This window comes from Apis laboriosa, unplaced genomic scaffold (genome assembly GCF_014066325.1).
Source record: "Apis laboriosa isolate Shangri-la unplaced genomic scaffold, ASM1406632v1 scaffold62_cov152, whole genome shotgun sequence".
NCBI lineage: Eukaryota > Metazoa > Arthropoda > Insecta > Hymenoptera > Apidae > Apis > Apis laboriosa.
The window spans coordinates 576904-716688 of record NW_025223954.1 but is presented as its reverse complement, the minus strand read 5'-3'; the positions used below and the strand labels follow the sequence as shown (position 1 = coordinate 716688).

Below are 139785 nucleotides of genomic sequence, written 5' to 3'. Positions count from 1 at the left end.
TTTCCAACCTATCTCCTCTTCCCTCCCCCTCCTGTGTTTTCCGCTCGCGGAATTGGCGGCCGAGCGGAAGAAAGGAGGATGCGCGGCGGAGAGAGGAGATGATGGAGCGATGGAAAAAGCCTCGTGGCCGGCGCGGATCCATAGCTACGCGGCCGCTTCTCTTCTCTTCTCTTCTCGCATTCCGACACTGCGTTCGTTCCCACACACGCATGTGTGCACCTCCACCTTTCGATTCGTGCATTCTCGCGACGTCGGACCGCGGAGGGAGACGGAAGCGGGCCGTGAACGGAGACGAACCAGCTGCGACGGGCGAACGACGGGGGTACGCGGGGGACGAGGCTCTCGACGGATGAATGAAAAAAGAGGAGAAAGGAGAAGAGAGTGAGAACGGTACGGTGAACGGGGGGACGGGGATAACGAGAGTGAGAGAGCGTGTCGCGATGTTGGACACCAGGGGGGCGAGGTAGGGAGGTGTGGAGGGGAAAGAGTGGTAGCGTAATAGGGGGAGGGAAAGAGAAGCAAAGAGAGAGAGGAGAGGGTGAGATCTGGGAAGGTTTTCGAAGAGTGGGAGAGCTTCGACAAAAGTTCCTTGCGCGATGACCACGAACAACGTGGTGGGGAACCCGACAGGCGTGGCCTTGATAAGGACCGCCCGCTATTTCCCCTTGAAAGCCACGTGCTCGTCTACTAGCGACGGAGAGGAGAAGACGTGTCTCCGACAGCGGAACCTGCCAAACATCTCTCGTTCCATCGTTGGGTTTCGCTCGCGATTCAACGCGTTTCCTTCGGGAAGAAACGTTGGTGCGAAAACCGAAGACTTCGGATTTCGTCCTTTGATCGCGAACCCCCTCGCGTTCGAGGCGATCTTTTTCGCGACGCGACGACGATGAACGTCGACGAACGTCGATCCAGCTCTCGTTTCGTCGAGAAAAATGTAAGGAAATAGGGAAAGGAAAAAAGCTTTGCGTATCGTGTCTCGAGAAGAAGAGGGAACTCGAGTCGAAGGAGGAGAAGGTCGGAAGATCGAGCGGAAGAAAGAAGAAGAAGGGCAGGGGCTTGACGAGAGAGGCGGGGCGAAGCTCGATCGGTGTTGGGGGGTCCGTCGGTCGAAGGGGAAACGTGTGCTGCCGCTACCAGCGTCCCGACGAACGACGGAGAAGAGGATAAAACGGAAGGGAAGAGAAGCGAAGAGCGGAGAAGAGAAGAAACGCGGAGAAAAGGGAAGCGAAAAGAAGCGAAGCGCGAAGAGAGGAAGAGATCTTAGAGGAAGGGGTTCGCTAGGAGGGAGAAAGAAGGAGACGTTGAGAGGAACCTTGGGGTGGAGAAGAGGGGAGAAGGTTCCGTTCTCTCTCTGAAGAGAGATCGGCTCTTCCGCGGAGGAGCGCGTGCAGTCGCTAGCCGAGGCCTATACTTGTCCGTCGAAGGGTATTGGTTCTCCAACTCGGTACCGTACCCCCCGAGACCGAGCGAAAGAGAAGGAAACGACGAGTCGTCTCTCCCCTTGGCGCGTTCTCTCGCGGGTCGACGCTCGTTCGCTCGCTGCTCGCTGTGCTCGCTTGCACGTATTGGCACGTTCGTTGGTTCGTTCGTTGGTCCTTTGGTTGGGTTCGATCGACGACCGATCGGCCGATCGATCGCGCGCACACACGCCGCGCATCTCGCCCTCTCGATACGCGATAAAGGAGAGACAACACCACCGTAGCTACCGTCGAAACTGGACAAGACGCGACAAGACGGGACGGGGAAGGGAACGGAACGGAACGGAACGGAACGAGAAAGAAGATCCGATCGACGTCTACTGCGCGACGGAGAGACTGATCTACCGATTTCGGGGCTGTCAGTCTGGTTTCGGCAGACTCCGTTATTAGCCGAGCCGATAGAAGCGACGGAAGACATTCGAGGAGGGTTGCCAGGTATCCTTCGGCCTCGCCGTGCGCCTCTCCCACCACCTCTGATTCGGCCAGAACTGGGCAAGGGTGACACCCACCCCTCGAAAAAAGCCCTTCGGGGGGTGAGTTTCCGGCACTCGAGGTTGCCCGATCCGCTCCACCAACTACAGTCACTCAACGACCTGACAGCGTCACGGTTCTTACGATCTACCAGCTACCATCTATCTATCCATCCATTCTTTGACAGCTGACTCCTCCGCTTCGATCAATCTCATCTCTTCCTTCCTTCCTTTCTTTCTTTCTTTCTTTCTTTCTTTTTCTCTTTCTTCTCTCTATCGTGGAATTCCCTGTGCAACGTCCGGACGTGCAAGTGTCCCTTAACGATGATTTAAACGTCTGTCGTCTATTTGATCGTTGGATACACGTGGATATATCGCATCTCCAGTGCTCCTCGACAGAGTACGCTTTGCTAAAACTTGCTATGTGCGCGACACCGTTCACGGAGAATACCGTGTGATGTTCGTAATCCGGTGAGTGGAACGTTGGTTGGTGCATGGTGTTTCGTCCAAGATCGCACACCCCCATGATTGCATTCGATCGTCGACAGAAGATGAGACTTTGGGTGATTATCTGTGCCCTGGTGGTGGCGATTCACGCGTCCATCGCCGAAATGCCAAGGAACAAGAATCGTGGTAGAGGATCGATGTGGTGGTAAGTGAAAAAAAATTATTTCTCCGTTCGATATCGTTTCTCGAATCCGGCGCGTATAAGATAAAGTTGGTGGTGGTAGTGGTGGTGATATGGTGGTGGGGTAACCGCGCATGACAAGATCGACGAGACGGATGTAAAAAAAAAAAAAAAAAAATCTACTAGTCGAGTCGTTTCGGGGAAGGACAAATTTTTCGTGTGTCGTTGTTCGGTAACGTTCGACGGTTAATTACGGACCGACAAGAGTCGCGTTAACACCTGTCTCGCGTCTTTTATCGAACGAACGGTGGCAGCGACACAGGCGGGGCGCGCCTTCTTATTAATTCATTAATCATAAGCCTGCGGCTCGTTCGTTTCAATCCGCCAATGATTTCTCATAGGTTGAAACGTGCCCACGTCCCGGCTACAAGAAAATGTTGGATGGATATTAGATAATGGCTAACTTCATTAACCGGGTAATAAATAATGTTGGCGGTGCACGATCGAGCGTGCGTGCATACGTGGTTGAGCGGCGAGCGCGCTTGTGCTCGCGCTCGCGACCGAAAGAGATAGCCGCGGAAATATCCGCGTAACGATAAAGTGGCGGCGATAAATCAGCCAGAGTCTCGATTGCTTTTCCAACCGCGTTGATTTAACACACTGTCACGTGCGTCCGCCGCTCGGGTAATTATTACCTACGAATTAATTAATCTAATACGACGGTAAATTCGCGTGGACGCGTACAAAACAACCTGCTTCGAATTTTCCAGTCGGGAGTAATTTATTATCGCCGGCCGTGTCTGCAATAGGTCGACTTTTCGATGTATTCGCGTTGGCTAAGCTTGTCGCCTGTTCTCGATAGATATCATTGGCAAATCGCTAATATATTCGCCGGTAACAGGGAGATAACTTATCGCGTATAAGGCGAATAATCCCGCTAGACGAATCTGGTGCGACAGCGTTTCTGGGTGGTCTTCGAACCATCGTCAACATCGATCGCGAGATCTCGAGATGGATATTTACACGCGACGATTGAAAAATTTGACGATTCGCGATAGTTGTCTAGCCGCGGGCGCGTTAGATCGGAATGGAGGTGCGCGAAACTGGACGAGAAGTCGGTCGGTCGATCGATCGAAAAAGACGTCGTCGCCGGTTCGGATCGGAGTCGTGACATCTCAACCTGATTCGCGACGTTGTCGTTCCACGTGCGATCGCGATTCAATATCGATTGTACGCGTTCGTCGAGGATTAATAATAACGATCGAATGACGTTATGAGGGCGATTTCGAGAGCTGGGTGATTGTGGTGATGGACGATCGATGAAATAATTCAACGATAATCGCGCGAATTTAATATAGCCTTTTGTCACTGGGGGGGACGCGTGGCACCGGATCGTTATTAGTCCTCGTCGGACGATAAATTATTTTCGTCGTGGTGGCGTGTCCGCTGGCAGAAAACACGTGGACAAGTTAGATGGAGAGGAGCGAGAGGGAGAAGAGGGGACAGAGAACCGGGTAGGATCGTCGTCTCGAGAGTCGTCCCTGAGCTTTCTACCCGACGTAAATTACAAGCAATAGATATATCCTAACCGGTCCGGAGCACGGCTTATTTATGGACATCGCGCTTATCGAATGCATCGTATAAACGATTCACCGGGCAAGCGCGCGCCCGTCCGCCCGCCCGCTCTCGCCTTCTCGAGTTCTCGAGTTCTCGAGCTCTCGAGACCCGCGGATTCGTCGAACGATCGTACGGCAAGAATTTCGCGCGTCGACGAAAAGAGACGATCTTTTGGAAGGGATGTTGCAAATAACGCGCTCCCCGATCTTTCGATTAACATCGCCGAAGAGATTCCTCGATTTCGTGTACTCGTCGAATCTTGAATACGCGACGAAACGAAAAATTCGCGCCGTTGCTACTCCAAGAAGAGTTCGATTTTCATCGCGTGATCGCCAAGTTGAAAGGAGGGGGTGTTCCGCGCTGATGTTGGTCGATTTTACGAGCGGTTTGTACGTATCGCGATTCGGTTTATTTATACGGGGCGCAAGAGTGTCAACGAGAAATCTCGGTCGCAGCTGGCTAGACTTTTCGCGGTCGGTTTCCTCCTCGACTGTCTCTGCTAGGCGTCAAGCGAGTCGTTGACAACGAACCGTCGACGGAGGTTCTAGGAGAACGGTGATTAGCTGTTTATTATGCGCGGCGACGAGAGATCCGATCCCTGCGGGCGCGAGCTATTTTTCGAATCGACGTAGCTCTAGGCCGCGTAGAACGTGCTCCCATTCTCAACTAGGAAAAATAACCAAACGGGAGGCGTCTCTCGTACGCGTAGCGAAGCGGCAAAGCAGTCGTAAACGATCAATCCTCGTCTTCGCGCGAGGATCGTCGACCGCCGATCTCGAAGCATTCCTGATCCCGCTCGAGAAACGTTTCTCTAAAAGTTTGCACGTTCTTCTCACGGATGGACAACGGCGCGGGCAGAGACCGTTCTTTCTCTCTCCCTTTCTCTCTCTCTCTCTCTTTCTTTCTCTCGAGCGTTTTTCTGCGCGACGCTCGATCGATCGAGACGCGAATTCTTTCGCAGCCAGAACTCGCGCGGCAGCTTGATTTATATATACGCCGCTACCGTTGACCGAAACTGTTGAACCAGTTTCGTCTTTCGAACTAATTCTCCTTGGCGCTCCTTGCCCCCTTCCTCCTCTCTGTCTTCTCTCCTCTCCTCTCCTCTCTTCTCTTCTCTTCTCTCTTTCTCTTCTCTTGAAGAGTCTCTCTTGTTGTCTCTTCTTCTCTCTTTTCCTTCGACTCTCCGAGCCAACTCTCGGAGTGTACCGTTTTTACGCGTAAACCAAATTAGTGTCGACCGAATGCACGACGAATGCCAATGTACGACGTACCGATTGTGAATCGCGGAACCAGAGATTTCGCACGATTTATTATACGGGAGGGATAAAGGTATCATCGTGGTGAAACGGGAATGCCAAGTCCCTCGGGGGGACCACCGGTATCGTTCGCTGTCAAAACTCTTCGTTAACGCGATCCTTGTTTGAAAGGGCGTCTTTCGCGCGGAGTCTGCCGCCTTCTTCTCGGACTCCTCCCTCCCTCCCAGACTCGATTCTCTTCGAGACGCGGAAGAAAGACGTAGGGAGGATGATTTAGCGCGATTATTTTTTTTTCTTTTTTTTTTTTTCTTTTCCTCTCTTTTTTTCTTTTCATCGAGCAACAAACACGCGAGGATAATCTGTGTTGCGATCGAGGAGAAATTAAACGGACCGACTTGGTCCACTTTTCTTCCCAGGGGAATCGCGAAGGCAGGAGAGCCGAACAATTTTTTGCCAATGTCTCCAGCCTCCCTTCACATGGATCCCACAGTGTACGCGACCTTGAGGAGAAAGCAACGCAGGTTGGCCAGGGAAAATCCAGGAGTGTTGATGGCGGTGGCCAGGGGCGCGAATCAAGCGATCGCAGAGTGCCAACATCAGTTTCGCAATCGTCGATGGAATTGTTCCACCAAGAATTTCCTCCGTGGGAAAAATCTGTTCGGCAAGATCGTGGACAGAGGTGAGCATCGGATTTCCTTTCTCTTTCTCCGCTGCTTTTTTACTCCCCGACCAATCATCTGGTTCGTTAATTGCCGCTCGAAAATTATCAGCGCGGCGCGAGCTTCGCTAATTGACGTCGAAAGATATATACGTATACCTTCGTTCCTAGCGATACTCGCGAAATTAGCGAACAACTTTGCGAAGGCCGAATTTTTTATTTTATTTTATTTTACTTTATTTCGTTTCATTTTATTTCCTTTGCCTCGAATCTCTCCGAGGCTGCCACTTCGCGACTAGAAGTCGAGAAGAATCGAGATTCGCGATAAAACTGCGCACATATATACATGTATAACGGACCATAAGGTGGACTCGTTCCACGTTCCCAAAAAACAGCCCATTGTCCGTGGTCGTCTCCGACAACCGGTATTCCCGATAGAGATTTACAGGAGACGAGGTTTCGAGGAAGGAGGTTGAGAGAAAGACGAGAAAGATGAGGAACTTCTTGAGCGGAATTTCTTGAATTTCGCGGACCCACGAATTCGTCGAGATCTCGAGCTTTATCCGTTATCGTCAATATCGTTTTGGAAGTTGCGCCATCGAAAGAAACGATTTTCTCTGGCCATATATATATATATATATATATCGATTTGGCGACATCGTTATCGATAAACAAAGCGAATTCACCGAGTTAACTTTATTATACAAAGTGATCTAATTTCAACGCGGTATTATCGTTAGTCGATGGACTCGCGAAGCACCGTAAAAAGCTAACTATTCGATCGTGTAATTAAGATATAGGCGTAATTAGATTACGGTTCCGTGATTAATTTTCCCATCGAGTTGTGGAATTGAGATCATTGAAACGAGTACTAGTATCGACGTTTCTTTTTTCTTTTTCTTTTTTATTTTTTTCAATGCGTTTTTCGAAAGTAAGACGAAAAATGTCAAGAGAATTTTCAAGAATCGAGAATTCGACGATTGTTCTATCTCGAACGTGCTCGCTTCGTATATTTCATCTCTGTTTCGCTTGATTTTCGATGAAAGACGAAAGATCTCGAGATCTCGAGATATCTAAGAATCGAATTCTTGGTGGCGAGAAAGAGGGACGCTCGAAGCGGAAGATTATTCGAAGAGGACAACAGGGTGTTGGCGCGGAGGGTTGTAGCGGAAATCAGGGAGATAGAATTGAGTGAAGGGGAGAGAAGAGGCAAGGATCAGGATCGTGGAGAGGAACGAGGGGATCGAAAGGGGCGTGCCCTTGGTCCGAAGGCCCCGGGCACGTGCCCTCACCGACCAGATGTATGTTTTGCAACCTGATAATGGACCTTCTCGTACCAGTTCTGGCTCCCCTGCGGCTCTTTTAGATCTCGTCGAGGCGATTGTAAGCCGAGCTTTTTCGCTCGGCCCGCTCCCGCCCTATTACGTTCGGTGTCCCCATATGGCCACTTATCGCGCTAGTAAAACTGAAAAAAAAAAAAAAGAAAGTATAGGAATACAAAATAACGAAGAGATCGCTGCCCATAACCCTTGCGCTTCGCCACGCATCGACGCGCTTCCAATATATCTCTCTTTCTATCTCTGTTATCTAGCTGTATCTCGATCGAGATCAAATTCTCGATCGTTTTTTTTTTGTAAATCTTTCACGATAGAAATGTAAATCGTGTCATTGATAGAATTCTGATATATGTAGACGCATATGGGAATGAAAGCAACCATGATCTTTCGCCCTTTTACGATTCGCTTCTCGATCTAAGATCCGAGGAAGATCAGTTTCTCCTTTTGATCACGATCTCGTTCCTCTCTCTTTCTCTCTCTTTCTCCCTCTCTTTTAATCAATTCGCATCTTTTGTCTTCGAGCGAGATCTTCGAGATTAGATCTACGCGGTGCTCGTGTAAGCGCGCGCGAGGGGAAACGCAGATCGCTATCGACGATTCGTAATGTTCGCGTGTACTCTTATTTAAAGATCGAGCAGGGGCCGAAAGGGGGGAAAGGGGAGAGGGGAGATCTGGTGCAGACTGGTCGTCGCGGCGACCTAAACGGTCGTTTCCGGATTATGCAAGGGGGGTCGTACGATTACATACGCTCGTCGCGTGCGTCCTTTTCTTCTCGTCTTTTTCACGATCCTCGCTCTCTTCTCTATCTCTTTTTTCTTCTTTTTTTAATTCCACCCGACCGTGAACGAAATCGGTTGAATTCGGTAACGTCCGTTCGACGATACTCGAGCGGCAGAAATATCCCGCGCGTGTCCAAACCGAAGGTACGCCGCGATACTTTTGGAGGCGTTTGTACTCGATATTATAGCTGGTAGTGAGTAGGTTCGCGGCCTGTAATCATTTCGCCGCCAAGAGCCACCTACCGCATCGGTGTCTACCCCTCGGTTTCGTTCGCTCTCCTTCTTCTTCTTCTCTTTCCTCTCCTTCTTCTGCTTCTTCTTCTTCTTCTTTTCTCCTTTCCCCTGCGGCTCATCGTTTCGAGGTGTTGGTCTCGCGTGGATTCTCGAGCCGAGAACTCCGTATCCGTCTAATTGCTCGGTAAACTGCGAATCTCGCGAGGCCTCCGTGCGATCCGTGCGTTGCGTTTTCTTTCCATTTCGGACCACGCGTTCGATTCTACCGTTTGGAGAAAAAAAGAAAGAAAGAAAGAGAGAAAGTGCAACGCGGAACGAAAGCGATCGGAACGCGAACGGTCGAATATATATATAGGGAGAGCGTTCCGTGCACGCGGACTTGGAGATCGGGATCGAGATCGGGGAGAGAGGAGGAAAAAGAGAAGGACAGGAAGAAAGGAAGGAAGGAAGAGAGAGATAGGATGGAGAGCATCGAGAGGCCATTTACAGGGGAAATTCGCGATCGATATCAAAACGGCGTGGCGCGCGAGCGTCGCGTCTTATACGGAGACCCGTCATCGGGTTTTTACGACGGCGTTACGCCGCCATAAATCGCGGCCTATGATGGGCTACATGTGTCGACGGCACGCCACGATTTCTTGCGAAAACGTGAGCCGCGAGCCAATGGGCCTGTTGCCCCCCATCGGTCCTCCGTGATTTTTACATCTTGTTTGCTTCCACGCTCCGGAGTACGAGTTCCCGCGCCAGTCCGCATAACCTATATGGCGATCGCATTTTCGCACCCCTCTTCCCCCTGCGTGTGACCCCTTCCCCCTCGACCCTACACCACTTTTGCATTCAAGCAACGCGAGCCGGTCGATGCAGTTTTTCGAGGATCGACGTCGCTCCTCGTCGACCAACCACGCGTTTCTCTCCTCCTCTCCTCTCTCTCTCTCCTTTCCTTTCTCGTTCTTCTCTCTCCCTCGCCCGGCTTCCTCCGGATCTTCGCGGCGGTAGCAATAATTTCCGGCGATTTTATCTTCCTGGAATTTCACCACGGTCGCGGACGACCGTCGTAAACCCGCGTCGCGATGTCACTCGGCTACGATCTACTCTCGTCCTCTCTCCACCGCGCCTTTTTATTTTTCTCCTTTCGGATCGGAGCCGCGACGACGCGCTCGCTTTTCGCCAAACAACCAACGTTTTTCTTCTCCGCTACGCGAACAGGTACGCGACGAACCACTTTCCAGCAATACGTGCGTACGTACGTACGACGACCGGCTATTTACCCTGTGGCAACGAGCCGTGTGTCTCCGCTATTTGCACGGACCGATAAAGCGAACGTGAAATCGTTTATCACGGCCCCGAACGAACAAACGTCGAAGTCGTCGTCGTCGTCGTCGTCGTCGTCGTCTTCGTCTTCGTATGTGCGTTCCAAGCCCGCGAGGAGGACAGACAAACATCGGAAATATGGAGAAGTTACGTTCCTTTCTCTCTGCTCTTTCGATAACGATTTTTCGCCTTGAATACCGTTCTCGTGACTCGACTTCGTCTCTCTTATCTCGACCATCCGACTGTTTGACGATCGTAAAAAATCGTGGAGGAAAGCGATCGTGGAACGCGGTCTTCTCACGCTCTCTCCGAAGACGATTGCGACGAGGGAGGGAGTACGCGCGAGATGATTTCATCGTCAACAACGACGGGGGAGAACCGGGCGTTTTCGCGAGAAAAACTCCCACCAGCCGTGTAATCCTTTCGGTCATGGCAGTCCGAGATGATGAGGAATAATATCCGGAACCGATGAAATTTCGAGGAGGACAGCTCGAGGATTCGGCGCGGTAACGCGGTGGAACGGCGTAAATCTTGCGTTCCCTCGCCGTCGGCCTCTTCCTCGTAAGGTTTACCTCCAGCCTGGAAAGGATCTATCGACCACCGTTTTCGCCTCCGGTCTTTGGATTCGGAGGATTAGGGAAAAATCGTTCCTTTCTCTCCCTCGCTCACTTCCCTTTCTCCTTCCATTCTTACCGCATTTCGGCGTGAAAGCGCTTTTTCTGGTTCGCGCGGGAAACGCGTGAACGCGAATGCTGCCGAGCGTCTCAATGCTCGCGCGCGGAAAACGACTCGTGACGAATTCTCGCCCCGAAATTTGACGCGGTCGATTACGTCCCCCGATACCGGTTCCTTCCCTTTTCCTCGCGCTCCACGACGGTTTGACGTCTTACTTGGACGGTCCCACAGTTGAAAGAAGGGAGCCATCTCTCTCGACCCATCCTTTCCGTTCGACGGCCACGGGAATCGTGACGCATCGAGCGATAACCTTCCGTTATCTCCGCGACCATACACGTAGGTGGCAATTGGCGAAACGACCCTTTCGCTCGGCGGCTACGCGCGAGATACCTTCGGTCGGTCGGTCGGTCGGTCGGTTGCAAAGGAACCGGCAGGCACCTGCGCCTTATGCAGATAAGGTCGAGCTGCCTCTCGAGGGTCAGCCCGCTCGGGGTTAAGGTCGCGCCTGCTCTCGCTCCAACCGCTCATCTCTGTCTTCCGCTCCAACCACATCGGACCACGTTTCTTTTCCTTCGCATACATCCTCTCGGCTTCCCTCCACACCTGCGCGGAGCGGATTTCGCGCGCGCGCGCAGGTAGTCCACGCGAACGACCAACGATTGAGACGTTCCTCCTCCTCCTCCTCCTCCTCCTCCGACATCTCTCGACTCGCTCGCCGCAATTTACGAATCATCCTCCATCCGATGTTTCTTTCCGCTCTTGGCCGGATCAACGGTACGATATACTTTTGCGACGAACGAGATGAAAAGAAGAATCGTAACCCGAGTTAACGGTAACGGTATTTTGTTACAGGTTGTCGAGAGACCGCCTTCATCTACGCCATCACTAGCGCTGCGGTGACTCACAGCATCGCGAGAGCGTGCAGCGAAGGCAGCATCCAGTCCTGTTCCTGCGACTATACTCACCAATCGCGACCACCATCCACGACGCGCGATTGGGAATGGGGTGGTTGTTCGGACAACATCGGTTACGGTTTCAAATTCTCCCGTGAATTCGTGGACACGGGCGAACGCGGTCGAAATCTGCGCGAAAAGATGAATCTTCACAATAACGAGGCAGGTAGAGCGGTAAGTTTCTTTCGCGGCGATAAAAGGAGAGGGGAGAAAAGGAAAGAGAAGAACGAGAGGATCGAGGTGGTTTGCTTCGTATGTCGCAGCACGTGTCCTCGGAGATGCGGCAGGAGTGCAAGTGTCACGGCATGTCCGGCTCCTGCACGGTGAAGACCTGCTGGATGAGGCTACCCAACTTTCGCGTGGTCGGGGACAACCTGAAGGATCGATTCGACGGCGCGTCCAGAGTTATGGTGAGCAACTCGGACCGGGTGCGTGGCAATGGGAACGCGATCGTGAGCAATTCGGCGAGCAATTCGGTGCACGGGCATCGAGAAGGTCTGGGTCGTCGACACCGGTACAACTTCCAGCTGAAGCCGTACAACCCGGAGCACAAGCCGCCCGGACCGAAGGACCTCGTCTACCTGGAACCCTCACCCCCGTTCTGCGAGAAGAACCCGAAACTCGGCATTCTCGGCACCCACGGTAGACAGTGCAACGACACGAGTATCGGTGTCGACGGCTGCGACCTGATGTGCTGCGGCAGAGGCTACAAAACGCAAGAGGTGACCGTCGTCGAGAGATGCGCCTGCACGTTTCACTGGTGTTGCGAGGTCAAGTGTCAGCTCTGCAAAATCAAGAAGACGATACACACGTGTCTCTAGGCCAACCCACCACCCCCTCTCCCTCTCGTTCCCCCTATCTCTCCCCTCTCTCTCTTCCCCATCCCCGATTTCCATTCTTTCGAAGAGACTACCTCCTTCCTGGCGAAGGAATGTATTTCCGTAGTCACTCGCCGTTCCCCGAATCAATTTCGTCGTCTTCGTCGTTGTCGACGAGAGAAGAAGATGATCCATGCGATTCTACGCACGAAGGATACGACGCTGCGTTCGGTTTCGCGTCTCCGGATCGAGCGAATCCCGCGACGGAGCCGTTACGGAGCCTCCTCCTCCTCCTGTATTGTCTCTCAGTATTACGCGAAACGATTGAAACCGTATATTTATTACGACGTTCACGGACGCGTACTAAAGACTGAGACGGTGAGAATGATTGTTAATCGGATCGCGATCGTTAATCTTAGAACGTTAGATGTAAAAATTTTGAAAAATGGTCTCACTGTACATACGACATTTCTCTCTCTTGTTCTCGGATTTTTTTTCTCCGAAACATCTCCGCATGGCGCTTCGAAACTTTCCACGCGTCATTTGTTTTCTCCCCCCTTCCCCCCCTTATTTTTAATAATAGCGAACGCGAGATTCGTTAAACTCGTTATTTATTCCGATCCTTCGGATCGCGTACTTGTATATAATATGCGTAGACTAGTTATATTACGAATGAATATAAATTTATATGTAAAATGTATATATTATATTTTTCGAAATATTTATCGCGCTCGTCGAAGCGTCGCGCGAAAAGTCTCCCCCCCCCCCCCCCCCCTTGTTTGTAAATATTCGACACTGGTGAGATGGAAACGAGGTACGAGTAAATTATTTTTATATACATATCTCTCTCCCTTAGCTCCTTACGCTGTTACTTTCGATCACGTGCGGCGATCATCCACCCACACGGATTTAAGGATTGGAAGTAACCGTATTTAACCATCCAGCGTTGGATGACGTCTCGACTTTTCTAACTTCGAGCGAGAAAACGATGATTTTTTAACGGTAATTGTACGCGAATCGTGGATTCTTTCTTTTTTTTTTTTTTTTACACGATTTTTTGTAATTTATAAAAGAATGGACGTATAAAAAAAAAAAAATGAAAATAAAGACGATTTACGAAGGAGTTGAAGGACTCGTCGACGCATCATCATTCTTGTTGTCTCTCCGGATCTCCGGATGCGTCGTCAAAGACGGTGGATCTCGTCCCCTCGTCCGGGTGGTGTTGCACGAATCACCGCGTACCACCGCGCGGACCTATCCTCGCGAAATATAGCCAACTGGTTCTCCGGCTGTGGACGACTTCATAACTCCTCACCGGGCGAATATCGTGGGAGGCCCGTGCCTCCGAGAGGACTGGTTCGACTTTCTCTCTCTCTCTCTCTCTCTCTCTCTCTCCCTCCCCCTCTCCCTCTCTCCCGCCTCCCCTCATCCCGCACGGCCGTTTCCCATCGCGTTCCTCTTCCTCCTTACGTCCCTCTGCCTTGTTTCGTTTCTGCTTTGGCCGTGCGCTGCACGCGATGATAACGAACGAAGGAATCCCGCAGGAATCTCTGTACGGGATAAAAGGATTCTGACCGCATACGAACAGGCATCCGCGCTAATGGTTCCGACACTCCCGCCGCCCCCTCCCTTTCTCCCCATCCTGCCACACGTATACAGGTATATCGAACCTCCACCAAAGACCACGGCTACTCCCGTCCTCGTTCTTCCCTAACGATCGGTATTTCCACTTGTAAGCGCATTCCGAGAGAGTCCGCGCGTCGTCGATCGAGAGCACGATCGAGAGGTCCAGCGTGGTTGCGAGCGTGGTTCGTTCGTCGATCGATTCGTGTAGCCGAAGTGGCCGAAGAAACGAGGAGAGGAGAGGAGAGGAGAGGAGAGGAGAGTGGCGCGCGCGCGCAACGGGCCGCGCGCGATGGAATTAGGTGGCACCAGGAAGGGTAGGTTCCTCCTTACCGCGATACTAAAACAAATTCTTTCCGCGCGAGGGGCTCCCAGCGACCCGGCAGACAAGAATCTCGAGCAGCCGGGCCACTTCTCACGGCGGCCCCTTTGATCTCGGCCGACCACCCCCTCGTCTCCATCACGGTCACTCGAGCACCGGCAGCAGCTCGACCGCCTCCCTCGGCAGCGAGCCTTTTTACCCGTTGCTGGAGCTGCTGCTCTCTCTGCCCCCTGCCCCTCGTTACGCTCCACCCGACCGGGACGGGGACGGCCGCGGCACGACTCTCCACGCGGTGTCCGAAAACCAGCGAGAGATATATCCACCACGCCGCCTGACTATGCTGCGGATTCATTCGGTTTTACTATTATTACGCATACCGTCACGCGCGTGCGGCTCGTTCCGCGCTCTGGAATCTCGCCGGGATCCTGCTAAATCCCGAACTCTCCATCTCTCGAGGATCTCCGCGCGACAACACTGGATCGCTCGCTCGCTTGCTCGCTCGACTTTTTCGACCACCGTGCCTCTCGATTTCGATCTCGCGAAACATTGTGAGCCTTGATATTCCGTTGGATGAAAAAGGAAAAAAATTATCGATCGATCTCGCACGGCCAAAGAAGCCATTTGGAAGGCTCGGCGGAGGGAGGTGGGGGGAAGAAAGAAGCTGTCAAGATCCGAGAGTAGTGGTACGGGTGTACTGTTAGCGCGGAGGTTAGCTGGAAACGGGGATCGTTTCCAAAAAAAGATGCCTGACGAGTAAATGTGACCGATGGATCGGACGTTCTCTCACGGTCTCGCGAGAAGATTCACGGTCTTCGTTCGAGAGCGGAGAGAGAGAGCTCATTATGCTCGGCGAATACGAAATTCAGTCCACGAGGTTGACAATCGAGGGCCCCCGAGAGACACGGGCTCGCGTCACACCGTGAACAGGGGCCCCATCAGGGATGCCACGCGCGTGTGATCGGCCACGACGCGCCGCGTGCCGTTTCGCCCGCCTTCCTTCCCCGATTTTATCGCTCCACTTGCGACTTCTCTCGCAATCCGTTTCCACCGTACTTCGCTACTTCTCTTTACTCTTTACACGCGCAAACGTATTATGCGTTCCTTACAAAGAGAAACACTCCTTTATCGAAAAAAAAAAAAAATTGCAACTCGACGAACGGCGGACGATCGATGAATAAAATAAAGTTTCGAAACGACGATCGAGAGGAAGGAACGAAAATGAGGAGGGACAGAAAGAGAGAAAGAGAGAGGGAATGGGAGAAGAGTAGCCAAAGAGAAGCAAAGAGATTAAAGTAAACGATTACGGTGATGAAGGTGGTGGTGGAAGGAAACGACGAGAGATTGTACGAATAAGAAAAAAAAAAAAAAAAAAGATCGAAGAAGGGATGGGGAACGAAGACGAAGAAGTACGGCGTGCTTCCTGTTGCCCTAATCTTCCACTCCGGCGAGATCTCGTCCTCGGGAGGAATTATTTCCGATAAAAAACGGGCGAGTAAATCAACTAATTTATCGTTTTTGCGATTGGGAGGAAGGTGGGTCGTGAACGCGTTTGCCGGAGCATAGGCTGGCTCGGAATGGCAGGAATCCCTTTTGGCGGGTCCTGGATCTGGTCGTCCTTTCCGAGGGCCATTCGTGGGAAAGAATATCGGCTGACGTTCGGGACCACACGGTCGAATTATCGGTGTTTTGGCGTGTTATAGGACTCTCTCTCTCTCTCTCTCTCTCTTTCTCTCTTTTTCCTCCTCCTTCTTCTCCTCCTCCTGCTCCTCCTCGTGCTGTTCCCGTTCGGCCGAATTGGCTCGCGCGAGCGCGCGTCCGCTCGCACACACCTCTGCCCCCCGCGCACTCCGATGCTCCCTTTGCCGTCTTTGGCCGTCTTCCGCGGAACGAGCAAAGGGAATCTCCTACGGAATCCACGTCCCCGCCGACTGTGGGAACGAAAGCACGAGATCGCGATTCCCCGTACACCGTGTTCAGAGGCGTTCATCGACAACCAGATTCCTATCCTATCTAGCTTTATCTCTCCCTCCCTTCTCCCCGCCTCCCCCAACCACCCTGTTGCTCGCTCCAGCATTCAGGTCCGCCGGTATCGAGCTGGAATTCGCGGGTTCCGTGACGTGTATCGAGCAAGAGTCCTCGCCTACCCTCCTCGTCCTTCCATCTACGATCCGCATTCCCGTTCGCAGAAGCGGACAATCGAGGATCGAGTTAATTCCACGCGAATCGTCGCGTCCACTCTCGCGTGTCCCTCTTTTTAAAACGACGATTAAAACAATTGTCGTTGTTGTTGTTGTTGTTGTTGTTGCTCTCGCTGGTGAGCGAGCCAGCGAATGGCCACTCCGATGAATCTTCGCGAGGTGATCCGATTCCTTGTTGGATTAATAATTGGTGGAGTCGTGATCATCGGCGAGAATGATCGAGAAGGAAAGCGAGATCGTTAATGAAGTGAAACGGAGGAAAGGAGGCCTTTTCTTGGAGGGAGAGGCGACTACTGGCCGGGATCGAGAGACGTTATTATTAATGTCGAGCAAAAACGCCGAAATACATCATCCGGTCAGCGACGGCCACCTAAGTAGTCGGCCGACACTGGAGGCAGATGAGGTGGACGAGGGGGAGGAAAAGGTTTCGGAGGCAGAGCGAGCGCCGATACACACCGACACTCCGGGTCCACTCCGGGTAATTAATGGTTTTACGATATTGGAAATATCTTGGGAGCAACGGAGCAGAATCCGCTCAGGCGTCAAAACGAAAGGTCGGTCTCCGCCCCCTTTGGTGGCGGTGCCCCCCCTCGATCCGATCCGATCCCGATTTCACGATACGCGCGTTTTTACGATCGATCCGCCACGACCGAGCGGGGGATATGTTGGCGACGACGAGGAGAGGAGAGGAGGGGGACAATGAGCCGGAGATCGGGTTTATTTAGCTAAAGCGATTCGACGTCAAGATCATCGGGAGCGAAGACGAAGCGAGGGAAAAAGTGGAGAGCACTCGGGTGTGTACGCGCAAACAGGGGACCACCTGGTCATCCGAGGACTCGACTCATTCTTCTGTCCAACGTTCGACGAACAAGAAGAAGCGTGAGAGGTAGCAGTAGCAACAGCAACAGAAGAAGAAGAAGAAGGAGACGAAGGAGGAGGAGAGGAGAAAGAAGAAGAAGAAGAAGAAGAAGAAGAAGAAAAGGGATTCCTGGTAAATTAGCATACACCGCTCGAATCGCGGATATCTGCTGTTCCTCTTTGTGTTCTCACTCCAGAAAATATATAAACGAATCTCTCCTGATTCGTTGGCGGATGTATGCATCGTATTCGCGATCCAATTGAAAAGAGGAAAGCGAAAATTCGATCGAAGAAAAGTCGAAGAAGGATCGAGGGTGACGAAGCGGAGAGAGAGGGAAAGAGAGAGAAAGGCAGAGAGGAGAAATTAAAGAGAGGGGAAGAGCGGGGGGAAGAAGGAGAAGAGGACCCAAAGGCCTGGAGGACCCACCGCCGTGTTCCGCGAGCCTGGTAATTACACCGCAAGGCTGCCGCGAAGGAGAGGCGTCAAAATCGTCCTCTCCTCTCCCCTTCTCGCGCCTCGACCGTTTCTCTTCCCCTCGATTTTGTTGCTCTCGCGCGATCCTCTCCGACCCACCACCGGCCATTATCGAAATTGATATTTTATCGATGACCCGCGCCACGTAATCCACCGGACCCTTATTGAGTTATTTCCCGGTAATTACGAATCGACGACGATAATTCGAGGTTAATCGACGGACATCGCCGTCGGCCTCCACGATCCTCCTCGATCTCTCCCCGCCTTACGATCTCGGTGCTCGATTAGTCCGTGTGTCGAGCGCGATAAAATTTTTTTACCCGACAAAGAACGATAAAAATTAGGCTAATCGTCGGCGGTCTAGATAATTTAAAGATAATAGCCGAAATTAAAACGGAGGAACGGATAGACTCGCGCGCCACTCGACGCAAACGGAAAAGGAAGAAGGAGATCGAAGGAGAGATTGGGCGGAAGGCGAATAGTTCGGCGAGAGTCGAGGGCGACGCGCGAGGACGGAACGGAACGGAGGCGAGGAAAAAATCCCCTGCGGTCGCAAAACAAAATGTCACGTAATTATCGCGGTAGGTGTTCCATCGGGAAGGAACGACGAGGCGAGAGAGAGAGAGAGAGAGAGAGAGAAAGAGAGCAGCCTCTCGGCCCGTCCTCCTCCTTCTCCTCGTGTTGGCGACCGGTAGGTAAGCTTTCAGCGAGCAACGGGCAAAAAGTGCAGCGAAAACCACCGTTGGGATCGTAAAACGGGGCCGTTTATGAGATGGGACCGACGCGTCGTTCAGAGGAGGAGGGACCGTTTCCACCGGTCCTTGTGTAATAAACGTTCTCTAGTCTTTCGAGCCTAGTAGGCCCACCGGGTAAGCGCACCTGCGCTCTGGGAAAGGGCCCTATCGCTGCCCTTCCCTTTCCTTCCCTTTCCTTTCCTTCTCTTCCCTTTCCTTCCCTTCCCTTCCCTTCCCTTTCTTTCCCTTTCCTCCCCTTCCCTTTCTTTCCCTTTCCTCCCCTTCCCTTTATCGGTTCTCATGTTTTTTCGATGGACCGGAAAATAACGTCTGAACGTCCGCCTCGCGAGAAATTCAGGGATCGTGCTCGAGATGATTCAACCGCGTCTCGGGGCTCGTCCCTTCGTCCCTAACTGCTCGCATCCATATCCTTGCGATCGTGGGTGGACGCGCGACATGAGCCAAAAGCCACGGGGACAAGCACGATACACGATGCCGCACCTTGGATTTTCATAACCACCGACCGACCACCGACTTCGGACCGAGAAAAATGATCGGCCGTGAAACGAAAACTCGGTGACACCAACGCGGCGGCGGCGGCATCCGTCTTTCTTTCGTAGCTCGGACGATCGGAAATTCGATCGATGCGCGTGGATGTCCGTGGCTCGAGTACGTGGAACGCGAAAGAGAAACGAGATCGAGATCGTAGGCGCGGCAGGGCATCGGGAATGGCGGAGACTCGGAGGAGGTCCAGCGGACGACGACGGGAGATCGTGAATTACGTTCGAGGTTGGATGGTGGATCGATGGCCGATCGTGCGGATATACGGAGTTGAAACGTCTGATCTGAGATCGACCGTGCGCGATAAAGGAACGATTCTCGCTCCCACCCACGAGACAACGGTAGATCCGTCCACGAAAACGGCTTCATTAGAGGATCCTCTCTTATCCCCCGTATCCCGCTGTCCGAAAACTCTGAGACGTCGCCTCTCGTTACCGCGTCGATCCGCGCCCCCTTGATCGTCGCCGAGTCGATCGACGCGTCTCGCGGAGTCGCGAGATAATCGATCTTTCTCCCAAACGGAAATCGATTCTTTCTCGTCCTCGATACTCCGTCCGTACACTCCGATTTCTGACCCGCGCTTCGTTTCTGATCCAACGGAATAGAAGATCTAGCCATCGATCGCGATTGCGATCATATTTTAGCCTCGGCAAACAAGACGCGATACGAGATCTCTTTCCTCGGTGTACCTGTTTTTTTTTTTCGAAAGGCAGCTCCGAGTAAATAATCTTTCATTTTCCTTTTCCTTTCCGTTATTTCCGTATTTACTTTCTTCTGGGATAAAAGCGATTATCGCGTAAGCGGTTAAGTAAATGAAAACGAAAAGAAAAGAAAAGAAAAGAAAAGAAAAAAAAAGAAATGGAAAAAAAAGAGAAAGGGAAATAGAAGAAGTTTGGAAGAATAATGGAAGACGAGAAGAAGGGTATGTATGCGTAGCGCAAGTCCGCGATGACTCTCTTTATCTCGTGCTCTCATCGTTCCATCGTCGCCCCTTCTTAATTCACAGCCAGCCACGGCCATAATTCGCGTTTTACCTCGCGGTGTTTATGTACTTTTAATAATGCCTGATATCTCGTCGAGGCGCTGCTCGATTCCTCCGGGGACCCCGACCACCCCATTCCGTCCCCTTTCCCCCCGAACCTCGACTCTCGCAGTCTCAAGCTCCCTGCTGTGCGCCCATGCGTGCTTCAACTCGCCCGAGAAACTTTCGACCGATCCTCGAGTTTTCTCGCTCGCTCGCAAGATCTTTGACTCTCTTCCTTCTGTGCCCCCAATTTTTCCAAATTTTCCATTCCGAAATTTCGAAATTATAGAGAAGAAGTGTCGCCGTTTCATCGACTCGATACTTTATTCCTCCTTTATTCCTCCTCGCTTGGCAAACTTTCGAGGGTATTTGCTTCTTCGAAGCGAAAGTAACATTTATATCGTCCAACGCCTCGAATGATATCGATTTTAAAGGGAATACGTTATCACGGATTAAACGTATGGAAAAGTAAAGGAGATCGTGGCAAAATTGTAGCCGGAGCGTGGAGGAAGCGCAATACTTGCCCGGTCGTGGGCCGCTCGTTCCTCCTTCGTCGGGCAGCCGGTCGTCCCAACCTCCCGCTCGTTCTCTCTCGATTTCTGCGGCGCGTTCGCCGTCACCGCCACCCTCCGGCACATGTTAACAGCACTTTAAAGTTTTATTAATAAGGATAAATCAGAGGCGCCCCGCGGATGAAGTTGTCGGTGCCACGGTCCAGCGCGTATAATCTGGCATCGGGAACACAGAGCGGCGCAGGGGCGGGGTGGAGAGGGCCGAGAGGGCCGAGAGGGCTCGGCAACACGTCGCTTTACGACCATTGCCCACAATGTCGTGTGCTCGCAACGCGACCTCACAGAGATATTTATCGTCCCGCTGCCGCTCTGCCTCTGCCCCCTCGTTCAGCTCTTTCTCCTCGGGTGGAGAGCCGCGATTTCCACCGGAATCTCGCTGAATCTCGAGCCGCGACTCCTTCGTGTGCCCTAGAAAACGACACGAGAAGGGGGAAGTGTTTTTCGATGATGATTTCGAGTTACGCGATCGATCGAGGATCGAGAAGATTTCGATTTTCGCTCGGATGATCGGGCAGAGTCGAGTAAATAAGTTTTCGTGAGAAGAAAGGAGGAGGAATAATTATTTTATCATCGTCAGAGTAAATATGCTCAAGCGATGGAGCGCGAACTCGTTCTTATTTTACCTCTTGAACTCGAACAAGCTTCAATTTATCGATTTTAAGCGATCGATTGTAAGCTGAGCAATTTACAGATTGATGACGCGTTTAACTCTTGGAGGCACAAAACTACCCATTATCCGTTAAAAAATTAAAAGCAACATTAAATCTCATATTCCCATCCCATAGTGGAGTTTCTAACTCGTTTGATCGAATTGATCTACGTTTCTCAAACTCGGTTTGAAAATACAAATACTTTTTCGTTCAATATCCTACGACTGTCGTTCAATTATTTAAATCCCATTGGTCCATCAAATAAATAAATAAATAAATAAATAAATAGATTTAAAAAAGTGCAGAAAAAGTAACAGAGTCGAGCGTTTCGGAATAACGAAACGGTAAACGAAGCTGAATTCGTTACGGAGTTCGAAACCCCTCGCTTAGCCTAGAGGCTTCGCTCTCCCAACGCTGAAAGAGCGTTACGCCGATAAAGCGAAATTCCTCCTGCTCTCGTAAAAATTCTTTCGAATAAATTCTCCGATATTATGCGACCGATAATTACGACCACGGCTCTCCCAACTCGAGAGCCGAGGGAAAATTACGAGTTCCCCGCGACGGTAATTCCTTTCCCTCCTCCGGTTCTACGCGGCTATCGCCGAAACGGCTCTTGGCTTAACCGATTTTCCGCGATCCGCTTAAATCCTTGCGCGCGGATCGAATTATAACCGCGCGTCGATCCCGCGCGATAAGGATCGAGGAACGGCGAACGCCTCGCGGCCTGTTGCGCCCCGAGAACCGCGATTTCCCGCTTTCGTTTTAACCACGGAACAGGAGGTGGGAGGAAGAACGCGGAAGAGCGTATCGCGAGGCGAACGCTAAACGCTTCTAAATGCTTCTCGAATCGACGCGAATTAGCGTTCGAGCGCGACCAACGAACGCGCTTCCGAGGTCTGGTGAAAATCGAACGATGCGAGATTAAATTACGGGCGTCGTACGGGAACGAAGAGCGACGAAGGAAGACTTGGAAAGCTTATCCGGGGCGCATTCCGAGCGAGGATCGCTCGTCTCTTCTGCTCGCGTTAGCCCTTTCAGAGAGAGAGAGAGAGAGAGAGAGGGAGAGAAGAAAGAAAAAAGGAACGCGTGGCTAATTACGCAAGACCAGTATACCAGATTGAGGAGGGAGAGAGGGATGCAGGGAAAGAACGGATGAGGAGGTCGAAGAAATTCCAAGAAGCTGGAAGAACCGTAAAGATTTCAACGACCTCCACCTACCTCCGTGGCCACGGTCCTTGGTCCTTGGAGCTGGTCGAAGGAAAGGGCGCGCAAGGTAGACGAGAAATATCTTTTCAAAGAATATCTCGAAGAGGAGGAGGAGGGAGGAAGAAGAGGAGTCGTCGCGGCCGGTGGCCCGCGTCCGGTAGAAACGGTAAACGGTGCACCGGCTTAAAGCCCGTGGAATTATCCTCCTGTAAACACCTACCTAATTAAGATTGGAACATTTTAACGTCCTGCTCGGGGACCCCAATAAACCGCCTAACGTACAGCCAGTTTGTTAGGCGCTTATGGGATCGTTTAATTAATATTGGCGTCGGACCAGCGCGGCCGGCTCGAACGACCGACCACCTCCGGCGCCTCCATGTCTTGCCCCTGTACACTTGCAACTTGCACCGTCTAACGTGTTCCAGCAGGGACCAGCTTCCAGCTTCTTTCCTCTCCCCCCTCATCTTCCTTTATCTTTCCTCCTTTTCCACGCTTCTTTATTTTTCACTCCAGCCTTCCTCCAGCCGAAGTGCAAGCGCGTTTCGCAACCCGCGATGGAAAAAAGTTGAACGTACGCGTGTCTCGAACGAGTTGTGCTCCAACCTTTCGACCGTCCATCCATTCACGATATCCTCGTATCGTCGTTACTTTCCTCCTCGCGGCCGTTGGAACGGAAACGAAGGAACGCGCGAACTGGACGAGAACGGGGCACGAGAAAGAGAAGAGAAGAGAACAAGCAACGGGCACGTTGCCGGCACACGGCACTCGGTTCTGCCTCTCTGGAAGGCGAGCAGGACGATTAATCACGGTCGCGTTTTGCGGTTTTGTCGCGCGTCACGACCCACGTGCGTTCCGCGGACCCCATTGTTCCGCGTCTAATCGTTCCAGGAACGGTGCCGAACGATCGTTCTTCGTGGGAGAGTTGGTTGACTCGCGTGTGCGCCGGTGTCCATTCACTCGCCGCGTCCATCGTGGACGACGCAACCTCTTGGCTCATTTTCTCTTCGTTCCTCTTTTACGCGATTCATTGTCGCGAGAAACTATATCGCGCGCGCTAAATCCAATATCGAACAATGTCGCCGGATCGCGTCATATCCGGATAATAAATAAAAGCGCGAACGCGGTATTCGGGGCAAAGGAACGTGGGTTAAATGGAGCATCGCGTCCGCTCGAGGTAGGCGTCTCTTATCCATCTCCTCGACGGCGATGTATTCATTAAGCCGTAATAACCGCCACGGATCGGCGGATGTCGAGCGAAATTGAATTACCACCGGAAGATCCCGCGAGGAACGGGAGGAGCAAAAATGTGGCGCGTCTCGGAGAAACGAAGAGAATTTAAAGTCCGGGGATACGAGGTTCGGTTGATACGCGGTCGGTAACTCCACGACCAATTTCGAAGGGGGCCATTTTTCCCTCAAAGGGGAACGTGGACGGCAGCTGAAAATTACCCCGGTTGGACCACCCAGTCGGCTCAAAGCAGACCAATCTCTCGGCTATGGGCTAATCGAGTCGAGACGGGCCGGCCGGTGCGGGATGGTGGGGCTAATTGCACCTCACCACCTTCCTACCCTCCAGAGGTCGACCTCTCTATTAAGAGACCTTTACGCGCTCTCCTCTCGCGCGCGCACGCACGCACGTATATATCCTCTCCGACGTGCTCTCCTCTCTGCCGCGTCACGTATTAAATTGAAGGGTGTAAGCGCGATCCTAAATTTTTTACTTAACCCCTGCCAACGAGTTTTCTCCTCGAGGACCCTCGAGGATCCTCTCTCCTCACCAGTATCTGCCTCCATCCACCCCTACGTTTATCCTTCGCCTCGTTTGCGATCATCCACGCTCTTCCTTCCACCCTTTCCTTTTCGAGAAATCGTAAAATCGTATCGTGTCAATTTTGTCAACTCGAAACCTTGAATCGAGTCGTCGATTGCTCGAAGAAGCTGAAGAACAACTCGGACGTTCGAATACGATACGAATAACGTGAACGTTTGTCCTTCGCCGATGGATCTTTTTATCCATCGATAGATACTTTTTTTTTTATTGCGGCCACTCTGTTCCCTCCCCATCTACTTCCCCTCTCCCTTCTTCGTTTCATGAACAGAATCGAGAAATTTGCGTGTACGCGTCAACGTTTTACAACTTGATAGCCTCCTAACCCAATCATCGTAGCTGAATCGGAGAACAGGGATTCGTCGAGCGACGAACGAGCCTAGAGTCGAATCGTATCGAATCCTACTCTCGTACAATAAGACGGACGCGTTAATTTTCACGTTCCACGAACGGACACGATCCATCGAAGGATGGGGCGAGAGTTGTTGTCAAAGTGGAAAAAAGATTTCTTCTCACGAGGTTTATGGCTTCCGCTATCGCCGAAACGTGGCGAGCGTGTCGCGATACGGCGCGAGCCTTCTTCCCCGGCTTTATGGTTATGCGAAATTCCTCTCTCTCCCGTGTGGTCGTAAAACTATTTTATAGGAGATGTAGACACCGGTTGTTTATTGCTTGCACGACCTCTCCCGTGTACAAGGTCGAATTACAGCTAAAAGCCTGTGTTCTACACGACGCGATAATATACGAGGCCTCCTAACGTCTCGCCGATTTCCTCTCCGTCTTTGCCGTCCACCGTTTCACATCCTCCGATCACGCGCTCCAACTTTTTTTATATCACGATTCCTTTTGTTTCTAGTTCTCTCGTACGGATTGCTGGAGACGCTCGACTTACCTTGAAGAAAAAAAGAAAAGAAAGAAAGAAAAGAAAGAAAGAAAGAAAGAAAAGAGAAAAAGCTTCGATCCCCTTTGATCCCTCGTTGCGCTTCTCCTCTTTAAGAAGCAACGATCCACGACGATTGAGACGATCGAACGATCGATTATTCGAAGATCGTGCGATTGTGGTGCACGGTTGTGGGAGAGTAACTAACGAGAATTCGGCCGGGGATACACGTTTTTTTTTTATTCGCATTTCACGCTGCACAATATAAACTTTCGTCCATTCAGTCTTATTTACAGAAAACGCGGAGAACGCAAGCGCAAGATGGGGAGGGGGAGGGAGTGGGTGGGTGGGGGAGAAATTGAGAGACGAGAGATAAGGGACGGAGAGATGATAAAGAGGCGGTGCGACGACAAAAGGTCGACGCAACAAGCGAGAAAAGCGACGATCGTTTCGCTTGCCGCGAGCGAGTAAAGCGCGAAACGCTCGAAACGAAGAAATTAAGAGATACTTGGAAAGCTTGGAACGAAACGAAACGAAACGAAACGAAACGAAACGAAACGTGTTTCAAACGATCGAACGCGTTTCACTAATCGAGCATCCAAACTACATTCGACAGCGCGACGCGTATATTACAAGTGTCTATGTAATTATTATTATGTAATAAGTAGAGAAAATTCGATTCGATTTAACGGCACGTGTTGATGGTTTTCTTGACCAGACAAGTGTTGCAAGTGACCTCGCAACACCACCGGAATCTACATTCGCAACTGATCTTCTCCTTGACGACCCTCGTGTCGTATCCCCTGCCGCAACAGAGGAGCTCGCATCCATCCACTCCCTGACTGGTGGAGTTGCATCGACGTCCCTGCGTACCCAGCGAGCCCGTTTTTCTGTTCGGCTTGCAGAAGTCGGGCGAGTCCTCGCTGTAAATCAGATCGAATCTGTCCGGCGGCTTGATGGTCGGCCCCTCGGTGATGAAGCTGTGCCCGTCGTTGCTCGGTATCACCTTGGCCGCGCCGTCGAACGACTCTTTCAGCCTGTTCCCCACGTCCCGGAACGGTGGCATTTTCCGCCAACAGGTTCGAACCGTGCACGATCCGGAGAGACCGTGACACTTGCATTCCGTGCTCATAAACTCCCTGATGGCCTGTCGGTGGTATATGGACAGACAAGAAGAAGAAGAAACGAAAGTAGTAATAGTAATAGTAGTAGTAGTAGTAGTAGTAGGCCAAGTTGGTCGAATCTCGAAGGGAGAGAAAGGGAGGAAAGTTGCGTACCAAACGACCGGCGTTATTGTTGTGCAGTTTGACCAGAGTCTTGATGTCGCTGCGTTTTCGATAAGGAGCGTCCATGAAGTCTCGCGACTTCTTGAAGCCGAATTTCACGTTGTCGCCGCAACCTCCCCACTCCCAGTCACCCTCGGTCGGCAAACTCTTCTCCATTTCGACGGTGCGGCTCAATTTGGCGAGCTTATTACCTGTGCAATTTGTGTCATTCGCGAGAAAATCCAAAAATTGTCATTGCTCGAAATGATGGGAAAATAAATAGAAGAAGAGAGGAGAGAACAAATAACGCGTTTGAAATGAATTGGCAATACTAGAGAAAAAGTTTAAGTTAGCTTGAGGCGACAATTATTGGCTAAGGAATAGATTTAGAGATCCGAGTAGATTGAGATCGATAACAGATTTCTCAAAAGAATATATCGAAAAGCGAATATTACCTTTGGACGTCATCTTGTCGCAAGAGCATTCGACGAGATGTCCCATAGTGCAGGCTCTGGTGACCGCGTATGTTACCCCGGCCGCGGTGATGGCGTTCACGAAACCCGTCTCCCTGGTATCTGCAAGTATCGGATCGATTTCGAAATCGATTAGACGTCTCTCGTCCTTTATCTCTCCGACCCTGAGAAAATATCTATTCTCTCGCCGGATTATCGTCCAAGTCGAGGAATGAAATCGGATTACGTTGAACAGGGTAATTGCAAAGGGAAGATAAGTCGATTAATCGAATATCCATCCGCTGAATAGGCGGAAACGGAATTTAATATAATTTAATATAAAGAAGAAGAAGAAGAAGAAAAAGAAAAAGAAGACTCCGTCTGGAAATCCTGGTCAGAGTTTGGAAAGAAAGAAGCGGAAGAATTTCACGGAGTTGCAGCGTGCAAAAGTTGTTCGCGACAGGGTCGACATTTCGAAGTGGTGGACGATCGTCGAAAGGCTCTGAAAAAGACTGTTGGGGGAGAATTTCGGTGGCGTGTGTATTCGGTTTCACCTGTCACGTCTCCACTCCATCATTAAGCGGACAATGCACGCCGGAGTTCCACCCCTTTTCAAAACGGCAGATCACCACCGCCTCCGTCCAACGGTTCCCTGTCACCCATTGTCTCTCACCTGTCCGAGCATCCGGGTTTTGCAAATCCCTCCTCTTCCCGACCACTTTTTTATTTCCGCGTATCCAGAACCCCACCCCTCCCTCCCTCCTTTCTCTCTCTCGCCGTTCTCTTCTCCTCTCTTAAGTTTCCACGATCCAGCTCCTTTCTCGCGCGAGAACCGATAGAATCTCGCGATTCCGCGTGGCCCGTTAACGGATTAACTTATAATCGGAAGGCGGAATGCGGGGCCAATTACCGATTCCTTTGGAGGCGCGGGCGCGGTATCGGCTCGCTCTCCGTCAAAGTATCGGGAGCGCGCGTATCTATGGGGAATCGGTGGAGTCGGGGCATTCGATCGAATCGAACGGTGCACTGGAAGCGTTTCCACGCCGCGAGGCAATTATCCTTTTCGAACGTTTAAGCGAAAACCAGTCGCGAATACTAATGCCGCGCGGCACGAAATCTCGGAGGACATCGCGAGGAAGAAAACGCGAGAGGAAACGCGGCGATGGAAAGGGTGGAACTGTGGGGAGAGGGGGAAAGCGAGGGAGAAAGAAAAGGGAAGGAACGGTGGCGGTGTGCGGTGGCTGTTGGGTCTGCGCGCGAGGCTGGGAAGAAGGGGGTTATACGCGTTAAGCTCGGTTCGCCGTGGTTCCCATGGATTCCAGCCGGGTATCTTCGCCGCGGATCGACACGCGGACGGATGAACGGACGGACGGACGGACGGAACGAGAGGCAACCTGCCACCGCCCGCGTATCTTCCGATGCATCGCCTCACCTTTCAGTGCGTATTTAAACGATACGATAGTTTTATACGAGCGATCTGATATCGAGGTTGGAGAGCGAAAGGCCCTCTGCCTCGCTTCTTGCCTCCGAGCTTGTATTCCCTCACCGTGTTCCGCGTCTCCGCTACCTGCCTTTTGCCTCCAGTCCGCTCGATCTCGATCCCTCTCTTTCTCTCTCTCTCTCTCCTCTCTCCTCTTTCCTTCGCTCTTCCGCCTCCTTCCTTTGCGATCCCTCGTTCGAGATCAGATTTTACGCAACGGGATCGTGCTCGAATCTTGTCTCCACTTCCGGATCCATTTTCTTCTCGTTTTCGGAAGAATCTCTACGTAATATTTTCGAGCCTGGATCGCGAACGAATCGGAAAGGATTCGATATTCGTGCAAAGATGGAGCGAGCGTTCGTGGCGGAGAGAAGGTAGAGGAGCATGGAGGGCTGGGAATGTTGGAGGCGAAGAGGAGCAAGCAGGTAATATAAATCACTTGGAATCAATTAGACACGAGGGATCGCGAGCCGATGATCTTGCAGTGCCGTGCTGCCAGGTGCACGGAGCGCCCATCGTCTCGGGTCGCCCCGACGGCTCAGCCAATTATCAGCATTCCGGGGCATTATCCTCGGAGCGAGACTTACGCCGTGTTTAATTGCGAGTGGTCGTCGTCGTTTTCTTCTTCTTCTCCTCCTCCTCCTCCTCCTCCTCTTCTCTTCCTCCTCTTTCTCCTTCTTCTTATATTCTCCTCCTCTCCGACTCCCCTTATTCTTGCGTCACTTCTGATTTTCGCGTTTACTCGCGAAGCATTTCGCCTCGTCAGAGAACACCGTTCGATCCAGCTTTTTCGAAGAAGAGCTTTAGAAAGAGGAACGAAGAAGAAGAGACAGACGTGGTCCGTGTGAATCTGGACGTTTGACGGTCTGTCGCCGTCGTTATCGTCGTCGTATCGTGATTCGTAGTCGCGTTCGGGTCAATGGTGATCCGTTTGCCGAGCGTCGATTATATAAGGGTGACGAGGACTCATCGGGTGATATGTATTTATACGACGAGGCTGCGGTGTCCTTTTTTGCGACACCGATCGTTTAACGGGACATTCGTAATTCTTATCCACGGATCACGATGAAACGCATTCAACCGACTCTCGTATCGACGCGTTCCCCATAAACGGATGACGTATCGAAGTTACGACGTACTCGGCGAAACGTCTCGAAACGCCGGCTATATAACCGATATAACCGACGACGGATACGCGAGCTAAAAAGTATCGGTGGAAGGAACGATTTGTTGGCGCTATCAAAACGGAGGAGGAGAGGGGTTGATCGATTGGACGGTGGTGGCGGGTTCCGAGCGAGAAGCTGAATCGTGGTTGAAACGCGACAAATCTCCGGCAATCTCGGTCGGTGATTAATCGATTCGATGGATTATGCAAGTGTGTAATTCGCGACGGTTCGCAGCCATTGTAGGAATTATGTCGCGGACGCGAGGGATCGACGCGGGAAGATAGGATCGATCGGTCTCGCCGAGTGATTTGTTTCGCCGGGTCGCGATTTATCGCGTTGGATGCGCCGATCCGCGCGCAATAGATCGGCCCCGTCTCTCGCGTCCAATCGCTTATGCGCATACGCGGATACGGCGTGTGTTTTGAATCGAATCGAGTCGCTGTCGAGACCGGATGCCGCGTTTACCCCCGCGTTTCAACGGGTTTCGCTCTAATTGCGGATGATGCTGCTGCGATTACGGGGAGGGGGGGGGGAGGGGGGAGCGTGCGCGACGAGATGGAGAAACTCTGGGGAGGGAGGGAGAGAAAAGGTAGACAAGGAGAGACAAGGGAGAAGATAAATCACCGGGATGCGTCCCGTAAATAAAGAGAGGAATATCGAATGAGAAAAGAGGCACGGCGTTTAGTTAACCCCCGTGTATACCAGATCGTACCAGAGAAACCTTTCCAATAAATACACGGGGAACGGACGCATGAATGCCGGCAAAAATCGCCCAATGACCAATTGCGGCAACGACCACTCGCCTTTTCCCGAGATTCCGTGGAATTTTTGAGCCGCGCATCGTATCACCGCTGGATTCTCTTCTCTCGCAGGAATTTCTCTCCTCTCCTGTCTCTCTCTCTCTCTCTCTCTCTCTCTCTCTCTCTCTCTCTCGCTCCTTTCCTCGCTCGACACCAGTCGTCGCCCCGCGCGCAGTCCAAGCAGCCTCTTCCCTCCGAGATACCGCGGTAATTACGGCGAATCTCTATCTATCCGTCTCTCTCTCTTTCTCCCTCCTCCCTTCCCTCCTCCTTCTCCGTCTCTTTCTCGATCGCGACCGAGGATATAGATCGTAGCGGCGTTTCTTGGATCGTCGAGGATCGAAGGAAAATTGGCGGAGGAAAAGCGAAAAGATGGACGTTTCGAGGGAAGAAATGGAGAAATGGGAGGGGGAGGGGGGAAGAACGAAGAGAGAAGGAAGCCAAGAGGGGGTATGGAAGTTCTCGTTTTCTTCTTCTTCCTTCGGTGTTCTCCCTTCGCCAACGTAAAATCGACCGAGCATTCAAATGTCACCGGCGAACGGGCAGAGTCTAACAGAATAACAGATCTGTCCCGGTGTTCCGATCTCCTTTTCCTTCCCTTCGCCTTCTCTCTCTCTTCCTCGCCTCCTTTCACCCTTTCTCCGGCTACCGATCCAAGTTAAAGCCCACGGTAGCCGAGATACAATAAACGTACGGGACATTAAACTGTTTGCTATTGTCAACCCTTTGTGGGAAATACCGGCCTCGCGTCTTCTCCTCTTCTCCTTCGAGAGGAGTACAGTCCCCTGGGAAAGTTGGATCGATCCGTTATTGGTCTCGCGAATCGATCGTGTCGCGTGTACCTTCTCTTGGAAAAGGGAAGAGAATTTGATTCGTTGGGCAATTGGACAAGAGCAACGAAGAGATATAAGAGATAATAGAACGAAAGCGAGTAATGAAAAAAAATAGGTGATGGAATAATCTTTTTTATTATCTCGAGTGGCGAAGAAGAAGGCGGATCGGTATGTGCCGCTGGTGAAACTGGTGAACGCGGACAATGGGGAAGCGTCAAGAATGAGAAAAGAGTGGACGATGACGGGGAGAAAGAGTGCTGTTCCGGCTGTCAGTAGACACCCAGAGGCGTTACTTTAGTTACGGGCAATTTGGTTCGTAGGAACGGGTACTTGGCCGCGCTTGGAAGCGAGAAAAATTAGGGTTTTCCCTATTCAACTCGAAGACACGCTTCTCTCGTAATCGACGCTCATGGCTCGTGTATTGTCGTTTCCTACGGCGAGGGTATGCGGCCACCACCTCTCTGTTGGAGAGTCATGGATAAATCGTAAAAATGTTCTTCCTCGGACCCACCGCAGACCCACCTCGTTTCCCTCTCCGCACCGTGTCGATCCCGGATCCCGTGCAATTGGTCGAACAATGAAAGAAATAACGACTAAATTCGAGGAGAAACGTCGTCTATCCAGGTCAACGGGAAAAGTGAATTTATTCGAGCGAGAATACGTAAGGAATATACGATGCAACGTACAATTATTCCTTCTTAATGTTTGTAAATGTTTGCTTTCATCTTAAATTCGCACAAAGACGAGATAAAGACAAAGCGAGCAAGGATATATTACAGATTGGTAGCAAATTCCGCTAATCGGTTCTGTGGTAACAAAGTATTGCATAGGTTTGAAAAGTGAATGTAACCTACAAAGTCTGACAGGAAATGGTTGTGTCTGGCGCGAGGATTGCGAGGATCGTTAAAGATTTTATGCAAAAAAAAAAAAAAAAAAAGTAAAAAAGAAATCGAAAATTATTCTTCCACGTAGTAATAAACTGGCTTACCTACTAAAAAGATAAAAAAAAATGAATAGTGGAAAATGATACGTTCCGGATACGGAATCCGAACAACGAATGTCTAGATTCAACGATCGGAGAGAAAATTTTGTTTCTCCGTATAGTAGCTCTCGCGAAATAAAAATGTCAACTTTCTCAAACTGCGCGAAGCGTTTCTAAACGAGCGAGGCGGAGGAATGGAGGAAAACCGATGTTAATAAACGAGCAACTCGAACGGTAAGCAACGACGTGTGTGGCAGTGTGTGTAGAGACGATGGTAAATTGACGAATATCGAAAATGGTAAAGGTGAGAGGCGCGATGCGGTGTGCGTCCTCTGCGAACCGCATTAGTTAGCACCGAGTTCGCGAGGCGACAAAACACTTAGCGCCATGGCGCTAAATCGCTTTTAGCTCGCTCATTATCGTCCCGTCCCGTTTCGTTTCGTTTCGTTTTGTTTCGTTTCGTTTCGTTTCATCTTGTCTCCGTGTCGTGTCACAAACCTTTCCTCGGGGTCTTTTCTCGAGCTAGAGAAAGGAGGTAGAGGCCGAAGAGAGCGTGTTGTTCGCGAAACGATTTGACTTGGTTACAGCTAGGCTAGGCTAGGCTAGGCTAGGCTAGGCTAGGCTAGGAGGGAGACGAATGACGCGAGAAAGGTAGATACGACGAGACTAACACACCTGGGGACCACCCGTCTTGGTCGACCGGCCGTCTTATTAAACGGGAACCATTTTCTTTATTTCCATCGGGAGAAGGTTGATACTTTGAATGTCCTCCTCCTCCTCGTTGGTTCGATCAAGAGGGGGGGAGGGAGAAATTCTCGCGATGGCTTATTCGCGAACAGGTTATTCGGATAATCGTTTACTTATCGCATCGATGAATCGACGAGTTTGAGTTCACCTTCGCAAACGATTCCGACAAGAATCTCTCCGTGTTATTCGGACGAATCGAAATAGAACACGGTAATTATCGTGGACGAAACATTGCGAAAACGAGGATCGAGAGGAATAATCGCGAAACGTGGCTCGAGTTTATTAACGCGCCAAGGTGAGCTTCCTCGTTAGAGCCGAGAAACATCGACGAAAAGAATGTTTCCGAGGCAATCGGAATATACAAACATTCCTGTGCGTGTACCGTACGTGTATCGGAGTCGCGGGGAGCACGAAAAGAGAAGAAAAGATTCGCGATTTCTGTGAAAATTTTCCGTTATAACCGTGCTATTAATTCAAACGGGTATTAATCCTAATTGATAAGAGAATTTCTCGAGAAATCGGTCGTTTACCCGTTTCGAAGCAACTCTTCGACGAGATCTCCGACGAGGATGGAATAAAATCGCCCCGTAACCGACTCCGCCTCCCCGATTCTTCGGGGAGAAAGAAATAGCAATTTGTTGATCCGAGGAGGCAGGTTTCCCTCGTAGGCTGGGTAATACCTGGTGAACGGAATCCTGGTGAACGAAGAAAACCACTCTCTTAATTTGGTCTCGGGACGGACCAAGGGGCGCATGGTATCGAGACGGAGGAATCGTAGGGCCGCGGATACCGAAACGAACGAATGCATCGCAATAAATTCCTTCCTCCTTTCCTTTCCCCTGGTAGCTCTTTCCACGGGTTTTTGACGCCCGTGTTCTTCTTATCGCGACACGCGGCACCCCTCAATTAAGAGGTGCTGCTCGTCCACCAATGTTCTACCAGTCTAACCTCGGATCTTTTCTCAACTTGGACCACACAGCGGGAGCTACCTGCGAGTCTAACCTATCGGCCAGATCGCGCCCATAAAAATTAAACGTCGCCAGATAAATAAACGTCAATCGAGAATTAAGATAGGCGCCGCCGGTAGCGTGCCTTCCACCTCGCCTTTCCTCTCTCTACGCTCGCCCGTTAGGAATTTTTCCTTGCTTCTCTGATCCACGGAAAGAGGGAGGAGGGATCGACGAATAACCGATACGTTCCCACCAATGTTTTTTCTTTCTTTCTTTCTTTTTTCTTTTCTTCCATTTTTTTCGTCCGTTATCGCCTTCGATTCACCCCTCGGTTTCCATCTTGACCTCCAATTACGATCCTTTCTCTCTCTCTCTCTCTCTCTCTCTCTCTCTCTCTCTCTCTCTCTCTCTCTCTCTCTTTGTTTCTCTTTCTCTCTTTGGATGCGATTCAATCGCGAGAGAAAAGTCGAGCAAACATCACCTTACTTACGCTCCTTAACTCGATGAAAAATTCTAGCGGATGAAATTTCGAAAAAAATCACTCTCGAATCTTTTACCTGCCATTGATTCCCGTTCCTTCGTTTGCCAATCTATTGCCGCTTCGCGATAACATTTGTACGAATGAAAATACGATCTTATCTCGCTATTCTGTAATAATACGAGGATCATCGTTATATATCCGTATAGGAAGATATACAGTCGAGAATAGATTGGAAAAAAAGTCGTATATATCTCTGACCACGGACTTCCCAGGGCGAGCTGTCCTCGCCCGGGGTCGCAGATAAATGACCACGTCGAGGATTGTCACCGAAACGACCGGTTAACACATCGCCGCCTCTGTCATCGATCCGCATCCTCCAATAATGCACCCAGGGGTTTGCCGCGTACCTGCAGTTTCGACCTTTCCCCCGTCCCGTTTCGCTCCCGTTTCTCTCCCGTACGTTCTCGGTCGATCCTCTCGAAAACGGTCGGAGAAAAACGGGAGCGGCTACCGGCCGGCTTGTAATCCGTGTCGACTGCGACCACCGGCCACCCGTAATTACAACGTTTCGTGAACGCGGCGCGATTACACGAATCTCGCGTAAAGAAATTTGGACCGCGGTGAAAGCACGGCCGATCGTTCGACCGGGTTAATTTTACGATTTCTCGGGAAAGCATAATGCAATCGGACTTTGTCGTCTTTACGACGCTGTATCGTCTTTTACGGGATACGGGGGAAGCTCGTAAGTGCCAGGTGAAACGCAAATTAGATGCTGTTCCCCTGCCTGCTCCGAGCCTCCCCTACCTAACGACCACGACGGTAGTTCCACCGATATTAACCTGCCTCGACGCGTCTCCGTGTGCGGCATCGAAACTCGATTCAGCGAATTCCATTTCGTGGCAAGAACATCGCGGCCAGCAAATATCGCCCCGTGAGAGTTAATTAACCCGTTGCCCGCTCACCCGTTCCGAGCGTCTCGAGCCCGAGCGAGAATCGTATCCCTGCATAAAATCCGATATATATATATATATCGGCAATCTTAGAGGGAGCGAACACCGATTGTCAGCCATCGCCGACAGTGTCGGATATAATTCGATCATCGATCGTTCGGCTATTCCATTCGTAGCTATGGGGCTTGCTCGACGAATCGCATCGAGAGGCAACCGCCAGGAATCACGATCGATACGATCGATCGTGTATAATCTTTCGATGGAGAGAGGAGAGATAGGGAGAGGACGAGAAAGAAAAAAGGACGAGGAAAGAAGACACGCGGTCCTCGAGGACGGTCCTCTCCCTAGAAATGAAGCCTTTAATTAAGGGAACATATTGCCACTAATATCCGACGAACAGTGTCAATCTGTCAGGCTACCAAAAGGTACCGATCTGATAGCGAGGGCTAGAGAGCAGTTCGGCCTATTGGACACGCTGTCTTCGATTTAGTTGTCGTGCTCGATCACCCGAAATTAATACATCGGACGGGTAACTAAGCGAGCCACGCGGACAGGTTCGCTCTCCTCCTCCTCCTCCTCCTCCTCCTCCTCCTCCTCCCGTCTCCTCTCGAATGCGCACGCTAACTCAACCGCGTGAGAATTTTTCTACGGACACGGGGGGGATCCTCGATCGACCCTGCCCGCCCCGTTCAATTTGTTCCATTTACCTCGGCAACCGTTCACGCGCTCTATCTTCATGGTTGTCTAAATGCCACGGAATCCTGATGATCGTCCTCCACAAATTCTTTCCCTCGCCGATCGCGTATCTCGATGATAACGGCTGAGAAGAAGTTCCACGAAACGAATTGTTCATTTATGAAATTCGAGTATGAAATCAAATGCGGCTTTTGAAAACTTGAATTGCTTTCTTATAAAATTCCAAAACTTTGCGTATTATTATATATTATCTTTTCTCCGTTCAAGATAAAATAATCGATCGTTCGATCGATTCATTGAGTTTAACGTATTTAACCGAAATTATTGTGTAAAATAGCTCGTAAATTAGCTCTAACCGAGATCGCGTTGTTTCACGCACAGTTTCGCGTTAACTCGAGTTTTTTTTAATTCGTGTAAAGCAGTAACTCTGTAATAAAGTATCATTATTAATATTATTAATATTATTATTATTATTATTAAATTGAAATCTGTTTACAAAACGGAAGTCGAAGAAGAAGAAGAAGAAGAAGAAGAAGAAGAAGAAATTACCGAGGAACGTTTATATCTTCACGGATTTTCGAGGAGCAACATAAACGTTTATCGTGACAATTTTGACGTGTGCGTAAATAATTTATTTGATTAATGGAACGAGGAGTTACGCAACCGTCTCGACAAAAACCGCTCGTCCAGACGGCTTTCCCTCGGTCGAGATAGCCTCATCGAGGTTAATTTGAAAGTAATGGCGCGTGTTCTCGACGGTAAACTCGAGTAATCGAGCATCGACAGTCTCGTCCTGGATAGAGCGATTGACGTTATATACCTCCCTTGGGTACCGATTTAATTTGAAAACATTTCATTAAATACCACGAAAGCGAACAAGTAACGTGCGAGTTACTTAAATTTAAATTCGAAACATTGCTTCTTAATTGAATTTAAGAAAGAGGCAAAGACTTTCGAAATTCGAATTCCGCCACTTACCGCGCAACAAGATCTTCCTGAGGGATCTCCTGATTGTGGTACAATTCCATCTGCGATTTCGAAATTGGTACTGACATTCTTTGGTCCCGACCTGTACCCCTCTCGCGATCTCCTTCAGCAGCGAAGGCTCTTTGCGACAGATGTCCGCCATCTTGCCCCTCAACCTCCTAGTCTTCTTGCAGATAAGCATCGGATCCATCACCACCTGATTTCCAACGGTCCTGCAAATCAAAGGGTCGAATCGATCAAGATCGATGAAGAAAAAGCGACAACAACAATGATAATTAATAATAATATAAAGCAAGATTCAAGATTTTATTTTCTCTTCGAAAAAAAATCGTCGTACCTGTGTCGAGAAGGACAAGTCGATCGTAAAGTACCAAAAGTACCAAAAGGGGGAAGGAGGGGGAGTACAAACGCGGAAAGTCAAACGCACCGAGGCCATTACGATAATTAAATCTCCATTGTGTACGCATCGTGGCAAGTTGTATACCAGAGACGGGACACGGTCTACGGGGACGAGTAAAGAACAAGCCAGAAACGGAGAGAGGACGAAGAGACAGAGAAAGAGAGAGAGAGAGAGAGAGAGAGAGAGGGGCAAAAAGAAAAGGTGAATCGAGGAGAATCACGGACAGTGGGAACCCGCGACTTCTCTCCTTCGGGAGCGGGAAGAAGAGTAGCGAGAGGGAGAAACGAAGATGGAGGCAAGATTGAGGGGAGGGAGGGGACTGGACGTAAAAAAATTGAGGAAAGAAGAGCGAAGAGGGGAAACGGGAATAGAAGAAGGAAGAATACGAAGGTAGAAAACGATCGCCTCGAGAGAGGATGCGAAGGGTGGAAAGGAGCGGAGAGTCCGAACGACCTTCGTTACGAAACGTTAATTAAGATCATTAGTTCTGCGTCGGTAGGATGCCGGGGCGCGTACACGACGGCCTCTCGGGAATGCAACGACCTTAATGGCAATAATTCCGTTAAGGACGGTTGCTCGCGCCCGTGTAAGTACGTCGGTGGTGCATCGATGCCTCCCCCCCGCTTTTCGTTCCGCGCGGATCGGGAGGAGAAAAGGGACGAGGTGGTGGTGAAGGAAACGGTCGGGCGAAGGAAACGGTCGTGCACCGGTGACATCGTCATTTGGGCTTTGGATTCCAGACCTCGGACGGCCGACTGTAACACCGGGGGGGACAAGAACGTTGGACGCGCGGGGAACAAGAATTCTCGAGAAACTCGCGAACAGCGGAGAGATCGAAATGCGCTCGCTCGGGGAAGAGAGGGATCGCCGGTAGGGAGCCGGTTGCGATCTCCCCCTCGATCTTCCCCTCGAGAAAAAAAGCTAAACGCTGCTCTCGTTCCCGAGCAAAATATGGCGCATGTTGCGTCTCGCGGGACGATCGGGCCCGTTGGCGGGGAACAAACCGAGCAAGAACTTCATTCGCCTCCTCGATATTCTTATTCCTGTCCGCTCGATACGCCATAACGGAACGCGCCACCACCTTCCCCTCCCCGACGTCACCCCGGAACCGGATACGTCACTCGGGGGAAGGAGGAGGGGGGGAGCGACCGCCGCGACGTGAAATGCGTCGTCGCAACGTTCTTAGCGTAATTGTGGTGGCCGCCTGATTTTTCGAACGAATTCTTCTTCTTTTTCTTCTTATCGGGGAGAGGAAGGCGGGATTGGACTACGTTTCCCGGAATTGGCGCCGTCGTCACGCGATTTCCCGCGTGATCCGCGGCGAATGCACACAAAAGAGGGCCGCGCGCGCACTCGGATAATGGACGCTCGGCAGATAGATATAAACGGCCGAGTTTTCCGGGAAGGCGAAAGTTATGACACAACTTTCCGTGACGACGAGCATTCGTCAAACGTCTTATCGTTGCGCTGACAAACGAGAAAAGGAACACCAACCTCTCTTACTCGCCTTTCTAAAAATAGCTCGACATCACTCGCGAGAAGAATATAACTTGTTCGCCTTCGAAACGAAAGGCGAAACGTTGGCATTTGTCGGAGAATCGCAAATGTTCCTAATCAGCCGGTAACGCGAGGAACGCGGTCGATCTTTCTCGTGACTTTCTCTTCGCACGATAGAAACATCGGTTATCGATTTGGCGAATCTTTTCTTCCTCGATGATTGATCGGGTCTCGATGATAGGATCGGGTGGTGGGAGAAGGAGAGAGATAGAGAGAGAGAGAGAGGGAGGGAGGGAAAGAGAGATAGAGAGATGGAATCCCCGCTGCGTGACACTGTTCTGACATTTACAGTTCAAAGGATCGCAGGCAAAGAATATTTGCGCTACTTCGTTAACGACCGCGCAGCTAACCTCCCAAAGTCAAATAAACTGGAAGATCGCGGTCTGTCGATACATCTTTTCCCTGTTGCGCGAATAACGTTACGACGTTATTAATGCAAACACATCGGGTCGTTTGACGAGGCGGGTATCGGTTCGTTTTCGCCGTGCTCCGGCTATTAATATCGCATATGCTCTTGCTTCTTGGTTGGTTTAGAGGAATTGGCGTGGTCAAGAACCAGAGTGGCGAGCGTTTCCGCGTAATTTATTTTCGCTATGATCGATGATCGGCTCGAGGATGATCGAGACTCGAGAGGTGGAAAGATAAGGAGGAATCGCGGCCCTCGATGGAGCAAGAGGAGCGAGGGGACAGGATAGGACAAGACAGGGGAGGGGAGGTGGAAAGGATCCGCGCGAGGATCGTAGAGCCAAGAGGAGGGAAGGGATCGTCCTCGTGTACGCGGAGGCAAGAAAAGAAACGGAGGATGGACACGTCGTCGTCGTCGTCGTCCTCGTCCTCGTCCTCGTCCTCGTCTTCGTCCTCGTCCTCGTCGTCGTCGCGAACGAAAAGCGTGGAGAGGCCGGTTAGGGCGGTCGACTTATTTATTGCCTCATTAGACGCACTCACTTTGCTCGAAGGCAGCTCCACGCTGTCTGCTCGGATAGACAGTGACGAGAGAGCAACGTTGCTCCGGCCTCGCTCTCGGCCACGTCCTCTCCGATGTTCGTTCGCGGTCGATTCGTGAGAGTCGGAAAGGGAGAGGACGATATACTCTCGATAGAGAGTATCAGAAAAAGAGAACGGGCCCGTCCTCCGGTTGCCGAAAGGAGTCCGAAGGAGAAGAAGGAACGGAACGAGGTACCCCACGAACGGAGGTAGGAGGAGAAGCAGCAGAAGAAGAACGATCGTTGGGTCCACCGGTGAATTCTTCGAATATCTCTCACCGTCCGAACGAGACCCTCGAGGATAGGAAGAAAACACGACGGAAGTTGGCAACTTCGCCTTCGAGGACATCGAGAGAGAGAGAGAGAGAGTAGGATAATCCGATCGTTTCCCCTCCCCTCAACTGTAAACCATCGATCACCCCCAAACCATCTGTCCTCGTGTCCTCGAGGGAGGAAATAAAGGGAAGCGAAAGATCTATCCGAGATACAGGGAGAGATAAATGAAATAAAAAGTATTTATAGCGAACGGAAGTGGAAAGTCACAACAGCTCTTGTCGGGTGGATATGCGCGCTTAATCTAAATCATTTTCTTATTGCTCGACGACACGAGCGAAGGCACGAGACACGGCCGCGGCGGTGGAATAGAAAGAGGGAGAGCAAGAGCGAGCGAAGACACCGCTCCTATCCCATCCTTGGTGGAGGAAACTGGTGGATCGAAACCAGCGCTCTAGCTTCTCGTTCCAATTTCGAGCCAATCGGATTCCATACGAATCACAGGTGGTGACTAAGAATAGAAGTGTCTGGAAACATGATCGGGATTAATGATAGCCGGAAAATAGCCGGGTATCGAAGGAAAAGGAGAAAATGGAGAGTCGCGAATCGCGCGCGTGTGAAGGAAAGGGAACGAATTCAACTCGAAGAAAGGGGGGTCGAAGAATGCCCGAACAAATTGATGGCAAGGGTTGAAACCGAGTCTAGGTCGCGTTTCGATCGTTTCTCTCAAGAACCTCGTGGAATTCGTGGCGCTCTTCTTTCTCGAACTCCTTTCGATCGAAGAGACGTCTCGATGCGTACGCGCAATCGCGCATGAATTCTTCAAAAGAAAAGCGTACGTAACGAATTATTCGTGGCACGCGATTTAATGAAACCCGATCGAATCTGTGCGAAGACTGTAATAAAATTAGAGTAAGATTGGATAACACGGGGGAGGGGGGAGGGTCTTAAAATTCCATACATAACGGCTACGTGGCGCGCACGCCATCGAGAAACAATTTCGAATTCTTCTGGCGGAGCGTCTAGCGTCGGGAAACGCGACTACGCCCCCGTCCTAAACATTCCACGAAAATCGATTCCGTGCTTTTGCTCGTACGGGACACGCGTTCCACTCGCGTTAACTACTCGGGGGAGAGAGAGGGGGAGGGGGAAGGGGACGGCTTGCCCCTATAACTTTTATCGTCTGCCACGTACACCCGTCCGTGAAGAGCAACCGCTTTAGACTAATCGCTCGTTACGTCGTCTGAACGCGCGTCCGCCATTAGCCAAGCAAAACGAAACGCTTCGCGACGCCACGAATCCGATAAATCTCCGACAATTCGAATGATCTCACGGATCCATGCGGCGCGGCCTTCGAAAAGAAAGAGGAGAGGCGCGTTGGAGCGCGATTGTGACACGTACGTGTTTAGCGTAATTAATTTGCAATGCAGAAAATGGAAAAGGACGAGAGAGAGGAATCGCCGCGCCGTTAACACTCAGGAGGCAGGAGAAAATTACGATTTTACGATTCGTCCTTTCTCCACGCGTTTACGCGAGAATTGTCATCGTAAACTGTCGGAATGTGGCGTAATTACAGAACGACCGAACCCAATCGTCTCTCTACGACTATGATCATTGTTAAACGATCATTTGTGTAGTGAATTCCTTTTTCTTTTCTTTCTTTCTTCTTTTTTTTTTTTTTTTTTTTCTGAACGCGATTATCCGCGCACGAAGAAAATTTATCGGACACGGTTAAGGATCAATCATCGATAAGTGGTCTTTTCTACCGACGGTTCTCTCTTTTTTTTTTTTTCCCTCCTACGATTGTATCCATCATTTGCTTATGGACACTTGTGCATTATAATTTTACACTCTCGCTTATTTAACGCGAGAGAAGAAAATACAGCGGTACGCGAAGGAATTGGAAGGAGTGAAAAACGTCGAATAGGAGTGAGAAAGAAAAATAACGCGTGCGTTCGATTGAAAGAATAATTTCAAGAATCGACGAGGAAAAGTGAAATGTCAGTTTGATGAAATTATGTCAGTTTCGAAACTTGTATTCTTACGTACACGAACGAGAATCGCTTGAAAGAGATGGTATTTCTTTGAAACATCGAAATTATTAAATCAATTTTTAAATAATAAATTATTCGCGGAACACGGGCTATTAAATGTGAGATTCCTAGGTGTCCGCGGACCAGCTTTAAGAATCGCTACTGCACACCCATCGCACTAGACAAAGAACGTATCATTTGTTTTCAGTACGCGTATGTTTCAGTGTCCTCCCCAGAATCTCGGTAATGTTGTTCGTTAGGCGATAAATCAGGGCCGGACAAAATTATTTCTGTCGTACAAGTTGGGGGATCGCGATGTCGCGCTCGAGGAAGTTGAGAACTAAATTTATCGTTTCGCTTTCCTACGAAACTGACCCTGGACAAACCACGACCGCGTATATCTATCGAATAATCCCCTCCTCTCGTTTCTTCGTCCTGTCGAAATGGCGGATCAAGGATCGGCTCGCGATTGTGTAAACGGATACGGGGGGGGGAGGGGGGGAGGAGGCGTGCGGGCCATTCGTTGGGAACGAATTTTCCGTGTTTACGATCATCCCCCTGCGCTTCCACCCCCTCTTCCCTCCCCTCTTCCCTTCTCCTTCTCCCCCTCCTTCCCCCGAGCGAAACGAAAAGATCGAGCTTTTACGGCCGCAAATAGACAAACCGGCGCAAGAGGGTACACTAATCCTCGGCGAAACTTGGAGAGAAGCGTCCGCGACGAAAATAAGCATTACGAGCGGAGGCTGACCGAAATACGGCCGGTATCGGGAGCAAACATCCACTTTGAACCGCGGTTTACGACTCCGGCCGCTTGTAGTTGCAGCGAGCCAAGAAGGAAAGCGTATACGCCGCCGCCGCCGTTAACGCGATTCGGCAGGTTGCGACGCGCTTGTGTTGCATCGTGGAACACGATGCAGGCATCCTTGTCGAGGTTTGGGGGCGGGGGAGAGGGAGGGAGGGAGACAGATGGTGGAGTATCGGTTGGCCAGGGCCCGATAAAAGCCGTGTATACGCGGACCTCGCGTCACACGCGTGCCTCTTATGATTATGAGATTGTAGCACCACGCGGGAAAGAAAGAGAGAGGCCAGGTAAGATAGAGTGCATCGGGTGGGAGTATCGGGTTGTCCAACCAGCGAGAAGGTAGCCGTGGACTGCCCACCGCGGCTCATTGGCCGACTTTGCGACCCGACCGAACGCTATCGTATTATCGGCAGCTGCTCGTTACGATACCGCGTCGTCGATCGCCGATCTTTGAACACCTTTTTCTACCTGCCCGTTCGTTCGCGAACGCTCGCTTCGATTGTTCGGACGGAAGAAAGTAAGGACGCGAGGATTCTGGTTGGCAATGATTAGCCAGCCGTATATACGTACACGCACGCATATAGGTACACATATACACACGCATAAAGAGGAAGGTCGTCGGTTTCGTTAACGGTCTAGGTCAGGCGACGATCAATTAGCGAGCGCGGCACGCTTCCCACCTAGGCTAGAGAGAGAATTAAACGAGCGAACCGTGTCATGTGAACGATACACGGCCCAATTAAATGGAACGGTGCTCGACGGTGACGGCGATACCGCGGCGCGAGCGCAAGTTTCGAGAGCGCAAGGACGCGGAATGAGCGGAATGGACGAGAGGAGAAACGTTTAAGAATGCTGGAGCCGAATCTCTACTATCTAAGAGGGGAACGGGTCCCTCGATTTTTCTGTTTCTGAGACGACGACGACGACGACGACGACGAGAACGACGACGACGGGTCGCGGTCTGGCCCCAGAGACGAAGAGGGATCGCGCGCGCAGAGAGAAGGAGGCGAGGGGCTGCTGCCGACTTACAAATTATACGCGCTCAACGAGATTTACGGGTGACGCTTCGAGCGAGACCATTGTCCATCCTCGCTCGTTTCTTTACCTCTTTACTCCTCGACTCGGTCGTCTTTGTCCACCTTTGGATCCCGCTGCTCCGCGTGTCTCTCCGCGCTACCGTGAAACGCGGCGTGGAACCGAGAGGGAGAGTGCTCTCGAGAAGCGAAGGCGAGAGTGAGCGAGGGAAACGGTGGAACGGTGAATAGTATTCCTCGCGACAAAATCGAGGAATCTCGATCGAGAATCCGGTTCCGATCGAGTAATCGGCCCTCGATTCGAACGAACCAACGAACCAACGAACGAAAGGGAGAGCGAAAACGCGTAGATGGACGAAACGCTTCCTTTTCGCCCGTGCAATGCCGCGAGATGCCAGCGGAGAGCGTCTCGACGAGAGGGAGAAAAGGAAGAAAAAGGAGGGGAGGGAGAAAAGTTGGAAACGCCCGTGACTCCGCGAACACATTCCTCGGAACCTACTTAAATACCTGTTAAATACCTGTCGTCGAAACAAACCACGAACCTTCTAATGTATTTATCAAACACTCCGTCGTGTGGACGTCGTGGACAGGTAAGAGAGCAAGGTGCGACGGTACAGTGTCGACTGCGCGCAGAAATCCCTTTTAAATCGTTGACAAATATTTGCTCGACCTTAGAAGAGACCACCACCATTCGCCACCTTCGCCACGGTAACTATACACCTTCGAATTTCAAAGCGAGCAAGCCTAATCTTTTCCGTATCTCTCTTATCGTGGTCCCCTTTTCAACAAAAAAAAAAAAAAAAGGGAGAAAATTTCCCAGACTTCTCTTGAAGAAACTCTTGACGTCGGTCATTTCGGGGAACGCGAAATTGGAAATGGAAATGGGAAGGGTCGAGCGAGCGTATACAACGGCGCGTAACGGAAGAAGATGCGAAGATTTCGCGAGATGACGCGTTTCTGGATTCTGTGTTGGTACCTCGGTTGGTAGGTTGGCAGGATAGCGATAACGGTCTATCGTCGTACAAACATTTACATAATAAACTGGAGTACACACGGTGCACTCGAGCTACCGAATAATTTATCGTCGTTCGTGATATCTCGCGAGTACGTAACGCGATTACGAGATACGCGTCACGCGCCAGTTACGAATTCGCGATGTAACGCGATGATGAGACTCCCTCCCCTCCCCTCGCTCGCTTGGTCTACGAGGGCGACGCGTTATACGTGCGTTATACATACGTTATATACGTGGATTTCGAGGCACGAGAGGGGCAAACCTCTCCTCTCGGCTGTCAATCTGCCCGGTTCGAGGCTCGAGGAGGAAGCCGAGATTTCCCGGTAACGGTAACGAGCAATTTAAGCGAATCGAAATGAAACCGTAAATCTCGGGACAGGTCTTACTTACCAGAGCGCGAGCAACTACCAAAGGTGGATTTATGGCGTCATTAATCATTCCGCGTGCGCGTAACGTGCCGCGTAATTGATAACCCAGATGACGTACTTCAGAACTGGAGCACTCGTTAGTTCGTCACGTTTGGAAAGTACTGACGTTAACCGCTCGCGGAGTGCAACTATTTTTCACATAATTACCTACATAAAAGTGTAACGCGTTTGATTACTCTCTTTCTCTCCCTCCCCTTGCTCTCTCATCGTGCCAGTATAAAACTGCGAAAAGAGAGCACAATTGCTCGAGACGCGTGATCAAAGAATTCGTTCTCCTCGAAACCTCGCAAAAAGTCACTCGCAATTAACGAAAAGTACCTTTCTCTCTCTCTCTCTCTCTCTCTCTCTCTCTCTCTCTCTCTCGGTCGAGATCGAGGATGATAAAAAAAAGCGTGCAATTTGGAACGGATAAACGATCGGATGGTACGTACCAGAAAGAGCCGGCGATGGGGGTAACGAGAAGGAGGCAGATCGCCACGAGAACGAGGCGCATCTCCATCCCCTCCGCCCCTCGGTGGTGTAACTTCGACAATTGCCGATCGCTTCCCTTCTCTGAAGGCCGTCTGTGTCCCCTTGATCGGATCGGAAGACGATCGTTCTCGACTCGTGAGAGCGAATATCAGTTGGAAAATGGTGGCGGTATGTCGGAATGTCGTCTTGCGTTTTCACAACCGTGCCGCTGAACGCCACTAAGATTCCTGACCTACGAAACCGGCGAAAAAATTGGATTGTGACTTGCGTTACGCGTGACGTATCGATATCTCGGTAACGCGCGATCTCGGCTCACACGTGCTCCTTGGAAAAAAATTATTCCGGACGATCCTTTTCCCCGATCTCGAAGGAGAAATTCTTTATCGAGCACCCGATCTCCTCGACCGTCCACTCTCGACTACTTTCTCGTATCTGGTCTTCGCTTCTGCCGACACTTCACCGAACCACGATCGTTTTCTTCTTCTTCTTCGGCCAAGTTGCAGCCCTCTTCTTCCTCTTCCTCCTCCGTCTGTTTCTCGGCTTCTTTCTTCTCCAGCTCTTCGAGAGTACACCGCGATCAAAGCGAAAGAGCCTCTTTGAGATACACGAACGGATACAAATATTGACCGCGCGAAATCCTCATGATCTCTTTCCGGGCCACTGGGAAACCATGAAAAAACAATCAAATTTTCTCGTTTGCTTTGACTGACGGCGAATGTAATCTTTTGGGCACGCAAATGGTCCTTATCACGATCGAGAAATTCCCGGAAGAGAAACCCTCCGCTTCCGGTCTCTTTAACTAGATATCCCCCACCACCCCTTCACTCCGCTTCTTCCCTCTTTCGTTTCGTTTCGTTTACTTCCACTCGATCCCGCTACTTCTCTTCCGCCTATCTTTTCCAATCCTCTTCTAGCCTCGCCTCGCCTCGCCTCTTCTTTTCTCTTCTTCTCTCGCTTCCTTTTCTAACCTATATTCCAGAATCCTTTCGTGATTCGAATCCGCCTTCTTTTTTTTCCCTCTCGTACTCTCGTACGTTCGCCTCGATGAAAAACACCAAAGATGAGACGCGATCAGAATCTAGGAAGCTGCTATTTCCTTCCGGCGGGGACAAAAACGCGTCGCGTTCCTGCCAGAACTACGTCACCACGAACTTTGAGTGTTGCCTTACCCCCACCAGAAATGTACTAAGGAGTAGAGAAGACAGCCCCACCATTCACCTTCATCTGCTTCTTTCTCTTCTTCTTCTTCTTCTTCTTCCTCCTCCTTCTCCTCCTCCTCCTCCTCCTCCTCCTTCTCCTCCTCTTCCTCTTCTTCTTCTTCTTCTTCTTCTTCTTCTTCGTTCTCTTCTTCTTTTAGTTTTCGCTTCGTCTACTGCTTCCTTTCCTCCTCCACCTCCACCTCCACCTCCCCTCCCTCTCCCCCTCCCTTCCCTCCTCCACCTTTTTAACCGATTCCTTTTTCGGCTTGCCTCGATACACCACCATTACCACCTTCACTGCACCACCACCGTCGACGAACGTCGACGTCGTCGTCGTCAATCGATGATATATCCTTGCCGATGATATTTCCCGTGGACCGTGCAACCACCGAAAAAAAACGTTTTTTCCTTTTTTCTACGGAAAAGAATCCGAAGCGAAATCGATCCAAAGCGAAAAGCAACGAATCTTTTCGAATTGCTTTCGAACAAAAAAAGAAAAAAAAGAAAAAAGAAAAAAGAACTATATATTGAAGAAATACAGCGCGGATAAACTCGTGGAGGCAAGATGGTGAGGAGAAAGATGGTGAGAAAAGCGGGGAGGGAGCGTGGGAGTGATGAGGGGTCCGGAGAAAAGGGTACCGGAGGGTAGGAAGAAGGTCGAAAAGCTCACGTGGTGCAGCGCGATCGTGCGGAGGTGGAAAGTGGCCGATGGTAGGGGAGAGGAGAAGAGATTCGTTCGTCCGTGATCGGAGACGAAGCTCCTGGTCGGAGCGAACCGTACGAGACTGTTGTGGACTAGGCAGGTGAGCGCCGCTCGGCGGCAACGAGACGCAACCGAGCCCCTCTTTTCCTCTTTTAACTCTCCTACGAGAGAACCACTCGACTCCTCTGTACTTCGCAACCTGCCGCTTCGGGATCCACGCGGAGGGAGGACCCAAAGCGTACCGCGCTACCTTTTGACCCTTTCGTTTCGAACGTTCCCGATACCGATTTCGCGATTATCGTCCAAACTCCGTTGAAAGTTGAAATTTCTTCATTTTTTTTTCTTTTTTCTTTCTCGTAGCATTCATCGATAAAACGCTTTTCTTTCGAGGAATGGATCGAAATGATCCAAATCAAGTTTGCAATCTGCAAACTTTTAGAGATTATTCGAGATAGAAGAAGAGGTATCCACGTATCATTTATAATTTATAATTTAATTCGATTTATATTCGATCTCTTTCTTTTGAATTTCCTTACGAAGTCGATTCGGTTTCTTTGTACGATCGATAATTTCAAGATCCGCGTGGAAATAAAGTCAGACTATGCTTCTGTTGATCGCTTTCGTTTCGAATCGAATATTTTTGATTTCATTTTAATTCCTATAACGTATAAATTAATTTAATTAATTTGCAATTTTTCGTTTCACGATCTATGCAAAGAAAAATATGCACGTTTCTGGTACAGACCATCGATAAACATAGTTTGCAACGTAGAAAATAAGAGATAACAATAAGACTCTCGGTCTTTTTTCAAAGAAAAAAAACGTGTTCTTCTCTTTTGCTCGTTGAAAACGACACGCACGGCCGAGCAAATCCTTCTTCCAACCTTCTATTCTTTCTCATGCCCAGAAAGTGTGTTGGAGGAATATTGGTGGATTAGCTGGCGCCACCTCAAAAGATAAATATCGATTACAATGACATGCTCTTTGCCCTCTTCTGGGAAGAGAGCACTGTGCAATCCGATCCAGAGCGAAATTTACTTCGACAGCTTATGAGATCATTGTAAACAGCTCGGTACCAGTTTCTTCTCGGTTGGTCTCTGCTCGATCGTGTATTTCTACTTCCTCTGTCACGTCCTTCTCTTTCGTCCGGATCTCTGCCACTGGCTACCTTCTTTCCTCTCTTTCATACCTCGTGTCTCGCTACACAGCGGAGGCGCATCGTACAGGACGGTATCAAGGGTTTAACCTGTCGGCGTGTGGCTACATTCTTTTCATCTCTGCCGCCGGGAAAGAGCCGTCGCATTTACAACAGAAACGTTCACCGATCTTGATCCTGTTCTTCCTCTTTTTTAAATTATTTACTTATTAACGGGACGAATCCCATTAGCGTACAAACATGAAAAAACAAGAGTTTAATATCGGTCCGAGCGAATGTGAATAACAATATAGCGATATAAGACAGAGATTTTCAATCGCGAATTGAACAATTAATGAATTTATGGTATGGAGAGAAAGAAGATTTAATTCAGGCATAACGAAATAACGAATCGCTCGAGAATAACAGTAACGAAAAAGATCAATTGACGATTGAACATTGTTGGCGTTAATGAGCACACGTACGGTTGAAATTATAATAATATTCACGGAATACAAAATATCTTTATTATATATGATATAAAAATAAAAAAAAAAATAAACCTCTTTTAAAAATTTCATCTTAACTATTTAAATGATTATCTTCTCGCATAAAAGAATTTTCGATGTATGTATATATAATCGAAAGTTGCATTTTCACAAATAACTGACAAGGAATATATTTAACTATGAAAGCTTAAGGCCAAATGGAGAATCTCACTCACGTAATGATTGAATCGAACTCGCGTATACTACTCTTTTTACTCGTAGAGTACTATTTTCGATTGCTTCCCTTGCTCTCTTTCCTTTCTCCATCCTCTGGTAGCGCGGAGAACGGCTGACCTAATTGATGGATCGTTTTCCGCGTATCTCCAGCGATGGGTCAACTGCTTCGTTGACCGAGCGAATGCGCGAGCGATCGGTCTCGATGTCACGACCATTCTCCGTTAGTTCGCAGAACCGACGAGAACCGTTTCGTAGCCGTCGAGTAGCCGTCTCTCGAACGAAAGGAACTGTAATCTTTCGCGCATCTTAGGTGGACTCGCTTGATTATCCTATCGGTGAACTTTGATCGCTTTCATCGAACGAAATCACGGTATCGAATAATTTATCGAGGAAAGAGGAGGAAGAGGAAGAAGAAGCGATAACGGAAGAAAGTTCGAAGGACTTGAATAACGACAAAAAGGAGAAGAGAAAGTTAAAAAAAAAGAACATTTTGGGGAACACCGTGTAACGGATAAAAGTCGTCTCGAGTAGTGGCTGTGATCGTGATCACCTCTGAATCCTACTCGAGTAGTTTTGAAGCCGAGCACACGGGGAGGAGAGGCATAAACGAAAGAACGAAAGCTTCGATAGAGGAGGAAAGGAAGAGATTGCGGCGAAAGAGTAGGAACTGGCGAGGTGGAGGAGAAGAGGGAGAGCGAAGGAGTGAGCGAGGGGTTCAGCGGGGGTCCGTATTACAGCTCATTTAGCAGCGGGGTCCTATGCCCCTTCGGCGAGGCCAGAGAGATCGGGCTCGCGTTGGACCTACGGCAAAGATGAGTTCGTTTCGTTCCCATAAACCTTCCGATATATCCTCCGCTAGATCCTTCTCTATCCACGATTAACCGATCTCGACGATCTGCAAGTCTGATTTCGAAGTTGCCGATCGTATCGAACGTCACGATCACGGTCACAAAGGTGGCGAGGCAAAGGAAATTTTGTCAAGCGTGGTGGATTAGCGGCCGTGGTGGATCGTCTCGGTTTCCAAGATTATGTTTTCGAGATACACCTACCGTGGTTAATAATATCGGTTTGAAGAAAAAAATGTAAAAGGGAGAGGAGTGAAGATGGGAGAAAAAGAGTGGAAATGGAAAGGAGTTGGAGAGGCGAAGGGAAGGGAAGGGAAGGGAAGAGAACGTTACCGAGTTGTGACCAACACAGACACGGAATAGCTAGTAATTTATGGGTGAGACTAATTACCGGGGAATGCCGCTCCTCCGACTCTTCTTTGCTCCTAAGACCGCATCTCTCTACCAGACCAGTTTTCAGAGACGAGTGGAGGAGAGCTTCTCTTAGCCCACCTTCGTCTTTCGTTCATCCTTTCGTTCCCTCCCTCCCTTTCCTTTTTCGCCTTTTTCGCATCCCTTTTTCCATCCTCTGACCCGCGCCTGCGTTTTAAACGTTAATTTGCGCGGACGTGTCGTCGCAAGAAGATTCGCTCGACTTTATCATAATCGATCTTGCCAGCGATTACCCTCGCAGTTGCGGGGATCTCTCGCGCGCGATTCATCCGTAAAAAAACCGTTCTCGTAAACTATCGCGTGGAAGCGCGACCAGTGAAAAAAAAAGAAGGAGAAGGAGAGGGAGGGGAGGGGAGGAAATCAAAGTAGAGGAAAAAAATTTGTTATTTTGAAGAGAGAGAAAGAGAGGGAGGGAAGAAAAGAAAAGAAAGGAAGAGAAAGAAGAAAATACGAGGCGAGGGTGCTCGAGAGGATAATGGAGGAGAAAAAACAGGCGTGTTCCCACGAGCCATCAGCACGGAGAAGGGTGTCGGAACAATACCGGGCCCGTCCTCGGACGTCGTTTCGACATTAGCCTGACCTAACAATTTGGAGCAAGCTCGGCGTGCCCCTGCTACCACGATTCCTCTTCGTTAAATGCCATTATACGTTTCACTTGGACACCCGGTCGTCGCATGAGTCGTGAATTCCTGAGAACCTGCTCGAACCGGGCTCTCTCGACGGGCAGCAGCGTGCCGGTGGCGGCCACCGGTGCCGCTCGAAACGATAGAGGCGGACCATACCGCGCAGCCACGAACAGATTCTTCTATTATGACGAGAACGAATCGGGAGAAAAAAGAATCGGCGTGGTAACCTACGCGCGTGACGAACGCGCCTCGATAGAGCCGTAGCCTAGCCGCTTCCTCTTGCCGCGCGATCCTTTTGCCTCGTCTATCCGTACAGGTGGAGAACGTCTTGATCGACGATCGATCGTTCGCGTTTTCCGATTACGTTCCGGAAAAATTCGAATGAAACGATTCGGGGAAAAATTAGCAATTTTTTGATTTCAATTTATACTATAAGATATATCGTATAACGTAAGTTAGGCGAGAATAATTACAATTCAAATATGGATGGAAACGTTTGAAAAGTTTATTATTAACGCATATTTTTTTTACGAAATTAATATAACTATGTAAAATCGACAAAGAGATAGAAAGCTAATTGATTCAACGAATTGCGTATACGTGTAACAAATAACGCCATCGAACGAAAACTTCTAAAACCTTCTGATATCAGAGATTCACATTTATGATCCGTTGCAATAATTACCGAAATTTAGCAGGAAATTTAAAGAATTTGTATGGAATCTCGTGTCTATTGAGAATTTGGAGCGGATGGGTCGAAATTTTGCGAATACGGTCCAGTTGAAATTCTAACGAAACGCGAAGAAGAAGAAGCAAAGTCGAAAGGGGGAGAAGGAAGGAAGAGCATGGAAGGACCCGCAAACAGTTTTTGTCGCGGACCTCGCAAGGCCGCGTCGCAGACGGTGAAGCGGGACCTCGTGACCGAGTAGTGGGCCCCGAAAGCCGCGGTTGGGACCGATGACACGGCATCGGTCCCACGACAAAGAAACACCGAGACGAGCTGGATCCGGCTGTTTTTCTGCCTCCTGACGTTTCGCCAATTTATTGCGCCTCTCCCTGTCATCCACGTTCCGACGTATCCTCGAAGAATTTCGCGTTGGACGATCGGCGCCGGGGCCGGGAGAGCGCCCCGTTCTCCTTTCGATGCCACGGAATGACGCATCGAGGCGAGGTAGCAGGTAAATTAGCGAGGAAATCCCCACACGGCCACGGTAATACAGAGTGGAGATTCCGCCGGTTTTACGGCGCGGAGCGAATCGGAGCGGCCGATTAGACGTCGGTAATTACGGCCAAGGTGTACGTGAGAAACGGTATCGGCCCACGATACTCGTAATTTTCGATATCGGCGCGTTATCGGGGCCTCGGGTCGGGGAGAGAGAGCTGTCCGCGCGCGCATTGCATCGAAGTAGGAGAGATATGGAGAACTAATAATTATTCGATTCGCGTTTCGTTCCTAATTACCGAAGGCCACCGTGTCCGGCCGCGGTTTCGAAAGAGCACGTCGCGGTGCGTCGTTAATACGAAACAGATATCGATCGGCAGCCCAGTCGGGTACGGATAATAAGCGCACCGTTTGGCCGAGATGGAAACCGATCTCGAACGATCTCGAATGGGCGTTTACAGCTCGCCGTTTTGCGATCGAAGTGGGTAAACAGATGCCCGAGCAAACGCGCCGTAGCAATTACACGGCACTTACAGAACCCACGTATAGAACTGGCCTCGAGTAGTTTCTCTCTTCCCTTCTCTTTCTCTCCTTCTCTTTTTTCGTCTCTCTAGTCCCCCACTTTTTTGTCGTCCCTCTCCTCGCGACTGCGTATACCTTCGCAGGTCCTCCTCCTCCTCCTCCTCCTCCTCCTCCTCTTCTTCCTCCTCTCCCTCTCCCTCCCTTCCTCCGTCTTCTCTCCTTAATTCTCCCTCCCCCCCTCTCTCTCTCTCTCGACTCTCTCCTCTCCGCCCTCTGCCGAGTTTCCACAATGGTAATTACGAGGCAGTCCGCTCATAAATTTCACGTAGGCTAAAAATGTACGCACGGCCAACCGCGAACACCGCGTGGCCACTTTCTATTTCCCATAGAATCGTCCGTGGCCGCTTGCTACGGCTAGCATAGAGGAATCGATACGTTCCGATCGAGAAACGGGAGAGGAGAGAGAGAGATTCGGATCGGATGGGGAAGGGGAAGAGGACTCGGATCGAGGTGACCCGCGCGGGTTAAACGAGTCCGCGCGTTCTCCACTTGTCCCGTACTCGCTCTCCTTTCGTTTCTCGAATCCTCTCGTCCTTTCTCCCCCGTCCGTCCCCTCGACGTCTCCTCGAGACACGCGGACGAGTACACGATCGAGCGCGATCACGACGTTCATCCGCCAAGTTTTTCGCACGACGACGGATCGTCGACGATCGGAAACGGAACGATGTAAAACTCGGCCGGTCGAAAGGATCTCGCGGGTTGTCCCGATCCGGGAGAACCGTGTCGCAACCGGGGGGAAGGGAAGGGGGCGGGTGTATTTCAACGGAATCGGACGCGGAGAAGCCCACGCGAAGGTCGACGCGGGACAGGTCGAGGAAAGAGGGAAGCGATCGTGCTTGTAAGTCGCGAGTTTATAGGGCACGGCCTGTAACAACCGTCGTTCCTTATGAAACGATCCGTGTTCCCCCCTTAAGATCCGTTGCGTTGTATCTCCGGAATAGCCGGATCGAGATTTATCGCGTTATCGATTCATCGCGTCGAGAATGGACGATTCTCCTCGTGAGCGGAGGAGAATAGACGCGGAAGCGCGCATCGAATGGAAGGGAAGAGGAGATGGAAGGGGATCGAGTCTCTCTCGGGATCCACTAAATGTTCGAAACGTGTCTCGAGCGCATCAAAAGCGGACCTGGCCGCAGGCCGGCGTTATAATTTCAGGCGGTTTCAGGGAGGTCCTGCGCCCGAGGGCCAGGACCGAGACCAGTTCAATGAAGTCATCAGCTAGTCGGGGCCGGGGTGCTCTGTTATTATACCGTGGTACCGCGCCACCATCCTTCGTTTCTTTCTTCCCGACCCGACCGATCCTGCTTGCGCTGGATCCTCAGCAGCCAACATCTTCGCCTTATCCGCGGATTCCTCTCGAACTCGTGATGAACTCGTGTTCCGAGTTGATGAACCGAATCTGTTGTTCGATCGTTGAATGATCGGGAAGGAAAGAGAAGGAAGCGAGAGAAAGAAGAGGGGAAGGCGGGAGGAGAGGGAGAAGGAGGAGAAGGAGAAGGGGGAAAAAAAGCCGATGAAAAATCGAACGGTTAGAATTTTCGAAGGTATGGCTCGCGATAACGAAAACGATAACGATAATATCCATGGTTGAGACCGAACGGCGAGCAAGTATGCGGAAGTGGTGATTAGAGAACCGTAAAACGATTGGAATCCAAGGGATACGTGAGTAAATAGAGGCAGGTTTCACGACAGGTTGGAAAGCAACGTTAAAAGAGAGATAAGTTCCGAAGGGTATATACGAACGAATCCTAATCTCGTAGCTCGGCAATAAGACCGGCGAGGGTTTCCTTTACAATCGGGCCGGAGGCCAATTAGATCCAAAGTTCTTAATCCGTTTATCAGCCGTGCCACGACGGTGCACGAGCCTCTTTCATCGGAACGGATAAAAGAGCTTTCGTGTTCGACCTACGAAATTTTCGATCCGATCCGTCGAAAGGAATGTCCTCGTATTAAGTATCTACACACACACACACTCACGCGCACACAAGTGAAATAGCGTTACACTTTAATAGACTCGTCTCGGAAATTTCGACGATTAAATTGTGACGCAATCGAGGGAAGGAGAGTTGTTGTTGCGAGGACGACGTTGCAAGAAAGATGAAATGATTAAACGCGAGAGGAATAAGACGACACAGCGTCCAACACCAGGGTTAATGAAAAAAAGAAGGTGAGAAGGAGGAAGAGAAGGAGGAGGAGGAGAAGAAGGAGGAAGAAGAAGAAGACAAGGGAGATCTCTTACTCGTGGGTAAAGATGGTCTGGCTGTTGATAGAGGGTATAAAGGGAAAGAGGAAGAGGAGGAGGAGGAGGAGGAGGAGGAGGAGGAGAGAAGCAGGGGGGCCTGTTGGGCCACGGGGGCCTCCGGCATGGCATTCGTGTGGATATTAGAGCGATTGTCGTGCCTGATTCGGTACGGTCTTGAAATAAGGCCCCCGCGGGCTGACAGCGGCGAGGGCTCCTCGTACAAAACCGGCTAACGGTGCCCACCCTCCGACTCTTCTGCACGAGGGGCCCCACCGTCGACTCCTCTCCAACGCCTTCCAGTACCCTAATCTTCCTCTCGAGCTTCTCCAACCACTCTCCCCTTCTCCTCCTCCTCCTCCTCTTCCTCCTCCTGCTCCTCCTCCTCCTTCTTCGACCTCTTTCCTGCCACCTATTTCTGGGTTCCGTCGCGGGACGGACGCACACGCGATCTTCTAATCGCGCGAGAATTCGTACTCTCTCGCGTTTCCTGGATTTCGTTCCAAGTCGTGTTTCGCTTCGGTCGGAGGGAAGACGTGAAACCGTGACGTTGGTCGGCGAGACGACGGGTCGAAGCCGAGGGGTCGGTTCATTCGGAGGAGAGGATGGAGAATAAGGATGGAAGAGGCAGCTCCTTCCGCGATTCAAAGTCCTCCCCCGGAGGTCTGGCGTTGTTTCGTCTCTCTCTCCCTCTCCCTCTCCCTCTCCCTCTCCCCCCTCTTTCTCTCTCTCTCCCTCTCTCCCTCTCTCCATCCAGACCGTGGTCCGTATCATCCTCGGGGCCGACGTACCGGTCGGCATCGTGTGAAGTCCGGCCGAGCCATTATATCCCCCTTGGCCGCCTTCGAGGTGTGTATACCGTCGAGGCATCTTCGGTCACTGCGAGAAGCGTGAGGAGGGGAAGGGTGAGGGAGGGAGGGAGAAGGGGTGTACGAGACTCTGGGTGCACGGAGGGGGAGGAGACGCGATTCGCCTTTCTCTTTCATCCATCGTTCGCCTTCCTCGCGTCTTCGTCTTCTTCCCCCTTTTCCTTGGACGTAGTTCTGAAACACAGAAAGAAACGATCGTAAGGGAGGAGAAGGAGGGAGAGAGGTGCGAACGATCGGGATGGAGAGGGATGGAAAGTGATGGACGGGGGCTGGAGGGGAAAGTGCGTGCTGGATCGCGGAGTCGAGAGGTGTCGGAACCCGCATTAAGGGGGCGGAACGCCTCGAAGGGGCCCCGAATTATGACGTCACGGACCGCACACGTCGCGATCAGGTGAACCGAATAATACAAAAATGAATTGTTCGGTACCGGGATAACCAAGTCGGGGTCTTCTCCCCTCCCCTCGGTACTACAACGTCCCCAACTCGGTCGGTACTTCGCCTCTTTTGCGGAATTTCTAGCGAGCGATGATCCGTTGCTGGATCGTTGCTTCTGGATCACGTGGACGTGCACATGCGACGAAGACGGAATCCCTTCTTCTCCCCCGTGTTCGAGGGGGAGGAGGGAAGAAGCGTTTGAGAGAAAGAAGTCGTCAAATCGGTCGGATCCATTCTCACGGGAAGACATTAACGAAGTGAAACGTGTGCTCAGCAGGTCGTGCCATTCTAGCGGACAGAAGAATCATTCGGTCGATTATAAGATAATACTGGTTCGATGGATGATGAGAGAGAGAGAGAGAGAGAGGAGTGACGAAGCAAGAGTGAAAAGAAGAGAGAGGAAAGGGAAAAGGAGAAAGCTTCGCTTTTGGAAAGAGGATCGTTGGATCCTCTTCCGAGGAAGCCGAAACGCGCGTGAAAAAAGAAAATAGACAAAATACAGGGGAGAAGGAGGATCCAACGGGAGTGAAACCGAGAGAAAAATAGAAAGGATCCGTTCCAATAGGGGGATCGGGTGGGGGGTGGGGCTTCATTCATATGAAATCCTTTATCTAGGTAGATTCTAGAGGAAAATTGGTTCCTAAGGGAACCAAGGGAGACAATGAGAAACATCTTTTACGACTGTATTACCTACCCCCGTAGGTGGCCGATTCATTGTGAGTTTTTTAAGGTTGCATTACACGGGATTACGATCTCGCGCGAGAACAGCTTCGTCATATAGGTGCCTGCTTTCCTGCCTTTTTTTTTCTTTTTCTTTTTCGTTTTTCCCCTCGAATCTATGATTCGGCTGTTTTGCGACCTCTTCTCGCGAGCCGAGAGGATTGAGTTATCGAAGTCCCCTGTGATTCTCTCGGAGAAGAAAGAGAGAATTCCCTCGAGAGACGTCCATTTTGCGCCTATTAGGACGGGTTCCCGCGAGTACGAGACCATTGCTCGCGATAAATAGAAACTTGGATGGAAATGGTACTCTTGCTCGCTCGTTCGTGGCGGTAGCGTGGGAAAAGGTCAAGCATCGTAACCGAGACGAATCGCAGATTGGACCGATCACCGAGTAATCGATTTGCGACAACGTACCGAATGCACCCAAGATGGAAAAGTTGCAACGCCATTCAATTATCGTGACGTCGTGCGCATCGAAACGAACGAGTAAAACGCTTTCTTCTATCCTTTGCCGCGTAGTCGTTGCTTCGCTTCGCTCCGCTCGTTTTCCTTTTCCCCTTCTTCAATCATTGGCGAACGCCATATTACATTTTAAAAAGTAATCCGTAAATACGTAATCGCGATTGATTCGTATATTGATGTATTGGTTCGTCGTTTGTGTTGACTTACGGTCGCGCATAAAAGTCCACTTACTTACTTGGAAGCGACGAAGAAAATCTCAAACACGAGATTCACATCGTCGAAAAATTATAATCAATTTAACACGTGATATATACGTTCACGAGCAATTTTTCATTAAAATCGCGATATTAAGTGAATTTTCTTGTAAGTTAATACCACGAAGACTTTTTTTTTTTGTAATTGAGTGTTTGTAACAAGGTACCGCGCATTAAATCCCGGTGTCTCGGCAACCGCGAGAGGCAAGAGACGATAAATATAGTTACGAGTTAAAAACGCTCATTAATTATGTACACAAATTTGTATATTCGAATCTGGTGGTATCCGTATAAGAGTAACGGAGTCGACTTGGGTGGTGGTGGAAAGCACGTCTGGTGGACAGCAAAACTGTGGAGTGAAGCGGAAAAAGAGGATTAAGAGAGACGGAGCGACGGATACCCGCACAAATGAGTATTTATGAGCCAGCCACGGCTCTATATTATGCCTCATTTTGCCGGAGGATCGATTAGCTCTAATCGAGATGTACAAACAAAACGTTAATAAACGTTCGCTCGTTTCTCTCGTCCTCTCTTTTCGCTTCTTTCGCGAAAACCCGTATCGGAGGACGGGTAGGCAAAGAGACGGAGAGGGTAAAGAGAAAGAGAAGGAAAGCTAGAAAGAAATTAACCGGCTCTCGGATCGAGCGTGTGCTCGCGCGTACGTATAGGTATTCCCCGTGTGTGCGCGCCGCTCGTCGCGAGCACGTGACACGTGTTCCTCGCACGTGCTGCACGCACGTGTACGTGTACGTGAGCTCGAACGCGCCTCGCGATTAAGTATCGATTAGTCCGCGCGCGAACGTTCGAACGACGTGACATCCCTCCGAGCCTTTCATTCAGAATCACGAAACGATACGATAACGATGTAACGATCGACGAAACATCGACGATCCCGATCCCGATCTTTGCAAATTTTCCAACGAGCAAAATCACCGATTCGAGATTAGAAAAAAGAAGAAGTACCGATAACAAAGAATCTATAACGCACACGCGCACGAGACGTGGAAAAAGGACGAGCACGATTGGAAAAGAAACTGCTACGAAATCGATTCGTTGTAAAACCTACTACTTCGTTTCGCTGTAATCGATCGAAGTGCAACGAATGGATCGCGATAAATCCCCGAGACGAGTCCCTTGGGACTCTACGGGTGGTTCGAACGTCGAATCGCGAATCTCGATCGGCAACGATCGAGAGACGTGGAAGAAACGCGTAAGTCTGGTTGTCTGCCTAGATCAGCGGGTGGTCTCGCGTTCGATTCGCTGAAAACGCGAAAACGGGAACGACTGTTCTCGCGCTCTTTGCCATCATTATCCTTAGAAAAGGAACGCGTGGCCACGGCGATAAGGAACGCCAGGCATTTACAACGTTGCGCGTCACACCGATCTTGGTCGTCGATACCTCGAACGACGAATTAATCGACGAGAAAAATCTGTCCGCGATGAAACGTCGATGCGGTCCAACGGATGGACCTACCGCGCGCCTACGGCTCTCCGAGTCCTCTCGATCTTTGGTGGATAGGCTCGCAGTGTGCCCACGAGATCCGATCGAGACTCTCACCGATCGCATCGTCCGGATAATAGAGCCGCATCATCCTATTTAATAATCGTACAATGGTCGACGCGATCCGATAAGATCGCGATCGTTTCGATAGGAGACGGGCGAAGAGACCCGATAAACGGCTCGTCCCATAATAACGCAATTAACACTTCTTTGTTCGATCAATTTCCAATCCAGGTATGTCTTCGCGGGATCGATAATAGCTCGTGCGGAAGATAGCTACGATATCTTTCCTTCGTACCAACTTTGTATCCTTTCTCCAATAACGCGGTGTAAAAAAATATCATGGCGATCGCGAAGATGGACACACGGTGATGGAGCGAGATACAATGTAACCCGTGCATCACGCTAACAAATATATGCATCTCTCGTTTTAATTCTCGAGCAGCGCAAAGTGCTCGATACACGTTGACTCGAACCTTGGCTCGAGTTGATTACGATCGTTTACGACCGGTAAATCACTCGCCGTCTCTCCTTCCTCGTTTTTCTTCTTTTTATTCGCGAAACGTCACGATAGCCCTAATCGTTGAAACCGGTAGTAAAACGATCGTTACTAGTCGCGACAAAGAAACCGCCACCTTCGAGAACAAACGAGCCAATAAACTCGTTTTATCGGCCCCCCTCCCTCTTCCTTCCGTTTTACCTCTCGACGTTCCTTCCAAACCTCGTGCACCACCCCCCTTGCTTGCGCGTATTTAACATACCGACTAAATACGAACAATGCCGAAGATACAACGGAGCAGAGACAACGGAGGATCGAAAGGGGGCGAGATGGATAAAAGGAGCAAAGAGAAAGAAACGACGGACGTTCTTCGTGGATCCCGACGTGGGTGTGGAGATCTTAATCGGATCCGGCTGCGAGTAGAACATCGACGATTAGGCTTCTTTCTGCTCGATCTCGTATCATCGATCCTTATCGTTCTTATAATCTAAATTATATACGTCTTTCTTCGTGACTTTGAACCGTGAATCATACGCGTAAACATAATATACGCGTGAAAGTGAGTAAGTTGATAGAGGGGGAAAAAAAAAAAAAAAAAAAATTGAAACGAAATTACATACAACGAAATATAAGGTAATAAGATTGGATCGACGAGTAGTGAGGTTGAAAGAGAGAGAGAGAGAGAGAGAGAGAGAGAGAAAAGGAAAGAAAAAGAAAAAGAAAAAAGATATCTCGGAAGATGGGAGAATCGAGGACTGGATGGAATAAATGGAGAGGGAAGGAAACGATTCGATTCATAGGATCGAGGTGGAGGCATATAGCTACATATGCATGGCAAGATAGGTCCGCGTCTACAGGGAGTGTGAGATCCGACAGCTTCGGAGGTGGCAATGAGCCTGGGTCCCGCCTGCCGCCACACCCACGCGCATATATCTTATTTTCCCTCTTTATTTATTCGAATTGCCGTTGGTCGAGGGGCCACTCTTCGAATCCCCATGGCTCCTTTGCCATAATAGGCGAGCATGGTGGCCCATCGCCTCTTTGGCCTTCCCTCGATCTCTCCAGCTACCATTCCTCATCCGTGGATGCTCCTTATTTTCAGCCACGCCATTCCCTCCTGATCCTCTCCTGCCGCCGCCTCCGCTCAAACGCTGATATCTCGTCGTTCCTTCCTCCTTTCCGTATCGTCCTCCTTTTTTTTTTCACGCTCTCGACTTCATCGAGGCGACTATACGAATATTCCGAATTCCAAACGCGTATCCATCCGAATTTGTTTCACGGGGCCGGATAGTAAATCCGTGGACGGTACGAATACTCGGAACAATAGAAGACTCGGAAGCGAAATCTCGTCAGAGATCCTCTTATCCTCTTAAGTCATTACGCTGGAATCGACGTGAATCGGCCTCCGGATGTATCCAGGCACAACGACGAGCCACTCTGCTTCGTATCGAAACGGAGAACCCATTGTCCGAGACACAATGTCTCGTGCGAGAGGAGGCAAGATGATCGTGTTCTGCGAAAGCTACGGAAAAGTGTACTTCGTGTGTATATATATATATAAATGTATATATATATATATACATTTCCCGTATTTTTCTACTTGTTGCCCGGGTAAAAGTTCTTTGAAGTGTCGGGACATTTTACAGATGCGTACGCACGAAAAGGCAGGGAACAAACGAGTTCCTTTGGAGATTTTTTTCACAGAGAGACGCGAGGGGCTCGTACTGGCAAATAATAAACAGTCGGAACGCCTATGATCCTCGAAAGCAGATTATCCGGGAGCTACTTTTAGCCGGCAAATCGATCATGCCCGACCGGGCTCCAACAAGTGGCTTTTAACGGAAACGATACCCGATCATCCGCGTTCGGTATCTCCCCGTCGATCGTGCGATCGAGCGTTACCATTTTGTAACGGATATCTCCTCGACCGATGATGGTAGTGGTGGTGGTGATGCTCATCATCCTCTCCTCGGAATAGGCTGGAAATCGAACCGGTGAAAAATACCGAAAGAAGAAGAAGAAGAAGAAGAAGGATCCTTTTTTCTCGGGCCTCGAGATCCTTCCTCCTCGTGTTCGGCACGCATCGTTTCCGAAGAAAGAACGATCCTCTCGATCGACAACCGTTTAACGACGCGTTTTCGCACTCGAACGAATCGACTTGCGCGCCTCTCGTTTCTCGAGATCGTGATCGCGAAACCCATTCGTATCGGTCTACGGATCTATGGATGTAGAATGGAAGGGAACGGGCGGGAATCTGGGTCAGATCGGAGGAGTCGCGATCGAACGAGAGAAATCTCGTCGTGTACCTCCGGCTTGTGTACCGAGGGGAACACCTCTTCGATTCTTTTCCGGTCCGTTCCCTTCGCATCACGGGGGAGGAGAAGGGGGGAGGGGTTCCTTTTCATCGAAAGGAAAGGCGCGTTCCCTCGGCTGTATGCCGGCGTACCGAAATAATCGCGAAGAACAAGGCATCGTGGCTCGCTAAAAGGATGGGGGCGTGACGACGACGTGCGCGCACCTTTCTCTCCCCTTTCTTCTGTGGAACGTGGGTGTTGCGCTCACTTGACGCATCGTTCCACGATATAATACTTAATGACGGGGCCGGTCGAGCATCCACTAAATTCCGTCCTCGGATGCGTTCGTCAAAGCGCACAATGTCCCTCCCCAGGTTGAGAAACGTAAAATAGGGGAAGTGGTGGGGGGACGTTCCGAATCGTTCGACTTTCTTTCTATCGTGTTGCGTTCCTTCTCTCTCTCTCTCCCCCCCCCCTCACCTCTTTTTCTTTTATTTCGTTCTCTCCTCTTTTTCTTTTTTTTTCTCTTTTTCTCTTTTTTAATATCGTTTCCATTAGTGTATCGCGTTACTATACCCGTTCCCCCGGCCCGGTATCATTGTCGTCGTTGTTCGAGAAACGGCGCATTCTTTGGATCGAGGAGAAAAAAATGGCTGGTCAATTATATCATAGTTATTGTTAAAGCGGGCCGCGAAGGGGGTGTGCACAATGCACAACCCCAGGAGGAAGTTTGGGCGTTCGGGGGCCGAGCAGGAATGCATATTATTAAAACATTCCGGACAGTTCTCAGTCTCGTCGTGGCTCCCACACACCGAGCTTCCACCGTTTCCATGGTGAGCGGATCGCTCGAATTGCTAAGCTCCTCTCGCGCTCCGGCGGTATATACTTTAATCGGGGATAAACTCCTCGTCCCGAAAATGAGATTTATACCCGAACAATGAAGCTGCAATTTACAGTTCGGATCGACGGAGAAACGATCTCAACGAGCTTTTTTTTTTTTTTTTTTCCACGATTCTCGTTAGGGATTTCTCGGTCGGTTAACCGGCCGACGTCTCAATTAATCGGTGAAGAAAGATCGAAACGAGGGGAGTGGGGGGGGGGGGAGGAGGGGCGGCCCTCGTCGTCTCGCGAGGACGAATCCGTGACACATCGTGCGAGGAATCGATCGATTATCACGCTTCGAGAAACGTGATCGTTTTTATGGAACGAAAACGAATCTGTGGCGGCGGCGGCGGCGGCGGCGGCGGCCTGCTTACGAATCGAATCGCGCGTTTGTAAAATCGACCAAAGGGGGAAGGGGGGATGGAACTAATTGCAAGAAGAGAGAGGAGGTCAACCAATCGAACCAGACACGCGAGACTGGAAAAAAAAAGCGAGATAAATACGTAATACCCTTTGCGGTCAAACATAATTCGTTTATCGGGATTTTCATACCTCCAAAGGGGTAACACGAGCGAGGGCGCGACACGTGGACAACGGCCAGTTTCGTTCGCGCAGACATTACGCTCGAATCGTAGAATCGTACGTTGAAATGGGGGGAAGGCTGTTGTAGGAGCTCCGTAAAAACGGGCGATTTTCGGCGAAAAAGAGAGAATAGAGTATTAAAGGGAATATAAAAAAAGAGGAGGAAGGGGGGAGAGAGAGGGAGAGAGAGGGAATAACGCGAAAGGAGAGAGAAAGAAAGTGAGAGGGTTAGTACCCCCCTTTTCGAACGCCGGCCAATTAGGCTTCCTGAGCAGGAGTGCATCGGGGCGCATTGCACGGCGATAGGATGATCGAGTGGTTCGATCGTATCGGTGCTCGCGTGCCAAGATCATGGTCAGGACACTCGATAGGCCGATAAGTAATGCACCCAGATAGGATGACAGAGGGTACACGTTGAAAAGGAGAGGGAGAACGACATTTGTGCAGAGAGAGAGAGAAAAAGAGAGAGAGAAAGAGAGAAAGGGGGAAGAGCAAAGAGACGGAAAAGGAGAGAACTCCCGTGGAAGCACGAACGATCTTATCGCGGTGAGGTACCTGGGTCGGCAATGAGCGTCTACTACCAAACGAATGGAACGTAGAGTCTGCGTCGGTTCTCGCGTGCACGAAGAGAAAAAAAAAAAAAAAAAAAAAAAAAAAAGAAAATCGGCCCGCGTACCAACACTTTTTCACGATATCATTTGCCCTCGAAATTCGTTCACCCGAAGAACCTCGTTCTCTCTCCGACAATTGAGCAACATTTCTCCGGATCGTCGAGAATTAATTCGAATCGATACCGCTTATATATATACTTGGGCTTGAGACGGAAAAATAACGCGAAAAAGAAGTCGGGTCGAGTACTACTGGAACTACTAAAACGGGGGGAGGGGGAGGGGGAGGAGAGAAAAGATAAAAGAATCGCCGACATCTCTCTTCCCCGTTCGATCGAGAAGCGACGCGGTTCCCATTTATCGCGAAAGAACGTGAATTCTAATTAGATAGAGGTAAACCCGCGGCATCGAGCATCGTCAAACGAGTTCCACGCGTTTCGATCCGCGTCTCTGGCGATCCTCGGGAGACCCCGACCGAGTGTATGCGCTTTGATTCAGGACGTCGTTTGATCTTGGACCACGTGGCGCGCGCGTTGGGGTAACTATATACCGGAGCAACGCGAACGGGGTCGTTGCGACTAATTGCCAGCTCACCGACCACGTCCATGAAATGTGCGCGGTCGGGTGACACGATCGAATCGAAGGAAGAGAACGTTAAAGGAAGAGGGACGAACAAATGGTCAAAGATGGGAGCGGATACGCGCGGATCGAAAGGGGAGTCGAGAGTTCCCTTATTTTACCCTTGTGATCGCGATACGGAGTCTCGGATCTTCTCGTTTGTCGACCGTTATATCGAAAGCTTTGCTAATTGGCTGCGGACGATTCGCTCGGAAGGAGAAAGGGAAGAAGCGGTACCCCGGCTGTCCGATCTCACCGTGCGTAACGTAGTTGGAATTTAGGACTCGATGCATCGTTAAATTTCGTTCGTATTCGAGCTGGATGTGAACGTGTTCACCGCCGCGAGAACATTTCTACTTCCGTCGAGGAAGTAACTAGAGACGAAGGAAGGAACGGCGCAACCCCTGCCCGGTCCAACGGAATTCTGCGCGCGTGTGCAGAATCGGAGACGAAAAAGAGAGAGAGAGAGAGAGAGAGAGAGAGAGAGAGAGAGAGAGAGAGACAGAGAGAGAGAAGAACGGGAGGGAAACGGTAGGGTTGAGTAGGCGGAAAGCAGAGTCGGGGAACGAGATAAACCTCAATTATACCGATTGAGCATCCTCCAAGGGATGTCAGGTAGGGGAAGTTCGCTCCTCCTACTTTTCCTGCCACGTGATCAAGGGCAACCTCCCTTTCTTCTTTCCTCACTTCCGTTCTTTCTTCCGCTCTTCTTCCTTCTTCTTCTTCTTCTCCTCCTCCTCCTTCTCCTTCTTCTTCTTCTTCTTCTTCTCCTTCTCCTTCTCCTTTTCCTTTTCCTTCTTCTTCTTCTTCGAGGAGGAAGCGAGGAGGAACGGGACGTACTACGTCATCGGTCGTTCGATCGAATGTTTGAAGATGAATCGTCGCGAACGAACACTCGTCGTGAGTCATCACGGTAAAGAAACGATTTTAACGACCGCGATCGATCCCTCGAACGAAAAAAAGAGAGGAAGTGGTAAAGTGCAACAAAACAATCGGATCGTCGACGCGAAATACCTGTTGGTCCACGAAGAGGCGTTTTCAGGCAATCGTTGGAGAAAGAGGGAGAGAAAGAGAGAGAGAGAGAGAGAGAGAGAGAGAGAGAGAGAGAGAGGATGGGGAGTGGGAGGAAGGGAAAGAGAAAGAGAGAATTGGTGGGAAAAAGATGGTCGGAAGTGGGAGGAAAGAGAGGGAGATGCAGAAGCTGGCTACGGGCTCTCTCTCTCTCTCCTCCGTTTGACCATCTCTCTCTCTCTCTCTCTCTCTCTGCCTCTCTCTATTTCTTTCTCGGTTTCTTCTCTCCGTCCATCTCTGGTTCACGCTCCACGCTCGATCTCGGTTCGTCTCTGTCGATCTCAGTCCCTCGGTCTCTCGCGTCTTTCCATCTCCGTTAGCGGTAGTTTCACTTGCAATCGTGCGTCCTCTTCTCTCGGTTTGAATCTCAGGGTGGTGGCCGACGGTAGTGGTGGTCGTGTCCAGATGGTGGTGGTTATGGTGGGGGGGTAGTTGGTTTCTTCGTGCCTACCCGCTCCCTATCTCTCCTTTCTCTCCCTATGGGAGGGCGAGGAGGGCCCCCGTAGCCGCGCACTGCGCACCGAGTTCATCATAGACAGACCGATCTCCCTGACAGCTCCTCGTCGGGCTTGAACGGAGGTGGAATCATCAGATTCTGTCCATCTCTTCTTCGGCTCGCAGTAGCGTGTCGGGATAACGAACATCGTAACGCAGGGACAACGGAAGTGCGTGGCCGCCCTGCGTGCCTCTCTTTCTCGCGAATCTTGTTCGGCCATCGCGCACTTTCGCCTTTTCGTCGGTCGGTCGGTCGGTCGGTCGGTCGGTCGGTCTCGGTTTATCACGGAGTAGCAACACCCATTCTCCTCCCTCTCTTCGATCTCTCCGATCTTTCACCCTTCGTTTCGCTCTTCTTTCCGGCGACGATCTCTCCTTCCCTTCTCTCGCTATCTCCTTCGCCGTCTTCGCGCGTTCTTCCTTCCCTTCGTCCACTTTTTTTCTCCTCTCTCTCTCTCTCTCTCTTTCTCTCCCTCTCTCCCTCCCTCCCTCTTTCTCCTTTTCATCGCGCATCGCGCCTTTCCACCCCTTCTCGCCTCTCTCTCTCTCTCTCTCTCTTCTCTCTTTCTCCTTCTCTCTTTCTCTCTCTCTCTCTTTTCTTCTCTCTGCTCTCTTCCCGCTATAATACTCTCTTTTTCGCGTTAGCTCTCTGGCCAGCTCCGACCCTTTTCGATTCGAAGGAGCGGCACCGTCATTCCTTCGGAAGGAACGTTGCTTCGACTCGGCACGACGCGACGGCGACGATCGTTTGGACGACACGCGCGCGGCGCACGGTATCATCGCGGTCGGTGTCGTCGGCGCGTAACGCGACCACGGGAAGTTTGCTATTCGACTGTTTGCACGGATGAAACGATAGCCTCGGTGGTACGCGTGCGAGAAAGAGAGAGACCGCAAGCCGGAGCAACGGTGGAAGAGGAACACGAGCCGAAGGAGGGGGATGTGTGCGTGGGAGGAGTAAGAGATCCCGGAGGGCGACTTTTCTTTTATTTGAGCTTGACACTTCGCCGTGAACGCGCACACACACCGGAAGTAACGAACCGTCGTCGGGGCCCCTCTTCTTTTTCTTCGACACGTTTAACGTGACTCTTTAACGTTCTCGAGACGACGCACGAGAACCGAGACATTCCAGCAGAATCTAGAGCGAAAACGCCGGAGACGTTAAAATCATCATCATCACCGACCTAGAAGGGTGGAGAGGAGCAGAAAATGCCACGATATCCGACAACGATCGCGGAGAGAAAGGGTGTCGCGACGCGGATTCTCGCGATCGGTCGTCGTGGATAAAGGATTCGACGTGTTCCTTGTCTCCGCTCATTCGGATCCGGAAGTGTGTCTCGTTTCGTGGAATGTCAAATATCCATCCGGCAAAGGGCAGATCGATCGCGGTAAAGGAAGTTGCAAAGCGAACATCTGTTCAATCTGAACGACTATGTAATGGTGCTACTACGCGACGATTCGCGACCACCGCAACGGCAGCAGTGTCAGTGTTAAATAAAATATAAATATTATAAATATTCGACGAGAGTATCGAACTCGCCAAAGTTGTGTCGATCGACACGTCGACAGTATTCTTACTCCAAAGACGAGAAGAAGCGAACCAAAGGTGTTGCCAACGCGAATCTCTCGGTGATTCGAAAGTAAACGATTGGCGACTTTTCGAGAACCGATCAGAAGAAGCTACTCCCGACAATATCTGGCAGATAGAATAGAAGAAATAATAAGAATAAGAAGAAAGGAGAGAAACATAGTAGGAAGAGGAAGAGGAAGAAAAGATTGGGAAAACGGGATCCGACTATCTACGGTGGTCGGTCGACGAACCGTTCGATCGTCATCGAGGATATTGTCCCGGGGTAGTTTTCGGAACGACCCCTTCGAAGCGGCGAAACTGGAAGCTCTCGAATCGTACGGAACGTCAAAGCAGAAGCGCCGGTGCCCGGGGCGAGGAGGAGTCCTCGACGCGTGCCAGGCTGCTGATCACAGGCACCGCGCCGGAGACGGGAGACGAAGAGAGTAGGAGAGAGGGATTGGGAAAAAACCGTACAGAAACGGAGAGAAAGAAAGGAGGAGAGACGGCATCGTCTCTCGAGCGAGGGGTCCTTCCGTTCGGGTGCTAGGGGTGTGCAGCCTTGGACGAGGGGTCGCACTCGACTCTCTTCTTTTTTTTTTNTTTTTTTTTTTTTTTTTTTTCTTTCTTTAAAGTGGGCAAACCGCGCAAAAGAATAAGAGACGCGTCCTCGGGGCGATGACAGGATGCCTCCTTCTCGATCAGGACGCGTCTACGAAGGACCACCGTCTAGGATCGCCGTTAGAATCGGACCCACCATCGCCCTGTTGCTGATTCTCTTCGAGAATCGTCGGTAAGTTAAACTGCGAGTAATCGGTACGGCCGAGTACGTACCGATCCCCCGTCCCCGAATCATCGCCGAATCATCACCGTCCCTCCTTTATCTTATCCCGCTCGATTTTTTATTACAGCAGCCGCATCGTGTTGTTCGACCCACGAATCGAATCGTTTACGTTCGATATCTCGTGTCGCGTCGTGTCTTGTTGAGTCTCGCTCTTCGATTCTGAATATTTATTTATTTTACAATAAGCTAGGGGACACTGTACACCGCTAAGACAAGATAAATTAAACTTTAAATATAGATACAAGCGTTTCGATCGGGTTCGAAGCGGCGGTGATCGTTCCCTTATGGTATATATACGTACGATCGAGTCGTCATCGTCGCAGAATTAAATTTACTCCGAAAGGAAAAGAGGGAAGAGGCGCGCGCGCGCGCGCGAACGGCGGAAAAATATAATATCGGTCGCAACGGACGAGGAAGGAAGGACGAAGAAAAGGAAACGAACGAAGGAGGAAAGGAGAAGAGAGGAAACGAGGGGAAGAATAAGAGGGCGAGTGGTAGTCGCTGGACGCGCGGGCAGTCGCGTATAATTTTTACTTTCCTCCGGGGGAGGAGGGGGGAAGAGGAGGAAGAAGAATTCACGAATTCGGTGGCAATGGGAATTTCTAATTCGCTAAACTCGTCCTCTCCTCGTTTCTCTTTTTCCACCTCTTAGGGAAAGAATCTGTGAATGGAGGAGAGAGAGAGAGAGAGAGAGAGAGACGGTTCGTCGAGACGCTGGTCGCATCGACGATTCCGAGCCGAGTACAATGACGGGAGTGCAAATAGGCCCCTTTCAACCGTGCTCCGTGCCACGAACAACGAACGATCCCGCTGCGATCTTCATTATACCTCTTCGATCTGGCTGGCACTCTGTGTCGAACGCCTTGCACGCTCTAATCGAATCTTTCTTCGGGCAAAGGGGCACTCGGGCCGGTGTCGGTCGGTTCGTTTCGCGTGAGCAACATTCTTTAACCGGGCAAGCGGAGGAAATCGGTCGTTTTCCGGAACGCAGAGTTAAACGCGGAGGATGGTTCCAGGAATCGCGATAAATTCCTTGGCCGGTTACTTCCAAGAATACGATTCGCGCGCTCGTCCTCGGTACACGAAACGACAAACATTCTCGACTATCTTGTGACAATGTTGTGTCTTTGAGATAGAAGTGTAGTCACAGGCGTAGTAAGTACATACGATGTGGCCCGACCAGAACGGAGCCGTCCGACGTACGCTTCTCCTTGATGCCCACGCGGCTCCTCGTAAATAATTACAAACAGCATCCGGGAACAAGGCCGTACGTGCACCGACACGCTGCTCGCATGCACGCGCGTAGATATAGGCACGCGTGAGCTTCACCGTATTTACGGAGCGGCATTGAATTACGGCATCGAATAATTCCCATGATGTAATGCTCGATAAACCAGTTTGCGGGACACGGCCGTTTACCACCCCCTGCCACCGTCGATCCTACTCCACGCGTATGTAGAATTCACGTTTCATCCTCCTCCTTCAACTCGTTTCCACCAACTTCCACGCCAATTTTTTTTCCTTTTCCATTAACTCCGAGACGAGAGTTTTCGACGATCGCCTATCTTCGGCGGTCGGCCTCGAAAATACCGACGAGACGAGACGACCGAGGGAGCAGAAGAGCGATCCCTTCGCTTCGTTTCGCGCGAAAATAAGAGAAGCAAAGCGATTTGATATCTACCGCAGGAATTCTCGCGAGTCACTCGTAACGAGTTCTCTCTCCGCGGGTATACCTCCATTAAACGCGAAATTCCGTTCCGTGCCCCTCTCGCTCTCTCCCTCTCTCTCCCTCTCATCTGTTTCCTTTGCGAAAAAGTTAAATAAAACACGTGCATCCCCGACGCCATCTTGGATTCTTCGGCGACCCCTTGGATCATTGCAAAAATGCAGCACGAGGACTTCCCGTCTTCGATTTGCTCGACGATTTCCTACGAGTTCGGAGAACACGATCCAAAGATATGAGCCGAGATCAACCTTTCTTTACCTTATTACGTATACGCGTATTTCCCCGATCCGGATACGTGTTGTGTCGGTTATATGGCGTGACGAGTGACGCGCCTCAACGGGTTGAAAGATAAGGCCAAAGTCTATTTGTTGTTCCCACGCGACAAAAGCGTGGAAGACAAAGAAGAGAAGGGTAAAAATGAGGTAAGAACGAAGGAAAGGTAATGGAGAGGAAAGGATGTAACGGAAGGAATCCCTGGACTCGGTCAGAACTCTCCGCCAAGCTCAGGTACGCGATGTCTTTGGTAATTTGTTTCGTCGAGTAAAGATCATTAATCTGCTTTCGGTAGATCATCAATAGCGCGAAAGATAAGAGCGATGCAACGGTGTATCGGTAATGGGAGCCCTCAATAACCTCTGCGACCCTAAAATCTCGCTCTTCCTCCACCTTTCCCACACTACCCAGAAAGAAGAGGCTTCGGGCAGAGGAGAGGACCTTCTTCTCGCAAACCGCCACCACCACCACCACCACCATCGCCATCCACCTTCCCCGGCCGGCATCCTCCGGATACGTTCCTCTTCTTTCTTTCTTTCTTTCTTTCTCTTTCTTTTTTCCTCTTTTGTCCTCGAGATACCTTTATACCCTCTCTTTTCTCTCGTTTCTCTCTTTTCCACGTTCACGCGGGTGCTATACACAGCTTTTACTTTAGGAGAAGCTCGTCGACTAATTTGTACCCGCAGATAACCACCGACCCACCGAGAATCTTGCACCCGCCCGTGACATCCTTACGGACTCGGAGAGACCCCGAGAACCCTTTGCAAAAAAAATTGACCGCTCGACTCGGTCGGTCGACGAGCAAATAAACCAGCTACGCGAACCAAACGCCGAACCCCCTCCCCCTCCTTCCGTTGTCGCGACGGAGGAGAGCATCGAGGGGATCGACATCCATATCGACGACAAACGATCGACGAAACGTCGCCTAAATTAATTAACACCGTGCATCGTGTGACGCATCGTAACACGGCTACTAATATTAAGTCTCGAGCCGTCTCTCGAGATAACGCTCTAAGAGCGTTTTCTCTTCCGAGATACGAAGTGGCGTTATCGCGACCACGCGAACGGAAAGGACGGAGGATGAAGAAAGGAAGGAAGGAAGGAAGGAAGGAAGGAAGGAAGGAAGGTTGGAAAGAGGATAGCGATCCTCGATAGCGAAGGTGGAACGCGAACGATGGAAAAGAACGAGAAGAAGATATTCTCTGGCTGGATTCTCTCGGAGAGTTATCGCATCTTTGACCCCCGCCTCGTAAAATTGTCTAAAGGAAAGCAGATGACGCGAGATGCAAGCGGCCGTATTGGCCCGTACAGGGTGCAGTGAACCGTTGGTTTGGAAATCGTTATCGGTCTATACTTAAACGGTTGTACAATAATTTTACGTTTGGCACTACTTTAAAGGGAGAGTTGGAGAGTTAATCAACGATGAATCCAAAAGCGGCCGCGTCCACGATCGAGAATTCGATAACGGAGGTGAACACGTGGTAGCAGTTGCTGCACACGGTGCGAAACGGGAGGGATCGAAAGGCGATTGCGGCGTGCCATAAGTACGAGGAATGTCCTCGGCTGAATTCCCTCGAAGCGGAATCACTCAAACCGATCGTGCGCGACCGCTTTCACGAAAAACCGACTCTCGATCTCCCTCGTGGACGGAGGGAAAGGAGTTTTAAGTTTAATTGGTAAATTTCCGTTTGATTTGCAGCGCGACCTGCTTAATGAGCAATTCCGTGGACGATTGGGTAAGCGGTAATGCCGTGGTCTGCAAAGGTATTCCAGGGATGACGAAGGAACAGCGCGAGCTATGCCACAGAAATCCGGACGTGACGGTGGCCGCGATCAAAGGTCTGCAAATGGCGATATCCGAGTGTCAGCATCAATTCATGTGGCACAGGTGGAATTGTTCATCCTTGACGCCTAGCAGCAGGACGCAGCAGAGCAGCGTCCTCCTTCAGAGAGGTAAGATAAGAGGTGGCAGGAGTATGGTGGGGAATAGAACGCGTGAATAGAACGAAATAGAAATAGAAGTTGTTGCGTTGAACGACCTGAAAAAAAAAAAAAGAAAAAGAAAAAAAAAGAAAAAAGAGAAAAGAGAAAAGAGAAAAGAAAAGAGAAAGAAAAGAGAGGAAAAAAAGAAAAAAAAAAAGAAGTTTAAACGACCGCGAACATAGGCGGCCTGTGTTTCGTACTCTCTTCGAAGCGGATCGGGGTAAGGAAACCGGGAGAAAAGGTGAAATCTTTTACGACGTCGTTGACGACGACGAACCGGGCGTAGGCGAGAGACGACGCGCTTCCTTAAATCAGAATACGGTGTATGCGTGCCTTTTAGCCGCGACCAGATCCGAGAACCTGTCCCAAATCCACGCATGCGGGAGCAGGAGAAGAAACCGGGCGAGACGAGAAGAAAAGAGATTGCCCCCTCGACTGTCCTATTCCAGTGTGACATATAAATTCGTCGTGGCGCGTACGTGCGTCGAAAGAGGAAACATATATCGTGTCGGACGAGTGCGCGAGAGCGCGACATCGAGCGCACCTGACCTGAAAGCTTAAGATCGTCGTCCGCAGCCACGATCTCGGTGCCCGCCACGTCTGTCTTCTTCGTTATCTGTCTCCGTGGATCGGTGGTACACCTTTTTTTTGCTCGCCAAGTGGCCAACCAAGAGGTGTCGATTCCACGACTTTTTCTCTCCTCCTCCCCCCCTCCCTCCATATAGTTATTCCAAACGTCGTACGTCGTGTGGAATTTGGGAAAAGGAGGTGGAGGGGGAAGGGGGGAGTGCAGGGAGGATGTAGCGCGTACTATTTATCTCATTGTCGGTCGGTCGGTCGGTCGGTCGGTCGGCCGACCGACAGATTGGTCGATTTTCGAGGAAAGAGCGATCCGGAGGAGGTCGATTCGCCGATTATCCGCTCGGAAGAATGGTCGATCGGGGGCGGGGGGAGGGATTCGAGTTCGACTTGGAAGTCAGAGGGCAGCAGCTTCCGAGAAACGGCCCGTACTTCACCATTACCAACGGTTCCAGCTTTTTAAGGACGACATCGGTGGCCAGGTGAGGGTCCCCGCGGTCGTTCGAGAAATCCACCGTGTCAAATTTGTGCTGGCTACGTATCTCGGAGAGAACGCGCGTCGTTAAATCTTTCGGACACGGTCCTCTCGTTGCTCCTTCTTCCATTCTCTTGGCTCCGGTTCGTCTCCACTTTATCGCCCTCTCGCTCTCACGCGCGCCCCGTCCTTCGCCACGTCTCACTTTTGCCACGTATTCGTTAAACCCCGGCAAAACGACTTAATGTATTATGAAATGTACACGAAACGGTCCTGTTCTTTCTCTTCTCTTCTCTTCTCTTCCCTTCCCTTCTTTTCTTCTTTTCCCTTCTCTTCTCTTCTCTTCTCTTCCCTTCTCTTCTCTTCTGGGGCCTGGCCCACACAAGGCGACCTACTATCAGTCCCTACGGTGTACTCGACGTTCGCTTTTGTATTCGTCGAAAACAATGAACGATTTTTCTTTTTTTGTTGAAACGATTTTTTGTCAAATCTGAGATATTCGAATCGAGATTAGAATATCGAATAAGTAAGTAAGATGATAGGTGGATAACAACGATACGATGTATAAATTTTCTCACGTCTGGGATGTTAATCGTTGCGAAGAAAGAGATAGATAGATAGAGAGAGAGAGAGAGACGATTATGAAAAATATAACGTCACAACAGTGGTTATGGAGTTATGGATAAAGTTGGTCACCGAAGGGTTAAGACAAGCGTTAAAGTAGCTCGGACTCGAGGTAAAAGAAGAAGGCGCACGCTCCCGAGTAAACATTACCGAGCGCGTATACCCGCTACGCTATCTATTGAGTTATCTAAACAGTGATTTGGGCTTGACATAGGGTAGCAGGGCAAGGCCTGCGCGCCATCCGTCACCGCGTCCCTGCGTCAAGAGCCGAAGAGTAAAGAGGCAGCGTTGGCCCTCCGTTGTGCACCTCAGCTTCGTTTCCTCTTCTTCCTTCCACCTCCTCTCCTCCCTTCTCTCCACTGTCCGACAGAAGAGACGTACAACTCCCCGTGGAGGATTTATTACGAGTCCCCTGTGCTCCTCTTACCACCGTGCACCAGAACCAGAAGCAACAGCAACGCCAGTTACAGTAGCTCCAGCCCTCCAACGGTTATCTGCATTATAAAACAGTTGCTGCCAATAGCCGTATAAAGCGCAAGCTTTCAACCCACCCCTCCCACCGTGATCCCATATAAAGAGCTGTTTTCGTTCTCTTTCGACTCGTGAGCCGGTCCTTGCCCGTTGGACGAAGGAGGTTATCATCCTTCGAAACAGCACGCGATATCCGCCGCCTCTTCCAAATAGAATTCGACGGGGGGGCCCCTCCTCTCTCTCTCTCTCTTCCCCTCTCCTTTTCTCGATCGTTCCTCGTTGTAGACGTTTCTATCGGAACGACGATCTCGGTAAAAAAAGAAAGAAAAGAAAAAAAAGAGAGAAAATCTGTCCTCGAGTACTTGGAGCCGAGTGTCGACCGTTTAACGTCGGCGTGGTTTCGGTACAGCCGACGAAAGGCGACGTAATCGAGCACCGGCTGTCCGATCTCGTTCACCGAAACGGATCCGTCCTGTCGGTCGATCGGTCCGTCTATCGTCCGTCCACCGTGGATCCACCGTGGATCGTCGCTCGAGGAACGATTTCTCGTCGGAACGTGGTAAAAGGAGACATTCGGAGAACCTCGAAACGAAATCGCGATGCGAGTTTCACGGACGTCGACTCGTCGTTTCCGAGGACCGATCGAACGATCGATCCACGATTCACGAGAAGAGCGGCGAAACGAGACGGGACGGGACGGTTTCGAGGCGAAATTAGAGAGAACGGTCGATAATGGCGCGGATAGACAAACGCAGTTTGTGCGTTGAGCCGGTCCTTGACGCGCGTCGCGTTCGGAACGTGGTCTCGAAACGGAAGGAACAAAAGAGCTGGTTGTCGAAGGGGGACGACGTAACGACAGGGCAGTGGCTCATCGGGTGTCGAGAACGAATACCACAAATCCTTTCGAATGTGCCTTTAGCGCGTCTCCCCGGTATCTCGCTCTCTCATGAATACTGCAAATACCGCCCGGTATTCGTGGATTGGAGTAGCTCTTTCTTGGCCCCGGTGGGAGGGGTAGAGTAATGTGTGGGCATTGTCGAACAGTGGAGAGGAGAAAGGGACAGTTTCGACCGCGTATTCCGATGCTCGCCGGCAGTCGTGTGTCGTATCGTTTGTAAGTTGACAGCCACCATTGCGGTTTGACGATCGACCATCCGTCAATCCGACTCCAGCGACGCTTCGAGGAGACGAGAGGCCTTGGAGGTAGAGAAGAAAAAGTACGTTTGACGTCGCATCACTTATCCAACTCGCTCCACCAACCCTTAAAACCCTTCTTTTGCTCGTCCACGCACGAATTTCCAAATTCTATCTCTGCGTGTATCCGGAGTACCAGACATGTGCCACGCGTTCGATATCCGCGTTTCCCCACCCCATTCGACCAGTTTAAATTCTTCGTTCGATCGATCCCCACGACGATAGCCACGTATACGCCAACGTGTACGCGAGATACAAACGAGGTGGCAAACGGGTGGAGGACGACGATTCGAGAGTCGTTTGACGTCGATCGCGAGAGAGAGAGAGAGAGAGAGAGGGAAAAGATGAGCGTAAAATTGGCGTAAAACGCGAGGATGGTGGTCAGAGTTTGGCATCGCGTCTTCGGGAACCCCAGCGTGAGATCGTTTATACATGCAGTCAATGAATGCCCGCCGGCCGCCGCTGCTGATGGCCACGCTTTGTTTTGACGGACGGCTGAATAATCTACCTCTGAACTTCGTCTGATGGCTGTCTGTCGACCGATCCGTCGTCCAACGATCCGTCCGACTCGCTACCGAAGCTTCCTTCTACGGAAGCTCGGCTCCGCGGTGTCCCGCTGTTTTCGCCTTCTCCTCGCTCGATCGCTGCTCGAAGCGACGAACCGCGATCAAACGCGCTGTCGCGTTCCGTTCATATTACCTCTCGTCGTCCGTGGGTCGTCTGCGTCACCAGGAACGAGCACCAATTTGCTAACCGATCGTGTACGATCTCGTGTACCATCCGTTCTACATATATATACGAAAAACTCGTGGATCGAAGAAAACGTACGAGAGATAATCAGGCGCCATCGAGCCAAGCGCCGCTGAACGAATTTCGAATTTTCTCTCGATCGCCTCGATTCGCCTTGGATTATTCGCGTGAGTTGTAAGTTGTAATTCTAAATTAGGGAAGGAGGGATGAAAGAGGTTGTAAAAAGAAAATTGTACGTTTGTTGCAGGCTACAGGGAGACTGCGTTCGCGTTCGCGATTTCCGCAGCCGGGGTGGCGCACAGCGTGGCCCGGGCGTGCAGCATGGGACGGTTGCTCTCCTGCGGATGCGACCCGTCGAGTTACAAGGGTAAGCCGCCTGCCAAGGCCAGGGGCACGCAATGGAAGTGGGGCGGGTGCTCGCACAATCTCGACTACGGCATGGAGTTCTCGAGACAGTTCCTAGATACGCGCGAGAGGGCCGGGGATATACAGTCGACGGTCAATCTTCACAACAATCAAGCTGGCCGCTTGGTAAGCCGTTTGATTAATCTTCCCTTTCATCCTCCCCCCTCCCTCCCTCTTCTCCACTCTCTCTGTCGCGCGCCATCCTCCCTTCCTCCCTCCTTGCACGAGTCTTGCGATAAATATTTCATTCCGTGACAATATACTTCTTCCCTCGGTATTTTTCTTCGTTCCATCGAGGTTCCGCTGATTCTCCGCGTTTTAACGGTGACTCTTGCTCGGCAACGCGTGCTAGAGCAACGCGAGAGAAGAAAGAAAAGCAAGCAAGGGAGCGAGAGAGCGGAGTAGAGAGAAAAGAGTGAATGAGAGACGGAAAAGAAAACGGTGAATAGGGGTAGAGAGGAGGAGTAAGAATACAACCGAGTCCTTTCCTCTCCACCATGCACCTCTCCACGCTCGGTCTCGCCTCGACGTTATTAAGACGAAGCCCGGGGCTGGACCACCCAGTCGTAGACTCATTAACTGTTTTGTACGCGACACCTCTTTGTTTAAAAGAAATTGCCCCCTTTTCTCTTCAGCCGCTGTTCATGCGACTCTCTTGACCACTCCGCGCACTCGCTGCACCGAAGACGGTCTTCGTAACCGTTCGTCGCATGTATACCTTCTTTTTTCTTCTCCTTTTCTTCTCCTTTCTCTCTCTCTCTCTCTCTCTCTTCTTTTTCCCATCGATTCAATTTCTCGTCGTAGTCATCCTCGTCGTCGTTTAATTCTTCACTTACTTACTTACTTATTTGGTTACTTATCTTATCCTCTCCTTGTTGTTCTCCGAATTATTCGATCGAGACAACGATTGGTGAAATTTTAGGCGGTGGCGAGCAATATGCAAGTGCGATGCAAGTGCCACGGTATGTCGGGTTCCTGCGAGCTCAAGACTTGCTGGAAAGTGGCGCCGGATTTCCGAATAGTCGGGAAAACGCTAAAGGATCGGTTTCGTAACGCTGTGCTGGTGGCGCAAAGCAATCTGGGCAGCGTGACCCCGTTGACCAGAGTGAGAGGATCTCGGAGGAGGAGGCCGGATCGGCAGAGGCAGAGGAAACATCGCGGTGGATCGGGCGGGAACGGGCGTAAGAGGAGGCCTCGGGATCTCGCCAAGCAACTATTCTATTACCAAAAATCGCCAAATTTTTGCGAGAGAGATCCGAGCGCGGACATCCCTGGAACGGCGGGGCGTAGATGCAACAAGACAAGCTCGGGTGGGGACGGGTGCGGCAACCTGTGTTGCGGAAGAGGTTACAACGTGGTGAGACAACGACGGGTCGAGAGGTGCAAATGCAAGTTTCATTGGTGTTGCATCGTGCAATGTCAGAACTGCACTGTGGAAGAGTGGATCACTGTTTGCAAGTGAAAGGGAATGCCGGAAGGATATTGGGGGAAGGGAAGGGAAGGATCTTTTATTTTCGCGTGTATCGATGAATCGAAACGATAAATGACGAATTGATCCCAGCGAACATGAGCAGAATCGCGTGTAAATAACAATTGATACACGGATTAAATCGGATCAAGGTACGAACGGTATTTCCGAGTTCAATCTGATTACCACTTCGAGTCGTCGTTATCGAAGTCTCATCGTCAAGAATCGTTACATTAGTAATCAATAGTAAAAGAATGGATGGTTGGATGGATGGATGGATGGATGGATGGATGGATGATTGGATGGATGGATGGATATAACGAGTATCGAAGGGAACGAATCGAAATCGAAACGGATTGACGCTTAACGCGAATGAGTCAGAGATCTGTTAAGACGGAAACGTAGCGAGTCGAACGTATTGGAAGCGTGAGTCAAACTCGCGAAAACGGCCTCGATACGAAGATTAGCCGTGAGAGATCGAGTCGACACCGATTCGGTCATCGTATTTCTATTCACGCTTAGCACGCATTATCGGGACACGTAACGCTCGTGTAACACTAGCGATCGCGCGCACGAGCACGTAACACGGCTGAGAAAGACAATGTAATTGTTCTTAAATCGCGCGACTAATTGTAACTAATTTAATTGGTAGATTAAGCGGGCCAATAATTTATTTATAACGTTGCCTCTATTTAATTAGTAGATATATAATTTGAATATTCACAGCAAGTGTAACACCTCCGTCACAGTATTATTAGAGGAAGCAATGTGCGTGTGTATAGAGATATTTCGGGATGGATGCGATTGTATATGCAATTTAATAATGCGCGTACAATAAAGAGTTCCTTTGATCGATAATCGCAAACCCATTTGTATGTCTGTGTTTCTCTCTTCTCTGCAGCTCGATCGCGCGAAGATCGCTCGAAATCCGTAACTCTTTCGGACTTTACGGATTCACGGATCGCCATTCCGAATATAATTTGTATTCTTTGTACTCGTGGATAGTTTGGTTCGGCCTTCTTTTTTCCATCGATCGAACGATAAATTGTCTCGCGTTAAAACCTTGGAAAAATCTGTGTCAATTCCACTTACATGCCACATACAAGCGAAAAAAAGAAAAAAAAGAAAGAAAAAAAAACACCATTTCAACGAAACATCAAAGAGTACGTTTTCGTAATACTATCTATCGTCTAAGCTCTTAACTTCTCTCGATTCTCGAGTGGTGGGGTAGTCGCTCCACATCTACGAATCACGAATCACGAAAAATTGGAAGGGATGGATAACAGGCGACAATTATCTTTCTCGATCATCAGGTATCGAGCATCGCGAGCATCGACTCGTTCGAATCAATTGATTCCAAACCCTTGGAATTCACCGATCGCAAATTAGGTTTTCGAGTCTGTACTAGGATTCCGATTAGATTAGCATCGAAATCGGACGAGGACTTTCGTAATCGTATTTTACATGGTTCGATGCAACGTCGATAGCCGATAATCCAAAGCGTCATCGTTACGATTATTTTAAACAATGATCCCTTGATCGATCGGTCGAGATCAATTCCACCGAGGGACGGTGATGGATACGATTCGGCTATCGTGGAAAGAAAGGAAAAAAAATCTCGTGTGCGATCGAGATTAACGTTCTCTCGCCATTGGCGAAACGATAAAGCACACTGGGCCCAACAAGAAGCCTGTCTTCGCGTCGTGTCGTATCGTGTCGTGTCGCGTCGCGTCGCGTCGCGTTGCGTCGCGTATTCGCATTAACGGCGGCTCTCTTTGACAACTGGAATCAGGACGACCCTGAAGAAGCCGCGATAAAGCGCATTAATTTATCGCGCGACCCTCGGGAGATCTTTTTCAAGGCGCATCGATCCAACCAACTAGATTAGAAACGGGAAAACGGCGCGTACGCTTTTTACCCCGTGGATACCTGTATCTCTCGACGACAATTATTCTCATGCGTCTGCCTCTTTCGTAATTCGCGACACGTTTAAGATCTAAGACCGGCCACGAGACAATTACGATTACGCGAATCGTAATGAACGTCGATCCTCGACCGATTCTTTTTTTTCTTCTTTCCCCCTCCCCCTTCTCTTTTTCACTCTCTCCCCTTCTTTGTACATGATCGAAACACGGACGAGAGAATGAACGATGCTCGCCGACACTCGCGAAATGGAGAACGAGATTTTCGAAGGTTCTCGTCGTCGACGCGCACGAACAACGAGATGAAAGTTAGTCGAAAAATTCTTACTCTTCTCGGGAAAGACAAGAGAGAAAAATTACAAATATTCGAAAGGAATGAGAGGCGGAAAGAGAGAGAGAGAGAGAGAGAGAGAGAGAGAGAGAGAGAGAGAGAGAGTCGAGATTGGACGACGATCTCGGGAACGAAATCAATGAGCTAACAGGCTTGCGAGTTAGCAGTTAGTTAATTAAGTCGGCGTTATTGGATCATGGAAGCCAAGCACCCCTCCCCAGCAATACCCCTTCGACGCAATCGTGACTGCCGCCCTGTACGAGCGTCGTAGAGCTCGGCTCTTACTCCGGCACACGAGCATTGCGAGGGTGGACGCCGCAGGGCCTGCACAACCTGCCAGACGTTTTAATTAGAGGTGAGTTTTCATCGCGAGCCACGATAAGAGCACCCCTCTGTTACTTGTCCCTTACGAGTAAGTGTTTTGCACCTTGCGTGAAAACCCTTCGTTTCGTCCGCCGCTAGACCATATACAGGCTAAGTCCCTCTCTAGCCCGTCGTCGACTCTTGGAAAACCAATGACGGAAGAATCACCGACGAGTCGTCGCGAGAGGATCATTCGCGCGTATAACTTGTGAACAGGATGGACACGATGGATCGATTACTAGTCGTTCGACGATATAACACGATTTTCGACCGGTTCGAATAATCAATCGTCGAGATATATAATTGTTTTTAATCGCGTCTCGCGTCTCTTTCGTATACGATTTTTCTTCTTTCCTTTTTTTCCAAAGATTCCGCGTGTAAGGGATAGTTCTTGTCACCTCCTGAAAGTGATCAACTTCTCCTTAATTCTTGGGAGCTTGGAAAATTCTTCGAGAATATTCGATGGAATGATTTTAATCGGCCTATGATTCTTTTTTTTTTTCTTTTCTTTTTCTTTCTTTCTTTTTTTTCCAATCGAGGAGTCGACTTAATCCCAATTTGGAAAACGATCGACGAACGAACAAGTGAGATTCCACGATATTTATCCCGAGAGGAGGCGCATTAGCGCGAACGATCCCCCCGGGATGCCACAAGATCGCGAGGCTCGCTCCCGAGACACCATTATCGTTTTCGGATCGCGAATAATGCCGCAATTAACAAGTTTCGCTCGACGCTCGGAATAAAGAGGGAGACAACGAGGAGTCGGACAACGAAAGATGAGAAGAATCGAAGAAGGAGGAAAGAATCGAAGGTGTGCGAGATGCAAGAGGAGGAGGAGGAAAAGAGAAACAGAGAGAAAGAGAGAAAAAAGAGGTGGAAAAAGGGTAGAGGCGTATACTGCGAGGCGCTTTACGTTCCATGGTGCGTCTCTCAAGGTGGCGGAACATGTGTTTCTGAATGTTTTGCCAGGGAAAAAGAGAGAAATCCGTAAGAAATGCAGAGGGAACGGAGAGTCGGAGGACAGAAGGAGGAAGCGCGCGCAATCGTGAACTCTCGGAGAAGAGCGTTTCTCGTCTCGCAGCGGTGCGACGACACTTGCCGCGAAGGTAAATCCAGCCAGGTGTCGTCTCGGACCAACTTGTTGGGTCGAGCAAGAATGACAAAGACGGACACGCGATAGTTGAACACCGGTGTATCGGTAATTCCAACGAGGAAGAGGAGATGAGAAGTAGATGAGAGGGGGAGAGACAAGAGATACACGGTGGTAAGACAAGACGGAGAGGAGGAAAGAGAGGAGGCGCGATCGCAAGAGCCGCGAGAGAGGAATATGTTGCGGAAAGTTAAATGTTGCATGAGGTTCGAGGAAGAAGAACGGAGACGAGATTCCCGGTATCGATTAACCCCCTGACGGAAATAACGATCTTTGGAGGATCGGTCGATCGCGAGAACAGCGACACCTCCGCCTCGGAATCTCAAAGAGGCAGACGCGTTATCTGCCGAAAGGATCGATCTTGGAGAGTGTCTGTAAAAGGTAGAGCGGAAGGAGAGAAAGAGACGTGGAGGGCAAGAACGGGGGCCTCGTGCCCGTCGAGGAAAACACGGCGCGTCTCGTCCGCCACCGAGACGAGATCCGTCTACTCTGAACGATCGATCGATCCCTCTCTCGATATCGCGACGCGGACCGATACACCAGTTTTTCCACGAGGAACGAGGCGGCGTGAGACGGCGAACGATAGCGAGGATCGATCGCCGAATCGAGAAGGATTGACGATTTGACTAGTTTTTCCAAGATTAGGAAAAGGCGGGGACGCGTCGCGTTTAAAGGTATCGAGAGTGCGGAGATGGGCCGGAGGAACAGAAAAGCGAGAGAACGAGCCACTTGTCACCGGTTTACCGTACTTTCCGGCGAAAGGAGTGTCGAACCCTTTTCAACCGGTCCGAACCGGTCGGCTGCCGATCGTTTTCGGCTTCTGCGCGTTCTCTTTTTCTTCCTCCTCCTCCTCCTCCTCCTCTTCTTCGTCCACTACCGGCGTTGCTCCCTTCTTCCCAGGGATTCGCGGTGCTAACATTCCGCCGCTATAGCAGGGGACCTTCCTCCAAACGACCGAACGAATATCAACTTTCCCACACAGGAGAACTCTGTTTTCGTGGGGGAGTAACGGGGGAAAGCTCGAACCGAACGTTTCTTCTTCGTTTTCGTTTCATCGCTACTCTTATCACTCCGGTCCGGGATCGAAGGGGTATGGACGTGGACGCGCGCGCGCGCGCGACTCGACGACGAAAATACGTGGAGAAGCGGAGGGCGAGGCGGAGAGGGGTTGGGCGATGATCGAAAAAGGCCGATTTTCGATTTGACCGAACGGTCACGTCCGTGGTTGAAACTTTCCCACAACGAGCGTTTCGTCGTCCCCACCCTCGTTCCCTTTTAAAGAGCTCGGGAGGCCTGCACAGGTTCGCGATCGGCCACGGCCTCGGTCGAAGAAAGGAGAGAGGACGTGAGCCGCGCGTATCGCGGGGACGAGGATGGAGATATACGAAGAAACGATGGGCCGAGTGGCACGGAAAGCTTTTTCTGAAATCACGGGACCCGTCCTTACCTCGCCACCTTTCTTCTCGTTCGTCTTCTCGCGACGCGCAGTCGGGCATCAATAATTTAACGCCCTGTCGTACCGATAAACCTGCACCGCTGCTCGCCGTCCAGCAACGGGGAAAAGGAACGAGCACGAGGGGAGAAGGAGAGGGAGAAAGAGAGAGAGAGATAGAGAGAACGAGGTTGAGAAAACTGGCGAGGAAGCCGAGGAATAGCGTACGTATCGTATCGCGTACGAGGAGAAGGATCGGAACGATCTCGTGTGGACATCGTGGATCAACCCGAGTTTCTTACGTCTGTTCGTTCACATATAGTCAGTGACGCGTCGTCTTCTCGCTCCACTCTCGCCTCCTCCTCCTCCTCCTCCTCCCTCTCCTCCCTTTTTCTCTTCCTCTTTCTCTTCTCCCTTGCCCTTTCCCTTTCCCTCTTCCTCTTCGATTACAAGCGGCAAGAAGCGGCAAGAAGCAGCATTACACGAGACACGCCGCGCCGACAAATCGACGGATTATGCCGGACGAGCGCCGACCCACCGGGAATAAATGAATTGGTTAACGACGCGAATCCTCTCGTTACTCGCCCTCCCGTCCCACACCTCTCTCTCTCTCTCTCTCTGTTTCCTCTCCTATCCAATCCCCATCACCCTCCTCTTTTCCTTTTTTTCCCTCCGTCTTTCCATTTCCATCAAGCACGGGAACAACGCGGGAGATTTTTACCGGTTCGCGATGGATGGATCCTCCGCCGAATCTCTCTTGCGCCTCTCTTTGGCAAAGAGAAAGCTCTACCGGTGTTCGCCTCGAATCGCGAACGAGATGCTCGAGTTGAACTCGTTCACCGTTTCGAGAGGCAAAATGTCGCTAAACGGCGACTTATTTACCTTGGCAACACCGCTAATGATTTCGACGAGGGGATTACGATTAATGATCCAATAACGTAGATACTCCCGACGGCAGTATTTCGTGTCAACGAAGCTTATCAACTGTCCCGCAAGATAATGGGCGCACGGAGGTAAAGAGAAAATAGAGGAATGGAGTAAAAAGGAAAAAGAAGAAAAGAGGAAAAGAAAAAAAAAAAAAGTGAAACCGCATCGATCGATCGAGTCTTTGGCAAAGCAACTAAGCGAGCCAACCACGGACTCGCGTAGCCCATTAAATACTCTTACGCAATCCGTAAAATCCGATAAATGGGATGTGTATTATCCATTGCCGTTCCCGCAGCCCTACAAGTACCGGACAAGGATGCGAATGGTGAAACAGTTAGACCGTTCGCGTTTCCACGAATTAATTCACGTCGTTTCTCAACCGTCTTTTTGGATCTTTGTCCAAGATTTTTCCACCTCGTCGCTCTCATCGTCGTGGCTCGCAATCGTGTAACGAAGAAAATTCATTTTTCCTACGGACGACGAACGAAAATCACGGAAAACCCGCAAGTTCTACCAACCTACACACATCTGCTTACGTTGTACGTTGTTGTGTAGTATCGCGATTAACGAATCGGTACAACTGTAGCGACAACTGTTGTACTCGTGTCGTATTCGTGTCGTATTCGTGTTGTAAGATATTCCGAGCTCGAGAGAGAGAGAGAAAGAAAGAAAGAAAGAAAAAAGAAGAAGAAAAGTTACGCGAGATAATTTCCGACTCCGAATCGAACCGAATGATATGTTTTCGAATTCCTGACGCAACTTTAGTTTTTCCTCCCTTTAGTGGAACGTTTCAGGAAGCGAGCTACTAATTAGCGATTACCACTCGTTCACGCGGCACTCGAGAAAGAATATAATTAGCACTCACCTTTGTGCCGATGCGCCGTGAAACCCTCGACCGGCCGAACCTGGCCTCTCGTAAAAAATCTGTAGAGCGTTCTCTTCGAAGAGTCATTCTCTCGTCGTTCGAACAGATGGAAAGGGGCACCACCAACGGGTCCCGCTTTCCCGTGAGTGTGAAGAGGTACGCGACGACGAACCACTTCCTCCACCGCTGCATCGACGAGCACTCCCCAACTACTGAAAACGAGAACAAAATTAATGAACTTTTTGTCGTGCATGTTTCCATGCATCGGGGAATGCATCGGGGGCAGAGGTTTTCGCTTCGCGCGAATCTCGATCGGGAATCGTTTAAATTTTATTTTTTTNAAATTTTTTTTTTTTTCTCTCTCCCCCCTTTCTTTTCTCTCTTTTCTCTTCTTTCCTTGCTTTCTTCCTTTTTTTTCGTTTCTTTTTTTTTTTCAACTCTCTGCAATAAAAAACCTTTCCATTCTTCTCGATACGTTTCGATCGCGCAATCGTTCGTTCCGCTGTTGCTGCTGCTACTGCAAAAAAAAAAAAAAAAAAAAAAAAGAAAGAGAGAAAAAAAAGACAGAACTCTTTTTTCCCCCTCCCCCCTCTCTCGTTTTCATCTTGTTTAATCGAGTATTTGGAGAACGAGCGATTCTCTTTTTCGCCCGATGTTTCAGTTGTAGTGGAGAAACGAGGCGAAAATGAGCGATTACGGATACACCGATTACGGCAACAGGGGTATGAGAGAACAACGGAGACGAAGGGAGAACTGGGAAGAGGATTTTAACGATGGAGGAAGATCCGCCGTGCAACGATTGGACAGCATACAGGATCCTGGAAAACGTTACCTTCTCAGAGATTGCATAGGATCCGGTGTATGCGGCGACGTTTACGAGGCGATCGATCGACAAGCCGGTAGTATAGTTGTTGCAATCTGTTCCATCTATTTTCTCTTCTAAATTTGTAATTTGTGTCTAAGAAGGAGACGTATCTTTTTTTTTTTTATTTCTTCTTCCTTTCGTGCATCCGTCGTCGTTCACGCCGTGCCTCGTTTTCTTACAGAAAACAAAAGAGTGGCGGTGAAGGTGCAAAAGCTCACTCCCGAATCGGAATCCATGATCCTCGAGGAGTACAGAATTCTTCGAGATTACACGTCTCATCCGAATCTGCCGGATTTCTATGGTATATATCGCAGAAGATCCGGAAAGAAGACCGAATACGATCAAATATGGTTCGTGATGGAGGTAAGAAACGAGAAATCGAACGAACTTATCTTAACCCGAACCCGTATCTCTCCGTTATCGCGTTCGACGTAGACGTTATTCGGCTCTAAACCGTTTTATATCGCGTTCGAGCATCGATCTCGAGATACCATTATACCTGTAAAGCGCCACTCCTTTAACATCGTAATTCTTCGGAGAAAAAGAAAGAGAGGGGAGGGGTGGGAGGGGAAAGAAGGAAAAAAGAAAAGAAAAGAAAGAGAGAATAGAGCGGAGACCGCGAACAGACACGGCACGAGGGTGGGTGTGGGGAGATGGAGGGGAATAAAAAGAGAAAAAAACGGAAGACAACGGCGATGGAAGAGTTGGTGTACGTACTACCCATGCCAGGACCCGGAGGCAATTTCAAGCATTTGAGACGGTCGAATACACGGATAATTTACGACACGCGCGGCCATTAAACAATCATTAAACTCGTTCGTGTACGCAGGTGAGCCCTGGCACGTCGCGGCCCTAATTTACGGGTGGACCTCCTCGGTGCGCCCGAAATATTATTACTTATCTCGAGCAAACCGTCGATATTCGATTTAACGCATACTACGCGCGTTCACGTACGATCTTTCATGCCCCCTAAATACCAACCGCGACGTCCCATTTCTTTTCTTTTTCGTTCGAACCGTGATGCCGAATATCCGATTATTGTTAACCGTTATATTTATACCGAATATTTCTCGAGACGAAATTCGACGATAGAATAGAATACAGTGTACGCTCGATAGTCTCGAGGAAATAAACGGAAACGTGCGTGTACGATGAGTAATTGTAGGAGAGATACGAGACAACGAGAGAGAAAATAACGACGAACGAATTTGCGAGTCGATCTCTCTATTCCGGTGAAATGCTTCCGGAAAAAGGTAAATTCGACAGGGCGAGTTCAGAATTGATAGAAGACGACGAGGCGAGGAACTCTTTTTTGGAAAAGAGAAACGACGATGTAGTTAAGATTTATCATCGAGCACAGTTTTACAATTATACATATATATATATATACATTAATCGTCTTATACGCAGACGAAATTTTCGTTACGAGGTTTCGATGCTTTCAATCGAAAGAACGGCATCGCGTGTTTGCCTCGCTTCGTTTGAAGCTCGTATCGTATTACGACTAAATACTCATCTCCATCTGGATTCGTCGAGAGCACGAAACCGCAGGCGAATATACCGAAATAAAATTTATTATTAGATTAAGATGTAAACGCGTGTTTAGAAGCGTTTATAAGCATTTTCTGCTTCGATCCGCGCCAGGGTTGCATTAGAGGTAGAGAGAAGTTGAAACCGTTAATATCGAGTATCGAGATCGCGAGCAATTACGTAAAATCGCTCGGAAAATTAAACTTCTCGTCTCGAATAGTCGATTTAAATTGCTTCCGCAATTTCGCGGGTGAAGTAAGCTATCAACGCGAAAGCGACGCAAGTACGATGCGGCGACGCAAATCGAAGATTGCTTTCTTAAACCGCGATTACGAGATATATTTATAAGAGTAAACACAATATAAAATGATTTTGCTATATCACGTTTCGACTTTTACAATACGTGCTTGTACAATATACGTCGAACCGTGTGTTCGAATAGTTTCGATTAAATTGATTTCATGTATTTGTTTCTTTATTATCTTGCAATGTTCGTTTTCTAAAATTTTATCTATAATAATACGTCTTCGTTTTATTTACAATTGGTAGCTTTGCGACGGTGGAACCGTGATGGATCTCGTGCAAGGCCTTCTAACCATGAACAAGAAAATGCGCGAAGAACACATAAGCTTCATCCTCAAAGAAGTGATACAGGTAAATAAAGCTAATTGAGCGCATTTAAAATGGAGCTCTAAAAAAGGTTCGTAATGATGCAATTTCTTGATATTATAACCCCGATTTCGCCGTATTTCCTAAACGGCCGTTGCCGTTCATCGTTTAAGTTTGCAATAAACGTTATTTATGCGTGGCTATAAAAGCGATGACATTAGGTAGCTGATAATGGTCGAAGACAATTACAAATCAAATTATATCCAATCCTATCGTTACACATACGAGGCATAAGCGTCGCAAACGAACGAAATATCAAGTTCTTCCAAAAATTCCTTCCGCTCTTCTTACTTACTATAAACTTTCGATCAAAAAATCGTTATTCCATTATTCGATGATTTTATGATGATTCGATTTATAATCGTGAAAAATTAATCCAATCAACTTGTATATATAATTTTTTTCTAAACATCATACTAACGATAATAATAAATTCTGTCTAAAAAAGAATCTAGAAAGAAACTTAGCTTAACTCTTACTTTTCTTAAAAAGAAAAAAAAAAAAAAAACACACGTGTTACATGAAAGAGCAGCGGAGAAGAGTTGACGTAGCAAATAAGAGAGAAGAATTATTGAAACGACCTAGTATTCGTTAAAATCGTCGTGACCCGTGTGTAAGAAAAATGAAAGTGGAAGAAAGAGAAGGTAGGAGTAAAAACGACGTCGGGAGGCGGACAAAGGGAAACGAGCTGGTTCGTTTCATGACACGATTCGAACGTGGCGTCGACGAAAGGAGCTGGTCTCGCGCGACGGGGTAACTCCGCGGTTCACCGGCGTTCACCGAGTATTCGCGTTTACGTGCGAGCAACGAAATCCAGAGAAGAGAGAGAGAGAGAGATAGAGAGAGAGAGAGAGCAGGACGACGCAAAGGATCGCGAAAGACGCGCGTCAATGGGCCGCATTCTACGGCGTATAAATTACAAATAAGACAGGCGAGATAGCTCGCTAATTAACCTGCTCGCAAATGAAAGGCTGTGCCCGCTCTTTCTCTCCCTCTCTCCCCCCTCTCTCTCTCTTTCTCTCTCCCTTCCACGATGCATCCAGCGGAGATCAAGAGCGCCAAGACTTCCGTCCCATTCTTCTCCTCTCGGCCCGTGTGCACTAGCTATTCGCGTTTCTCCGTGTTCCTCGCGTTACAGTCAAGGACAGATCTCCGCTGGTATGTAGAAAAACGTATTATATGGGACTGTTGGCGTGCGCTCGCGGCCAGTGGATGTAAAGAACGAGAGGAATAATCGCGAGAGTCGCGACACACGGGCGAGTTGCGAACCGAGTTTCCCGGCTGGAGGAGGTCTGTAATTTTAGCGGGGAAAAGGGATTCGCTCGGTCACAATGGGATAATGTTCCCCGCAATTCCGCCCCCCTCCGGAATATAATTTAGCTTAATATCGTAGGAGACGTGGTTTCGTAGCGGCTACCATTCGTACTCGTGTCCTTTTGCTAGCGTGGCGGCCGGGTCCGCGGAACGAGCGCGGAAACGAAATAAACGCGAGGAAACGATTAGAAAAAAATACTGGACACCGGAGAGCGAACGGGTGTCATTTACGCGTCAAACGCTGCAACCTGATCGGCGCCGAGGGTAAAACGCGCGTTTCCGTTTCGAATCGGCGCGCCGTGCGCTCGTTTCCTCTCCGCTCGGTTATACCCGATACGCGGTCGCGGTTCGCGGCTCGGTTTCTCTGCAAAAACATCGGGACCGCGTAAAATCGATGGGTTCTGCCAATTATCTCCGCCGTGAGAACTTCGTGAACCTGATACCTCGAACCTCGACGAATTCACTTCGCTGGATAACCACTTCCTATCTTGGATCAATATCATTTTCCGTGCCAACGTTCAACCTATCCATCGTGTCCGAAACGAACTCGTATTCTTACATTCTCAATCGAAAGGAACAAATAGATAGATAGACATCGTCCATCGAAACCGTCCGGTGTAAATAAAACTATACGGATTACAACGATATCAGGCGCGTAATCCTAGCTCGTTTTCATCTTGTCACGAGAGAGAAAGAGAGAAAGAGAGAGAAATCGTTTTATTTATCCACACTTTTGCATTATTTCGATTTCCGATTTCGAACGATTCGATCTAATTGTAGCGGACTAGTTGTAGTCGCATTTTCATGTGGTACAACAACGATGCTTGGAGAATAATTTTTTTCTTGTATGCCATCCACACACGCGAGATTTCCTGCGTTCCTCGTTCTTCTCCTCCTTTCTTTGTCTCTCTTTGCTCGTCTTACCATCCTTTCTCGTAAAGTGCACGCAACCCCCTTCTTCTTCTCCTCGGACGTCGCCTTCTTGTTCGCGTTGGTACGTGTTCCATGGACCCAGTAGCGATTCGTCCACGGTCGCTCGTGCGGTAAATCAGGCCACGTTGACGTTTAATGCCGGCAAATTACACGCGAAATAAATGCTCGCGAAGAACGAGGTACCGGTGTCTACCCTCTCGACGAAATCGCGTTTCACAAGAACGAAAGGAGAAATCGAACGAAAAGATATTCGATCGAGAGGCGAGGATTCGATCTTTTTCGTCTAATCTTTTGCGTTCTTACGATTGGGTTCCCTTCCCGACCCGTCTCACAGAATTTTATTATCCTTCTCAGGCGATGATTTATCTGAACGAGAACAACGTGATGCACCGTGACATACGTGGCAGTAATATATTACTGACCAAAGAGGGAGAGATAAAGTTGGTCGATTTTGGCCTGTCGAGAACGTGCCAATCTGAAATAGGAAAGAGATACACTTGCGTAGGATCGCCGAGTTGGATGGCGCCGGAAGTCGCCATGAGTAAAGGGAATAACACCGAGGGATATGGAAACAGGGCCGATGTCTGGGCAATAGGAATCACGGCGATCGAGTTGGCCGATGGAAAACCACCGTTTCAAGATATGCATCCTACCAGAGCGCTCTTCCAAATAATACGAAATCCTCCTCCGACTTTGAACAGACCGTCCAATTGGTCCCAAAATTTCAACGATTTCATTGCCGAGTACGTTTCTCGATACAATTTTCGTTATACGAGTGAATTCGATCGAATTTATATTTCACGCGAATATACATATATTCCATACGTATTATCGATCTTGTCTTTCAGATGTCTCGAGAAGAATCCTGAAAATAGACCGTTCATGGGGGAAATAATCGAACATCCTTTCTTAACAGATTTATCCGATAACGATTTTCTGGTAATTTAAGTAAAAAAAAGATTTTTACGACGATTAAACGGAGAAAAAGAGTGAGATAAAAATAACTGTAATAACAATAATATTTCCAGTTAACGAAAGAGATCAAGATATTAATGATGGACGCGTGTGAGAAAGGTAAACAGGAAAGAAAATTGGAAATATTAGTTCGAAAGGGTTTCCTGAAGGTAAAACGTGTTTTAAGTAAACGTAATAACGTTGTTCTTGCTTTCACCTTATCTTTATTTTCTCTCGCCGATTCAGACTCATCAAACCGATCCTTTGGAGCCTATGTTCATGGAAGATCTGGCCGCGCTCGAAACTCTCACGGAAGACGCGATCCTGGACGAATTGCACGAAAGATTGCGGCAAGGCTATTACCACAGTTTCATTGGAGATATACTTTTAATTTTAAATCCGAACGAGCAACAAGACATTTATGGATCCGATGTAAAAATTATTTATCGAATAAATCTTTATTAATCATCAGGGTTAAATGGACCATACTAACTAATACTAATATAACTAATAACTAATACGATTAATATTAATGACGAATAACTTTGAATATCTTTGATCCCGTTTATTTTGCATGAAATTAATATTAAATTCAATTCTCTTTCGTGATTGATTGCAGTTTCACACAAAATATCAATTCAAATCGCGGTCGGATAACGCGCCTCATATATATTCCGTGGCAGATAGCGCTTATCAAGACGTGATGCACAACAATGAGGCTCAACACATTCTATTCGCAGGCGAGAGTAATTCGGGAAAGACGACTAATATGATGCATCTGATTCAACATCTGATGTATTTAGGGAAAGTAAGTTGATCGATCGTCGATCGATTCGCATTCTTAAAGGAATATTAATATTAACGAGTATTATTCTAAAAGTTTTCGTTATTTTCAAGCAATTCGGTTTTTTAATTTAAGGGAGAAAAAATCGATTTTTTTAAATCATTATCTTAGAAATCATTTCGAATATTTTGCAAATAAAAAAAAATCGCATCGAAAAGAAAAAAGATAGAATAACGATAGAATTTTGATATTAGAACGTTATGGGCATAAAATTTGATCAGTGATAAAATATATCATCGAAACACGATCGCTATTTTGAAAAAAATAATCATCAGTATCAATTTTTGCTCGTTTGATTTCAGAGTTTGCAAGATATTGGAGGGAGATTTATACGTGCGATTAAAATAATTCAAGCTTTCAGCAATGCCGCCACACCTTTAAATCCTAATTCGACCAGATGCGTGCTTCAAGTGCAAACCACGTACGGATCGTCCGGGAAAGCCTCGGGCGGCATATTTTGGTTGTATCAGTTGGAAAAATGGCGCATTTCTATACGCGACAGGTTAAGATCGGCCTCTGTTATTTGACCAGAACTAATAATTTACTCGTATATCAGATTTCGAGATTGCGTTCCGACCTTAACGATAGATCTAATCGTACGATTTATCGATTGGACACGCGGTGATCATGATCGTATATCTTCTCGGCAGGAATCAATCGAATTTTCACGTGTTGTATTACTTTTACGACGGTATGGACGCCATAAATAAGTTGAAACAATATCATCTACCGCCGGGAAGAAGGATGAGATATCTGAGAATAAGCGAGAAGGGGACTGAAAGAAAGCGATCGTTCAAAGTTCGAAATGATCCGCGAGGAAATGTGGTCAAGTTCGAGGAGTTTAAAGAGAGTTTAAAGATCTTGGAGATGGAGGAGCATTGCGAAATGATCTGGAAAGTATTGGCAGCCATTTTGATCCTAGGAGAAATTCGTTTCATCGAAGATAATAATGGAGAGGCTGATATGGACAATAATGACGCGGCTAACAAAGGTAAAGAATTTTTGATATTTTGATATTTCGATATTCTATATTATTCCATATTCTAAACCTATGTTTAATATTAACGATTATTTTTCTTATTCCAGTCGCTGAGCTGCTTAATTTAGACGAGAAGAAATTTAGTTGGGCGTTGCTTAATTATTGCATGATCGTGAATGGAAACGCAGTACGTAGGAAGCACACTTACGAAGAAGCGAAAGAAGCAAGGGATGTATTAGCTAATACGATATATCAACGATTGGTCGATTGGATCGTGAACACTATCAACGTCAAATTTACGTTGACACGTTCCTTATTGTAAGTAATCGCGTGCAAATTAATTAACGAGATGGAATTACCTAAAACAATTGTGTCTTTTAGCGGTGATAAATACGCGATTAACATGATGGATCTCTTCGGATTCGAATGTTTTGCGACAAATCGACTCGAACAATTGGTGGTGAACACCATGAACGAACAGATGCAGTGTTATTACAACCAAAGGGTGTTCGCTTGGGAAATGGTAAGATGATCTTTTTTCTTTTTTTCTTTGATAAAATAAATTTTATCGTGGATAAGATTTTTTTTTTTTTTTCCTTTTATTAAAACGTTGATCCACAGCAAGAACAAGAAGAAGAGGCTATACCTATGCAGCGTTTACAGTTTTACGATAACAAGAATGCGATAGACAATCTGATGGGGAAAGATAGAGGTTTATTCAGCATAATCGATGAAGCGTCGAAAAACATGCTCGATTATACACACGTGATAAGCAAAATTCAAAATCGGGCAGGCAATGTTTACGTAAAAGTGGTGAGTTCCCATGAATTTACCGTCGCTCATTACACAGGGAAATTGATCTACGACGCTAGCGATATTGCCGAGAAGAATCGTGACTTTCTCCCTCCGGAGATGATCGAAACTTTGAGGCAATCGGCCATCGGAACCGTGAAAGAAATGTTCACGAACAAACTGACCAAGTCTGGCAATTTGACCATAATCAATGAACATTCGAATCTTGAGGAAAAGAAGACGAACAAAAGCAAATGGAGCACGGTTATGCAGGAAACATCGAAACTAAGGGTAAGATCGCTTGATAGTAATAATTTCAATTTTTGCCATTTCATAAAAAAAAAAAATAAATAAATAAATAAAGTAAAAAGTAGAACGAAAACGAGATTAGAGGAATAAAAAAAAAATGAAAGCGATAAATACGACGATCTTCTGAGGAAAATGGAAAAAAAAAAATTGAAGTTTAGAAAAATGTGATTCGACGATTGTTATTTTATAAACAGAGATTTAACACCACGTCCCGAGGCCAATTCTCCCAGATACGGAAAATGAGAACTTGCGCGGCTACCTTTAAATCCACCAGCCTTGAAATCCTTAAGAACCTTTCGATAGGAGGCGGAAGCGGTGGTATTCATTTCATCAGATGCATAAGATCAGATCTCGAAGGGACGCCTCGTGGATTTTATCGAGAGGTCGTTAGACAACAGATCAGAGCGTTGGCGGTTCTTGACACTGCCAAAGCCAGACAACATGGTTATCCCCATAGAATAACTTTTCCAGAATTTCTTCGAAGGTGAACTAAACTTTTATATCCATCCACGAATATAAAAATATATTTTCGATCGATTCTTTCTTTCTATTCCGATTTTTTTTCTTTTCTTTTTTTTTCTTTTTTTTTTGACTAAACTAAATTAACTAAACTAAATTGAACTAAACTGAAAAAACCTTTCACGATTAGATATCAATTCTTGGCGTTCGATTTCGATGAAACCGTAGAAATAACTAAGGACAATTGTCGATTGCTATTGATCAGATTAAAATTGGAAGGTTGGATAATTGGAAAGACTAAAGTATTTTTGAAATATTACAACGAGGAATATCTTTCGCGCTTGTACGAGACACAAGTGAAAAAAATAATAAAGGTTCAATGCATGATGAGAGCCTTCTTAGCGCGCAAAAACATGGCGTCGAAGATCACGTCCAATGTAAAAAAAGAAATTGGTAGGTAAATTGATAAGCAAGAGAAGCGCAATATTAGATGCGAGCCGATTCATCGTTTTTCCATATCTTTTGTTTTTGTTTCTTTCTTTTTTTTTTTTTCTTCTTTTTTTGAAAGGCTCGTACTTTTTTTTTTTTTTTTTACGACAAGAAATTTAACGGGTATTGTTTCAGTGAAGAAAGCGTCTATAAAGGAAAAGAAGACGATGGAGCTAACGGAAGAAGAGGCAGCTGTAGTTGTTCAGAAAGGTAGGACAAATATAAATAAGATGTTTGATTGAATGAGGGAAAAAAAATTTTTTGACGAGCCTAATAGTCGTTTTCATCTCATATTTTTAATTCACGTTCCATTATCCATTCTTATAATGATTAATTATAATGTTATATGAAAAATAGTGTACAGGGGACATTTAGTAAGAGCGGAGATGAAGCCTCTTTTGACGAAGGAGAAGATGAGTATGCAAATGATAGATATGATGAAGTTTTACAGCAGCAAATGGAGATCGAAGAGCATATTTCAAGTTCTTCTACGGTACCGTGCAGCCCGATATCAAGACCTCGTGCAATTTTCGCAACAAGTAAACAAGATCTTTCTTATTTTTTTTCTTCTCAAGTTATATAATAAATAATAGATTTTTAGATTAAAATTTCATTTAAAATTATTTTAAACAGGTGCATCTGTTCAATCAAGCGATAATAGTATCTCTTGTGACGACGAATAAAGAAATATCCATAGATAAAGTAAATACTAATATTTCGCCATCCACGTACTTGGGCCAAATGAGATTACCCGAAGTACACAAGTTACCTTTCAACTTTAATTCCGAGTTACCTTTTACTTATTCAAATAAAGGAATGAAAAATGTTGGGTGAGTCGATTTTATGTTATTCTCCTCCTCCAATTTTTCCCTTTCCACTTTTTAGAAAATTGTTCAGATAAAATTAGTGTCAATTCCTTTCATTAGAATTTCATTTATCATTAATCGTGTTCGTGTGTAGTTTTTATATAGATTTCTGTGTTTTCATCGGGTGATTCAAATTCAAAATCAAACAATACGAATAATATAAAAGTTTTGTTTCACAACACAAAATGCCTTTCGCGTTGTCCTTTTTTTTTTTTTTGTAAATGTGCTGTTTTGTCATTATTTTTCGTCTTTCATTGTATGCCGTCTCTATCGCAACATAAGAGCCGCTTAAAAACTCTTTGAAGTTTTGTGGACTGAAAATCACGTTCTCGCAGATACGCGTCGTCATTGGCATCTGACGAAGAGCACGAAGCTTGGGACGCGCCATTACAAAGACATACAGTGCCTTGGGCCACCAGGAACAGTCGTACCAAAGGTGCCTATCACTATTTTGTTTCGCCCAATCGAACTGATAACATCGATAACTCGTCATCTTTATCCACTCGAGAACGGAATTTTTTCTCACATCTTTTTCGTACATTTCAATTATCATTCTACTTCTTTTTTTTTTCTTTTTTTTTTAACCTTGTGTTAAGTTCATCGCACACTGCGCACACAGAGTGCATATCGTTCTTGATTCATAATTCCCTCTGTCGTTAAAATGCAGATAATACTTTCGTATCATTCTGTGTATGCAGTTTGTCTAACTCTTTTCATCAATTTCTCTTTCAGTCAATTAATATTAATTTTATCGATGTGTTCGACAATCGATGTAATCGACAAGAAATTTTAAATCCTTCGTTGATCGGGATCAATTGTCGCGTTTTATGATAATAATGATAATAAATAATACGATACAAAAATAAATAAAAGAATATAAAAAAAACCGCGATTGCCTGAGCTCTTTTTCGGAGAGAATTTACTCTCCATCCAAAATTGCTCTGCATTTTTCAGACGTTGAAGTTCAAACGACGAACTCGCCACATCGTGTACATTCGAACATCGAGGGACAAGATCTGATCGACACTCCGTTTTCCAGAGATCCGAATGTTTCGATCCGATGTCCACCCGATGCGTTGTCCCAAAACAGAATGGATGACTCAGGATATCATTACGCTTCAAGAAGCATTACTCCCGTGCCACCCGCTAACGCTCATAATCCTCGCTCAGTAAATTTCAGTAACCATAAATTAAATTTACTTTTTTTTTTCTTTTAATTTTATTCTCTTTTATTATTTATACTCGTAATAATATTTACATTCGTTCATTCTCCATTCTGACCATCTCTCTTTTTTTCAGAATTACGATAGTATCGGATCGATACGCTCTAGAAAACACGCACCGCCTCCACCTGTACCGTTCAATCAACCACAGCCACCCCTCATACGTAGCACTGACAATTATAGCTCGAATATTCGAAGTAAAAGCAACGTAGATACCGCTACCTATAATTGGGAATACGAAAATAAAACTAGCAAGAGTAACAACGGCAATCCTAATCGGTTCGATCACGCTATTAGTAAAACTAATAACCTTTGATATTTAAGACAATCTCTGATATAAAATTAATACCTATACTTCTTTCTCTTCATTTTTGTTCTTTCCATCTTTCTATTTCAGTATCAATCCGATTCAAGAATTGCAAATGATAGGTCGTAGAGATAACTATAACTATAACGAGGACACCGATGAACCGCCGTTCAACTTTCAGGTAAGATTATTATAAAAATTACAAAAGTGATTGCTTGGCAGAGCATATATTGAAAAAAAGAAAAAAAAAAAAAAAAAGGAAAAAAACTATAACCTGCTCGATGTTGATTCGAACAGGCAATGTTGAGAAAAACGTCTTATCGAGCATCGTTGAAGCGTCCCTCCGTCTTCGAGAGTCATTCTCATTCACCGTCACCACTGCCAAGTACGGGATATCGTGGAAATCGGGAGAGCGAATCGAACATCGTATATAAAAGCGGAGGTAGTCGTAGAGATTCTCTCGAGTGGAGTCCCAACGAAATGGTCCAAATGTCTGAGAAATACGCGAAAGAGGCTGTCTGGGGTGAGGATCGATCGGGCATCGGAGGTGGTAACGCGCCCTCGGAAAGTGTGACCGCGGAGATCGCACCGGGAATCGTTATCGAGGGTTACGTGGCCGAGTTGTAAAAATTCGAGTCGACGAAACGACGAAAACCTTCCTATGTATCGAAACCGCCACCACAAAAAACTGGACCAATTGGAATTGCTAATATCGCGAGAAAAAGAAAAAAAAAAAAAAAAAAAAAAAAAAAAAATTTGAGAAGCCCGCAAGATACTTGTAGCTGTGTCCGATGGAAACAAATGTACGAGTACGTATGATTTGAAAAGATTGATACCCAATTCACCAATGTTGCTGACTCAGAGGGAAATTTTTTTATCCACAAATATGTACATACGTATATTTTTTTAATGCTTTTCTTTGTTTCTCTTTTACGTAGAGACAAGATGTATCGTTTGTAATAACGTTTCGTCGTGTAAGCTTCTTTTATAAATTTTCATTCTCGCCTCGGGCGAGACGATGACGTCGGAATTTTTGTCCAATGTACAATGATTTTCATCGAGCGATTCGTTCCTCAGCGTGCCCGTTTGTCTTCTTCAACAGTTAGCGATATTCCTTGTTCATTGTACAATTGTTGACAGTTATTTTTATATTGGCCATATACAGCATACAGATATTCTTGTTAAATTATACACAGATATTTGCATTGTTACACCACAAAAAATAATAATAATAACAATAACAATAATAATTATAATAATGGTAATGATAATGATAATGATGATGATAATAATAATGATGATAATATTAACAAGAAACTGCTTAAAATATTAAGTCAATGCACTTAAGAAGGATTAATTCACAGAAGAATTAAATATTTAAAAACACTTATTTCGAATCCTCGTTAAAAAGATAGCGCAAACGTGCTATCTTTAATTTCTCAATGACTGATGTAATATTTTCCGTTTGTGATGAATAATATCAAAACATTAAAAATTTAAAATATGCGGTTTATTGGGAATAAATCATGATATATTAGATTTTGAAAATATCAAAGAAAAACTGTTCGCTACCGAAATGATAGCACACTTTGTTAATATGTTTAGAAATTGCTTAGTATTCCATCATAAATCCATCAATAAATAAAGATTGCAGTATGTATAATATTATTTAAAATTTATAACATATATAGAACGTGTAAAAAATTAAACGACTCTGAAAAAAAAAACAGATTTTAAAATTAAAATAGTTATCAGTATCAAAAATATCAATAATAATAAAAACAAGTCAATAAAATATATATTTTCTTAAAAAATGTTTTAAATTATGGCAAAAAGAAAAATATGATCGATCAGCCATTATCTTTATCCAATCATGATAAGCGAACAATTTTTTCGTATAGCTTTCAATTCGTTGTTGACAAGCACGAAGCAAATAATGGAAAAATGCGGTATTAAAATTTGTTTTAAATATTCGTCGAAATATTCTATAATCATGCAAAAATATTAAGAGACTAAAAGTAAAAAAGAAATCTACGTTAACGACGAAGCACAAAACAGAACGTATAACGTCTTATTATATTTTGTAAAAAAAAAAGTGCATTTGAAGAAAAAATGGAAAAGAATAGAATTCTAAGATTTTAAAAAAAATTTAATAGTTCTGGATTTCGATGTTATTTTCATATCGTAAAGAAAATGAAAAGAGATTGCATTATTTACAATGTGACGACAAATAGAAGGAAGCAATGTAATGATATCGGTTATTTCGATGAGACAAATATCAAATTTAATTAATGGAAGAATGAATGAGTGTCCAATACAAATCAGAACCCATTTCTTCAAACCTAATTATATTTTTTAACGAGATAATGTGGTTATACGTACATCAAGATTGATCCAATTTTAATGAAAATAATATATCCGTTTTACGATAGCTTGTACGTTTTTCTGATCTTAATTATTATTGAAAATTGCTGATTATTTGTTCGTAGTTTATACAAGAATAGTAAACAGTATACGAATTAAAAAACATTATTGTTTATGAATATGGGATATTTTTAAATTTACATTTGTAATTTATATACAAAATCTTTATCAATCAAATCGTATGATAAAAATGACAGAATAGAGGACAAGAAGGAATAGATACATTATTAAATAAGTTTATATTGTTGTGCTATCATTTTGTACTTAAAATAAAACGATCTCTTTTGTTATACGCTAAGCTATATGATATTTCCAACCAATTGTATATTTCGAACTCTTAATATTTTGATATTATTCGTGAAAATATTACACGCGTCATTGAGAGATTAAAAATAATACATGTGGCCTATCTTTTTGGTGAGGAAATGTATTTAAAAGTTTATATTTAAATTTCTTTTATTGTATTTCATGATGTTCATTTATTAAAAGAATCGAATTATTATAAAAAAAAATGCACTTTGCACAATAACGATTCTATTTGCATAGCACGAAACTCCCATCACTTTTACAAAGTATATAATATTTATAAAAATATCGACTGATGCACTATCATATAAGTACATTTTAAGCAATAAAAAATTTGAAAAAGAGATCTTTTTAATTTTTGATGTAACACAAATTTTCAACGGAAAAAGGAGAATGCTTCATATGTCATATATTAAATATTTATTTATTTCTTTTTACAAGAATCCAAATGGATACAGCAATAAAAATACATTACGCTACGAAGCGTGATACTGGCCATCAAATAACTGACTATAAAAGCGATATGTACAATCAGAATATACATATATATAAAAAATAATATTATAAAAGAAAAACAATTATCGCCGATCAAGACGATTATTATATATATATATAAATATTTTATTCGTTCATCTATTCTCTGAAAATGAGAATATTCTAATTAAGAAAAAATATATAAATTTTTTCTAACTTTCCTTGTAAAAATCTCCATCGACAACAAAATTTCAATCACGAATTCGCTATATCACAATCAACGACGATTCAATTTTTCTCCGATTGTGAATTCGTATCTTGATTGTTGTTCTGCTGAGAATTCTGTTTAATTATATTAACTAAAGTGTCCAACCTGGTAGGGCGTGCAATTTGTAAAACCATGTGCGCCTCCTCCAAAATCAGGAGACCATTATGCGCGTCGCTTGCGGACAGATTGTGCGCTAATATTACGTGACTTCTCCAAGCCGCATGCGTAGGAAGAACCTGGAAGAAACGTTCCTTTTATATCCTTATCGAATATCGCAATCGTCACGTGCATACCTGTAAGCACCATTTACAGTTTAAAGATGGTGAAATCGTGTGGACGGCTTTGATGTGCCTTCGTCGAAAACCCCAACTTGTGTACGCCCTGTCGCAAAACGGACACGGAAATGGTGGATACGCCGTGGCACCCTTCACTGTCTCCTCCGAGAATTCCGAATTGTTAGCTGCCCCCGGACAAGTGGGAAAGACAGAACGCAGAACTCTCGCATTCCGTTCCACGAGTATGTTCATGGATTCTTGATGATCGGGCATCGATTCCGAATTCGAATAATTCGGCGAGTAAAGCTCGTCGTTGTGTCGATACGTATTCCAAGGTGGTGTTCGATCAAGGCCAATTGGAAATCTCGCATGTGTTTCCGGCTCGGGCGAAGGGGTCGAGGCCTCTCGTGCATCGGCGATTACGGTTACATTCGGCTTCGATGATCCTGCAAGTAATTCCAGTCCGCGACTTCAAATTTTTCTTCCTTTTTTTTTTTTATTCATTTTATTCGAGTGTCTTCGGTAAAACCAGTTAAGGAAAGGAATTCGAGTAAGGAGATTGTCGGTTCATCGTCAGGTTCATCTTTCTTTTTCTTTTCTTTTCTTTGGGAAATGGGAAATAAAACTTCGAATGGAATCAAAATGGAAACGGTGAAACGGTTTGCAGAACGTGGAACGTTCGTTCTTCTTATGATTATGCGATTCCTTTTCTTCCAAATTTTATTAAAAATAATAAATATGTTCGAATACACGTGTTGATAAAATATGAAATTGAAAATTAAATAATCCATGCATGCGGTGTGCATGGACAAAGGATAACGGAATGTCAGGAAATGATGAGACAATTAAAAATGTAAAATAGGTTTATTTGCAACCAGTCATTTGTGTATGTGTGTATTTTGTCTACAATCGCACAGATTTAAATAGTAACAGTCAACTCGAAGCGTTTCGTACCGTTTTTTTTTCTTTTTTTTTTTTTTTTTTTTTTTTTTGCGAGATCAAACGAAAGAAAACAGAATTGTGGCAAAACGCGAAAATCAGACTCGTTTATACCGTTCGACATAAAAGGTAGAAAAAGATGGTGTGCCATCGATAGCTGCGAATCGTTCGCGTGAGGTCTCGTCACGGTATATTGAACGCCCTTAAACGTTAAGAAGCATATATTTATATTACTACTCTCATCGTTACATCATAACACGTATTTCTCTTTTTTTAAAATCGTCAATAATGCGAGACGTGATTATTCTCGCACACGTATATAACAGTACGTATATCGGTAAACGCACACTTATAGATCCATCTATACGCGTACAGTAATCTTGTCTTCACGTATAAGAAACTCCGTGGATTCTTATGATACGGTACGTTTAATAGATGTTATATAGATCGTCTACGGCGAGAGTGCGAATCTGCGTGAACATCGTAAATTAATAAATGGATGGAATGTTACATTGCACAAGGATGAAAAAAAAAAAAAAAATCAAAGGAATCGAATAAAAAAAATCGATCGATTTTCCTCAACTATAAAATAAATCTTCGTTAACAAAACGAGACATACAATAGTATTAAAAAAAAAAAAAAATTTCTTAACAAAATATATTCGAATTAATTAGTCGATCATTTGCCTGATGAAAGCAAACGTGAAGCGTAATAAATAGTTGGACCATGCCTAAGAATATTTTCCGTTTCTCTAATCTCTTTTTGAACACGTTCTACTATATTCTCTGAATTTTCTCGCTCCACCTATTGATATCCCTTTTTCAAAAAAGAAAGAACACGGAAACTTCCAAGGCGATCTAAAACGATCCTAAGTGATCTTTAAGAGAATCGAAACGACGAATCAGCGAGAAAAATCACACTTTATTCCAGCCAGTGAAAACGTTTCCGTTTTACGCCTGACCTGAAACGCCCTAGTCATTGAGTGTAAACCGACCGCCTTTGGAATAGATACCTTTTCAAGCCCCTATTGCTAGTATCGATTTTAGTTACGCAATTTTTCCACGTTTCCTCCCATTCGACGCTATTGGGTGCAATACCACTAAAGTGCAACAGAACTTCTCTTATCAAATGTATTTTGTTACTATCGAATTGTTGCTTCCCCATCTTGCCATTTACGTTACAAAGAATCCTCTCCTCCGGAGTAAAAAGGATCTTCATAAGGTCACAGGCCAAATGATCCATCGGTCGAGAGGATGCCCACGTTGAAATTATCTCCGGACTCGGCAGAAGATCGGCGTAAGGTAGTTGTTGATACGCGTATAGCAGTGGCTTCACGTCCGAGAATCCAGTTAGGCCGGATAACCCAGATAAACCGGAAATATCTTCAGCAGGACTGTTCCCAGACCCTGCCACACACATCAGAGCACAGCCTGCTTTAGACACGGAGGATCCCCCTAACGCGTGAATTGCAGCGTACCGAACAATTAAGCAAATTCGACTAGATTCGTTTAATGCCGTGTTAAACGATCGGATCGCGTATCATTCCCTTTCTCTTCTTCGCCACGCATGCACAGATATTTTTTTTTTTTTTTTTTTTTTTTTACGCATAAATATAAAACAAAATCTAGATCACATTTCCGAGTACTAGAAGCCAGGACTTTTTTTCAAATTTAATAAAATATTAAACGAAACCTTGTTCAAAATTTAATCATCTATCGAACTAGATAACTAAATATTATCTATGCCTTGACCTCTAGTTTCTCCGATCCATATTTCTTTAATTTATTCGCATATTTACTTACTATCTACACACGTTTCCATTTCCTTTATGAGTTTGCTTGTAACATCGAACGAAATAAAAAGGAATGAAAGAAATATGTGTTATACCAATGTAAATAAAGCAGATGTGGCAATCAAAACTAACTCAAGAATCTGAGAAAGCGTCGAAAATTAATACGCACCTAATATGCAATTTAATTTAAATGAAATTTCAGACAAATGTAATAGGTAATTTTTATCGATCAAATAATAAATAAATCTTAATATAACTTTTTATCGATATTAATCATAATAAAACAATATATATATATATATATATATAATCAATTATTTTTTTCTCTCTAAATTATCGTATCAAGATATAATGCAACAAAAGATATGTATATAAAAATGAAATATCAAAATATGCATAAATTGCTATAAGATAAATGTAACATATTCTCTAATAATAACATGCATATGATTATATTTTCTATTATTTTTTTAAATATAAAGCAATATCATATAATTTTCTAAATATTACTAACCTTGATTTCCTTCAAGTTGTCCAGTATCTAATCTTTCTGCTGGATCTTTGTCCGTTGAAGATTGTTTTTGAGAATCTTCTAATACAGTTTCTAATGGTTCTATCTGAAAATATAATAAATTATATTTATTTCATGTTTCATTAACTAATATCATATAAAAAATTTTAAATTAATATAATAATTAACCTTCATTTCTAAACGTTGATAGATTGGATTTTGCATATTTTTTTGCAATAAATAATCTCCTTCTTTACCACCTTGTTCACTGGTTGTAGACTCATCTGTGCTTTCTACTTGAGATACTTTAGGTGTTAGTGCTGTTTCTAATATAGAATTTTGATGTTTGTTCAATTTTTGTTTTTTCTTTGGATTTTCTTCTTTACTACCTGTTCCTTCTTCTACTGCCTGTTCCAATTCTACTAATCTTTTATAAGATTCTTTAGCAAATATATCTCCTCCCGAAAGACCACGGATTTGTAATGTTTCTGCAGCTTTTAAAAGTGCTGGCAAATTTTTTTGTTCAATATTTACTTCTCCTTTATATATAAATATAAGTAAAGCTTCTAGTTCACTGAAGTGTACATCTTGGAGTATTATAACTGGATGTTGACAGGGATTTGTCTATAAATATTGAAAAAATTTTTTAGGCAATATTTTTCATTAAACTATATATATATATATATATATATATATATATATAAAATACAAATGTGATCAAAATCACGTGGCAATGAAGCACGACAAATTTAAAATATGACACGTATTGTTCAAAGTAGGCTAACCTCAAATTTGTACGATTATACGTTTAAAGAATTTCTTTCTTAAATATTATTGATTAAAGAGGCTAATAACGAACTTTTTTCAATAATGGAATAACTGTCAAAACTTCAATCAAATCATGAAGTATAGAAAACTATAGAAAACCAACCTGAAAAACTTTTTTGAAAAAAGGACTACTTGCTGAGAGAATCACTTTATGAGCTGTAAGACACTGTCCATCACTTGCCAATGTCACATCTACTAAACCTTCTTCCTCCCAAAGACTTTCGAAACTCGTGGCGATATTGTTTAAAAAACTGTTCCATTTTAGACATATTTGATTTGACATTTCGCAAATAGAAATTTTCAATTTTGTTAGAATATTGTTTCTGTGTTGTGAATCGTTTGATAGATATCTTTGCACGTCAACGAAATTATTCAATGATAGGAATAACGTTGACGACGATAATAGAAATAACAACGAAAACGACGACGTTGACGACGACAACGACCGCGATATAACAGCAGTGGTGCCAGGCACGCACAAACATCCTTGGTACTGGGTTGGGAATACATAGTCAATATGGCTGCCATACTTTATTGAATTGCGCGCGATCTTAAAAACTTTTATTGCAATGCAATATAATATATTTTTTTTTTACTATTTTATTGAATTTAAAATAATCGATAAAAAAATAAAAAGAAATTTATTCAAAAATTCTTCTTTTCTTTTATATTCTTTGTATAAAAATATAAATTTCAAAAAATGATCTTTTAGATAATTAATTTAATTATTGAAAAAAATATTTATTAAAATATAATTTAAAAAAATATAACAAATATAAAAAATAATTCAGAAAATTATATATAATTTTAGATATTTCAATAATTATACAATTAAGATATATTAAAATAGCAATAAATGGTGCATGCTTATATTGCGTGCATATACTTATGTGAACAAGTATCACACGCATCAATAATTCCAATATAAATGTATACATGCAAGTATATATATATATATATATACTTGCATGTATACATTTATATATATATATATATATACGTGCATAAATTTTCGCGTGAATTTAATAAATAACAATGCTTTATAATTGTTAAATTTTTATATATCTCTAACATAAATATATTAATAAAGTTTGTATATAGTAATCAATTAATTTATATAATAATAAAAAATAATTTTATAAAATTCCAAAATTTATAAAATTATTGAGAAGTAAATTTGTAATAAAATATTGTAAAATGTAAATGAGAAGCACTGATGCTTTATGAAATCATCCTTTGTATAATATTTTTCTTATATTTACAAAAGACAATTTTTGGTAAATGGTAAACATAACTAATAAAAGAATAACTGTAATTCTCCAAGACAAGCTTGCCACATTTAGTCCTTAAGTCTAAACTTTCTAAAATTTCAAAGGAACAGGTATAAATTGTTTCCTTTCTATTGTACGCGCATTCTCCGATTTTATTTAACAAATGGTTGATTCATAATCAACAAATATTATACATCATAAATTATACTATATTAACTTATACTATAATATAAATATAATATAAATAATATAAATTACATTATAAAATAATGTAATAATGTAATAAAATATTAATATACAATTTATAAATATATTATATATATATTAATATATTAATTATTAAAATTTAAAAATTGTTAAATCATAATTAAAAATTTAAATAATCTTTTTATTAATTATTATGGAATTATTTTAAATTCGGAACTCGATTTAATTAACATATTTAATAATAAACAACATTGAGAAGGCAAATTGACCTGAAAGTAAAAGAATATCAAACGGTTCTTAGCCAGACTTCGGAAGGGATAATCACCCCCGAATTTCTTTTGAACTTTCCATACGAATTTTCTCTTCCTGATCGTCCAATCAGGAAACAAGGTACTTTTCCTTATATATCAGGCTAATTTTCTACTTTACTTGTGACTTGTCTCTTGTACTGTGCGTTACGAGTGTTTGCTACAAACTAGACAGGAATTTGAATTTATTTTTTTTTTTTTTTTGAATTTTAATAGTGATCGACAATCAACAATCATGTCAAACAAAAATATAAGCAAAAAAAATGGACAATATTACTTCAATGATAAAGTAAGTACTTTCGTTTAAAAAAAAAAAAAAGGGAATAACAGTTATGTAAAGTTAGAAATCATTAATTTAACAATGAAGGTAATTTTTTTTCTATATTTGCTATTTTATAATATTTTCTTGTTGAATCAAATAAAAATAATTAATTAAAATACTTATCATTCGAAACAATATAGCGTTTGGTATGTATTTATAATGGTATTACCTTATAAATAAATTAATATCAATTATGTTTTAATTAAATTATCTAACTTTTAATAATATTTATATAATAATAAATTTTTTTGGTGTTTGAAAAAGTATTCATTTTTACAAAAAATTACCTCGCGCAAAATTCGAATGAAATTCATTAATTGTATTTCATCACACAAATTTTTAATATCTGTATATTTATTTGTTTAATGATCAACATTTTTTAGTTTTATATATAAATATATCGCTTCAAAACTTAACAAGTTTTTTTTATATATATTTATATATTTATATATTACATATATTTTTTTATATTGTTTGTAAATATATCATAATATATAATAATTTATATATTTAATTAGTAAGTTAAAAGTTTAAATACATTGTAAGAATTGCATTTATATTTTACATTATATTTTTTTCAAGGTAATTCAACAAAAAATATTACCTCGTCAAGAATTATCAAAATTTGTGTTCAGAAGCAAACGAAAATTATTTCGAAAAATATCGAAACAAAATTCAAAAATATTAAAGATATTCATGTCATTGATAAAAATTTTGAAAAGTAATATTAAATATATCATATTCCAAGCGTATTTTTTATATATTTGTATATGTGGTATAATTTCTTCAAAATTCGTTAATTCCAAAAAATATATAGAGAAAACATATAAGGATTCCATTGATAAAAAATATGAGGTAAACGATGAAGAAAAGAAAATAAAGACAGAACAAAAAACAGAAAATCCAAAAAATGAAGATAAATATGCGTCGTCTCGTAATAAGAATGAAAAGAAAAATAATGACGATACTGATAAAATAATAACTACTAAAGAAAATTTTGACTCTTCTGAATTATGGAACGTCGCGAATGATATAATAATAATGAACATGAAAATAGAGAATGAAGATATTAATAGATCTATAGAATCATGTAAAATCGCGGAAGAACCTGTAGAGATATCAATTGAACACATTGTTAATAATATGAACTCTGAAATAATTACATCTCAAGAAAATGAAGTGTCTACAAATGCAACGAACAATGATTTTCAAACACAATTTTCGAAATCGTTCATTGATGAACAAGATAGCATTTCCTCTGTAAATGAAGAAGTTGCACAGATATTTCAAAAACAATATAATTCTTCGGAAGACGAATTTAATTCTTCTTCGTTCCATACATGTTGTGCTTCTTGTAAATGCGAAAGATCAAAACAAAATAATTTTTATTGTCGTAAAATAATCAATAATTATTCTCACAATTCCCCGTTTATATCTGAATCAAAAAACGAGGAACGAATGAAGAAAACTGAATGTACCAATGGTAAAAGAAAAAAAGTTATATCTCACGAAAACGAAAAGTATACAAAATATAGAAGTGACAAAAATACAAAGGAAAAAAAAGACGAGTCTCAAAAAAATATTTCGCCTAAAGATAAATCACGTTTTTCAAGAATGCCAATAAAAATTAATAAACTAAAATATAAAAATATTAAATATAAAGAAATGGCTACGCAAACGGATAACAGCTTTTTGATAGATAACGATGTTGAAGTGATATCAACTGATACGAATGGTTCCTCTAAACAACAATTTTACTGCAAATCTCAATTCAATCATTTTCAAGTACATCATTTACAATTTTTATTTTATTCTATTCATATTCTATATTATTCAATAATTCTAACATATTATTTATTTTTTTCTAGGGTAAAGTGATAGTACAAGAATTAAATTACATAGCGGACAATGAAGAATCAAGTATTGGATTTTTAAGAATCGCACATAAACAAATTACGTCATGCAGTACATCATCTTCATCAACAGATCTTGGTTTCGTTGAAAATACATCTATAACTCCTGATATGAATAGTGCAGTAAGGCACATAAACATATCTAATAATGCAAATACTTCTCCAAGATGTACTCGTCCTCCTCCTGGTTTTCCTGAAATACCACAAAATAGACCTTTATTGTCTCAAATATATGATCCTATAAATATTATATTAACATCTTCGATGTATGAAAATTCTGTCTATAATTCTCGTATCAACACGGTAACAATTGTACCACCAATGCCACATCTTTATTACAATTATCCCGAATTTATGGATTTTTCTACTTATAACAATTATTCAGAAACGTTAAATAATTTATAGAAAAAAATTATTATGAATAATATTTTTATTTCAAACAAATTTATTTATAAACAAATAAAGTTTTTTTGTACAAAAAATAATTATATGTATATATATATATATAAAATAAAGAAAAATTCATTATGAAAAAATCGATAACTTAATGTTAAAATATTTATTAAAAATATATACAAAATATATAAAGCAAAATTTAAAGAATTAAGATATTTTCTTCAGTATTTTATGGCGTAGGCATAAATGATAAATTCATTGGTGATAATTGACTTCCTGATGTAACATCTGGTCTTTCTCCTTGTTCAATAACTGGATCTGTTTCATTCATATCTTCTATCTATAATTAATATAATGTTTAAATTTTATTAATATTATTTAATTCTAAAATATAATATTTTATTTTATTATTATTAATAAATATTTTATAATTACCACCATTGAATGTTCAAATTTTCCTCTTTTTTGGGCAATCGTTCTTAACAATGCTTTAGCTTCTTCTTTTGTTTCATCAAATTGCAAACATTTTTGAGCATAATGATTAGCATAATCTAATTGCTCTCGCTTTAAATGATATTGTGTTAAATACTTATATGCATGACTCAAATCAGTTCTATCTGCATTTCTAAATTCATCCATCACAAAATCTGTATAAGCTGCTGCTGCATGATCATGTTCACCTAATTTTTCGTATAACCTACAGTATATTAGAACAAATTTAAATATATACATCATATATGTCATAAAGGAAATATCTTTAATACATACGTAGCTAATTTTAATAATGCCATTCCTTCAATGTCACCAACATTACATGCTTTATAATAACATTTCAATGCATCTTGTATTTTATTTTGTTTTTCATATGCTTCTCCTAAAGCTAATACCATTCTACTATCGTGTGGTCTTAGAAGCTGAGCTTGTTTGTAATAATATAATGCATAAAATGGCATTTTTAAAATTTCATATGTTTGACCCAAACCATACCATGCTCTATAATCCCGTTTATTAACCTCTATATAAAGAAATTGATTAATACATATAGAAATAGATATTTAATATTGTATATGAATATGAAAGTCCATGTACCAATAGCTTGTCTATAACTATGAATAGCACCATTGGTATTTTTCATTTCCATGAATTCATGGCCAAGTAATGTCCAAGCAGAAAGATATTGTGGATTTAATTTCAATGCTCTATGAAAATACATTACTGCTTTTTGATGATCTCCTCTTAAACTATAATAATTTCCTGAAAAAACATATTTTAATTAATCAAACAATAAAATAATAAATTTTCACATATTTTGCTATGGAATGTAGTAAACTTACCTACTATACAACATGTTTCTAATCTATATTTATCTATTTCTGTTGCTCTATGTGCTAAATATGCTAGTTCAACTTTCATTTCTTTTACATAAAGCAAATTAGAATATGTATCCATATTGTCTAAACAATAAGGATCTTCTTTTATTATTGTTTTAAATGTTTCTATAGCATTATCAACATCTAAAATTAAAATATTATAATTTAACATATTGTAATAATATACTATAAAAATTAATAATTTGTTTAAACATATGACATTACCTCTTCTATAATGTACAGCAATAGCAGTTTGAGCAAGTACATAACCATTCTTTTCAAATCCCATTGATTGTAATTCACAATATAACGCTAAACCTTCATCTATTAATTGCAACTCTAAATACATATGAGCCATAAAAAAATGCTTCATCCAATGATTAGATAAGCATAAACTTTCAAGCTTTTCTCTATCAGTAATTAAAGAAGCTAATTCTAACCAAGATCCCCAATGCATAGGCTGCTTATGAGTTGCTTCAACCAATACATCTGTAGCTTCTTTGGTAAGTTGTAATTTTTTTAATGTTACACCGAAAAGATAAAGACCAAATCCATCAAGTTTATCTGCCAGGTGATCTTTTCTCAAATCAGCACACAATAATCTTAAACTCTCATTTTTTAAAGGATCTGGAGGAACTACTGTCATATCATCTATTTTTTTCTTTTCTCCAGATAAATAGCGAGAATATAAATGTAAAAATCGAACTTTTGGAGTTTTGCATTGCTCAGTAAAGTAAGCTGCTCTATCATATTCTTTTAAATCAAAATACGTTTTTGCTAAAATATATGTATCTTCCTCATCGCTTGTATCCGATAAATATAAATCGGCGGTAATATCATGAATGTTTAATTTAACATCTTTTAGAGAATAACTTAATTCTGCTAGCCTGTAGGAAAAATACATTTTTCATTTCCCATAATAATATTCGTTTGATTATATATCAATTGATTATACCATTTTGTAGTATGTAATAATCCACGTTGGGAACATTCGTTTATCGCGCGTAAAAGATCAGTTTTAACCTCTTTGATGTCAAACTTTATTAATTCTTCCATGTTATATATGTTATGATATACATCAATATTGTATTTGACGTTATAATAAAATCAATTAAATAATAATTCTGTACATATCAAGAAAAAAATTCATGTTTGAATAGATTTAATTTATCAAACAAAATATAAAATTATTTATATGCATCATAATATATACGAACTGTATCTCTTTTAACATTTAACTAATAGCACCATCTTCCTCAAAAAAGCTGAAACTTATTATACATAACATAAAATCATGTATATGTATATCATTTTACACAGTTTTAAAGACAAGATAATTTATAATATATATGCACAATACTAGGTATAGATGTATAATATGTAAATACTTAAAACATATAAAAATTAGATTAAACAGATTCCGTTAATATATTTTAATCAAATTAAACAAATAGAACAATAAAGTTAATTAGATATCAAGGCTAGTTTTGAACAATAAATAAATTTTAGAACAAAGAACAGAAAAATAGTGAAAGAAGAAATATTATAATCAGCACTATCTTCAAAATTCCAATGAAATACATAAAAAAGAAAAGAATAGAAATAGAATAAAAATATCATCTCTTATAAATATCAAAGATATCTCTTCAAAGGTAGATCAGCATAGGAATTGAAAATCAGCGCCATTTCTTATTTTTTTTTTTCTAAATACTTTTAAAGAAATACCTTTGTTATTTAAGAAATGGTGATAATAATCAATTCTTATCTTATTTTTAATCTTTTTCTATTCGTTGTTTTTTTATTTCATTTGCAGCACTCTAAAGATGATTTTAATATTTTTATTCTATTTTTTATTCTATTTTTATTTGTATTTCTGTATATTTCCTATTGCATTATCTTTCTTTTATTTTTTCTTCTATCTTTCTATTTCATTTTCTTTACTTTTCTTTTTATTAGCACATAATCATAAATAAGATACGAAATATCAATCAAATACATTTTCATTATTTTTTTTTCAAATTTTCAATAAAATATAGATATTATATTCTTAGTTTTAAAATTTATCGTTAAGATGACGATTTCATAAAACATAATATATTTTTAATTAATATAATATATTCAAACATAATATATTCTTAACTATATTTCAATAATTGTTGTCAAATTAACATGTAATTATTTCATATATAAATAATTTTTACATATTTGAAAAGATCATATATAATATAAATATTATTTAGAAGATATTAAATCCAAAAATTTAAAAAAAATATAAATTTATTTTTGAAAATATAATAATAAAATAAATAAAATAAAGTAATGTAAATATCTTAATTTTCATTAAATAAATAAATTTACTTTGTTATCGATAACAATATATAATAAGTTTGTGCATTTTCAAAAGAGATGGCGTTATAAGTTAAATTTCATCTATGATATAAGCAATATTAAAAAATTGTGTTGTTCATGAAAATCGAAAAATTATAATAATCTAACATTGAAAACGTGGAATTAATCATCAGATAGGAAATGAAAAAAGAGAAATCGTATCAAAATTAAAAAATCCTCAGTTTTTATATGTTGTAAAATTAATAATATTGTTTTATATAAGTTATATTTAGGTTAGATGTGGGATAAAAAAGTATATTAGATGATAGATCTATTCTATGTTTCGTTTGTGATGATATTTATACATGTGATTTAGTGTACATTGTGTATTTAAGTTTGTATCTAAGTTTTATATGTAGATAAGTTTAAAAATATTTTTGATATATTTTTATATATTAAAATTTAAATAACTCGAAATTAATGAATATTCAATAACAAATATTTTAGAATATTACAAATATTATTATAATGTCTTATTCTTTAATTTCATGGGTAATGTAGTAAATAATTTTTATCACGTATAATTACAATTATTTTATTCAAATTTAAATTTTGATAATTGTGATTTATATTTTTGAAAATACAAAATATTATTTTATATGATTATTAATATCGATATAAACAAATATTTCTAAAAATAGTGTGCGTAAAAGTGCATCATTAGAAAATATTTGATAAAAAAGATCGATAAAAAAGATTTAAACGGATATCGTACTAAAGAGCGGGAATATTTTAAAATAGTAATTTTAAATAAAAATTGTTTATTTCATAGGGTGCTAATTCTCACGGCCAACTTGGTCAAGGATTTCGGTCGGAAGAATGTGTTTTACCATGTGAAGTTGATTTATCAAAATGCTCATTAGAACCACAAAAAATAAAAAAAATAATTGGTGGTGCTAGTCATACCTTAATTTTAGATGATTACGGTTGCATTTATTCTTGCGGTTGGAATAATAAAGGGCAAGTGGGTTTTTCTACAAAAGAAGATATTCTTTTATTTCAAAAATTAAATGGAAAGCTAAAAGATAAAGTTATTGTGGATATAGCATGTGGTTGGGATTGCTCTGCTGCATTAACAATAGAAGGCACATTATTTGTATGGGGCTCGAATTCTTTCGGGCAATTGGGAAAGCATCCAAATGATTTACAGTGGACGCATGAACCCTTCGAGGTTGTAATTGATCGAAAAATCAAAAGAATTTCTATAGGTTTAAGACATACCGTTCTAATAACGGAAGATTATAAAATTTTTGTAGCGGGGACAGGTAGTAAAGGACAATTAGGTTTAAGTTCCACGAAAAATGAAAAATCTTTAAATGCCGTATATATTTTTACAGAAGGTAAGTAAATTTAAAACAATTTCTAGCAATATGAATAAAGATTAGACTATGATAATTTTATACAGTTTTGACATTATCGAACATTGAGGATATCGGTTGCGGTCAACACCATACGATCGTGGTAGCAAAAGATGGAAATTTTTATGCATTTGGTGATAACAAATATGGGCAATTAGGAATAAATACAGATATATTTCCGAAAACATTAATTCCTACAAAACTGTCAGATCTTCAATTTAAATTACCATTTAATTTATACAGTGGTTGGTCGCATGTGATTGTATTAAAGAGTAATGTATACATATTTTTTATAATTAATATTCATATAAAATAATATTTTAAATTTTATTATTTTATCAATAGATAATTATATTTTTGGTTGGGGCCGAAATACATATGGACAATTGGGTATTGCACAATTAGAAAAATCATCGACTTGGAAAGCTATACAACTTGAAAATATACCTAAAATATATCAAGTTTCTGTAGGTTCAGAACATAATGTTGCACTAACTGGTATATAACATAATATAATTTATATAAAAAAAAAAAAAAATATTAAAAAATGTTTAAAAAAATATTTCATTTTAGAAGATGGAAAAATTTTATGTTGGGGATGGAACGAACATGGAAATTGCGGAAATGGCCATACCAAAGATGTTAAATTTCCGGAACAACTTTTACTCTCTTATGATTATGTGGGTATTCTTGTCGGAAGTGGTGCAGCTCATTCATTTGCAGTAATAAAAATATCTCCTAAAAAATAATAATAAAAAAAAAAAAATAATAAAAGAAAACTAAAAAGAAAGCTTGACTAATTTATGTTATGAAATCCCTATATGTATCTGATCTTATCAAATGAATATATGTACATAATGTATATAATGGATAATGAATATTGAAACATAACAAAAGAAATTTTCTTTTTCAATATTATATGAAAAAATTGTAGCTTTATTTAAATAAATATTAATAAACAATGAACAAAAAGTAGTATAGTATAGATATAGTTGAAAATCGACCTCACCTGTAGGCACAATGCACCACCTGTCAACAATCAGTATTCACGCGAACGTAACTATAGAAGTGTGTTGGTTTCATACGAAGATCGATCGGTTTAAATAAAAGAAATTGCGATATTACATTCGATAAAATGTTACGTTCAAGATCTCAAAGCAGCATTTGGTATGTATTTTCAATTATTTATCATATAAGTTTAAATTTGCATTTATAATTATTATTTTATTAATATTATTCATCAGGGAACAAGAAGCAAAGTTTGTACAAGATAGAATATCCAACGTAGAAAAACATTTTGCGGAATTATGTACAACATTCGCAGCATATACAAGAAAAGCAGCAAGGTTTATAATTAACTACTATTATATTTTTATAATATCGATCTTTTATTTTTTCTATTATTCTATTTTATTTTATTTTTTGATAATATTTTTTATATATATTTATATAATATATTTTGAGATTACGTGATAAAGGAGATGAAATAGCAAAAATTATACAAACTTATGCTGAATCGGAAACTATAAATCGATCTTTATCTAACGGATTGACAAACTTTTCTACGACTTTATCTGTAATAGGCGATTATAGGTATGTATATATTTATAAAATTGAATAAGTATAAATAAATATTTGCAATAAATTTCTTTATTTCATATATTTCAAATTATTGCAATTTTTATCCAATGTTTCAGAGATGCTCAAGTGCAAAGATTTGATGCTAAAATAATTTCTTCACTTTCTCAGTATGCGACAATTTGCAAAAACGCTCGTGATGATGTAAAAAATACATTTACAGCACGCGATAAAGAATTGACAAGAAAAAGACATTTAGACAGACTTAAAGAACGAAATCCAAGAAATAGACAAATGATCGTATCCTTGTATTAAATTTAATTTAATTCATTGATTTATGTACAAAAATTAAAAAATATACTAGTTTAAATTCTTAAAAAAAGAAAAATAGTCTCAAGCTGAATCCGAGCTAATGAAAGCTTCTGTTGAAGTTTCAAGAGTTGTTAAGGGTTTAGAAGAACAAATCGATACATTTGAAAAACGAAAATTACATGATTTGAAAACTATACTTTTAGATTTTATTATTATTGAATTAAGTTTTCATGCAAAAACTCTTGAATTATTGACGAAGGGTTATCATGATATTGCAGGAATTGACGAAGTCAAAGATTTAGAGGTAAATTTTTTTATTTAAAAAATATTCTACTTTTAATATAGAATAATATATTGGATATTGAATAATATTGGATATTTCTTTTATTTTTTTATTTTATTATAAATAATATATTATAATATTGTATAATGTTTCGAAAATACTGTAAATTAGTATTATTTTGATATCTTCTCACAGGACTTTCAAATAATAAGAGGAAACATGAATGGGGTAATTTTTTATTCAAATAGTCATATTTATATTAACTTAGTTTATATTAACTTATAATTTAAATTATGAAAATTAGTTGTAAATTTTTATAATATATTTTAATAATTTAAAATAATGATTAATTTCAGGAATTTCGTGAAGCGATGCATGTACCAGATTCAATTGCGAGATTGACCACTGTTGGACGAAATTCATTTCGACAATCTTATTCCCTTACTAATTTGGCTAGTCGTTTTATGTCTTCGCCCGGAGTTTCTCAAAAATCAATAAATCATATAAACGAATCTACAGTAAGTTAATTTTTATTATATATTAACAGTTGAATATATATAATCGATATATGTATAATCATAATAAATTTTATATAGGATTCTACAAAATCAAGCTTAAAAACGAATTCATCGGAATCTGTACAAATTGAGGAATTTAGAAATAGTTCAGAAGAAACAGAATCTGAATCTACTAAAGAAAAACCTGTGAGAACCAGGCATAAATCTATGTAATTTTTAATAATCTATTACTTTCAAAATATTTTACACAATTCTAGATTGAATTACAAATTGATTCTGGAAGAAATCAGAAGAAACAAAAACAATTTATACTTAAAGCAATACCATCAATTCCAAGATATCAAAAATTTTTAACAATGCCTATGATAATCAAATACGATTGAACTTATACTACTTATACTACTACTTATATTAGTGAAGTATATCTTATATTTTTATTTAAAAACAAAATGGAAATAAAATATGCATTATATCAGTACAAAAGAAATCAGTTTATTACATTAATAACCAAATGTGCATATCAATAATATATAAATATTTCTTATAGAATATTATTTGTTGATATTGAAAAAGATCTCTTTGACTCTATATAAAAATTGATGTTACAATAAATATAATTATTTATCACCTCCTTCTACTCCAGCTTGTGTCATTAAATCTGTAATATTCTTTTCTAAATCATCTATTCTATTTCCCATTTCATCTAGTATTTTACATTAAGGATATCTATTATTTATATTTATAAAAAAATTACAGTAAATACATATAATATAACTTCCTTAAATAAACTTACTTTTTTTCATATATATATGAGTTATATTTTCTTATCAAAAGGTTATGTAAATGTACACTTTACTTTGCATTTTATTTTATTAAGGTTATTTAAGGAAATGCATTTTAAATACTCGATAAGAAAAGGATATTTTTTCCAAGAATTTGATCCGACATTGTTTGAAATTTTCCTTGCATATTTTGTAATAATGTTTGCACCTAAAAAAAAAGATATATAAATAATTAAACTCATGATCGAAATATGAATACAAAATGTTACAATACTGAATTAGTCGTACTCACATATTCCGTTAATTCTTGCATATTTTTCGGTTCTGCATTATTACCTATTCCATAATTATCAGTATCCTCACCTTTATGATCCTGTTTGATATCTGCCATTCCTAAATAATGTAGTTATCCAATCTCACTTTACAATGACTTTATTCTTTCGAATAGTTCACGCGAGCGCATGCGAAGATTTCCAGTAAACAGATACTTTTATTATATACAATGCAAAGCATTAAAACATTGATTTAACAAATAGAATATCATTTCTTTCGATCAAACATTATCGTAATTCAGAGACAGTAAGTTTCTTACTTACTTTTTTTGAAAGTATATTTTACATAATTCGAATAAATGATTCTATTGGTGGAAATTGAAATAGGATTCTATTTGTTGCTATCTTGAATAAAATATAGTTTACATCTAACAAACATAAAGGCGCGTATAGATTAAGCAAAAATAATGTTTTCAAAAAAATATTGTGGATTTTTTAGTATTAAGAAGTTGGAAGTAAAGAGAATACGCAATTGATGAATATAAAATTGTTACTAATTTTATTAATATATATACAAGATTATTATTATCTGTTTTAAAATTTGATTAATTTAAGAATATTAAATTAAAAAATTATTTTTATTGAGGTTTAAACATAATATCTACATTTTCTGGTGCTGGAACATTCAGAAGATTTATTGTTCCAATCATTTGATAATTTGAATTAATTGATGAAATGGAATATATTTGGTTATTTTTGTTTTCTTTATTTGCTAAAAATTTGCAACAAACAATATACCAAAAACTTTGTACAATATTCTTCACTAGTCCTAAAAAATTTACTGTGAAATAAAAATTATCTTCAGCAAGATATAAATTATTAAAATAAAATAAAACTCACCACTTGTAACAAAAATACCTCCAACAGTGGCACATAATTTCACTAAAAATTGACACACTGTATCACGTTGTTGAGTAACTTTTATTTTAAGCGCACTCATATCATATTTAAAAAAAATTCCTGGACTTCCATGAGATCCTTTTTGATGATTAATAGGTCTTTGATGATCTTTCACACTATATTGATAAGTTTTGGAAGTACTTAATAAAGTTTGTATATCTGTGGGAACTACTTCCACAAAATACTGATATAAAAGCATATCTAAAAAATATATTTTTTTAAATTATATGTATTATATTACAATATTAATTTTTACTTTTAATTATAATATTGTACATATTATTGTTATATGTATAAACTTACTATTATCAGCAATTTTTTCATCCCCTTCTAGTGGATGAACAATACCTGGACTAGGCCCACCAAATGAAAATTTATTTATTCTATGAGTAAAATTATAATCTTTTTCAGTCATAAAGGCTGAAATATGTATATGCCCTTTAGGAATAGATAATGATTTTCCAGCAGTTATATGAAAATTTCCAGCAACTTTGTTAACATTTAAACTGCCATGAATACGACATGCATTTGGTGCATAAATAGGTTGATGAGTCCTGAAAAATGTATTATAATATATGTATATATTATATACATGTGTGTGTGTGTGTGTGTGTGTGTGTGTGTGTGTGTGTGTGTGTGTATTTATATTTATATTTATATATGATATATAACAATCACAGATGTAATAATATATATAATATTGCATATATACACCGTTTTGGCATTTCACTATATAAAGTAACTTGATTTGATTTCCATAATAATTCATGGATTGCATGATATTCTTCTCTTAAATAAGAATTTGTGTGTTTCAAAGCTTCAAAGTGAGATCTTTGCTCTTGAGTTAATTCCCACCATGTATCTTCTTGTTCTAATGATTCATGTCCAACTATATTTTGATTTGTGGAATCTAAAACATCAGCACCAATACGACCACATGGCATAGCAACAGTTATATCAATATTTATTTTTAATTTTGCATCAATATCTGTATCAGTTTCAAATTTGAATTGCAATCTGCTATCAAGATAATAACTTGTTTCAGCTATTATTAAATATGCAATAGTGCAGATTGTAAATATAGAAACTGTAAATAAAAATGAAAATAAATATGTATAGTTAAATCAAAATATTAAATGATATTGATAGAAAGCTCACATGTTCCTCCAACTGCAGTTTTGTCTACATATGGTTCAGGAACTTTAGGAAATGCATCCAATTCTTTGACAGTTTTAATATTAACATTTCGTCTTCGTAACATTTTAACAATTGTTAAAATTCAAATATGATGAATATATAACATTTATTCTCTAACTAAATTCTACTAACCTAATATGTAAAAATAAATTTAAATATACTTTTATCTGAATATAAATAGGTAATATATATTTATCAATATTACTTTAATTTAATAAATTTTACATTGACCTCGAACGTGTATATTGTATATTTACATATTTACAAATATAAGTACATATTTAAAGTCTACACAATATTTCAAATATATAGTAAGTTCCACGTGGCAAACATTCATACGTTATAATTGTAAACTTCAATGCAAATGTCAAATATTTTTTTATTGAATTGCTTATTTCGAATTATATATTCAGAAACAAATGAAAATGACTATTTGTACAGTGACTAAAGATGCCATTGTACCTATAGAAAACCTTATATATAAGCAAATTAATTGAAAATACTAATCAAATGTTTCAATATAATATAAACATTAATTGATATTATTATAATTTCAAATAATGGGCGATAATTCAAATAGATAAGTTATATTATAAATATTTTTTTATGTAAGTACATAATTTCATTTATTTAACTACAGAATATTTGACGAAAATAAATCTAATACGTATGTATATACATTTATAAAATTTTCAATGTATTAGTTAATTTCATGATGGATAAGTATGTACATGTTATCACTTTAATGATTTAAAGCATTTCTTATCTTAGATGATTTTTACATTTAACGTTCACATCGGAAATAAATGATTTTGTAGTAAGAACGACTATGCATTACATATGTTATTTATATTGAAAGTTTAAATATAAATAAATCAGTAATTTTCCAGTTAATAGTGAATTATGTGCACGTGTTTTATTAAAGAGTGTTAATTTTTAAATATATATATATATATATATACTTTTTGTTTTTTTATATTTTTATTTTATTTTTTTTTTATGTTATAATAATTTTCATATAAAATCACTGTATTATGTATTTTACATATTAAAAATATTATACATTTATATTATAAATATTTAATATATTTATTGACTTAAGTCAAAGTAATAAAATATTATTAGATATTAGTTAATACTGTTATATTATGTTTATAAATTTATTATACAACAATAAATAAAAATTAATTTTAGTTTATTTGTATATAATATTAAAAATATTTATATAAAAGTATAAATAGAATAATTTAAAATATTTCAGAGAAATGTTTCATCTTATGAAATGCTTTATTTTGTGAGTGAAAATTGATTTATATTTATATTGATTATATTTTTTAAAATATTACTAGAAATAATTGCAATAATTATTTATTTTAAATAAATCATCATTAAATCTTATCTATCTAATATAAATTTATATATAAAAGATAAAATACATATATCAATAATATTGAATAATTTTTTCATTAATGTGTAAAATTGAAAGATTAAGAATACAAGATGCCAAGTACTTTAACCTATCCAATATATACTGGTGTTGAATCACCTTCTCAAAGAACTCGTGCTTATACTTGGAATACTCAACATCATTCTGCATCTCGGGTATTGCAAGTTAATACAAGACCAGGACGCTTCTCATTGACAGAATCTTCAGTATGTAAATAATTATATTTTTATGTATATCAATATTTATATAATTCATTATATGCATTATCTTAAAGTAATTTAAAATTATTCATCTTTATCATTATCTTATGATATCAAATTAAAGAATTAAAAAAAATAATTTATCATATATTTTATTTTAATTCTTTTATTTCTTATCATTGTCAACACAAAGATCTTTTTAATCTTAAAACCTTAATCAAGAAATCAAAAAAAGATTTCTTTCTGAAATATTTTTACATCAGACGTTAGAATATATTGATAATCTTAAAGAATATTATATTATATTTAGATTAAAAATTAAATTTTTAAATCTTACAATTTTTAAATCTTAAATTTATTCTTAAATCTTTAATTTCGTTTATTATATTGTTAAGATAATAACAAAAGATCTCTAAGATATCTTTATTTAGAAAAATTTGAAGAAATATTTGCATATGCATTCATTTAGTGATATATATTTAAAAATTTTTCGTAAATATTTATTTCTATTTTTCGTAAATATTTATTTCTAAATTTTATCTTTTTTAACATTAATATAAATTAATAAAGAATAAAACAATACATCTTATAACATATACATATATTTTTTTTGCGTATAATAATATATATTTTTTAATGATAATAAAATTTAATGATAAATGATAAACATGAATTTTAACCATATTTGAATATTTAAAAGGAAGTTAGCCATCTTTAAGCGCGTATATGTCATATCCGTTTCGTTCATGCAATAGCAACTAAGAGGGGTTAAGACAAAATAGGTTTCTTGATGGCACATAAGAAACTGTGAACCTAGATAAATTGTAGGATTTATAAAACGTAGCAATCGACGATTAGAAACAAATCGATTACATATAACGTTAATGGCAGAGGAACATGTTTATGGGTATAATCCAACATCTGGAGCTGACGGAGAATCCGTACGTAACTATTTTGACAGTTTGACAAGTACAGGTTGGATTTTTGATTGATAGACTTTTGAAAGGGTGTTACTTGCAAAAAGTTGTTGACTTTATGATTAATAATATTATTGCATTAATAATAAAATTTTCATATAATTAATAATCATAATACGAAATATTTATATTTTTTTATTGATAAGCATTAAATTATTTATAATATAAATTATAAATTAATAAAATTAATAATAATATTTTTATATTTTATTATAATTAAATACAATTAGAAAAATTAAAAAAAAAAAATCATTTCCATTTAATATATCACGTATAATTTTATATATTTTTATAGTGTTCTATATTTTATATATATTTATATTTAATATTAAATAAAATATTATTATATATTATTATTAAATAAAATATATTTTAATAATAAATTAACCATTATTTATTATATATATTATTTATAATATATATAAAATTTAATTGAAATTTCTTATAATAATTATTAATACATACAGATAAAATAAATTAAATATTTAACTAATAAATAGTTTGCATAACAAGATTTAAATTTTTTTCAGACATGTTTGTTTTATTTTTTTAGATATTAATTTAATTATAAAATAATTTATTTTAAATAACATAGGTAAAAAATTCTTTGAATAACTATTATAATAATTTTTCAAATTTTGGAAATTTATTATAATTAAAATTTTTGATTTTTTTTAATTTTGTACAGAGAGATGAAGCTACCCGAAAGCTGAGATTAAAAGTAATCGCTGGGCACCAACTAGCAAAGAAAGATATCTTTGGTGCAAGCGATCCTTATGTAAGAGTTGACTTAAATACTATATCTGGTGATCAGACAATAGATTCTGCACTTACAAAAACTAAAAAAAAGACATTGAATCCTGTCTGGGAAGAAGAGTTTATATTTAGAGTAAGTTTAATATAATTTATAAATAAATATTGAGATAAATCCAATATATTAATGAAGATATGTTTTTTATTATTAGGTTAAACCTGTTGATCATAAATTGGTGCTACAAGTTTTTGATGAGAATAGATTAACAAGGGATGATTTTCTTGGTATGGTAGAACTAACATTACTTAATCTGCCTAAAGAGCAAGAAGGTCGTACAATACCTGTTAGGCGTTATGTACTTCGTCCACGTAGGTAAGTATTTTTATAATATATGCTTAAAGCTGTGTATTTCTGTATATTTTAAAAGTTAAATCTGTTTAGCTTTCTATTAAAATTATTTGGCCGTAAATTATAGATACGATGTGATAATTATACTATTACACATTATATATGTGTATATGTAATATAATTATATATATAATAAAAATAAAAATTATCATTTTTATTCATATCATTTTTATATTTATTATTTTTATATGCATTACTTTGTTTTGAAATAATTTTTCATTTAGTCATATTTATTGGCTACATATCACCAATTTTCATGTTTAGTTCATTAATATATTTCTTTCGTATCTTTCATTTGCAAATGCAAAATGAATAACTTACGAGGATATGGCTAGTAATCATTCCAGTCAGCGTTCAAGAGTGAAGGGTACCTTGGAAGTATATCATGCATATATTTCTGACTCATCAAATGCAGACAATGACAATGGAGACACTACATCTGACTCAGGAGGCTGGGAAATGGTGCAACCAGTAAATAATAGTCCTGTAGAACAAGCTGCAGATGTAAATATAATTATATAAATAATTTTGAGCTAAATGTTATACAACTTTAAACTAATAGAACAGAAATTTTAATAATAATATTACTTACTTTAAAATATGTTAATATTTTTTTAGGTTATACTTATTAGGCCTTTACCACCAGGATGGGAAGAAAGACAAGATGCAAATGGGCGAACATACTATGTTAATCATATAGCAAGATTTACACAATGGGAACGTCCAACAGAATCGTATGTATTATATATTATTTATCTAAAGATTATGCTATTATATTATGAATAATGAAGTTGAAATATTGCAAATACTTTTTGTAGTACTACATCACCTAGTGCAAATATGACAATTGAGCGAAATTTCAATACAGCAGCAACTGAATTTCAACGTCGTTTTCATATTAGTGCAGATGATGAAAATAGACTCAGAAGTTCAATTAATCAGGTAATATTGATAGTTATATTGATAGTTATATTGATAGTATAATTTATTATAAATTATATTATAAAATGCATAGTTATTAACTAGTCAGCATAATTTGCTTTCAAGTATTTGTATTATAACAAAATATTATGTTTCATGCTTTATTCTGAAATTTAAAGTTTATGTAGACTAGTTGTGTGTAAAAAAAATACACACACACGCACAAAACATAAAATTTATATAAGTATAAGATATAATATGTTAATAATTATATCATTTAAATATATTTGTGAATAATAGAAATTTATTTATATCTTCATCTTGTATAAATAATTTTAGGCTACATATTTTTTCTGTTTCTCTCTTTTTTTCTATAATTTATAAATTTTATTATAAATTAATAAAAATTTATAACTAAAACATATTTATAATCTTGTTTAATATTCATAAATGCATTATATGTAAATATTGTTTATTTGTAGATATATATTTTAGTATATAACTATTAATGTGTTATAAAATATATATAAATTGGAGAAAAAAAGAAAAAAAAATGTGAATGTCTAAACACTACGAAATCTTGAAATCTTTTAAACAATAAATAAGAAATTAGCATGCAGTATTAGCAATTTTGTGCATGTGTGTGTAAGGATGGTGAAGTTCTCCGCGCGGATGGTGAAGATTCAGATGCGAGAGATTATGAGATTGAGAATCGTAGGGAAGGGGGTAGTAGGGATACTTCTTCAGACTCTGGACGTTCTGTTGATCAACTTGGCTACCTTAGTGAATATGAAGACCAGGTACTCATTCAATTATATAAACTAGTTTTGTTTATATATATATTCATTGATATTAAAAAAATGAAGTTTAAAATTTATAAGATATATAAGAAAAAAGTGTATTTTTCATATAATTCATTAATATTTTTATTATTTTATATTTTAATCTAAAACGTATACATATTAAAACTTCACCATACAATTGGTTATTATAAACTAATTATTATAATTAACAAAATTTTTTAATTGCAATAATTTCTAACTTTTTATCTGTCATTATTTTTGTAAATATTTAATTAATATTAGTAATTTCTATATTATAATTCCATATGTATTCAATAAAAATTTATATTTTGGATTTCTAGATATGAATTAATATATTGCATTATTTATTTTGATTAATATTATTATAAATAATATTATTTATTATAAACAAATAATGATAATGAATAATATATTATAAATTTTGGCAACATTAAAAATATATAAGATGTAAATTTTTTTGTTATATGATAGATTCTATATATTATATAAAAATTTACTATTATTATTACTTTTAAATATTATTATTACTTTTACAGAGTGACGATAGTGTGGATAGTCCAGCTGGATCTAGACGATCGTCGGAACAAGTAAGAATTATTGCAAGAATTATTTTTTGTAATTATTTTCTTCAATTTCTGTTGCTTTATTATCTAGATTGAAAGTCCAAAACCTGTGATTCCGGCAAATGATGAAGGATTACCACCTGGATGGGGCATGCAAATAGCACCAAATGGCAGAGTATTTTTTATCGATCATACTGCGAGAACAACAACATGGATTGATCCTCGAACAGGACGTCCAAGTTCGATACCTAATCATATTGCTCCTTCCACAACACCTAGAAGTGATTTAGATCAGCTTGGTCCTCTTCCTGAAGGTTGGGAAGAAAGAGTTCATACAGATGGCCGGATATTTTTTATTGATCACAGTAAATTAATATCTAATTATAATTAAATTTTTTAAAATTTGATAATTTCGATAATCTTTAATTATGCAATATTTATTTTTTTATTGTTTTACCAGATACCAGAACAACGCAATGGGAAGATCCTCGTATGTCTAATCCTCAAATTGCTGGACCGGTATGAGATTTTTTAATGCAAAAAAATAATTTGATTAAAAAATCATACTATATATGAAGTATATTTCATTCAATTTGTTAATTTATTACTTATTTATAGGCTGTACCATATTCGCGAGATTATAAACGTAAATACGAATATCTTAAATCTCAATTAAGAAAGCCTGTAAGTATATATAATACTAGAAAAGTTATCTTTATATAAAAGTTCTTGTAAAAGTTATATATTTTAATAATATATATATTATTATAATTATATTTTCTTTTTAGAATAATGTTCCTAATAAATTTGAAATAAAAGTGGGTCGAAATAACATTCTAGAAGATTCATATCGTATAATTAGTTCTGTTAACAGAGTAGAAATATTAAAAACAAAATTGTGGGTGGAATTTGAAGGAGAAGTTGGTTTAGATTATGGAGGTCTTGCTCGAGAATGGTTTTTCCTATTGTCTAAAGAAATGTTTAATCCTTATTATGGATTGTTTGAATATTCAGCTACGTAAGTATATATGTATAATAATAATAAACATAAAATATAAAATAGGATAATTGAATAATTAAAATGTTTGTAGAGATAATTATACTTTGCAAATTAATCCTTTTTCTGGAGTATGTAATGAAGAACATTTAAATTATTTCAAATTTATTGGTCGTATAGCAGGTATGGCTGTTTATCATGGAAAGCTATTAGATGGTAAGAATTATTTAATTTATTAATTTATTAATTTATTTAATTTATTTAAATTACATTAATTTAGTTATAAAATACTTCATAAAATAAAAATCTAAAAAAAAGCTTTTTTTTTTACAGCATTTTTTATTCGTCCATTTTATAAAATGATGTTAGGTAAATCTATTGATTTGAAAGATATGGAAAGCGTTGATTCTGAATATTACAATTCATTATTATGGATTAAGGAAAATGATCCTAGTGAATTAGAACTTACATTTTGTGTGGATGAAGAAAGTTTTGGTCATACATCTCAAAGAGAACTTAAACCAGATGGTGCTAATATACCATTGACAGATGAAAATAAGGATGAATACATCGCTTTAGTTATACAGTGGCGATTCGTATCAAGAGTTCAAGAACAAATGAATGCATTTTTAGAAGGATTTAATGCTCTTATACCGCCAACATTAGTTAAAATATTTGATGAACATGAATTAGAATTACTAATGTGTGGCATTCAACATATTGATGTGAGAGATTGGAAACAAAATACATTATATAAAGGAGACTATCATGCTAATCACATTGTTGTTCAATGGTTTTGGCGAGTGGTACTTTCATTCAGTAACGAAATGAGATCTAGACTTTTACAGTTTGTTACTGGTACATCACGGGTACCTATGAATGGTTTTAAAGAACTTTATGGTAGCAATGGTCCACAATTATTTACAATTGAGAAGTGGGGTACACCAGAAAATTATCCAAGAGCTCATACTTGGTATGTAACTTTAAGTTTTTAATGTGAAGGTTAAAAAATTATTTTCTAAATTAAAATTAAAATTAAAATTATTTTCAAATTAGCCTCTTGCCGTGATTATTTTTTAATGATTTAATTCGCCACGTACTTTATATATTCGATAATAAAATCGTTTGACAAAATGATATAATTTTTTATGATTAATTTTATGTATATACATAAACTCATGATATGTATATCATTATAATTCATATTTTCATGTTTGACCTATAAAATATATATTACGCGTCTTATGTCATTATAAGCAAGAGGTTAAAAATTATAATTTTTTAATTCAATTTTATATTTTTCTATTTTAAAAAAATATTATAAAAAAATATTATTAAAAATATAATGAAAATTTGAGAAAGAAAAGTGAAGAAAAAAATAAAATTATATTTGATGATCAATGTTCCCTTTTCAGTTTTAATCGCATAGATCTCCCTCCATATGAAAGTTATCAACAACTAAGAGAGAAATTGATAAAAGCAATTGAAGGTTCTCAAGGGTTTGCTGGAGTGGATTAGCACGAAATACCCCTTTTTATGATGATATCTGTAATATAATGTACATATATACATACATATAGATACACTAGCATGTATACTATCTAATATGATTAACTATTTAACAGGATAAACATTTTTCTGCACTCTGAAGACTTAGGTGTCTTTTGACTGCTAGTTACAACATTGAGACAAATCAATGAAAAGTATATTTAGACATTACTTAACTGCTATCAATAATTCAAACAGATTTTACGCATGATGCACTTTTTAAAAATTGTAAGCTATATTAACAAAAGAAAAGAAATTGATAGTAATTTCAAATACTGTTTCAGTAATTGAAAAATTGATAAATTACAATTTATTAATGTTCACTTTTTAAATGTAATTCCATTTGATGGTTACTACACCAAAAGGATTTTTTGGGAAAGTTTTATTTATCACTATAACAAAAATATTATTGATATTAATTGTATATAACTTTTAGATAAGATAATAATCTATAAATTACTTATCACAATTTGTTCATAAAATATCGCATTATTAAATGAATTTATAGATAATATGAATTTACATATTTAAAAGTCAGATTAAACTTAAATATAAAAAATGAAAAAAGAAATTCTAAATTATATGACATATTATTTGTTAAAATTTTCAAATATATTTCAAATGTATTTCAATTATATTCGAGTTAATTAAATACGTATAAATTATATCATAGAATGACACTACACTTTGTGATAAATCATAATGTAATATTTGAGTTTAAATATCTTTTTTTGATCTAATATAAAAATAAGAATATAATTTATTAAAACAATGTTAAACTTTTTACACAAAATAAGATATTATTTTTATTACTTTATTTTTCAATATTCAACTTGATATTTGTTTTTAAATAAAACAATAATTTGTTTTACATTATAAATATATATATATATATATATTTATTATAAAAACAAGGAATAAAAAATACATTTTGTTTCTTGATAACATATAATCAAAAAATATATAAACAAAAAAAATTTTGGAAAATTAATTATTAAAAAGAACATGTAACAAGAAGAATAACTTAAGAAGAAATGAAGAATGAAATTCATAATTTGTTTTATTTTTCATCAATTTATAAATTTATTATAAAAAATATTATTTCATTTAATATATATATATATATATATATATATATATATATTTAATAAAAATAATATTTTTAAATTGATGTATCTGTTATATAATTATTCATATAATAAATTTTTTCATAAACATAAAAGTTCTGCATAAATACATATAATAATGTTCTTCTTGTATGTTCTTCTAGAAACTTATTATAAACAAGTTGCTATATTTAGTTCATTGTATATAGCATTAAATAAGATAAGAAAAATAGATATCAAATTGCTTAAATAGTAAAATTTATTTATGTATTTTGACAATATTTGTGAAAAAGTGAACATTCTTTTATTAAAAATGTTACACTTCCTAAAACTAATTAATCGAAGATATCGTGATCAAAGTTACATGTAAATGCCTACTTTGTATAATAATAGCTATTTCGAAAAACCAATAAGCATTCTAAAAAAATATTTAGTATTTAAAGTTAACGAAACATTCCATCCTATTTGTACAGCTTATTTTATTGTAGACAGATAAATCCCCAGATACACATATATGTGCGCGCGCGCGTAAATATATATGCATATATACATTAGATAATAAATATATATTATTATTATGACAAAAATTTTGTGGCCTTAAATTCTAGTTATTTTCGATTTTGCGTATATCTTTTTATGACGAGAATTAGGCTTCTTGTATTTATATGATAAACCTACATTTGAAATGTAACAATGAATTTCAACACATTATATTCTTTTAAAGAATCAATATTTTATTCGAATATAATATTTTTTCTCGTTCTAAATTAAAATTTAGTCAGATTAAGCTAAGACTGTCAGTTCCATATTTCAAAATATCTACTTAATTCATTTATTATTGTTGTTATTATTATTATTATTATTATTATTATTATTATTATTATTATTATTATTACTATTATCTGCTTTAGAATTCATATATTTTACTTAATAATAGTATATCTGAGTTTTATTTATTGCTTTTGTTAAAATATTGCGCAAGGTATATTGTTGCGGAGTTTAAAAATAAAGTGACTTAATTTCTTCATAATATCATATCCATACAAATGATTTATTTACTTATTCAAATGTATAACTTTTAAAAAAATAATATATGACTTATTTTAATTCCAATTTACCTCTCTTTATTTTATATGTAAAAATACTCTCTGTATTTTATATATAAAAATATCTATCAATTACAAAGGATACATACATTTTTATTATACTTATGTGAAATAAACATGATAAAGTTATATATTATGATTGCATTAATATTAATAAACTTAAGATTAAAAACTAACTTATATTCTTATATACAAAAAGAAAATGCTGTAGAAAATAAATTTATTAATTAATTAATAAATTTTTTAAAAAATTTAATTATACAAATAAATGCATTATGTATGTATTCTAATAAGCTATTTTAGAAAGTATTAATTTCATTATATTTCTATAAATGAATTATATTTGTTATATTTCTATAATATAATTTAACTTAAATATGAATTAATCAATTATAAATTCATCCGAATTATTTTGTATAAATAATTTGCATTTATAAATATATATTAAAATATTTATTTGTAATTGTTAAAATTAATGTAATGTTTAAATATTCGCGCCTATTCGTGAACAGAATAGTTTGAAGATTCGTCGTCAGATGGCGATAGCGATGGGCACATCCGCAGAATCAAAAAAGACAGCTGGGAAGTGTAACATCACACATCGATTCGGCGGCCCTACAAGCTCGAAAAACTTTTCGTTTCCGCGTTTCTTGTGGTTGCTGATGTTTCTTTAGGAAATAAACGGTGTTCGTCGCATTTGTTTGAACGAAACGCGTGTGGTGCGGTGTAGAAAGTGACCATTTTGCTGATACGAACCGATGTGCTGATACAAACGTGACTGTTGGTTATGCGGTGGTTCCTGTCACGAACAGCAGCCCTTGTTCAACCCCCGTTTCACGAGTTTCGCAGCGACGAAGGAGGGAAGCTCTGCATGATACAAGCGTGGCGGTCACTGCATTGCGGTGAGTACGATGAACGTTACATTTACTTTCACTTACTTTTTTGATATATATTTCAGTAGTTTGTTCTTTTTCTGTAAACCGATACAAACCAACGGGGTTCATTACCCTCTGTAACAAGCATGATGTCTATAATTACAATGCAAATAGAGCGTGTTTCATTTATTTCTTTTTTTATGTTTTCTTGCTTCAAAAGAAGTACGCGTGTTATTGAATAGAAATTTCAAAAAATTTCAAAATTTTCAATTCCAGAATATTCACTTCCAGCGAATTCAATAATTTTGGAGCAACACGAGGATAATTTAAGAATAAAGTGTATTAATAAGTTTTCATTCATACATATGCGTGACATGTTAATATGATTTAAGTTGAAAAAATTTTAATAGAAAACGCATGAAATCAAACATCATATCAAATTATGTCACGTTTGCGATTAAAACTTGTTCTTGTATCGTTACGTTGGCATCGAATTTTCGGACAGTCTGAAGCCACGTACGTGTGCATCAAATATTTGTATGCGCACGCAGAAGCACACGTAAACCTCGAATGTGACGGCGATATCTAGCTACGAATCCTTTCGACCATCATAATACGAACTTTACTCGTAACATTATATCCTTGGTTATGAGTTACGAGATAAAAACGTTCTCGATTAACATAAGAGAATAAGCCGGTGTCCGTACAGTAGAAAAAGATCGAGCATCAAAGGAACAATTACCAGCCGTGAAATCTGTTTTATTTCGTAATATTACCGAAGTGGTTTATATAACAATTCGTAAACAATAAACAGGGATGAGAAAATAGGCGCGTTCCACGCATGGATAAATTGTGCAAAGTGTATTGAACTCGTAATAGGCTTTTAGTATCGCGTGTGATACATAGTATTGCATTATTATGCACATATATATTTGTAATCAATTCTTCCTGAGAAAAAGGTAAATTTTGACCATTATTGTGTTTGTACCTGCTATCTACATAGATAAAAACGGAAATTTTTCTCTAGGAATACACATCGTTGAACCATTGATTTCTAACTTCTTGGAATTTTGTCAATTATTATAATCGTATAATCGTGTCGTGTAACGCTAATGCAGGCTACGTGTTTGGTTGTAACAAAAGCATCGTCTCCGTCGTTGATCGGTACAAGCTGACACGAGCGACGTCGTTACCCACCGATTGTTCTCCTCGCGTCCTCGGAATATTTATCAACGTGGCATACTACGGGAACAATCGCATCCGTACACAGTAGCCAAGCATCTTTAATAATAGGAAACGCGATTACACGCAGGGCCGTATTGATTTTGGGCGCAAGGTGCGGTGCAAGCCGTTTTCAACCGGTGCCGATGGAGATTAATGGAATAAGTGCGTGTATTCCTTGCTTTGCGTGGTTCGTTTCTTCGCATACAAGAAGTTTATATCAAACGTATGATTATTCAAATGTACGTATTATTATTTTGAATTTTCCATCAGTTATTTTTCGCGCGAACATTATTCTTAAAGATCTCCTTCTTATCCGAAATCTTTAAGCATATTTCCGATAAAAGGCTTTTCCGTATATTTGTTATCGATATGAGCCCTCAGAGGTCAAGTATCATCGACAATCGGAAAATGTGATTCGTTGATTTTGAAAATAGCTCTGGCACATATTCCAATTGTCAGAATTTAGAGTAATTTTCGATTTCGAGAGACGAAGTTGGTTTAGAAGATTAATTTTAATAGTTTCATCGTTGGAAAAATTTTAATAAACAAACTTTTAAGTTTTGTTCTATATAGAGGAAAAAGATAAGATGGAAATACGAGACACGAAATCTTGATCTGTGTACAGCGCTAAAATTTTTAATGATGATTTAAATTTATAATAATTATGATTGATAATAGTATATTTGTATAACAGTCATTGTCGTTTATTGTTACAACAAGATACGATAATTCATCCAAAATCCAATTTTATCGTGCTTATTATATGTTTCTTAAAATTTTCAATAATCGTATTATTCGTGTAGCATTTTTCACATGAAATTTTTTTCCGAGAGTTTCCGGATCAAAAAAAAAAAAAGTTCAAAAAGGGTACATCTCGTAATCCTTTTCTCTAATAAATAAAACGACTAAATATCGTACTTATATTCTTAACGAGCGTTGGAAATACGATGTAAAGTGAAACTGAACGAATCCCTTCACGGTACTTTCGTTAAATTGACATGGAGTTACTTATCTAATTTTGAGGATGCGCCATTTACCGGAGCGAAACACGTGTCATCCTATTCCCTCGACAGTTACACCGTCTACGATAATTGTATACGTAACTTGGTGTCTCTTTAGCCACATTAATTTGACGCAATACCAACCGGAGAAACGGGGTCACAGGATTTTCCTTCGGGAATATGCACGGTGATTCGGGAGAAAAGAAAGAAGCCGAGAAAGATTTACAAACGACGATTTTTTTTTTTTTTTTTTTTTTTACAAAGATACAGAAAAATCAAGTTTTAGATTTTCGCACGGCGCATCGTCGTGGTAAACGTCCATGGTAAAAAGTGACGTATACGCGATCGCGGTCCAAGTTGGATTACGTGGAAAGTTTGGAATGGTCATCCGCGTCGCAATCCCCGTAGCGCATTGGAGATACTCATGTTCGCCACGATTTCTCGTTCCGTTTCACTTTGGCCCTCGCGTCGATGCTCCTCGTCAATACGTTTACCGGTCAATCGTTATCGACTTTCCTTTTGCACGGCACCCTTTGTGCGCCGGGTTCTCGCATCAGTGATTCACCATCGCTACGGCACGATAACAATATTTTGTCGACCGATAACGCGATCTTCCCCGGACAAAGGGGAACAGAAGAGACGAAGGGGGTGGTGGCCACCTTAAGCCGTTTGTTCTCGATCTCTTCCTACCGGGGGTTGTTCCGTGTTTCTTCGACGTTCCGCCGAGTTTAAAGGGATGAAATACCGCTCGTTTTATTTTTTTTTTTTTTTTTTTTTTTCCTCTCCCCGGCCATCAGATTATCGTCCTCGGCTTTCTGCTCCCTTCCGTTTTTTAGACGCGTGTTCGAGACGGTTCGCGATCAAATACTTTGGATCAACGTACGCCTGCTCGTGCGGTATAGCATCCCCGATTCCGGTGTGCGATCAACGTTTTCGCGATCAAACGCGGGAAATAAAAAGTAGAGGGTGGAAGAAGACAAAGGTCGCGCGGCCGGAAAAGTGGAAAGGGTGGCCAATATATCGTATCGCGGGAGGACAACGGTATATTAAAAAAAAAAGTAAACTTATCGCGACAATAACAGTTTTTCCGTATTCAGGGTTTCGCTACATAGTGCCATTTCGTTGGTTGGTGAAAAAAAAAGAAAAGAAAAAACCGCTTCTATTCAGGGCTACACAGAAGGGGAGATCGGGTATTCGCGGTGGGGCAAACCGATTCGTAAAACTGTCGTTAACCGACTGCCGGATAAAATTCTTTTTGCAGGGAGAAAAACTTTGTTCGGTGGAGGGTGAACGAAAGAGAGAATTGCGAAAAGAAGCGAAAACGTATCGCGAAAGATGCGCCTCCGGTGTGTTGGTCGTTCCATCAAAGTCGCCCCGTTCAAGGCCGGTCAGGACCGACGTCGTTTTCGTCGCTAGCTGATCGTTCTTGGTTGTGCGATCAATCGAATCCTTCTTGCTCCCCTTTCCCCTCGTCCTTTTGCCAATCTTGCGGCCATAGACCTCGCTGTGACAGGATCCTGACACCCTGCTCGTTCGAAATTAACCTCGCAGTATATAGAGAGGTGAATTTGCATCGTATTTCGTTTTTTTTCTTCTTTTCCCTACTCTGTTTTTTACAGCATTTTTTTTTTTTATTTTTTACTTTATTCTATCTCTTTCTCTCTCTCTCTCTCTCTCCCCTCTCCCTCTTTTTTTTTTTTTTTTTTTTAATAACAAAATCGATAATCGTCGAATGTTGAACATTGCGTGAGTGATCGAATACAATTCTCGAAATTGTGGTTCTGTTTTCGTATCGTATGAACGCGTACTATCGTAGCTACCGCGTGCTACAAGAATAGAGATAGATACGAATTTTCGATTGTATTCGTGGAAGGGTGGATAAAATTCCCATGTTGCGTGGTAAATTTTTATCAAACGTCAGAGATGAATCTTGGAAAATAATCGGTCAGATAAACTCCGAGGATTGTTTTTTTTTTTTTTTTATTTTTATTTTTTCCTCCCATCGATAAACCGTTGATATTTCGATCGTGAAAGCAAATTCGATCGAGACACGTCACGATCTGGCAGTCGATCTGAAAGCCGCGCTGGATCGGTACGGGCCACGACTTTCACGAGATCGCGCATACATCCCGACATCTCACCTCGCCGTATATTACTTCGTGGCAATGTAGACGCGTGTGTATAGCTTATCATAGGAGACTGAGGTCTCTCTCGAAAATGGATGCAATTCCAGGGGCGTACCGAGCGTTCCGCTCGCGTTTAGTACCGCGATCTTCCACCGTGGGTACATATGTGTATACATACTACATAGGCCAGGTCCAAACCTAATATCGTGTTTTGACCCCTCTCTCTCTCTCTCTCCCTCTCTCTGTGCCGCGCATATGTACACCCACACGTAGAAACGCGCTCGATCGCTCTCTCAGTCAACCCCTCTGCTCACCACCAATCCCCTCTTCCTCCTCTTCCTCCGCCTCTCTTTCTCTCTCTCTCTCTCTCTCTCTCTCTCTCTCTCTCTCTCTCTCTCTCTCTCTCTCTAAGCGTAATCGTCGTCCTCATCCAGTCGCCTCCCTGTCCCTGTCTCGCTTTTGTGCTTGCATAGGACGACATCCACAGGCAGTCACAGGCACACAAGTTTGATGTTTACTGGCTGCGGTGGTGCGTATCGTACACACTCGCGTATGCACAGGCACAAAGTGTTAAAAAGCTCGTGTAACCGCAATGCGGATATCTCGTGTGCCTATCGTCGCGCGTATGCAGATCGTGATGGGTTCCCCCCTGATTCGACGCTCGTTGTTTTCTTCCAATCGGTCGCCGCAAACGATCGAACTCGGTCAACCCTACAGCAGACCAGATTTTCGACCCGTTCCTCGCCGCCATCGGCTGCCTTTGTCGAGTTTCAATACTTGCGCGCACACGCACACATATATACACACAGCTAAGGCGTCGATGCTCTTTCGAATCGTTCCGCGACAATTCCTCCCGGCAAATCAATCTTTTTAGCCCACGATCCAACCTTTTCCAACCCTACGTGAAACATGTTTTTACATTAGTAAGTCGGGTAGATCGTTGCCGGGCGCTCCACCACCATTCGGCGTTGGAAATCGAGCTGTCACGCCGGCAACGTATATATTTTTCCATCGGAATTACGAGACTGCGACCCGACTACTTTCTCTTCTCGTTTCTTCTTCTTTGATTTCCGCGATCACGCGTTTCCCCCCCTCTCCTTCGGAAGCTCCTCGCTTCCATTATCCTCGCGTAACACAAGAGCCCCGCGGAAAAATAGGAGTTTGATTGGGACAGAAGGAATTCCAATCGTAGGAGTCGTAAGGTTTGCGTCTGCGACCTCCTCCGTCGCCTCGAAAGGGCGAATCACCGTAAGAACCAAGAGGAACGGAGGAGAATAAGAACGTCGATTCCACCTCCCCTCCCTCCCCTCGACACGATGGCTTTGCTCGTAAATAACATTTGCTTCTCAACGCGTACAAACGAAGTTACGATCTGGTGGTGGAAGTTTGCATGAAACGAAATACACACTAGGATTGGAGAAAGAAGGAAAGAAGAAAGAAACGAAGGAAGGAAGAATGAAAGAAACCAAAGGGAGTACTGAAATGGTGCTCTGGTTGTTGGGCGCGAACGAACAGCGATTGGCACGATGACTTCGGTGAAAGTGGAAGAAAATGGAGGAATATTTAGTACGCATAATACTTACCCAGAAACGAAAGCTAAAGCTCGGTTCAACTTATTCGTAACGGGGTGTCGAAGTAGGACGGGAGAATCGGTCGAACGTATGAATTATGGTTTCGTGGAAAGCAACAACTTGTCTTGGAATGGCGTAG

At 42.8% G+C, this 139785-nt stretch overlaps 12 protein-coding genes across 35 annotated transcripts; 7 read left to right on the top strand and 5 right to left on the bottom strand.

The window, feature by feature from the left end:
* Window positions 1-2472: 2472 nt before the first annotated feature.
* LOC122718343 (protein Wnt-1) lies at window positions 2473-12217 on the top strand. Its single transcript, XM_043943288.1, has 4 exons — window positions 2473-2600; window positions 5866-6128; window positions 11296-11570; window positions 11660-12217. Exons 1-4 carry the CDS (start codon window positions 2473-2475, stop codon window positions 12215-12217), a joined length of 1224 nt encoding a protein of 407 aa, XP_043799223.1.
* Window positions 12218-25766: 13549 nt separating this feature from the next.
* LOC122718377 (protein Wnt-6-like) lies at window positions 25767-44706 on the bottom strand. The gene is made up of 5 exons (XM_043943363.1): window positions 44558-44706; window positions 36925-37145; window positions 26865-26984; window positions 26422-26621; window positions 25767-26291 (listed from the first exon to the last, which is right to left on the bottom strand). The coding sequence occupies exons 1-5, from the start codon at window positions 44704-44706 to the stop codon at window positions 25830-25832; spliced, it is 1152 nt and encodes a 383-aa protein (XP_043799298.1). The 3' UTR covers window positions 25767-25829.
* Window positions 44707-69117: 24411 nt separating this feature from the next.
* On the top strand, window positions 69118-79217 carry LOC122718376 (protein Wnt-10b-like). The gene is made up of 4 exons (XM_043943361.1): window positions 69118-69224; window positions 72974-73227; window positions 77598-77881; window positions 78678-79217. Exons 1-4 carry the CDS (start codon window positions 69118-69120, stop codon window positions 79215-79217), a joined length of 1185 nt encoding a protein of 394 aa, XP_043799296.1.
* Window positions 79218-81755: 2538 nt separating this feature from the next.
* Window positions 81756-101773, top strand: LOC122718374 (neither inactivation nor afterpotential protein C). 10 transcript variants are annotated; one of them, XR_006347366.1, is made up of 25 exons: window positions 81756-81831; window positions 86875-87112; window positions 87260-87441; window positions 89158-89262; window positions 91879-92267; window positions 92373-92463; window positions 92553-92648; window positions 92725-92910; window positions 93098-93286; window positions 93625-93824; window positions 93973-94313; window positions 94409-94619; window positions 94683-94824; window positions 94923-95384; window positions 95597-95886; window positions 96052-96314; window positions 96486-96560; window positions 96708-96889; window positions 96984-97180; window positions 97552-97652; window positions 98171-98385; window positions 98516-98718; window positions 98837-98927; window positions 99044-99555; window positions 99685-101773. XR_006347366.1 is itself a non-coding variant. In XM_043943350.1 (25 exons), the coding sequence occupies exons 3-25, from the start codon at window positions 86899-86901 to the stop codon at window positions 99371-99373; spliced, it is 4755 nt and encodes a 1584-aa protein (XP_043799285.1). In that variant the 5' UTR covers window positions 81813-81831; window positions 86320-86369; window positions 86875-86898; the 3' UTR covers window positions 99374-101773. The 10 variants fall into 10 exon arrangements, 7 of the variants coding, with proteins under 7 accessions (XP_043799284.1, XP_043799286.1, XP_043799290.1 ...); XM_043943350.1 differs by adding an exon at window positions 86320-86369 and having other exon boundaries at window positions 81813-81831; window positions 99044-101773; XM_043943349.1 differs by having other exon boundaries at window positions 99044-101773.
* A 140-nt stretch (window positions 101774-101913) lies between these two features.
* On the bottom strand, window positions 101914-107029 carry LOC122718375 (protein bric-a-brac 2-like). Of its 4 annotated transcripts, XM_043943358.1 has the most exons (6): window positions 106667-107029; window positions 106125-106359; window positions 105925-106061; window positions 105739-105841; window positions 102512-102939; window positions 101914-102454 (listed from the first exon to the last, which is right to left on the bottom strand). In XM_043943358.1, exons 1-6 carry the CDS (start codon window positions 106844-106846, stop codon window positions 102239-102241), a joined length of 1299 nt encoding a protein of 432 aa, XP_043799293.1. In that variant the 5' UTR covers window positions 106847-107029; the 3' UTR covers window positions 101914-102238. The 4 variants fall into 4 exon arrangements, with proteins under 4 accessions (XP_043799293.1, XP_043799292.1, XP_043799294.1 ...); XM_043943357.1 differs by having other exon boundaries at window positions 105925-106359; XM_043943359.1 differs by lacking the exons at window positions 101914-102454; window positions 102512-102939 and adding exons at window positions 103342-104838; window positions 105235-105237 and having other exon boundaries at window positions 105925-106359.
* A 2638-nt stretch (window positions 107030-109667) lies between these two features.
* Window positions 109668-110989, top strand: LOC122718378 (the record flags this gene model as incomplete). Its single annotated transcript, XM_043943364.1, is given in 2 exon segments — window positions 109668-110456; window positions 110540-110989. Coding segments are annotated over 2 exon segments (1194 nt in total), but the record flags the coding sequence as incomplete, so codon positions are not given.
* A 139-nt stretch (window positions 110990-111128) lies between these two features.
* LOC122718348 (cell division cycle protein 23 homolog) lies at window positions 111129-113589 on the bottom strand. Its single transcript, XM_043943301.1, has 7 exons — window positions 113306-113589; window positions 112576-113237; window positions 112315-112494; window positions 112070-112234; window positions 111749-111995; window positions 111416-111677; window positions 111129-111320 (listed from the first exon to the last, which is right to left on the bottom strand). Exons 1-7 carry the CDS (start codon window positions 113404-113406, stop codon window positions 111210-111212), a joined length of 1728 nt encoding a protein of 575 aa, XP_043799236.1. The 5' UTR covers window positions 113407-113589; the 3' UTR covers window positions 111129-111209.
* Window positions 113590-115157: 1568 nt separating this feature from the next.
* LOC122718349 (ultraviolet-B receptor UVR8) lies at window positions 115158-116886 on the top strand. 2 transcript variants are annotated; one of them, XM_043943304.1, is made up of 5 exons: window positions 115158-115230; window positions 115511-116078; window positions 116144-116341; window positions 116442-116594; window positions 116670-116886. In XM_043943304.1, the coding sequence occupies exons 1-5, from the start codon at window positions 115207-115209 to the stop codon at window positions 116843-116845; spliced, it is 1119 nt and encodes a 372-aa protein (XP_043799239.1). In that variant the 5' UTR covers window positions 115158-115206; the 3' UTR covers window positions 116846-116886. The 2 variants fall into 2 exon arrangements, with proteins under 2 accessions (XP_043799239.1, XP_043799237.1); XM_043943302.1 differs by having other exon boundaries at window positions 115168-115230; window positions 116144-116368.
* A 143-nt stretch (window positions 116887-117029) lies between these two features.
* Window positions 117030-119230, top strand: LOC122718350 (protein FAM92A-A). 2 transcript variants are annotated; one of them, XM_043943306.1, is made up of 9 exons: window positions 117030-117263; window positions 117341-117442; window positions 117561-117689; window positions 117794-117974; window positions 118066-118290; window positions 118465-118497; window positions 118626-118787; window positions 118866-118973; window positions 119045-119203. In XM_043943306.1, the coding sequence occupies exons 1-9, from the start codon at window positions 117232-117234 to the stop codon at window positions 119168-119170; spliced, it is 1098 nt and encodes a 365-aa protein (XP_043799241.1). In that variant the 5' UTR covers window positions 117030-117231; the 3' UTR covers window positions 119171-119203. The 2 variants fall into 2 exon arrangements, with proteins under 2 accessions (XP_043799241.1, XP_043799240.1); XM_043943305.1 differs by lacking the exon at window positions 118465-118497 and having other exon boundaries at window positions 118866-119230.
* Window positions 119231-119259: 29 nt separating this feature from the next.
* Window positions 119260-120196, bottom strand: LOC122718351 (heat shock factor-binding protein 1). Its single transcript, XM_043943307.1, has 3 exons — window positions 119862-120196; window positions 119711-119777; window positions 119260-119493 (listed from the first exon to the last, which is right to left on the bottom strand). The coding sequence occupies exons 1-3, from the start codon at window positions 119958-119960 to the stop codon at window positions 119405-119407; spliced, it is 255 nt and encodes an 84-aa protein (XP_043799242.1). The 5' UTR covers window positions 119961-120196; the 3' UTR covers window positions 119260-119404.
* Window positions 120197-120388: 192 nt separating this feature from the next.
* Window positions 120389-122511, bottom strand: LOC122718355 (endoplasmic reticulum-Golgi intermediate compartment protein 2). Of its 3 annotated transcripts, none has more exons than XM_043943317.1 (6): window positions 122230-122511; window positions 121960-122130; window positions 121480-121888; window positions 121105-121355; window positions 120742-121002; window positions 120389-120670 (listed from the first exon to the last, which is right to left on the bottom strand). In XM_043943317.1, the coding sequence occupies exons 2-6, from the start codon at window positions 122060-122062 to the stop codon at window positions 120480-120482; spliced, it is 1215 nt and encodes a 404-aa protein (XP_043799252.1). In that variant the 5' UTR covers window positions 122063-122130; window positions 122230-122511; the 3' UTR covers window positions 120389-120479. The 3 variants fall into 3 exon arrangements, with proteins under 3 accessions (XP_043799252.1, XP_043799253.1, XP_043799254.1); XM_043943318.1 differs by having other exon boundaries at window positions 122204-122268; XM_043943319.1 differs by lacking the exon at window positions 122230-122511 and having other exon boundaries at window positions 121516-121888; window positions 121960-122199.
* A 44-nt stretch (window positions 122512-122555) lies between these two features.
* LOC122718353 (E3 ubiquitin-protein ligase Nedd-4) lies at window positions 122556-131113 on the top strand. 8 transcript variants are annotated; one of them, XM_043943312.1, is made up of 17 exons: window positions 123185-123292; window positions 123485-123651; window positions 125311-125511; window positions 125588-125748; window positions 126120-126288; window positions 126403-126518; window positions 126603-126726; window positions 127356-127505; window positions 128066-128116; window positions 128184-128457; window positions 128553-128611; window positions 128711-128776; window positions 128881-129110; window positions 129184-129305; window positions 129423-130062; window positions 130505-130637; window positions 130715-131113. In XM_043943312.1, the coding sequence occupies exons 2-16, from the start codon at window positions 123499-123501 to the stop codon at window positions 130605-130607; spliced, it is 2619 nt and encodes an 872-aa protein (XP_043799247.1). In that variant the 5' UTR covers window positions 123185-123292; window positions 123485-123498; the 3' UTR covers window positions 130608-130637; window positions 130715-131113. The 8 variants fall into 8 exon arrangements, with proteins under 8 accessions (XP_043799245.1, XP_043799248.1, XP_043799247.1 ...); XM_043943311.1 differs by having other exon boundaries at window positions 130505-130647; window positions 130715-131112; XM_043943310.1 differs by lacking the exon at window positions 123185-123292 and adding an exon at window positions 122556-122606 and having other exon boundaries at window positions 130505-131112.
* Window positions 131114-139785: the final 8672 nt, after the last annotated feature.

What these genes read in the sequence shown, in the direction of transcription:
- LOC122718353 (XM_043943312.1), top strand. Translation starts at nt 123,499, where the DNA reads ATGCCAAGTACTTTAACCTATCCAATATATACTGGTGTTGAATCACCT. An exon ending in AATCTCAATTAAGAAAGCCT is followed by an intron (nt 128,777 to 128,880) that starts GTAAGTATATAT and finishes TTTTCTTTTTAG; the next exon opens with AATAATGTTCCTAATAAATT. An exon ending in TTGTTTGAATATTCAGCTAC is followed by an intron (nt 129,111 to 129,183) that starts GTAAGTATATAT and finishes AAATGTTTGTAG; the next exon opens with AGATAATTATACTTTGCAAA.
- LOC122718351 (XM_043943307.1), bottom strand. Translation starts at nt 119,960, where the DNA reads ATGGCAGATATCAAACAGGATCATAAAGGTGAGGATACTGATAATTAT. An exon ending in TGCAAGAATTAACGGAATAT is followed by an intron (nt 119,778 to 119,861) that starts GTGAGTACGACT and finishes CTTTTTTTTTAG; the next exon opens with GTGCAAACATTATTACAAAA. An exon ending in GGATCAAATTCTTGGAAAAA is followed by an intron (nt 119,494 to 119,710) that starts ATATCCTTTTCT and finishes AATGTAAAATAC; the next exon opens with TAGATGAAATGGGAAATAGA.
- LOC122718355 (XM_043943317.1), bottom strand. Translation starts at nt 122,062, where the DNA reads ATGTTACGAAGACGAAATGTTAATATTAAAACTGTCAAAGAATTGGAT. An exon ending in AACTGCAGTTGGAGGAACAT is followed by an intron (nt 121,889 to 121,959) that starts GTGAGCTTTCTA and finishes TTTTATTTACAG; the next exon opens with TTTCTATATTTACAATCTGC. An exon ending in TTATATATATTATTACATCT is followed by an intron (nt 121,356 to 121,479) that starts GTGATTGTTATA and finishes TACATTTTTCAG; the next exon opens with GACTCATCAACCTATTTATG.
- LOC122718376 (XM_043943361.1), top strand. Translation starts at nt 69,118, where the DNA reads ATGCCTCCTTCTCGATCAGGACGCGTCTACGAAGGACCACCGTCTAGG. An exon ending in ATTCTCTTCGAGAATCGTCG is followed by an intron (nt 69,225 to 72,973) that starts GTAAGTTAAACT and finishes TTTGATTTGCAG; the next exon opens with CGCGACCTGCTTAATGAGCA. An exon ending in ACAATCAAGCTGGCCGCTTG is followed by an intron (nt 77,882 to 78,677) that starts GTAAGCCGTTTG and finishes GTGAAATTTTAG; the next exon opens with GCGGTGGCGAGCAATATGCA.
- LOC122718348 (XM_043943301.1), bottom strand. Translation starts at nt 113,406, where the DNA reads ATGGAAGAATTAATAAAGTTTGACATCAAAGAGGTTAAAACTGATCTT. An exon ending in TGCTGTACATTATAGAAGAG is followed by an intron (nt 112,495 to 112,575) that starts GTAATGTCATAT and finishes TTTTAATTTTAG; the next exon opens with ATGTTGATAATGCTATAGAA. An exon ending in AGAAACATGTTGTATAGTAG is followed by an intron (nt 112,235 to 112,314) that starts GTAAGTTTACTA and finishes ATGTTTTTTCAG; the next exon opens with GAAATTATTATAGTTTAAGA.
- LOC122718343 (XM_043943288.1), top strand. Translation starts at nt 2,473, where the DNA reads ATGATTGCATTCGATCGTCGACAGAAGATGAGACTTTGGGTGATTATC. An exon ending in GGTAGAGGATCGATGTGGTG is followed by an intron (nt 2,601 to 5,865) that starts GTAAGTGAAAAA and finishes TTTTCTTCCCAG; the next exon opens with GGGAATCGCGAAGGCAGGAG. An exon ending in ATAACGAGGCAGGTAGAGCG is followed by an intron (nt 11,571 to 11,659) that starts GTAAGTTTCTTT and finishes CGTATGTCGCAG; the next exon opens with CACGTGTCCTCGGAGATGCG.
- LOC122718350 (XM_043943306.1), top strand. Translation starts at nt 117,232, where the DNA reads ATGTTACGTTCAAGATCTCAAAGCAGCATTTG. An exon ending in TATACAAGAAAAGCAGCAAG is followed by an intron (nt 117,443 to 117,560) that starts GTTTATAATTAA and finishes ATATATTTTGAG; the next exon opens with ATTACGTGATAAAGGAGATG. An exon ending in CAAGAAATAGACAAATGATC is followed by an intron (nt 117,975 to 118,065) that starts GTATCCTTGTAT and finishes AAAGAAAAATAG; the next exon opens with TCTCAAGCTGAATCCGAGCT.
- LOC122718374 (XM_043943349.1), top strand. Translation starts at nt 86,899, where the DNA reads ATGAGCGATTACGGATACACCGATTACGGCAACAGGGGTATGAGAGAA. An exon ending in CAATGTAAAAAAAGAAATTG is followed by an intron (nt 96,315 to 96,485) that starts GTAGGTAAATTG and finishes GTATTGTTTCAG; the next exon opens with TGAAGAAAGCGTCTATAAAG. An exon ending in AGCTGTAGTTGTTCAGAAAG is followed by an intron (nt 96,561 to 96,707) that starts GTAGGACAAATA and finishes TATGAAAAATAG; the next exon opens with TGTACAGGGGACATTTAGTA.
- LOC122718375 (XM_043943357.1), bottom strand. Translation starts at nt 106,846, where the DNA reads ATGTCAAATCAAATATGTCTAAAATGGAACAGTTTTTTAAACAATATC. An exon ending in TTTTCAAAAAAGTTTTTCAG is followed by an intron (nt 106,360 to 106,666) that starts GTTGGTTTTCTA and finishes CAATATTTATAG; the next exon opens with ACAAATCCCTGTCAACATCC. An exon ending in ACAACTTGAAGGAAATCAAG is followed by an intron (nt 102,940 to 105,738) that starts GTTAGTAATATT and finishes AATTACTTGCAG; the next exon opens with GATCATCGAAGCCGAATGTA.
- LOC122718349 (XM_043943302.1), top strand. Translation starts at nt 115,207, where the DNA reads ATGTCTTATTCTTTAATTTCATGG. An exon ending in CGTATATATTTTTACAGAAG is followed by an intron (nt 116,079 to 116,143) that starts GTAAGTAAATTT and finishes AATTTTATACAG; the next exon opens with TTTTGACATTATCGAACATT. An exon ending in GCATGTGATTGTATTAAAGA is followed by an intron (nt 116,369 to 116,441) that starts GTAATGTATACA and finishes TTTTATCAATAG; the next exon opens with ATAATTATATTTTTGGTTGG.
- LOC122718377 (XM_043943363.1), bottom strand. Translation starts at nt 44,706, where the DNA reads ATGGTGGTGGTCTCTTCTAAGGTCGAGCAAATATTTGTCAACGATTTA. An exon ending in TTTGATAAATACATTAGAAG is followed by an intron (nt 37,146 to 44,557) that starts GTTCGTGGTTTG and finishes TTTGATTTGCAG; the next exon opens with GACCGTTGGAAATCAGGTGG. An exon ending in CGACAAGATGACGTCCAAAG is followed by an intron (nt 26,622 to 26,864) that starts GTAATATTCGCT and finishes CAAATTGCACAG; the next exon opens with GTAATAAGCTCGCCAAATTG.